Below are 138,858 nucleotides of genomic sequence, written 5' to 3' on the forward strand. Positions count from 1 at the left end.
GGCTCGGATGTCGTCGACGTTCCGTTCTCCGCTTCGGCGGGAGGATCCTTCGACATGGAGTCGTCCTGGGTTGTAGCCACTGCGTTCTCGCTTCCGATCATTGATGGACCAGTCGAGATCAGCACCATGGTGTAAACCGGTAAGACGATTTCGCCGACTTGAGTCAATACCAGCATTGTTGAAGCAGGAACTCCTTGGTTGAGGTTGGTGTTGACGCTGTTGTCGACGAAGCTGGATGACATAGTAGTAGAACCTTGAGCACCAAGTTCCCCTACCTGGCACGCCACTGTCGACGGGCGATACCCGTAGACCGGATATAGAGGGTACTAGGGTATGCTGGTACGAGGATCTACGTAATACAACATCAAGCAGACAGAAAACAAAGATTATACTGGTTCAGGCCCCTTGATGGGTAATAGCCCTAATACAGTTGATATGGGATTATATGATGGAAACCACAGATTACAAAGGGAATAGCGGAACTCGATGATACCGACGAGATCCTAATCGAACAGGTTCGCTTAGATCTCCCGGCGACTTGGCTCTTGTAGACTTCAACTCCGTAGGCTGTGATTGATGTGTTGGCTATGAGATTCGATGCCTTAGGTCCTCCTGGGTGGGTCCCTTTTATATCGCAGGTCAACTGGTCTCCAAATAGGACTCGGAGACATCGGACCCGGCACGATACAAGGACAACCCAGTTCTGTCCGAGTAGGACTCCTTCCATCTGTAAACTCCGCAATGAATTTCCTTAACGTATGCCGAAAACGTCCGTATACGCGCAAGTATACCATATCGATATGTGACGTATATTGAAGGGTAGAGGATATACCTTACCCATAACCCTGACAAGTTTGAGTTTGAATTTGAAAATATGACAACTTCAAACAATTTTTTAAATACTAAATGATTTCAAATGAAAAAACTATCAACAACAAAGTTGTATAACATACCAATATTTACAACTTTTATTTTTATTTTGGTATTTTTCTATATAACATTGTTTTGAATAGTTTGAATTTGAATTTGAAAATATGACAACTTCAAAACAATATTTTCAAATACGAAATGATTTGAACTAAAAAAGTCATCAACAACAAAGTTGTATAACTCATGAAGATCTGTAACTTTTATTTTGGTCATTTTTCTATATAACGTTTTTTTGAACAGTTCGAATTTGAATTTGAAAATATGACAACTTCAAATAACATTTTCATATACTAAATGATTTCAACTAAAAAAGTCATCAACAACAAAGTTGTATAACTCATCAAGGTCTATAAGTTTTATTTTTTGTCATTTTTCTATATAATGTTTTCTTGAACAGTTTGAATTTGAATTTGAAAATATGACAACTTCAAATAATATTTTCATATACTAAATGATTTCAACTAAAAAAGTCATCAATAACAAAGTTGTATAACTCACCAAGATCTATAACTTTTATGTTTGTCATTTCTTCATCCGACAAAGTGCTAGTAACATTGTTCACAAAATTTACATATGTGTTATAGTTTATAAAACTAGATGAGAGATATGTGAATTTTGTGAACAATGTTACTATCACTTTATCGGATGAAGAAATGACCAAAATAAAAGTTATAGATCTTGATGTGTTATACAACTTTGTTGTTGATAACTTTTTCAGTTGAAATCATTTAGTATTTGAAAATGTTGTTTGAAGTTGTCATATTTTCAAATTCAAATTCAAACTGTTCAAAATAAATATTGTATAGATAAATGAACAAAATAAAAGTTATAGATATTGATGAGTTATACAACTTTTTTGTTGATGACTTTTTCAGTTGAAATCATTTAGTATTTGAAAATGTTGCTTGAAGTTGTCATATTTTTAAATTCAAATTCAAACTGTTCAAAAAATGTTATATAGAAAAAAGACCAAAGTAAAAGTTATAGATCTTGATGAGTTATACAACTTTGTTGTTGATGATTTTTCCATTTGAAATCATTTACTACCCGAAACAATATTTGAATTTCTTATATTTTAAAATACAAATTTTATATAGTTCAATCAAATCCGGATGGAGAAATGACCAAAATAAAAATGGTAGATCTCAATGAGTTCTACAACTTTGTTTTTGATAGCTTTTTCATATGAGTTCATTTAGTATCATAAAATTTAATTCGAAATTTATTTTTTCCTAGAAGTCTGAATTGCCTCCCACTGATGATAATACTTGCTAAATATATATTTGATCCAATTAACTCGGATTTACTAGTGAAATATGTGTTCAAAATAGATGTTATGTGAATGTGGTTATGTTATGTGAATGAATGTATATGAATAGTGGATGCTAGGGTGTGACATCATGGCCCAGGGCTTAATAGGATTAATAGAATACTTATACTAACAAATTACAATTTCTCTCTTGAAAGCCAATCTCCAAAGAACAATAAGATTAAGACGTTAAGTGTGCTTGGCCTGAGCAATTTTTGGATGGGTGACAGACCGGGAAAAAACAGGCTATAATCTAGGCCCGTTAGAGATAAGAGTCATCCGTGACGGGCTATAATCTATACCCGTTAGAGATGAGAGTCATCCGTGACGTGTTATAATCTAGGCCCGTTAGAGATGAGGGTCATCCGTGATGGGCTTTTGTGTTGGCCCGATTGAGATGTGTCATCCATGACGGTCGGATGCTCGATTGAGATATTTTCTCACATCACTGACCTTTGCTCAGTGACGGGAGCCCTGCCCGAAAGAGATGATGCTTTAAGCCCGTTAGAGATGACCAATCCCGTTATAGTGACATACCGCTGTTTGTCTAAACAATATGAATATGCTGACCGCGTGTTTACTACTACGATTTGATTTTTCCATGTCGATTTTTTCATACGGATGGGCAACCCGCATGCACCCAAAGGTCTACGAATATCGGATTTTTGCACGCGGCCAGCGCAACCATATACAAAAATCTGATTTTCGCATGCGGGTGCTTAAGCCAACCGCATGCAAAAAGAAAAAATCACGATTTTTTTTTAAAAAAAACAAAAAATACACCGAAACCCTAACCCTAGAATCCTCTCGTCGTCGCCGCCGCCGCCATCCTCGTCCTCCAGTCGCTGCTGCCGTTGTCGGCTTCGTCGTCCTGTTGCCGCTGCTGTCATTGTTGTCCTCCTCCCCATCATTGTTGCCGATGGATCCACAAGGGAAGGGCCACCGCCGGATCCGGGCAAGAGAGGGCTGCCGCCGTCACTCATGCCTAGCCCCGTCGCGGCACTCACTCGTCTGCCGCTGCCGTCCCACTCGTCTGCCGCCGCCGTCGGAGTCCGCGCCCGCCACCCTCGCCCTCCACTGCTGTTGCCCGAGCCCTCGCCCTCTGCCGCCACCCTCGCCTGCCACCGCCACCACTGTCGCTAGAGCCCGCCGTTGGAGGAAAGAGAGGGGAGAGGAGTAGGCGGCAGTGAGATTGAGGGCCACCGGATCCACGCGGGGCGGCGCTGTTCTCGGCCGCCTTGTCGGCGGTGGCGCCGCCCACTCCTTCTCGGTGAGAAGAGGAGAGGAGAGAAAGAGAGAGAGGGGGAAAGGAGAGGAAGAGACATAAGGAGAAAAGAGGAAGAGAGAGAGGAGAGGTGGTGAAAAAAAATCTGAAGTGTTGAAAGGAAAAGAGGAGGGTATTTTCGCATACGAGCCACTTAAGAGGCTCGCATGTGAAAATTTATTTTTCATGCGGCCCCTTAAGAGAATCATATGGGAAAATAAGCTCATTTTTGCGTGCAGCTCCTTAAGTGACCCGTATGCGATAATAGATTTTTTTTTACATATGGACCTATTAAAAAGTAGTATGTGACAAATGAAGATCGATTTTTGCAAACGTAACTGTTATGGTCCGCCTACAACCAGTACTCATACAGGAAAATATTTTTCTCGTAGTAGTTGGGCAACGTCAGTAGGCATGGCGCACGGGAGAACTACTTTAGCGTCCCAAATCAAGATGAAAATCAAAAGAGCCAAAAAAAAATATCGATTGTAATCCGGTGAAAATTATGTCGCCCAAACCCGAAAAGAGTTACTCCCATGTACTAGAAATATAAAAATACCGCTAATTGCACGTGTAATTTTATATAATACTCTCTCCATCCCTAAATATTTGACGCCGTTGACTTAAAAGAAATTGAAACGATGTGACGGAAAAATTGAAAATTTGAAGAAAAAAGTTGGAATCTAAACATGTCCTAACACTACATACACGTGTAATTTTATATATTACAATGTAATTACACTCAATTTTAATAAATCTTGACTATAGATATATATTTAAAATTCAACATATCTAAAGACTTTAAACCTACCCAAAATGCTCGTCCCTCAATGTTTTGCGCTGGCGTGGACGTTGCCGCGTCGCGACACGTCAACGCGCGCTGAAGAGAGGCTGGATTTCACGGCCTCCTATGCGACTGCCTCGCCTCTGTAAATTTTTTTTTTTAAAAAAAAGCCCTCTCTTTTATATATTTCATGGCCCAACGGGAAACCTGTACGTCCAGACCATAATGCTGTGGAGGTTGTATGGGCCTGAAACGATGGTCGTCGTAAAATTTAAACTTCTTTGCCTGGTGTTTTGTGACGACAAAATTATACTTCGTCGTGAAATTTAAACTTCATTTTATTAGTATAAATCATGATTTTTGTTCCCATAGTTTTGTACAGCGGCCCGCCAGGCCCACGTGCATGACACCGTCATAATATTTTGCATGGTCGAAGAAGCTTGGCTCTCCCTTATCGAGATTGCTAAGGGGCAATCGAATGCCCCTAGCGATCAGATTCTATCCCCCTCCCTCACATGGTTTCATTTTTTTGGCACCGCATTACTTTTCTATTTTAGTAAATTTATGCACCTAAAATTTATATACCTCAAGTTTACACATCTAAAATTTAGAAACCTAAAGTTTATAAATCAAAAGTTTATATATCCGATTCAAATTTGAATTTGAATTCAAATACTTTTTATATATAATATTTCTATACATCTAAAGTTTATAGACCCAAAATTTATAAGTCAAAAGTTTACATACCCGATTTAAATTTGAATTTGAATTATATCCGATACAATTTGAATTTAAATTCAAATATTTTTATATATAGTATTTTTATACCTCTAAAGTTTATAGACCTAAAGTTTATATGTCTGAAATTTACATACCCGATTCAAATATGAATTTGAATTTAAATATTTTTTATATATAGTATTTCTATACATAAATTTTTTTTAACTTTATTTTTTTATTATTTTTTAAATTTATAGTGTAGTAGGAAGAAAAGAAGGGGAGGAGGAAGGGGAGAGAGGAGTGTATAGGGGTGGATGGAGATCGATCGCCCATTAGCCAGCCTCCCTTATGGCCGTTGGTGTGTGGCAGTACATCCTAACGAAAGACATATACGGCGGCGAAACCGATCGAGGAAACATGACCGGAAACGAAACAGCCAAAAAGGGATAACAATAACCGTAAAAAGTAGTAAAAAGGAAGTAGTATATCATCTGATAGAGTATTACCTTGTTCAGATCAGAGTGTCTTTAATTTCCCGGGGGAAAGAGCATTACCTTGCTAGAGGACGGTCAGTTATAGATAGTTATATTGATTGTTACTACTAGTACTAGAAGGGAAGGAAGTCCACGAGTTCGTTGTGCTTCTACCGATCGATCGAGCATCTGATTCGATTATTAGGTCCATTGCCGTTTTGCTGCAAAACGTAAACCTTCCTCTCTGCCGTGCAGCCACCATGCCGCCGACACACCAGATTATCAAGGTGATGCGACTCTCTCTCCGCGCGCTAGCTCCCCATCTTCTCCTTGCATTCGCTGAGATTATAGTGAGATTAGATTGGTTCCGCGCAAAATTAATCCGATCATGCATATATATGGAGGGTGTGGTTAGTTGTTCTTGGGTTAATATAATTATTATTAATATGTTGGTCTGCTGCTTGAATATATATATATACTCCAGGTGGCAAGGACAGAGGATTTCTCGAGTATTGGGAAACATGGCCGCTACTTCGATCTCGTCGACTTCAGCGTCATCGAGGGGTTCAAAGTCCCGGCGGACATGACCATCTGCAGTTTCAAGGTAGTAAAATAATAATAATTATATTCCATTATCCTAAGAAAAAAAATCCTTCTTAAATCACGGGAAGATATTTTCTTTCTTTGTATTAATTGGTCAGCATTACTTGGACACTTGACTCTAGTTTATTTTGATGGTTCAGGGAAAAAGAAACGCTAATGATCGAGCATGGGGTAAATGAATGAATTGCATGACCTGACATCTGATATTTTGAACTAGCCATTGTCACTGTTGTAGCGAGTATTGTCCTGGAAACCAACCAACCATTGCATTAGGCAGTGGCGGAGTTAGAAATTACTGAAGAATATAGTTAAAATAGGACTCAAATTAATAGAGTGTTGATTTTGTAAAAAAATTATATGATGATTTAACAAAATTTAAACATGATTTTAGAGGGCTCAATTTTTAGCTGCCCTATGTCTGCATCCGCTTATGTCGTTAGGCATCCTAGCTTGTGAAATTTATACTAATTTATACTAGCTGAATGATAATGCTTTGCTAAGAATAAAAATAAATATATTGTAATATTAACTAAATAAATAAATAAATAAATATTCTATGAAATATGTTACCTATCATTTTATTGTAGGAATATTCATCTTATTTTATTTTTTATGTTGTTACCCATTTAGATTCAATTATTTTCAATATTAAAAAGTAGGGTACCTTTGACAGAGGTGACTGATTTACTACCACTGTCACCACTTTTCTTAAAGGATCGAGTACAGAAATATGCTAGTTTAGGATACTTCTGCCCTAATATAATGAGAGTATTTGCCAAATGTATATGCTTTACACATGTAGACTAACAACCCTGCCTGACTGTTTATCAGCCTGTCATTGTAATGTTTCCTACTCCAGTACTGATAGATTCAACTTGTCACAGGAGAGGCTCACAGAGGAATTTGGAACCCCTGTGCAATGTCAACGCCTGTGGTGGTGGACTAGACGGCAGAACAACACATACCGTGTTGACAGGCCATTGACAACCGAAGAGGAGAAAATACCTGTAAGTAAACATTGTGATCACCTGACTGGCTCTTCATACTGTTTTGTTCTATGCAGTAAAAATGAGGCATTATATACTAAGAATATAGTATATAATGACTCATTTTCTAGTGGTTGAAAACTTCACATGAATTTTGCCCTCCATCATTTTCCATGTCATTTCCCTAAAAGTTGTGCTGAAGAGAGCAGATAAAGTTCTCACAAGCAAAATTTTACTCTATCAATTAATTGATCGCTATTTTATTTTAGCACAATGCACTTTCGGAGCTTGGTATATTTATAGGCGCACTACCTTGATCATATAACATCTTAACGAAGAATTGAATGAGGTGTGCCATTATTACCCTTATACTCCCTCCGTCCCATAATATAAGGGATTTTGACATTTGCTTGCACTGTTTAACCAATCATTTTATTCAAAAAATTTGTGCAAATATAAAAAACAAAAAGTTATGCTTAAAGTACTTTAAATAATAAAATAAGTCAAAAAAATAATAATTCTAAAATTTTTTGAATAAGACGAATGGTCAAACAGTGCAAGTAAAATATCAAAATCTTTATATTAGAGGACGGAGAGAGTAATTCTTTGCTGAGCTATGTTTAACCCTTCATAGTTTTATGGTTATGCATCCCTTTCATTCTGTCAAGAAGAATGCTGCCTTTTGATCTTCCGAGTTCATACAGCCTTTATTTTAGAAAATTAATATTGTGAATGCACACTCTTGTAGGTATCAACGCTACCACGGTGCAGTACTAGCGATCATCTAGAGCTTTTTCTGGAGGTTGAGCTTGGACTTCAGATAATGTTTTACTATTTCTTTTGGGGAAATGAACCCTTCTGATTTCATCCATCGATTTGTCATTCTGTTGAAGTATCAAAAATATTGGCGCACTGTAGGTGGTTCACACTCTTGCCATACCGAAATGGCTCAACAGAGATGATTACCTGGTGTTTCTAAAGCTTTATGACCCAGAAAAAGCACGGCTTCGGTCAGTATACTTCTTTGTTGCAACTTCTTTTTTTGGGTCTTATTTATTTGTTCATTATGATTTAATTTGTTATTCTGTACAAGGAGATAGGTATGTTGGCACGATGTATGTGAAAGATTCATGGACGGTTTCACATGTTCTTCAAACACTAAGAAATCTAGCTGGTTGCGTGGAAGTGGCAGAATAGAATTGTATAAGGTCAGGCTTTTGTACTGATGCAAGCTAGCTTCTCTGATTTTCAATTGAACAGATTTATCTCGTCTGTAGTGTTTTCTCAACTTCTTTTTATCGAATACGCAAGAGAATTATGTATCATTTGTATTAAGAAGATGTTCTCTCACTTTCTGGCATGCAGGAAATAAAATTTGACCCATGGGTGTTGTGCGAAGCCATTGACCTTCATCGTACCTTTTCAGAAAATGAGGTATGTTTATGAGTACACTTCTCCTCGCTTCTGCGCTTTCCTCACTCTCCCTTAATCAAGATTTAAATTCGTTACTTTCTTTCTGCAGATTGTAACTGGGGACATTATTTGCTACCAGAAAATCTTGAAGACACAGGACTTGCCAAAATATCATTCTGTTGCATCTTTTCTCCAGCATATTTGTGATCAGAAGGTAGCCGTTCTGCTTTGTTATCTTCTTGCATGCTGTAGGTGACTTTCTCGTATTTTGCAGTCAACTTTTTTTTACTGTTCCTCCTCGATTCCTTGTATGCTTTCTTTGGCATCCCTAACAGTATCTTTATGGTTAGGCCTTGTTTAGTTCCAAAAATTTTTGCCTAAAAACGTCACATAGAATCTTAATCTTTGAACATATGCATGGAGCATTAAATATAGATAAAAAAAACCAATTACACAGTTTATATGAAATCGCGAGACAAATCTTTTGAGCCTAAGAGCAAGTTTAATAGTATAGCCAACTACTAGCTCCAATTCATCATAGCCAATCTAATAGCTCATTTATACAATAATTACATACTACACTATTAATACTTAGTTCCACCTGCCATACACACATTGTGTCTTGGAATCCGTGCTACAGCTGGCTACAAATCTGTAGCCCGCTGCTCTTCTCTCTCCTCATTTATCTCCTTAAAATATATTTGCAGCTGGCTTATAGCCTGCTATTGCACCTGCTCTAATTAGTTCGTGATTAGCCATAAGTGTTACAGTAACCCACATGTACTAATGACGGATAAATTAGGCTTAATAAATTCGTCTCGCGGTTTCCAAACGAGTTATGAAATTAGTTTTTTCATTTGTGTCCAAAAACCCCTTCGACATTCGGTCAAACGTCCGATGTGACACAAAAAAAATTTCTTTTCGCGAACTAAACACACACTTAGTTTACGAGTTGTAAGTTACTCCCTCCATTTCACAATGTAAGTCATTCTAGCATTTCCCACATTCATATTGATGTTAATGAATCTATATAGTGAATGACTTAAATTGTGAAACGGAGGAAGTAAGTAACATAAAGGCTTTTGAAGTTTTTATATATTTTAGGGTAAAGGTCTGATATCAAGATAGTTTCGTCAACCTGTCCAATAAATTTTGTATTTCTGCCACACTTTAATTTAGGGGTTATTCAGATTATAGCCAAAATAAACCTTACCAAATTTTGCTAAAATTTTGGTAAGTTGACAATATTACCAAAGTTTGGTGAAAAAAACTAAATGTATGTACATCTTTGACAATATTATAAAAAATAGTATAATTTAAAATGACACCAATCTGAACAGCCCGTTAGTTCTTTTTGGGTTTGTTTTTGGGTGTGTGCAGCAGACTGTCTATGAATGCATTTCGTCCTTTTGGTCTGAAAAACAATAGCTGCACAGATATAAGTTAAGCTTGCTTCCGGAAGTTAGTGACTTATACCACAGGTGTTTTCATGTTTTCAATATTTCTATGAAATGTTTATAATTCTTTTAACACTTTGCTTTTATTTTTTAAGAAAAAAATGTGTTATCATATTTTAACATGTTTTGTACAAAATTATTTTCATATTATTAAATCTTCTTATAAATTTCAGCTTGTGAACATGTAAGGAGTTCCACTTCATGTTTTTCTTTAATTCATATACTTATTTATGTGGATAAACACGGTTTACCAATAACAATAATGCCAATAGACTATCATAACTGATCTGTGACGATTGTTCAAGTAATGAGTAATGGAAAACCTTTTTCCACGCCCAAAGAAAAAGCTAACACCAATCAACACCAGATCTTTGATTGGTTAGACTCTATTAGATTATGTTCTCCCCTGCGGGGTTGTATTTTAGTTTTTCCTTCTTTAAACATCAACATTTTTCTTCTTTTTATATAACTAGAAAAAATGCACGTGCGTTGCAACGGGTGAAAACTATTTTAATCTTTTATACGATTTAGTTAAGGTAAAATTCACTATAAAAATTTACTTGAATATATATTTTTCTAGAAAATCATGAGCTGCAATTAGGTCCAATCATCTCAAGTTAGCATGCGAGTTTTTTTAAAAAAGATTTCTTATACGACTCATTCTATATTTTCAAAATCGAACAAACTTAAGACCCGACTCAACTACGTTTCTGCATTTCCAAAAGCGAACGAACTTAAAAACCGATTTATACACGGATGACGTACCAAAGTACCGACAAAAACATCTTTAATTTTTATAATAATAGAGATTAATATACATACTGTAGGGGCATACTGTGTTTAATTGAAAAAAAAACTTTTGTGGAGGTGTAGACTATTTTCTGCTTTAATCATTTTCCATTTTATATGTTATGCTTTCCCTTTTATTTTCTATAATTTTTTTGGAAGAAAGGTGTAATAAAACACCATTTGGAAAAAAAAAATATTACAGTTTTGGGGTCCAATATATTTTCATGTTTCTTCTTTCATGTGTCCCGGGTAAAATTATAAATACCTGTACTTCTTTTAATGTTTAGTTTGGTGATGTATGTTTTTAGAAGGGTTTAGTTTGATGATTTATGCTCCCATATGATTTGTTAATGCTGATTCTTTAGTTAATGGCTTCTACTGTACTAAGCCTTGCGCTGTCTAGGTTTTTTTATTGTTTCTTTTACACTTTGCCAATTATATTAAAAAATTGTAGGAAGAAGAAATGAAGAGACAAATTTTAGAAGAGAAGATTGCTGGGTTAGAACACCAGGCATCAGCAGATCGTCTTGAGAAAGTAGAGACACTGATAGGTACATCACCAGGACAATTATTCTTTTTCTTTTCTTGTGAATTTAAAAGATAAATCAGCATAGCAAACATATAAACCATTGTCTTTGTGATGAAGCGTATGATCAGATGAAACATGAACGAGACAATGCTGTGCGACAAGTGAACGAGCTGCGCGATCAGAGCACACACGCCATTCTCAAATTCTCCCGTTGTGACCTGGAACAAGCGACGGAGCATTTCACCGATGCCTGTAAGGTTGGTGATACTGAATATGGCCGCACATACAAAGCCATCATGCACGGTACCGAGGTGGCGATCAAGCTGTCCAGCACCGAGAGCTTATTTCAACAAGAGGTAATTAAATAAATTAACCTGGTCAAGTTATTACGATACTAGTGGGCATGTTTGGTACAGTTCCAACTCCTAAATTTAACTTCAGGAGTTGAGTCTGGAGTGGAGTTGTGGAGCCTAAACCCAGCTCCACAACTCTAGTTTATTTTGTGAGAGAGCTCCACCCAGCTTCACTTCCAGTTTTGGTGGAGCTGAAACTGTTTGGCTGAGCGGAGCTGTGCCAAACAAACCCTAATGGATAGTCTATCCGTTTTATATTATAATTTGTTTGACTTTTAAAAAATGACCAATTTTATAGAAAAATATAGTAGTATTTTCAACACAAAACAAACATATTATGAAAATATGTTCAATGTTAGATTTAATGTTACTAGATTCATATTTTAGATGTTAAATTTTCTATAAATTTAGTCAAACACAATAAAGTTTGACTAGATAAAAAGTCAAACGTCCTATAACATGAAAACGGAGGAAGTATCAGTTGATTCTATACTCAGTAACGTGAGATAATTTGCAGGTTACTGTTCTTGGTCAATGTCGGCATCCAAATATCATCACATTTATCGGAGTATGCTCGAAAATCTCCGCCCTAGTGTACGAATGGTTACCAAACGGAAGAAACCTCGAGGACCACATCGTTTGCGCGAACAATTCAACACCTCTACCATGGCAAAACCGCACGCAGATCATCGGGGAGATCTGCTGCGCGCTGCTCTTCCTCCACTCGAACAACAAGAATCCTCCTACTGCTGCTTTGATCCATGGCGATCTCAGGCCTTGCAACATCCTCATCGACGACGACGCCAGCTACAGAAGCAGGCTCTGCAACGTCGGCCTATCGAGCCTGTTCTTGCAGCCCGGGACCTGCCCACCCAACCTGATGGAGAGGCTGTCGTACATGGACCCTGAGTTCATCACCACCGGGGAGCTCACAACACTCTCCGATGTGTATTCATTTGGTGTGATCATCCTACGGCTATTGACCGGGATGGCACCGTTGAATCTGTCCAAGAAAGTTGCAGCGGAATTGGAGAGTGATAACCTGCACAGGCTGATCGATAAATCTGCTGGAGACTGGCCTTACAAGGAGGCCAAACAGCTGGCTGTCCTTGGTGTTAGATGCGCTGAAATGGCAAGGGAGAAACGGCCCGATCTCTTGAACGATGTGTGGAGAGTCGTCAGGCCACTGATGAGGAAGCCCTCTTCTTGCCCGTACTTTCCACCGGCATCACCAGAAGTTTGTATCCCTGCTCCTTTCATCTGTCCGATCCTCATGGTAAATAAATAAATTTAAACTCGGATGATTTTTTCGCTTATCCGTTTTTTATAATGTTCTTGTCGAAAATGTTCAATGATGAAAAATTTTCTAGTGTGCATTTGTGACGACTCGTGTTGATATTTTCAGGAGATCATGAAAGATCCTCAAGTCGCATCTGATGGGTTCACCTATGAAGGAGAGGCCATAAGGAGGTGGTTTGATAGCGGGAATAATAGGTCTCCGATGACGAACTTGGTCCTTCCCGATCTCAAACTCATCCCTAATCGTGTCCTCCGTTCTTCCATCCATGAGTATCTTCGGCAGCAGAAACAACAGCAGCAGCAGGAGGAGGGTTCAGTCACCTAATTTCTGATGAAGGGGACAAATTTTCGTTTGAAAGTAGTTGCCTGACGGCTGTTGTGATTTCAGTTAAGTAGGAAACAGTGAAGAACAAATGGCAAGAGGACTACTAATACAGGGAAGAAGTTACTAGACAAAACTTCCTTTTAGATGGTAACCTTGCACTGTAAATTCAATTAACAAAATTTAAATTTATAGTGAATGCCACAACATCCCGTATTTATAATAGTCAAAGTGTAGAAATCCTGTGGTATTATGAGTATTTTCTGTACATGTAGGGAGAAGAATGAGAGGGAAAAGCGATTTGAGGATTTCTTTTTTGGGATTCTGGTGTCACAATATAGCTACAAGGAGATATATGCGACGTGTTGTGACGCGGAGGGAGCTGAGAGCGAAAGTGTTGCCTACGTGGCATGCCACGTTGGCGGTCAAACACAGCCAAAGGACGTTTGGACCAAGGTGATACATTAAGGCTGTGTTTAGTTCAGCGCAAAGTTTGGATTTTGGTTGAAATTGGAGATGATGTGACTGAAAAGTTGTGTGTGTATAACAAGTTGATGTGATGGAAAAGGACTGAAGTTTGGATCTAAACTTTGGATCTAAACACAGCCTAAACCAAGTTCACGGACCTAAACGTGTAATTTTCAAGTTCATGAACCTAAGTAACAGCACAACACAAGTTTAGAGACCGGCCATATATTTTACTTAAAAAAAGTAACAAATAGTACCATGATCTTAGCTCCTACTGTTAGCATTGTCCTCAATTTTATGGAAAGCAACAAAACTTGAGATTTAAGATATAAGGAGTTAAATGATATGATTTCAGTGTTCACAAGCAAGAATACTCTACTATAATTTATTGTTGTTTGTAGTACATACAACGCTATGTCTGGGTTGGATTAAAACCTTATAAGGGGTAGTATGAAATTGGCCTATGCAATAGTAGAAGGAGATAACATGGGACCAAAATATTGATGTTTGGGGTTTGCTCAAAACATGAGTTTATGTTGGAGCTAATTGACAAAAAATAGAACATGTCATAAAATGAACTCTAATCATGTAATGTTTGTCATAAATTTAGTACTTCCCATTACAACTTATACGACTTCACTACTTATAATAAAATTATATTAACTATATGTAACTACATTAAAAAACCATGCTATCATAGCATCAGAAGTGTTTCTTCCAAGAAAATTCATTTTTCCCATCCCCAGTTACATGAATATTGGAGCGAATCTAACGGTTAAAAAATCAAAAAATTTCCTCGTGAAATATATAAATTAATCTACTTCATTCGTCTCAATATAAAGCAACATAACATGAAATGGAACGTATCCTATTACTATGAAGTAATTCCGGATACTAAACAAGGCTTGTTGTCTATTTCGCTCGTATCCCATGGTTTACAGGACAACACAAATTGCTCGGTTTTCTTTGGTAAGTTTTTATTGAAAAAAAATATTCAAAGCGAACCTTTTCTTTTTTTCTTTAACAAACTTTGAGCCGATTTTACCGGTTTTCGTGAAAACGGGGAAAAACCACCTCCCCCTCCCGTCCTCATCTCGCGGTCTCCCTCTCTCCAACACTCAAATTCTCCGGCGCCGCCCTACTAACTCCGACGGCCCATCTCCGCCGCCTCCGCCGCCGGCGTGAAGCCATCTCCGCCTCCTGTGAAGCCCCCCAACTCCCGCGAGCTCCTCCACGCAGCAGATCCGGCGAGCTCGGATGGACGCGGCGGCGCTAGGGGCGGCCGCCGGGGCGCCGAACCCGGCGGCGCCCGTAGGAGGGGACCAGCAGCCACGGACGGAGCGGCTCAGCGCCGGGGTGCAGCAGCAGCTGAACCTGGAGGGGATGCGGGCGCGCGCCGTGGGCCTGTACAAGGCCATCTCCCGCATCCTCGAGGACTTCGACGCCATCGCCCGCGCCAACCCCAACGCCTCCCCCAAGTGGTAGTACTTGCCTCACCTCCATTCCCCCATCCCCCGATCGCCCGCTGGACTCTGTAGAGGATTCAGCTTCCCCTTTCTAGGGTTTATGCAATGCTGATTCGTGCCGTGGTGCGTGTATGGCAGGCAGGATGTGCTTGGGCAATTCTCGATGGTGAGCATGGAGCTCTTCAATATCGTGGAGGACATCAAGAAGGTGTCCAAGGTGTTTGTGGTCTACCCCCGAAACGTTAATGCCGAAAACGCTGCCAGTATGCTTGCTGTTCCACTTCTCTTCTCTTGTGTCACCAATCGATCGCTATATCAGTAATAACCACACTAGTTAGGTAGATCCACAAGCATAAAGTTTGTGGGAAGAAGAATACATGAACATAATGTAGAATGGAATTGCTCTGCGTAGTTCAAACCTTCACAAAATATTGCCTTGGGCAGCTGTTACACGCTACCCAGCTAAGCAGACCACTTTTGATTCCATGACCTTACCAAACAGAGTCTTCTCATGTTCAATGGTGCCCAAAGCCAGATGAGAAGACAGGTCACCTGTTATGAGAACCAAGAAATATACTATGTGATTTCTGTTATGAGCAACAAGGATATATGAGATATTATGGTTATGCTGCATTTGGTAATGAGTAGTTCATATATATACATGTCATTTCTTTTACGAGTTGTTTTACACATGAAGAACCAATTGTTGACCTTTCTCACTTCCTAGCAATAGTTATTCCTTTGGTTTAAATATTGAGATTAAACTTCAGGCTGATATGGCTAATTGGCTTTAGTTAAACGAATTTTATCCTAGGGTAAATTGGTAAAGATATTCCTAATGTAGCATGGGTAGCCATTTTTGTCAACACTTTCCTATTTCTGGGATAAGTGTGATAGGAATCTAAAAATGACCTAACAAGATGCTAATTGGTCACGGTTGCTGTATATGGTTGGGATGCATCGCAATTTGTGTTCCCATGTTCATCTGCTTCTAGTTTTACCACATCGTTAGTCCTGTTTGATATTCGTGAGTACTGCAGTACTGCCTGTAATGCTGTCGTCAAAGCTGTTACCTGAGATGGAAGCTGAAGAAGCTACAAAGAGGGACAACTTGTTGTCTGGAATAACGAATCTAACAGTTTCTGGACAAATTGAAAAGTTAAAGGTGATTATTTCTGTCTGGAAAATGCAAACCTATGTAGCTTATTATACCTGCGTGATCTTTTCATTATCTGTTAATTTTAATGGGACTTGCTGCTATTCCTTTCAGACTAGGATAGATATGATTGGAAGTGCATGTGAAACAGCTGAGAAAGTAATTGCTGAAAGTCGCAAGAATTATGGTCTAGGAGCCCGTCAGGGGGCAAATCTTGGTCCTACATTGGACAAGGCACAGGCTGCAAAGATACAGGAGCAGGAAGGCCTACTTAGAGCAGCGGTAAATTATGGTGAAGGTGATAAGCATTAATGGTGTATTAATATAGCTATCAGTTTAAAAATTACTTTGAATTTAATTTTAGCATAAGCTTCTCCTTTTATGTAACAATTTCATTGTTTATAGTCCATGATGATTTAGTCTGATTATCCAGGATTGCGTGTACCGGGAGACCAAAGGCAGATGTATTCATCTCTTCCTAGCCATTTAGTGGACGTACTTCCTTTTGGAGATGGGGCACATAATTTTGGTGATAATTCTGGTCTGTTTCTGTGACATACCTACAATTCTCCATGGTTCACTCCTTGTTTTGAGCATTGGAACTATAGCATCAATGAGTTGTTCATCTGCTCTAGATGTTTTTTTATATAAAAATAATCAATAACTTGCTGCTACCCTTAGTGTTGCCATTTGTGCAGTCTGTATGTCACACAATGCTTCAACAAAAGCATATAACTAGAGTCTATACTTGCAGGTGTGTACCCCAAAAATACCTCAACATTTGTACCTAATGTTGTCAACGCCCAGGGAAATCCAATGCAGGTTTGTCTAGTGCCAGTAATAACAGCTTTGACCATTACGAAATTAATAGAATATGTCCATATTATTGCTAGTTGGGCTGAAAGCAAAAAAAGTTACAAAAGGCAGATGTTTTGTTTCCCGTGTATCAATTTGCCATATAATTTGTAATGGTATATTGGTATTCCTTTCTATGATCAACTGTATTAAGTGTTGGTTAGAATGCTTTCCCTTGAACTATTATTAAGACAATTGCATTTCATAAGAGCAATCACCAACCTGACCTCATGCAGGCCTTTGATGTTTCTATCTTGATGTTCAAATTTGGGCCTTCATTCTAATAGCAGGTGTCTGGAGGACAGTTACTTGGCAGACCTGCTCCATCACCTGGAGCTACAGGAACGCCTAATTTTGAAAATGTATCTACTCCTCCAATGCCATATGCAAACTCCCCTAGGTCAGGGACCAATATGATGAACACCCCTTCACCCCAGCAGCATTTGACGGCACAACAACATAGGCAAAAACTGATGCAAACATCTCAGCAACAGCAGCTACATGCTCAACAGCAACTAAGACCATCGGCTGCTGGGATGCTAGCACAGGTAAGGTAATTTTTATTTCGGAGGCTTTTTTGTTGTCTGGGTTACGGTTTATCATCTCAGTTGTCACAGCACCCAAAGGTTATGTAGCTATTAAAAGCACATTTCTTTTCATTTTCTATGCTGCTGTCTTAAAATTATTCCATTTCATTTACTTCAAAGCATTGTTCCTTCCTTTTCTAGTGCTTGATTCTCCATACTTTTCCTGTAGAGCGCAATTCCTCAGCTACAAGATCTGCAGGGCCAATCCCAACAAAAATTACAGGTAATTCTACCACTGATTGTTTCCCTTTTCTATGTATTCTACTTGCTGAAACAGTAACAATTTCTTACAAACCTTTTAACTTGTTGTAAAACCTTATAGGTCCCTGGCCAACAGCAGATGCAGTACAATCAAGCCTTGTCACAACAGTATCAGAATAGGCAGATGCAAGCTGGGCGCATGCAACCTGGCATGTCCCAGAGTCAACTGAACCAAGGAAATCAGCTAAGAAGTCATATTAGCCAGTTCACTGGAGCTGCAAACAGTGCAATGTTTACTGCTGCACAGGCATCTTCGAACTCACAGATGGTTAGATAGCATCCTCCTTTTTAGTAATTTAGTGCAAAAAAACGTCAGTTGCTACATATTTTAGTTTGTTCAGTGTCATCTATCTTCTAGATTTCTTTTTAATAATCCCCTGATGTTTGTATAACTTGTTTATTTTTGTTTTTGAATTTAGATGGCAAATATACCTGGGTCGATGCAATCACAATCACTTTTGCCACAAATGCAAGGCCTTAATCAGTACAGTTTGACTGGTGGGCATCCTCAAAGGAGCCATCCATCCCAAATGCTGACTGACCAAAGTATGTGCCGTGTTATATTCTTTTTAATTTTGTTTACTATCTATACTCCTTTAAAAGAAGGTAGTGGTGGTGGCAGTGAATCTGCCACCCCCCATCTACTCATTGTAAATTTTGCGGTTACCCCTTGAACTTCTTAATATTAAAGATCAAATCTAAATGGATAGCCACATAAAAGAGTAGATTAAGATGAATATTCCCTATAGCAAAAAAATTGGTAACACATTAATACATTTTCTTTTAGCCGTAGCAAAGCATGGGCATTCAGCTACAGTAGTTGTTAGAGAGATTATATACAACTATCTGCTATGCTGGTTCTGTTACTGTCATACTTGGTACTAGTAAACTCAGAAGATATATGTGCTAATTATTACTGGGTATTGCATTTATCCACATGCTGATCATAGCTCAGAGGAACAAAATATATTGCTCCTGATTATTTATCCTATTGTGAGGTTAGGCAGGATTCAGCTTGTAGGTACAATATTTGTAGTTACATTTGTACCTACAAACAGTCATGGGCATTTCTGGTAAAATTTTTAGCATGCTGTTATTCTATATATGTTTTATATCTCCTAGATTTATGTCTTGTCCAGGCAAGTCACTAGCTTTGTGGTATTGGAAATAGTACTAGTTGAAAGTCTTTAAATGCTCATGATTTAGAACTGTCCATTCATCTATTCTTTTCCCGTACTAATAATTTGTGAGGAAGTTATCCTCAATCCTCACTATTTCAAATGTTATATTTATATTTACCGAGCGATTCTCTCCATTACAGTGTTTGGTATGGGAGGCGCAAATTCTACCAGCATGATGGGAATGCAGCAGCAGCAGCAATTTAACATGCAAGCAAATGCTCAGAACCTGCAACAAGGCATGACAGGCCTCCAGAACCAGACACAAAATCCCAACTTTCCCCAGCAGAGGCAGCAAAACCAGCAATGATTCAAACAAGTAGTGTTTTGCTAGGCCGAGGAAGAATTTTCCATATCTTAAGTCCATGCATGCCGTCAGCAGAGGGCAAAACGTCGTGTGGCTGGCCAAATAGCACAGCAGCAACTGCTGCTTTCTTCCTTGTTACAGGGCATCACCAATGGACACATTAGTTTGGTGATATCAGCTGGCTGTATCTATCTTATAATGATGGATGCTTATGTCTTATGTCTTCATGCGGTCCTCTATTGATTTAAGGGTTTCATGGTAAATCTGCCTCATCTATACTAATATAAAAAGGAGGAGTTGTGCCTAGCAATCCTACATGTGAAATCACCTCCCATCTCATCCGTCCATCTACTATCTCATCTCATCTCCACCGTCAATTCGTTTCGCTATCCTCCTTGCTCCACCGATTCCAATGATTATAGCGACCTTATCCTCTCCACCGTCCACGCGCGAGCCTGTGCCATCTCTGCTGCGCACCCCGCCTCCGCCGCATTCAATCCATCGCCGCAACGACAAATCCTCAAATCCGACGCGCTCTCCCAATCGTCGTCGTTGCCTCCTCCACTCCGCCTCGGTCCTCCTCGCCTCCTCGCTCCTCCTTGCGTGGCGCCGCTCCGCCGTCGTCCCCTTGCTTCGCTCCCCCTCTCCTCCTCGCCTCCTCGCTCCTCCCCGCGTGGCGCACGCCGCCATCGTCCCCTTCCGCCGCCGCCTAGACGCCGCCGTCGTACCCTTCCACCGCTGCCCGGACGCCGCCGCCCATACGTCGCCATCGTCCCCTTCCACAGCCGGAGCCGCGGTCTTCCCCATCGGCCACACAAATCGCGCCATGGCAACTCACAAAATTCCCCACGCGTGGACCACCAAGGCTCCATCGCGCTAATCCCGCGGTGGCTCCCCTAATCACGATAACGCCGCCGCCGCGCCTTTGAACGTTGTTGCGCCATCCGTCATCATCCGCACTTCCGCCGCCGTCGTCACCGCAATCAGTATCCTGGTGGTCCAGGGTTTCCACCAGTGCCGCTGCCCCGTCTCGCCCTGGTTGTGCATCCTCCCACCAGCGTCGCAGCTCCGCCATCGCCCTGCAATCGGTGCCTCAGTGGTCCAGGGCTCCGCTGGCGACGCCACCCCGTCGAGCCACGGTGGTCAAGCCTTCCGCCGACACTGAGCCTCCATCTTTGTCGCTGCTCTGTGAGTCCTCCAGTGTTGCCACCGTTGGAAGAGGATAGACTCAGCAGCTAGGCCTCCCAGCCGTGCGCCTCCCTCTCTTATGTTGGTGATACCTGATTCAACTCAAATCGACTCTTTTCAATCCCCTTTTTTCCTCTTTGTGAATTTTCCCCATTAGTTCTCTAGCTGAATTTTCTTATTCAAGCTTAATGGTATGCATCTCCTTTTAGTTATGTTATTCGGTTCTTCTTTACCTTTGTGGATAATTGCAGGCTATATATTACGTGATTGGTGCTGCAGTTTCATACATACTAACATTATAGTTGTCATGTTGAATATCTTGCAGATTATCTTACATAGAGCAAATTCAACCATGCCTGGTCTCTTATCTTTTTTATTCAGGCGAAAAATAACAGTTCCTTTCTTACTGAAATGGAAAATACATGAAACCCTACACTGCAATTTTCTGCAATGACAGGGTAAATAGCCATATCAAGCCCGTTTGTTGCTGTTGGGCTGCCTGCCTCTTATTTTTCTTCTTTATTTCTGTGATCATCAACAATTACTAGATTGTCGTCCCTTATGGTCTTTCATTTGATTCACTGCACGGTTGATGAGTTCACTCATTTGCTGCCAATTGTTGTTGACTAATTTCTTTTTCACATTTTCTTTTATCTAAATATATTTATTCTGTACTTCTATTGGGCCATATATAGTCTGATTTAGTGTTTGTCATTTCAGGTGACCTTGCTTCTTAGCCAATTGGAGCACAAAAGAAAAATCCAATAAACAGGAAAACATGATTTAGTCTTGGACATCATTTCTGAAGGCTTTTGCACTTAAGAAACGCGAATAGACAAGAATAAGGTATGCAGTAAACATGATACTTCTGTGTGGCTCACTACTTCACTGGTCCTACTACTTTAGAGCTATATATTTTTGTGTGACTGTAGATGGGTTCCATTAATGGATGGCTGTGAGAACTAACATTTCAATTTTGTATATATGGTAGAGCTTCCTCAGGTGGTTGGTAGCAGAACAAGATAGTATAAGTTTTCAGGTGGATAAAGCTAAAGCAAGGCTAAGAATTAAACATGTGTAATGGAAGTATCAGGGATGGCTGTGAGAACTAACATTTCAATTTTGTATATATGGTAGTATAAGTTTTCAGGTGGATAAAGCTAAAGCAAGGCTAAGAATTAAACATGTGTAATGGAAGTATCAGGAATTCAGAATGGTAGTTGGCGCATATGGAGCAGATTTGATAACCGAAAATTGTGTACCCTGTGAAGAATCCATTGCTGGTTTTAAGTTTTAACTTCATACCGTTATCATTTCAAGGAAAGAAGGTCTTGCAATCGATCTTCAGAAGAGCTGAGAAAGGTACAGCTTAAAACCATTATTTGTTCTATAGTGAAGTTGATGTGTGTATACTAAATAACATCGTCAGAATGAGCAAACGCTATAAACAAAAATCAACCTTCAAATATAATATGTATAAGCTTTAAATGTTAATGGTCACTTATGCAAAATGCACTAGGTAATGTTGTTCTTCATTTTCAGGAGCGATTTGTAAATTAGGTTAATGGAACAAAATATTCCACGTTTTGCCCAATTTCTATAAATTTGAGTACCTGAATTCACTCACACCAAATGGATTGCCACATCTTTTAAAGGACAAAGTTATTGTCTTGTCATATTGCTGCGCAATCTCGACCTGCACAACGGGTTGTGCAATGGAACTAGGCTTATGATTAGAGCATTTCAGAATTATTCCATTAGTGCTGAGATTGTCGGTGGTGCACATGCTGGGAAGAGGGTCTTCATACCACGGATTCCATTGCACCCCTCGGAGGATCTTCAATTGCCTTTTAAGTTCAAGCGGAAGCAGTTTCCCATCCGTCTTAGTTTTGCAATGACTATCAACAAAGCTCAAGGACAGACAATCCCAAATGTGGCAATCTATCTCCCTGAACCTGTTTTCTCTCATGATCAACTCTACGTTGCACTCTCTAGGGGTGTCTCGAGGGGGACAACCAGAATTTTGGCCAAGCCAAGGATAGACATTGACCCCACTGGAAAAAGCACAAAGAACATTGTATATCGAGATGTTTTATTCTGAACAGGTATGAGATTCTTTATATTCATGTCAACATGACTTTCTACTTTCCTGAAATTGAAGGTTCACTCATCTAATGATTTAATTGTGCACCTGTCACTTGCTATTAATGTTTTAAAACTTGCTCCTGTCACTTAATGGTATTTCAATTAATTTTGCCAAATATTACATTTTGATTGAGTAATTAATATTATATCTGCAGATTGTCTAAGGTTGATTAGAGAATACCATGTTCAGATTCTTCTGAAGGCCCAGTTCTTTATATTATTCATTGGACTATTGAGCTTGGTTGTTTCTGGAGGACCAGGTTGCATGGATGGTGAGTATCATATTGTTTACACCAAGTGTTCATTGATATGGAGGAAAACCTGATGTACTGATGCACAAGAGTATTTCAAATAATCTTGCCAAATATTATTTTCTGATTGAGTACTTAATATTATTTGTACAGGTAGAATGTGGTTGCATTGAGAGTACCATGTTCAGATTCTTCTGCTGGCCCTGTTCTTTATTTTTTTTTTTCACTGGACTATTGAACCTGGTTGTTTCTGGAGGACTACGGAGCATGGCTGGAGTATCATATTGTTTACACCAAGTGTTCGATGATATCTGGAGGATCATATTGTTTACACCAAATGTTCGATGATATCTGGAGGATAACCTGATGTGGATTATGAGCTTGGCTTTGTCTTGACAAATAATAGATGAGTTGCTGCTTGTAAGAGAGGTCTCGATGATCTGCTAATTGCCACTGTTTAGTTACATGGGGTGAAATAATTTTGTGCAAACATGACTGATGTATATGAAAATACGTCTCTGATTGGGATCTTGTAAACTTATTTGATTTGGGAAGGACTGCAACACTTGAAATTTTTATTGGAAGGACAATTCAGAAACATAATTGGGAACATTTGCTATATTATTTTATGATCTTATCCTGGGTTGTACCTGAACTTAATATTCTGACATGCCGGTTAATTTCTGAGTTCATTTGCTGAACTTGCTGACTAATTTTAACCGGTGATGTGCCTGAAGTTTATATTGTGACATATTGGTTTATTTCTGAGTTCAATTTCTGAACTTGCTGACCAATTTCTATCACTCAGATTGGCATGTTGGAGTTGTTTTGTCCAGGACTCCAAGTGGTCTCATTAGCTAATGATGGTAGATAATGCTATAATTTGAGGGCAACATTATGTATTCTATAGTGATGTGTTCTACGTGGACATGAATACAAAAGAGCATGCTACTCAGAAATCAGGCTAGAGTTCAAATGATGATTTTCATGATCTATAAAACATTTACTTTTTATTCTTGAAAAGTGCACTACATAGATAAGTTATATTTATTATTCTATCTTTTATATATATAATACCAAAACGTGCAAGTGCACGATAACTAGTCAACTGAAACATCACACACAGGTCTGACAAATTACTTTCCTGGATGTTGTGGTAAAATATTTCCTGGATGTTTTACATCTGCACAGGGGATGGCTGCTCACCCCTGGACATTATGGTGGCACGGGTCGAGCTCATGCGAACGAAGCTGTCATTTTTCAATCTTTGTCACCACACCAAGTTGCTACACTAGCGCTGTTCTCTTCTTTTGTGTACAAGTGGGATTTCTACTTTCTTCGCACGTGCGGTGCGAAACCCCATTACTCCGTTTCTTCGTACCACATGAATTCGTAGTCTTTAAAACTCCAATGTCCAAGTGTAGAGGTAAAGCGGTTGGACTAATCGATCGTCGCTTGCTAGCAACAGAGCATATCCAACCAGAATCGACCAGTCGTCGACACGTGTGAATGCACGAGGTTGCTATGGCTTTACGTATATCACTTTATTTTACATTAGTTCTGATATTAAGTTTGCACTATAAACAATATATACTAGCAAGTTTTAACTTAGCTCAGTTTGGATTACGATTGGATGAGAAGTGAATGTACTTTGGGAAATTGAAAGGCGAAGGGTTGTGATTGTTTAGAGAGAGAATTTCAGTGGAGAAGTTATTATATTTCGCGATAAATTCCTAAGTCTAAAAATTGTTATATTTTGGAACAAAAGAAATAAGTTATATTACCCAATCTACTTGCACTCATTGATATCACACGACTAATACTACAGGCTTATAACATATCATGGCATTCTCTGGCGCTCAGCTCCTTTCATATGGATTAAAGCAAATACCAAACACTTGTAAAATTTTTCTTTGGCTTGCCTTTCGAGGAAGACTGAACACAAATGATAGTAGGGTAAAGAAATGCTGGGCATCTGATCCACATTGTGCTATCTGCCCTACCATTGAAACAACATATCATATCATATTGCGCTGCCGGCTAGCTTCTGAGGTTTGGAAGAAACTCAACATCTCTGAACAGGCAACTCAAAGCACAGACGTTCTTCACTTCGTTGAGCAAGTCCTGACAATTACGCCCCCGCATCTCAAACCTGGATGGCCAATATGCTTTGGCGCCTGCGCACACAACTTATGAAAAGCATGCAACCATAGAACATTCCAGCAGCAAGATCTTACCACGGCAAATGTGACACATCAAATCAGAGAATATCTATACTTATGGGGAAATCGCATCAAGCCACAATGTCGGCCTCCAATATGCAGATGGATAGACTTACTAGCGTAGCTAGCTTTTCTACTTCTTCCATGCTTCTTCCTATTCTTCTGTATTTCTTCTTCTTCTTCCTTCTTATTTTCTCTTCTTCTTCTCTTCCTCCCTCTCCGTCTGGAGTATACATGTACGAGTGAATAAATCCCGTGTAATCAATGATCAAGTAAACAACATATGCATAATTTGCCTTTGCTTTTCTTAATCGACAGTAGCTCTAGAAGCATGTTGATTAATTTTTGTCCACGGTACAAATATGGAGCTTTGCACTAAAAAGCATCCAGATTAGAGAGTAATTGATGAGTTTGCAATCATTTTTATGCTGGAACGGCCTTCATTTTAGAGTTTAGACCATAGGTGCGAGGACCCTGCTTTGAATAAAGCAGCCAAGAATAACAGCTTATGAGCCGAAAACTAATAATTTATAGATTAAATGTTTGTATACGTGTTATTAGCGATTTAAAAGCTAATGTAAAAAAATAAACTATGATAAAAGAAAAACTAAATTCATCACCAAGTTTTAAAATCCAAATCTCGGCAACGGCTTATAATAATTAAGCTGAAAAGCAAATGATGGGAGGCAAAGTTCATGCAAGGGACACCAGCTTAATTACATGCTAAGTGCAACACTAAACAAAAGCATAACACGACTTGTTAACAGCCCTACTACTGCACCATTGATTACAAGCAGAGGATACCACCAAAACAGCAGTTTCACCGGTCACGCGGGAACTAAACTAATGATCTCTCTATCAATTCTATCTCAATTACCAACTAAACTAACTAAAACTACACTGAACATCAGCCTACAGTTCAGGAAGGCCTCAAAAGTTTCCACAGCCACCTGCAGCGAAGTCACCATTGTCTCTAGCTTTCCTTGTCTCTTCGATGCCTAGTAACCTACAGTTTAGGAAAAATTAATGTCTCCAATAAAATTATATGTATACATAGATAAATAGCTGATACCGCATAAGACATTCTAATTCATCGCAAAGTAAAGAACAACAGTAATAGTCCGGTCATCAGATACGGAAAGAAAAACATCTCTGAGTGGAGAAGTGATGTTCTCGATTAAGAACCGCATATAATACTATTCCAATATTCCCACACGCGCAATTACAGTCTTGTTATTATGCCTAAGAAATTACTAGTTAAGTATGGATATCAGAATCATAACAACATCCAGAGCTAGTTAAGAGCCTACTACTCTTTGATACTTTCAGGCCTCATCGTTTGTTTATTTATATGCTTATCCGCCCGTTTATTAGCAACCAAAAAATTAATTTGTGGGTAAAACTTTTATATATGTGTCCATAGCGATTCAAAAGCAAATTCTGTAAAATAAACTACAACAAGAAAAACAACAAAATCAACTTCAAAATTAAAATTTGAAAATTCAAATTTTGGCTTATAATCATAAGCATAACCGAAACAATGAGGTCTGAATATAGTTCCAAAAATCGTAGCACTTCTGAATTGCCAGCAAACGTTCCCAGCACATCTGGACACTTCTGGCCATGTAATACTTATACAATATTAAGTCATGAATTCAAATTTAAAAGGTTTAAGAACCAAGTGTTATGATCAAAGTTGTGGAGAATCCCGGATCCTAAGGTTTTTATGTTCTAAGGTTTCACACAACAGAGCATATCTTAAAGACTTGAACACTAATATTGTTTATAAATAATGAAGAGTTAAATTAGTAATCTCCATATAAAAATAAATAATTCAAAAACTTTATAGGCACTATGCACGAAAAAGTATGTATGCGCAGACATGTAATCAGTATATACTTATATTCTCTGGAATTTAAACAGGAGTGTACTTTATCAAACCTTAGGACCATAATGGTTATGTGCGCTACAAGTTATAATACCAAAGGATTTCTGCACTTTGGCTATTAAATATGGGGTTAACTAAAATCTACTCTAAATTTTAAAGTTGAAACTATAATGCCTGGTTACCAGTCAAAAATTCTATTTTTTTTGTTTGAACATTTGTCTAACAAATTTTCCCCTGATTTGCTCAACATTCCATTTGTTCTTCACAGTTTCCTACCTAACTGAGAATCTGAGATCACAACAGCCCTCATGTTGTTACTTTCAAAAGGAAAATTCTCATTTAAGAAATTAGGTACCAAACAGCTGTTGTTGGTAAGCAGGGTCAGGAATCCGGCTGCTGCTGCTGCTGAAGATACTCATGGATGGAAGAAAAGAGGACAAGATTAGGGATGAGAGTGAGATTGGGAAGGACCAAGTTTGTCATCGGAGACCTAATATATTCCCTCTATCAAACCAGCTTCTTATGGCTTCTGCTTCATAGGTGAATCCATCAGATGCCATTTGAGGATCTTTCATGATCTCCTGAAATATCAACAAGAGAGTAACATATCACACATGCACCATTAAAATTTTGATCACTGAACATTTCAAGGAAAACAGAAAAGGATATTCACAAGTTGTAGGCACTACATGGAAAAGACCTTGGGAGCATATATCCAGAATTGAAGCTACAAAAATGATGATTACAGATTTATTTACCAGGCTGATTGGACAAATGAAAGCAGAAGGGACACAACTATCTCCTGTTGCTGATTGCAAGTATGGCCAGGTGGCTGCAAGAGGCTTCCTCGTCAGGGGCTCAACAACTTTCCACACTTTGGTTAAGAGATCAGGCCGTTTCTTCCTCGTCATTTCAGTGCAGCTAAGGCCAATGAGTGCTAACTGTTTGGCTTGAATGTACGGCCAGTCCCCTGCAGATTTATCTATCAGCAAGTGCAAGCTATCACTCTCCAATGCCTCTGCAACTTTCTCTGATAGAGTTAAGGGGGGCATTTCGGTCAAGAGCTGTAGGATGATAACACCCAGCGAGTAGACATCAGAGAGTGTTGTGAGCTCCCCGGTGGTGTTGAACTCAGGGTCCATGTATGGCAGCCTTGCCATCAGGTTTGGCGGGCAGGTCCCAGGCTGCAGAAACAGGTTGGACAAACCAAAGTTGCAGAGCTTGCTTCTGTAGTTGGCATCAATGAGGATGTTGCAAGGCCTGAGATCACTATGGACCAAGGCAGTAGGCTTGTTCGAATGAAGGAAAAGCAGAGCACAACAAATCTCCCCAATGATCTGTGTGCGGTTGTGCCATGAGAGAGGTGGAGAATTATTTGTGCAAACAATGCGGTCTTCAAGATTCCCATTAGGTAACCATTCATATATTAGAGCGAAGGCCTCTGAGCACGCTCCGATGATTGTGATAATATTTGGATGTCTCCATTGCCGAAGAATAGAAATGTGCAATAATCTCACATTACTAATGGAATCAACTAACACCAAGCATCACAAGTGGACCAGGTTACCTCTTGTTGAAATAAGCTTTGGGAACTAGACAGCTTGATTGCCACGATGGTATAGTGTATCATGCCTTTATATAAGTGCCCATATTCAGTATCACCAAAATCACCAGTATTTTTGAAATGTTCTATTGCTTGCTCCAAGTCCTTGCGAGAGAAATTGAGAATGACAGGTGTGCTCTGATCACATAATTCATTCACTTGTCGCACAGCATTGTCTCGTTCATGTTTCAACTGATCACACACTTCATTACAAAGATGGGGTTTATATATTGCTGTGTTAATTTATCATTCAGTTCAAAACAAGAAAAAAAGATTGTTCTGCTGATATACCTGTCATGCTCTCATCTTTCTGAAGCCGATCTGTATCAGCCTGGCGTTTTAACACAGCAATCTCCTCTTCTAAAATGTGTCTCTTCCATTCTTCTTCCTACATGTAATTCATATATGTTTGGTAAAGTACAAAAGAGCAATCTATAAGAGATCAAAGTTAACAAAAAAGTGCACTTGTTCACCCTAATTATACAGAACATCAACTTGCCCCCCCCCCCCCCCCCAACACAAAAAAAAACAACCTGAACAGTGCGTAGCTTAGTCCACTAGAAGCCGGTCACTAAAGAATACTCCTTAGCAAGTAAAAGTACAAAATTTACACAGGGACACACAAAAGAAGAAATTAAAATGTGGAAACATGATAGGTGTAATATTCATTTTTTCTAAAAAAATGAAATTTAATTTCCAGAGATTATAAAAGATAAAAGGAGAAAGAATGGCATTGAAAAATGAAACGCTTAAACTACAAAGCCGCTAAGCTTGACAAAAGTTGTGCTTATAAGCTTATTGGTGAACCTTGTATGTCTACATAAAATAAGCATGGGGATTAAAGTAAACATGAAATGAAAGGACTAACGTAAGGGCTTCCATTTCATGTTTACATTTTCAAAAAAAATCCAAAAATAAAACAATAAAAGAAGTACAAGTATTTGAGCATCGCTTGCAATTTATAATTTTCTTTGGGGGTGCTCACAAAAAATGTTAACTTCTTTAGCCATTTTTATCTTGGGATTTAGGAAGCAATAACCAAACTTGTGAGGTCATGTAGAATTATGGTGTCATAAATTACTAATGCAGGTCCACATGCCGCTGAGGTAATAATAAGCAGGAACAAGTATTACTCTGTTTTATTTTACTTATCTTTTATTGAGATTTCATTGTCACTTTCCTTGGACTACCAAAGCCACTCTCTCATCAGATTTTACAGATGTAACATTGACAGTTGTTATTTGGATCTACCACCAAAATGACTAGATTTTACAGTTTCTAAAGAGTTATATTATATCCAAAAGTTTGCATAAACTAATCATCGTAAAGAAAAATCTTCTGCATAAAATTGCACAAATAAAATACCTGCATTCATTAAGTATGTATCCTCCATATGTTTCTGCCATTACATGCCTTTGTTGTATTTATTTGTTGGTTTGATGGGTGCTTAGCTGTGGTGGCGGGGTGTGGGGGCAGCTTATGTTATGTGTTTTGTGCCTAATTAATTCAGAGTACAGTGAACTCTGCAACATTAAAAGTGTTAAAATTTTCACTTAGCATCAAACTGGAGCAAAATAAAGTTGCATCTACGCAAGCCAGACACACACCCCTGGTCCGCGTTCTTAAACCTAACATAAACAGTGGAAAGGGATTCCGACTGAGCTGAAATGGTTAGAATGCCCATTGGTGCAAGTTCTAATATTTTCATCCATCCTCATAAGCAAATCCCCTAAACAAGAGCGCAAGTCCTGGTTGGATGCACTGTACCGTGTGACCATGGGTCAATGCAGTTATTATTTTTAAGGCCACAATGACACAACATATCATAGTCCATTGCACCAATGGAGATTCACTGCAATAATGCCCGTGCAGCCTGCTGCACACACCCCATACCCCCACCAAAAAAAGAAAAGAGAACTAAATGAGAGTAAAAAATGGCAGAAATATGACTTAGATCTTATGTATAAATCGCCAAAATATTTTTCATTGGACAATTTGTGAAACTATCTCAGTATCAGACCTTTAACATGAAAGTCAAAAACCTTTACACTTGGAACTCGTAGCCTAACCATAAAGATACTGTTAGGGATGATCAAAAGTCAAAGAAAGCATATAAGGAAGAACAATATGTAAAAAGTTTACTGAAAAATGTCACCTACAGCAGGGAAGATAGCAAAGCAGAACAGCTACCTTATGATCACAAACATGCTGGAGAAAAGATGCAACAGAAGAATATATTCGCCAGTTTTGTGGCAGGCTTTTCTGGTAGCAAATAATGTCCCCAGTTGTAATCTGTAGAAAGAAAATAATACATGGATGGGGAGTGCAAAAGAGACTAAGAGAGGATAGGTTAAAAGAAACAAACCCCACTATCTGAAAAGGTTAAATGAATGTCAATAGCTTCACACATCACTGATGGATCAAATTTTATCTCCTGCTTATCAAAGTGAGAAACCAGTACAAATGAGATAAATCTGTTTATTTCAGAGTCAGGGAACCTATTTGCATCGGTACAAAACCTGACCTCATACAATTCTATTGGTTCGCTTGCACAAAAACCAGCTAGACTTCTTAGTTTTGGAAGAATATCTGAAGGCCTCGATGAAACTTTCACATACAGCGAGCCAACATACTTAATTCCTCGTTCAGAAGAGGAGCAAAATTTAGTATCATCAACTGATAAATAAGACAAAATAAGTTGTAACAAAAAAGTGCTGACTGTAGCTGTGCTTTTTCTGGGTCAAAAAGCTTTAGAAACACCAGCGCATCATCTTCGTTGATCTCTGAGTGGTTGGGAATGAGGGTGGAGCACCTACAACATGCCAATATTTTGAGACTTCAACAGAATGATAAATCGATGGATGAAATCAAAAGGATTCTTTTCACCCAAAAGAATAGTAAAATATTATCCAAAGTTCAAGCTCAACCTCCAAGAAAAAGTTTAGATGATCGCCACCATGCCTTAGGCTTGATACCTACAATAATGTGCATTTGTAATTTTAATTTTCACTAGAAGAAAGGGTATCTCTAGATCTTTCCGTATGAACTTCGCAAATCAAAAGGCAGAATTCTTCCTTGCACAGAAAGGACATGCATAACCATAAAACAAAGAATAGTTACACATAGGGTGTGTTTGAGGAGAAGGGGATTGAGGAGATTGAGAAGATACGTAAAACGAGGTGAGCCATTAGTGCATGATTAATTGAGTATTAACTATTTTAAATTTTAAAAATGGATTAATATGATTTTTTAAAGCAACTTTCCTATAGAAATTTTTTGCAAAAAACGCACCGTTTAGTAGTTCGGGAAGCGTGCGCACGGAAAACGAGGGGCTTTCTCTCCCAATCACCCAGCAACGAACGAAGCCATAGCTGAGCAAAGAATGACAAGGGTAACAATGGCACATACCATATCAAATTTAACTTTTTAATAAGAAGTTATCTGATCAAGATGGTATGGCTACAAATAGACCAAGCTTCTGAAAGTGAATATACCCAACGGGCGTGCTAAAAAAAAAAGCAATCAATTGAGAGTCAAATGTTGCTTTCAAAAACTTTATCTGCTCTTCAGCACACCTTTGAGGAAAATGAAATGGCATGACTGCAAGCTAACATTTAACGCTTAGTAGCACTAAATAAAAGACATATGTAACGAGAGCAGAATTCGTAATTCAAAATTGTGGTGCCAAAGAAGCCAATCAAGGAAGCACAAAATTCATATGAAGTTGTCAACCGCTAGAAAAATGAAGTAATGGATCTATGTTTAGTTTGTGCTAGTTCAGGCAAAACAATCAGACATGCACAGGTTTGAAGGAAACCCTTCCTTCTCTGATTTCTTACTCAACACAGCAGACTTAAGGCCAAAATGAAAAGAATACTTTTTACTGCACACCTGCATGGAACAAAACAGTATGAAGAACCAATCAGAAAATAAGGCGATCACAATGTTAACTTACAGATAGTTTCTCCTCTTCGGTTGTCAATGGCCTGTCTACACGGTATGTTTTGTTTAGTCGTCTAGCCCACCACCAGAGGTGTTGACATTGCACAGGGGTTCCAAATTTCTCCATGAGCGTACCCTGTGACAAGTTGAACCTATAAGGTATCTATACGTAATATAGAGCATAAGAATGACGAGCTGCACAATAAATAGTCATACAGGGTTGTCAGCTTACATGTGGCAAATAATCACATTGTCATTATTAGAGTAGAAGTGTCCTAAAGTAGCACATTTAAAAGAGACCATACTTTGGAGCTGTACTTTAATTTACCAATTCACTATTTTGGAGTGGTATATATAGTACAACTTCACAAGGACCAAATGCAATGGTTGGTTTACATGTTCTCCAGCACAATACTTCCCATGACAATGACTAGGAACATTCCTAAGTTGTAGTACAAAGATTTCCTTCAAAACAGCAGATGTCATGCCATGCAACTCATTTCCCTAATTAATGCTCATCATATTTTCTGAACTATCAAACTTAATTAGCCTCTAATCCTAAACAGGATGACGCCATATGGCCCATATCCATCTTCTGACATAATTTTCCGAATAACAACAGTGCACGAAATGTCACTGACTAAAAAGAAACCATAGAACCTCGCCAAAAAAAAAAAGAGAAAAAGAAAAAGAAAGAAACCATCGAAAAAGAGGCATAGGCATCATCCGGGATTCAAGGAAATCTGGAAATATATGGTGGTACTACCTTGAACTCGTAGACGGTCAAGCTATTCGGAACGTAGAATACGTCGATTGCGCTGAAGTCGACAAGATCGAAGTAGCGGCCATCGTTCCCGATACGCGAGCGGAAATCCTCGTCCCTTGCCACCTATAAGCAGCGCAGAGCAAGAAACCCAAGAAAGAAGCATCAGAATCCAAACCAAACCACCCCCGGCCCGCTCCACGGATTCGTGTGCTTGTGCGGGGGAGAATCCAATCGGTCAGCGCCAAGAAGAGGGGATGAGGGGAACGGAGAAGATCGCCGCAACCACGGGATGCACCTTGATAATCTGGTGGTGCAGCGGCAGCGGCGGCGGCGGCGGCGGCATGGCAGCGATGGAGGGTTTTGCGCGGCGGTGGTGGCGGTGGTGGTGGAGGTTTTGCACGGGAGGAGGTGGGGTGGGGGAGAATTCCGTTGGCGTGCTGGATAGGGCTGTCAAAAAAAAAAAAAAAAAAAGCTCGAGACTCGCAAGCTACTCGAACTCGACTCGTTATAGGCTCGGCTCGCTCGAGCTTGAAATGAGGCTCGTGCACTTTAACGAGCCGAGCTCGAATAGCTCGGTAAAGACTCGAGTACTAGTTAGTAACTGCTATGTCTCATGCTTTACCTTGGTCTCCAATAAAAAATCATCGATGCTTTTCCTTGGTCTGCTACTACTCCAACATTAGTCTATGTGAAGTACAGAAGCAATCAATTCTTGAATACTACTCCCAAAGCTAGTAGTAGTAGCAAAGCAGACTACTCCTGTGCTAGTACTAGTAGTACAGTACACTAGTGCTCCCGTATGGCCGTATCTCTACACAACGTGCCCAGCTGCAGCTCTCTGTCAGCTTCTCTACTTTTTGAAATATGTACACATGCTTGTGTTGCGTTGATGCGAGCTCGATTAGGCTCGAGGCTCGTCCGAGCCGATCCCGAGCTTGACTGCAAGCTCGAAGGTTAGTCCAGGCTCGACTCGAGTTCATACCGAGCTCGAGCCTAAGGATCTAAGCTCGCTCGAGCTCGGCTCGTTGACAGTCCTAGTGCTGGATGCGCGTTAGAAATGGGAATAGCACATGAGAGCATCTCCAACGGATTAGTTATTTTGAGCTCTCCAAATACTCATTTGGCCAGCCATCTAAAAAAAATTAGAGAGTCAAATTTATCTATCATTCCAACAGTCTCTCTATTCTAGCCATGGGACCCACGTGTCAGTCCCTCTATCCTTCTTTTCCCCTTCTCAGGGCCGACGCAGGCCGGGGGACGCCGCCGCCACCACCACGACGAAGCGAGACGCCGCCGGTGCCATCCAGCCCACCACCGCTGCCGCCGCCGAAGGCGAGGGCCATCCCGCTCCTGCGCATCCAGGACCCACCGCCGCCGCCACCACGACGAAGCCGAGACGCCGCCGCCACCTCCAGCTTCAACGACGGCGACGGTGTGCAGGGCCAAGCTCGCCTCCTCACCGCCCTCCCGAGCCGCACCCGCAGCGCTGGGGAGGTGTAGGCGGAGGCGGCGGAAGCCGCGCGACGGAGGTTGCCCCCTCCTCCCGAATCCACGCCACGCTGCCCCGAACCCACGTCACGCCGGAGGCAACGGAGGTCGGGCAGAGCCGGATCCAAACGACGGCAACGGCAACCTCGGGGACAACGGCGGTGGATGGCGATGACTGGCGACGGTGCAGACGACGGCGACAACGACTGGTGACCTCGACGACGATGGTGGCGCTCCGGCGTGGGTTCAAGACGTGCGCAGTCGTTCTCTCCGCCGCCGGCCCGCCCTTCTGCGCCGTATCGAGGAGGTCATGGCTGTGTCAGCGGTGGCGTTGAGATCGTGGCTGTGCACGGTGGCGGCAGCGTCGAGTCGTGGCTGGAGAGACGAAGGAGATGGGGGGGTGGTGGGGAATCTGTTTGGGGCCCACGATTGGCCAGTGATTTGTGGCTGGCCAAATTTGACTAGTGGAGAGGGGGTTTTGGCCAGCCGGATGGCTTAGCCATCCGGTTGGAGAGGCTGTTGGAGCACCTTTTTTTTTTTGCTAGAATGGCTAAAATTTAGCTTGGAGAGTGAGATGGGGAGACTGTTGAAGATGCTGTGACATGGTGATGGGAGGTGGGTTTGGATTGAGATTTCTAACGTCATTCCCATGTTTGGATGCACTGGGATTGGGATTGGATGTTACACAATTAGGGATGGCAATTTCCCCAGGACCCACCCCTACGGGGGTGGGGGCGGGTTCAATTTGTGACCCGCGGGGGAGTCAGGGCCGAGGCCTCGCATTTGGGCGGGGAGGGGATGGGGGAGGCATTTCACCCGCGGGGCTCCGGGGGTGTATATTAAACTCTTAAAATGTAGCCCATAAAAGACCCAAAAGAGCCTAACCCAACAAAATATTGATATATATAAACCAAATCCTAGCTCTCTCTCTCCAGTCTCTCCCCAATCCCTATCTCTCCTCCCGTCCCACACACAGGCGGCGGTGGCACGGTGCAGCGTAGGGCGCCAGGGTGCGGCGGTCGCTGGTCGCCCTCTCAGCCTCTCCTATCCCCAGCTCCCCTTCTCTCCCCTCTCTGGCTCTCCCTCTGGTCTGCCGAGTGCCGACAATGCACATCGCACGAGCGGCGCGCAGGGTGCACAAGCACGGGGAGGGCACAGGCGTGGTGGCCGGCGAGCTGCGCGGCGGTCAGCGTGGTGCACAGGCGCGGCGGCCGGTGAAGGCACAGGCGCGGCAGCGGCAATTCACGGGCCGGCTTCACGCACTAAGAGTCAATTATGTACAATTATGCTATTTTTGATGGTGTGTGAATTATGTACAATATTTGTTCTTGTCGAATCGATGATTGTCTTGTATTTTTTGTGCTGATGGGATGGAGATTTTATCCAATGTGGGGCCCCGGTCGGGGTGCGGAGCCCCGGAGGGGTCGGGGACGGGACCTGATTTGGCCCCGCATCTCCATTCGGGGCCGGGGGCGGGGGGTGAAGTCGGGGTTAGGACGGGGCCGTTCCAACCCAACCCAGCCCCACCCGCTCCGTTACCATTCCTTTCCTATACACAATGTAACTATTATTTTAGTTTTAGTTCATCCATGCTTCTTGCAGCTCCATTTATGCTTATGTATTTTCGACACCCCCTGTCCTCTGAAAATCAGGTATCTTTTCTATGCAAATATAACAAGTTAGAAAGTTTCACAACCATATAATCATATAAGAGTTCTGAAGTATAAATGATGGATGGCCTTAGAAGAATGAGGGCAGCTCCAGCACAGGATTCCGTTACGATAGGAAGTCACTGGATAACTAAACAAGATTTTATACGTCTTTTTTCGGACTGAGCACCATGTTGTCCATGTGATTGCCCCCACTCGCTGCCTTCGCACAGAAACCTCACCAGTGGCGCCTTCCCTAGCTAGGAGCCTGCTCGGTATCGCGTGCCTTTGAGTGCGATACCTCGCCAGTGGCAGCACTCCGAGCAGAACTGCACCGGCGGCGCTTTCCCCAGCCAGGAGCCTGCTCGGTATTGTAGCTATGCTCGCTGACTCCTTCCCTTGTGGACCACATCAATAATAGGAAAAGGATGTAGTGTGTCGAGGGGAGAAAGGAGGAAGAAAATAGGAGTCAAAGGTAAATGGCTCACCTACTGGCCAAGCGGGTGACAGCCCGAGCTCCCTCCTCACAGCATGATACCTGATACCTGGTACTTGGTAACCTGGTATCTATGGGTATCAGCTGGTACCTAGGTACCAACCCTTATACCACAGGGTATCAGTATCATGGATGATACATGAGGTATCATGGATGTTACCCGAGGAATCATCATGCCTGATACCATGGGGTATCATGGATGATACCTGAGGTATCAGGCTTGATACCTGATATCAATTGAGGATGAAACGGATGGCATACTTGTAGACAACGTAGACGAGCAGCGAAGAGCTAGCGAGGAACACAATGCGACAACCTCGAGACCTACAGGAAACACCTTGCGACCTCCACTTTGTCAACTCCAAGATCACCCTCCACGGTGGGGAATGACTGCCTCCACTTTGTCGCCGATGCCCCAAGCCTCATCCTTCTCCTCCTCGCTTCTTCTCTCTTCTCCCTCCTCAGCGATGACAACGTCGATCTTGCTACCCTGGTTGCCTTCCTCTCTGCTGACCTCACCAATTCCGGCGGGCCCATGATGTCACCAGCCTTCACACTCTCACTGATGCCCTCCAATCTGGTGTAGGAAGGGGAAGAAGATGGAGGGCGCAATTGGCATTGGGGACGTCATCGATTGGTTCTCTGGCAACCGGAGATGGGATCGCAGGAAGAGAGAGAGGAGGAGGATGGTGACCTTGGGGCAGAGGAGTCGAGGGAGGAGGATGGTGAATGTGGGGCGGAGTCATCGAGGAAGGGAGGGATAAGGTGGATGGCGACTGTCTGACGAAGACGAGGGAGAAAACGGATCTGAGAAAACAGAAAATGGTTGGGTTGTATATTTATCCCGTAGCCGCACGGGACGCCGTTCTATAGTTTTTCTGTAGAAGAATAGTATGTTGCGTAGCTGCCATCCAATTATTTTTTTTGTACCATGCCAAATTTTAGGTATGCATAATGATTTTAAGAAAGTCAAGATCACGAAATTAATTTCATACTCCTTGTGTAGGTTCTGGCTGTTTGTGCTGAAACCATGATCAAATGGAAAAGTTATGGAAAGAAGTGAATTGTAAACTGAAATTTTGAACTTTAACTCCTTTCTAAGATGATAAATCCAGAGCCCTGAAGGTATCATCTAACTCTGGTGAAAATTCCATACTCTTCTATCTCCATCTTTATCCCATTCAAATCTGCAATGCCTGGCCCTATTCATTTTAATAAATATGTATCTGAGTTTAGAAATAGCTACAGGGTGAATTCATATGTTGAATTTCTTTCTTGGGATAACAAATTAGTTTATGCCATCTTGTGGGAAATATTTTCCCCTCTGAAAACTCGTTTATGCCAACATCAAATTATAGAAGTGTTTGTCCATGATGAGTCATAAAATTTCTCAAAGAGTTATATTTTCCCCGTTGCAACGCACAGGTACCTGACTAGTTTGACAGATTTTTCTCTTGATGACAAACCAAATCCAAAAAAAAAAAATCCATTTGTATCTTTCCTCATTCCCACACAAGCCAAAATCCACCAACACCACCTTAAGAAGTTGAAGTTGAAACATTCTCTTCCACCCTCCCCAAATCGATAAATCCTCTTTCCCCACTAAATTTCACCTCGAAGTCATGGTTAAGAAAAAAACATACTTGCATTCAACCCACCTTAGACTGGTTGAACCGGACGATTTTGAGCTGAAACAGACAACTTTGATACTAATGGAACATGATTGGACCATTATAAGGCCTAGATGTTTCTTCTTTTTTTTGAGAAATGTAGTACAAACGCAGACGCTCACAACGCGCATACACTCACCCCTATGAAAGCACACATGTACACCTTACCCCTATGAGCACATCCGGAAGACTCGGGCGCCTCGCTGTTGACAGGTGCATTGCTTACCACTGAAAGAATAATTAGCTGTAAACGTGAGCACCCGTGCCAAATCTAAGACTTGGACCCGGGTGGGTTGGTTCCACCACAAGAAACCTAACTAGTTTAGCTACGCTGTGGGATCGAGATGTCGACTAGAGGTGGGGTGAATAGGAAATATAAAAATAAATTACACCTAATCAAAACTAACCTAATTTGCTAAGCTTTGTGAAGGATAAGTCTAACTAAGCAACTAAGTTAAGGTGTGCAATCATAGGGTGATAAGGGCTCAAATATGTCTCTATGAAAGTAAATTGCACAAAAGTAAATGAGATGAGAATGAATTTTTCACCCGAGGCTTGAAAACTCACTGGTTTGCTTAATCCTCGTTGAGGCAAGCCCAACTTCACCGCTCAAAACCACGAAACCACCGTAAGCCCCCTCCGTCAAGGGGTGGGCAACGTGGGTGCCGGGCCACGAAGTGGACTACCCAAGCCTCGATCACTAGGGTAGTTCTTCCTTCCTTCCAAAGGTGGTGAACTCCAAACCACTCACAAACCGGCACTAGGCCTTCTCTATAATCTCCTTGGAGAGGTCACCGGGCAACACCTCCACAAGCCTTCTAGGAGGCAGCAATCTCCAAGAGTAACAAGCAATGACCCAGCTCGGAGATGATCAAGTGTCACGCCAGCTCTACAATGAAGCAATGCACTTGAATTTTGGCTCAATTAACTCTCAAACACACCAAATGGATGAACACAAGAGAGTGTGAAAGTAGTTGCAAAAAGTATATGCAAATGAAGCAAGAACCAAGAGAGGCCCCTTACTACTGGTGGGGGTGTATTTATACCCCCAAACTACAAAAACTAGCCGTTGGGGTCGAAATGCCCAACCTCTGTTGCCTACCGGTCCGACCGTCATTGGGTGGCCGGTTAGACCGGCCAACAGTGTAACGGCTAGTTTTCTAGCCATTACAATGCATTAAATGCACTGGTAACGGGTAGTCTGGTTTGATCGGAGTAGGCCGGCCTGTCAAACCAGCCGCAGCTCTGGCGGCTCTGTATCGCCAGTTGAGGGGCCGTCCAACTGGCTCACAACCCACTGATCAGATGGAGCCTAGCCCAGTCAGACCGACACTGGTCAGACCGGTGCACTCCCTGCGGTCGAATCGGCCAAGGTAGACAAGCTGCAAGAGTATAAGAAATCGTACCAAGTTTCAATGCATATGACCTAATGTGGCATTTTGATCATCTTTTTGCTTAGGTAATTACCCCTATTGATGGTATGGCAAAGCTATACATAAATATAGCAAAATTCGATCAATTAAATTAAAACCGTTAGTTTTACCGTCTTCATTCCTTTTGCTTTGCGCCATCGATTTTAATACTCGGTGATCATCCACGGCATACACATCATGTGGTCCTATCTCAAAATGTATAACTCAACATAATAGTTAGTCCACAATTAGCTTGTTATTAATTACCAAAATCAACTAGGGGGCCTAGATGCTTCATACGCTCACTTCGCTAAGGACCAATTGTTTCTGATGGCACCATTTGGTTTCTTCCGAAGATCAGATACGCATTCAATCCGCCTTTACATCAGCTAAACTAAACGGTTTTGAAACGAATCATTCATTGAACCACCACCGGTCGGATCAGACAGTTTTGGCAATGGGCCACTTGTTCCTGATGCCTGCGTGTTGAAGGCACCAACTCTTAGCCATCAGGCTATCACCTAGCTTGTTATTGGAAGAAAATATAGAACATAAATGTGCCATGTGAATCACAGTTCAATCGCCTGGCCCGTCAGTCCGACAGGTGAACCTCATTTCACCCAAGTTTCATACCATATTCCCTTTCGGGAAAAAAATATATTATTACATTGTATTCCCCGATGTGAGAGCCCTCAATGCCAACATCGCTAGTTCGTCGACCCCATCGACCTCGACACCTGCAGCAGTTATGCCTGATGCCGTGGAGGAGGGCTGATCTGCGGTGGGAGAAAGCTCAACAAGGGTAGAGCGAGGGAGGGAGGGAGGAGTATAGTTGGCCATAAGGCCCGAGGCCCAATGGCCCGGCCCAAGGCACAGGATTTTGGCCCGGTCTAGGCACGGCATGGCCCGATCACTGTCGGGCCCGTGCCGGCACAACCCGGCTGTTGGGCCGTGCCTAGGCCTATGCCTCGGCACGGTGGGCTGGCCCAGCATGGCACGAAATTCAGGGATGTGAAATATACTTATTTTCAACCATATGTAAGACAGGGCACAAAGAATAGGGAGGACAATTAGACGTATCATATATATATATATATATATATATATATATATATATATATATATATATATGAGGGAGGGGAAATAGACTTATTTCAATAAAAGCACGATGGGCCGTCCGTGCCTTCGGATCAGCCCGGCACGGCCTGATCCTTATTGGGCCATGCCTGGGCCACAAGTGGAGCACGTGGGCCAGCACGGCACAGCCCGCCGTGTAGGTCGGGCCGTGCCGGCCCAACAAATTTTGGCTCGGGCACGACCGGGCCTAGGCTGTGCCGTGCCGGGCGGCCCATATGGCCAACTATAGGGAGGAGTAGGCCGGGGAAGGAGGGAGGGGCTCGCCGCTCGCCGGTTGTTTCTGCTCCTCGACAAGCTTATCCAAAGAGGAAGGAAGAAGAAGAGATAGATGGTCTTACTAGTGGGACCCCATGTTAACGTGGCGTTCAACAGTACCAAAACTAGTCTAATACCTCTTTAGGGGGTGAAATATCCGGTATTGATAGTTAAGAGGTGTAGTATAACCGGTTTTGTAGTTAGGGGGTGTATTTTGGACAATCATAAGAGTTCAGGGGGGTAAAATGGACTTTTCCCTTTTTATGCAAAACCACCTTAGAGGGTTATATAAATGGTATTGAAAAGTTTAGGGGGGGTTGAACGTCTGCTTCTCAAGTTCAGCGTGCTAGACGGATTTCCATATCTAAAGTTTAGTGTGGGTATTTGGACTTTTTTTCCTATAAATAACAATATCTAAACTTACATTGTTGGGGTTTGTTGTGTACCTTCCATTAACTATAAGCATCTCGCGCACATAATATTCACGTACTATGGAGCCTAGGGGTTTCTCGAAACACTTCAAAAGAAAAATAACAACGCTAATTAGAATCAAATTGGTGTATATATGCATGAATTTAAGGTGTTTATGTGTTATGTCATTACATGCCAGCCTGTTTTAACTTGCAGCTTTTGTTTTTATCCTATATTGCCCATCCTTTAGACATGTACATTCTGTGTGCACTGCTCGAACAAAGTAATTGACATGTTTTACTTACAAATTTTTTATAGTAAGAAGGTAGAGTGGACGAATTTACTTACAAATTCAAAATTGTAAGGAACTCTACAGGTATCTACATAAAAGTTTGGCATGTCACAATATGATCAAGTATTCTGTCGGATATATGTTCGTAGGTGGGCTATGTAACCTCCGTGGACTCTCTCGGCCTGGTTGGGATTTTGACGGAGGTCGTCAGCGAAAACTGATTTGCAGTGTTTGGAAAAAGATATTCCCTCAGCTTTACATGAATCTCAACACAGTATGATGTTCCAATATTGTATATCAGTATGTCACACAATATTGTAGTATATCAGTATATCAGTCTTAGTTTGGAATGTAAGGGGCCTTAATAACAGTGGAAAAAGGTCCCTCATAGCGAATGTTGTGTCTTCCTCCCGTGCCTCCCTCTCTTCTGTTGTCAAGAATCCAAGCTGGCGGTTTTAGACCAGCAGCTAGTTGCTCAAACTTGTGGTGCATCTCTTGATGGTTTCGATTTTGTTTTTCCAGCGATGGTTCGAGGGGTGGTGTTTTCACGGCTTGGAGAAGTGATCGCTTTATGGTCTCTTGCACCCACAAGGGTCATTGGTCGCTCACCCTAAGCATCACCAACCTAGAAGGAGGTGGCTGCTGGTTATTAACAAATGTCTACGGGCCACAAGACGCTGCTAACAAGATCCTTTTCTTGGATGAACTGCTCCTGGTCGGCCAACAATTGGTGACTGGGCCGTGGTGTGTCGTGGGAGATTTCAACCTGCTGTCGGCTGATTCGGACAAGAACAACAGCAATGTTAACAAAAGATTGATTGGCAGATTTCGGAACATGATGGACTCGCTTGAGGTTCAGGAGGTTTATCTCTTTGGGAGGCGATACTCTTGGAGCAGTGAGCAGGAAAACCCGACACTCACTAAGATTGATAAAGTGTTGGTGAATGCTGGCTGGGAGGATTTGTTTCGTGATGCTCACTTGCAAGCTCTTAGTTCTTCGGCCTCATATCACTCTCCGCTTCTGTTGGCCTGCGACATTATGATGCATCGGCCGCGAAGATTTAAGTTTGAATCTTTCTAGACTCGGCTGGAGGGTTTTGATGATTTTGTTAAGGAAACTTGGGAGTCGGTGCAAACAGGTTCTGATGCCATTTGCACTCTTCATCTGCGGTTGTGCGCTACTGCAGCTGCCCTCAGGAAATGGGGGGAACGTCGAATCAGCAAGCTACGTCTCCAGTTGGTGGTGGCCTATGAAATTATCTTCCAGCTCGACAAGGCGCAAGATGATAGGCTGCTCATGGGCGAGGAGAGGGCATTGCGGGCTACTCTGAAGGGGCGTTGCCTTGCCCTGGCATCGCTCGAGCGGATTCGGCTAAGGAAACGCTCACGCCTATTATTCTTGAGGTATAGCGGGACATCCGCCCAATTCCATCAACTAAAAATTAATGCACGCAGGTGTAAGAAGGCGATCGCCTCGCTTTTTCACTAGGGTTTCTAGGCTACAACTGAGGAGGACATGCTTGAAGTCACCCATGATTTCTTCTTCGGCATCATGGGCTCGCCTACTCAGAGGTCAGCAGCAATCGACTTCGCGCAGGCCGGCATGCATGCTTTTGACCTGTTGGAACTTGAAACAGACATCTCAGAGGAGGCTAGACAGATCAATTTTGCTATGCCGAGTGAGAAAGCTCTAGGACCCGATGGTTTTAGCGGGGTTTTTTCAAGAGATGTTGGGAGGTGATCAAGGATGATGTGGTTGCCGCCATGAAACTTACTTGGAGAGTGAATGCACGTCATCTCCACCTCTTGAACATGGCCTCCATTGTGCTGCTGCCAAAGAAGGAAGAGCCGACTCATTTTGGGGAGTATAGACCGATCAGCCTTATCCATAGCTTTGTCAAAAACTCAAAATCCTCACGAAGATCATGGCCTCTAGGCTATCTGCTAGAATGGATGAGATCATCAGGCAATCTCAGACGGCATTTATCCGGAAAAGAAGAATCCATGAGAACTTTCTTTATGTCCAAGGAGCAGTCAAGCTTTTGCACCGTACCAAAAAGCCAGCTATGTTGTTGAAGATTGACATTGCCAAAGCGTTTGATATAGTCTGCTGGGATTTCCTTCTTGAGCTGATGCAATTTCTGGGTTTCGGCAACCATTGGCAGGACTGTGTCGCATCTCTCTTGGCTACCGTGTCCATGGTCGTTTCCATCAATGGAAGGGTGATCCTCTTTCGCCACTCCTGTTTTGTCCTGGTGATGGACACTTTCGCGGCATTGTGCAACACTGTTGTTACCAAGAACACCCTCTCTCCTCTAGCCAGCGCCCAGATTCCGCTACGGGCGTCCTTGTATGCGGATGATGCTATTATCATCCTCCATCCCTCCAGGCAGGATGTCGAAGTGATCCAATTCATTCTTAAGCTCATGGGCGAGGCAACGGGCCTCATTTCCAACCTCGCCAAGAACTCCTTTACGCCAATCAATTGTTCCGAGACTAAAATCTTGGAGGTAATAGAGGTGCTTGGATGTCTGGTTAAGGACCTCCCCATCACCTATCTAGGGCTCCCCATGTCTACTCGTAAGCTGTCAAAGGCCCAGCTGCTGCTTATGTTGGATAGGATGGCGAAGAATCTAGCAGGCTGGAAATCATGCCTGCTCTCACCGGACGCTCGGCTCGCTCTGATCAAACATGTTCTGATGGCTATCCCACTCTATCTTTTATCGGTTTTGGAATTACAGGTGTGGGCGGTTAAGGCAATAGAGAAAAAATGTTGCGGCTTTTTTGTGGAAAGAGGATGAGGATGCGTCGCGGGGGGGGATGCAGCCTTGTTGCTTAGGAAAAACTCTTCTTGCCAATTGAGAATGGCGGTCTGGGCATTGTCAATCTTGGCAGAATGGGCATTGCAATGTGAACACGTTGGCTTTGGTTGCAGTGTTCCCAACCGGAGTGGCTGTGGGCGTCCTTCGCGCCGGCTCAAGACAAGAAAGCCGAGCATTTCCTTGCTGCGGGTTGCAAGATGGTGTTGGGGGACGGGAACAACATCTTCTTCTGGACAGACAACTAGCTCCCGGATGGAGGTTCTATTCTGAACTGGGCGCCAATTTTATGTTCTTACGTCAAAATCAGGGGAAGGACAGTTCACTCGGCACTGCAAGAGGATGCCTGGAACGGCGACATCAGGGGGGGTTATCGCTCCAAGCTATGATGGAATATCTCCAAGTCTAGGACCTGATCACCGCTGTCACCCTGAACCCTGCTCAGTCAGACGTATTCTGTTGGAAGCCTGCTACGGATGGTGTTTTCTCGGTGAAAACGGCCTACTCCCTCCTCTGCGCCGGGAAGACGTGGTCGGCGGTCGGCAGATTGATCTTGAAGTCCCGCGCACTGACCCGCTGCAAATTCTTCATGTTCCTCGCCATGCGATGGGCTTGCTTGACGACGGACAACCTCCAGCGGCGGGGCTGGCATCTCGCCTCGTTCTGTCACCTCTGCGGGAATGATGCGGAACCCTGCGCCCACATCTTCCACTCCTGTGATTACACGAAGTCGGTATGGGCGCAGGTCAGAAGTTGCCTTGGCATTTCCTGTGATTCTCCTTCTAGCGACATGCTGAGTTGGTGGTGCGTGGCACGTAAATCGGTTCACAAGACGGATTGGAAGACATTCGATGCGGGAGTTATCCTGGTGGTGTGGTTAATTTGGAAGGAACGTAATGCGTGGGTGTTTGATGGAAAGGCCACTTCAGCGATGCATCTGTGTGCGACCATCGCTGATGAGTGGGAAGCATGGAAGGCCACGGGTTTGTTGTGCGCCATTGATTGTGGTTAGATAGACTAGTCCATTTTAGGCTCTCCCTACGGCGGTTGGTTGGTTGTTGCCTCTACCGTTCTTGGTAGATGGTATTTTGTAAAAACTTCTCTTCTTCTTAATATACATCTCGGCCGGTTTTTGCTGGTCCGGCTTAAAAAATATTTGTAGCATATATCTGCATATCACTGTACTCCAAATATTGTGTGACGCTATTTTACAACACTGACTTATTTAACATATCAGAAAACGTGGTGTTTAGTGATATTTGCAACACTTAAAATTTATAGCATTTTTTTTCATTCACAGGGATATGAAGCAACCAGTGCAGTACTTTCCCAGTTTCTAACAATTTATACTGGATAAGCAACAGAACACGCGTTGGGCCTCCTGCTATGCCAACGGGGCGAAAATCATTGAATGATGTTTAGGGAAGACCTTTGCTAAGATTGTCAGCATATTAGTTGTGACGAGGAAGGGACATGAAGCACATGAACAACCACCTAGAGCCAGACAATACTGCATGGAACGAGGGAAAAAAATGTTCATGTGTGGCATTCTCTCAAATGACACGAGGTTGGTTGCTTTGTTAAAATGTCAGAAAATTCACTATTCAATTTGCCAATACTAATACCATCATTGAGGATTGATCCCTAATGACGGTTGGAGGGTATTACCGACCTTTCCAACCATCATAACCGTCATACTCAAAGCTATAAAAGAAGCTCCTCTAATTCCATTTCACACACACTTCAAGCAAAGCTCTCTCATATTCTCTCAAGTTTAGGAATAAATTCTCTTTCTGTTATCTTTCCACTTAGCTTAGATGTATTAGTATGAGAATGAGTAGCTTACTACTTGTGTGTCACTCTACCCTTTGATTTATTGACTTAGACTATGATTATTACAACTAACAAATAAATTATTAGTACGGTTCTCTCTACTATGATCTTCCCACGGGATTAAATAAATACGATACCCTTGGAATACTCTCGGGTGAAATGCTACAATGGTATATCCGTGCGCTTGCGGATGAACTCTGTAACCATAATATACCAAGAGTATTTATGCGTCATTGCTGGGAATTATATTTCTAGTAATATCGTTAAGAAATACCAACAAGCATTTCTGGCGCCATTACCGGGGAAGATTTATAATAGAGATTACCAATACTAATACTTTATTTTTACCTCTGTATAATCACTGTCCTTTGCAGGCTAACCTTGGTTGTTTTCACTTTTGTTGTGGAAACAGGGTAGTGCATGACTAGTTTCAACTTGCGAACGATCAAGTTTTTAGAGAGCGTCTCGGCGCGACTGCTCCTGTTCTTCTACGACAACGCTGCTTCCTCTACTTCTGCTTCACCATGGCTTCTACTGGAGAGAACGGGAACGAAGGAGACAACATGAACGGGGGCAATACGAATGCCTCAACATCTTCTGGGTATAAGATTTTAACTTTACTTGATTTTCTTCTTTTTATTTATGTGTTCACAATATTATCCATAGGATTACAATCCTATGTGAATATCGATTATGTTTATGCTTATGTTATCAAAAGCATGCTCATGTTTATGTTTAGCATGTTTATGTTTAGCATCTTCACTAGATCGCTTCTTATTGTGTATGTCATGTTTATTATCTTAATATTTTGGATTAAAATATGTCGAATTATGACCATATTTTCAACATATGCAGGGTCATTAAGTTTTTTATCCTAGAATTTTCATGACTATTTGCACCATAACGCGTGCCGAATATTTTTAGGCACATCATTACCATTACTTTGGACTTTTAAATAAAACATTATCCTTCTCGAATTCCCAATCCCAGCTACATAATCCCTCCATCCTAAAAAAACGAATTTAGGTTTACATGTGACACATTATAGTAAACGAATCTGAACAGAGATATGTTCAGATTCGTAGTACTAGGATATGTCACATTTAGTAATAGGTTGATTTTTTATGGGATGGAAGGAGTATATCAGTGTACTCCAAATATTGTGTGACGGTATTTTACAACACTGACTTATTTAGCATATCACAAAACACGATTTTTAGTGACATTTGTAACACTTAAAATTTATAGTAGCATTTTTTTTCATTCACAGGGATATGAAGCAACCAGTGTAGTACTTTCCCAATTTCTACTAACAACTTATACTGGATAAGCAACAGAACGCACGTTGGGCCTCTGCTATTTCAACCGGGAGGTCTGCGGATGTTGAGACTAGAGCGAAAATCAAAATCGTTTAACAAGGTTTAGGGAAGACCTTTAGTCGTTTAACAAGGTTTAGGGAAGACCTTTGGTGAAATTGTCAGCATATTAGTTGTGACGAGGAAAGGACATGGAGCACATAAACAAACACCGAGAGCCAGACAATACTGCATGGAACGAGGGAAAAAAAATGCTCATGTGGCATTCTCTCAAATGCCACGAAGTTGGTTGCTTTGCTAAAATGCCAGAAAGTTGATGGTCCAATTTGCTCATTTGCCACACCATCAGATGAAATGTCCAAAATTACACCCATCTTCCTTTTCCTCCTCTCCATTAACTGAAATTACGACAGCCCGACCCTATTTGAGCATTTGTCTAGTAAAGTTCCCCCTGTATTTGTTGTTCTTGCCATTTTGTACTTCACTGTTACTGCCTACTTATCTGAAATAACGACAGCCCTCTTGCTGTTACTTACAAAAGAAAAAATACACTCCAGAAACTAGGTTTCTGACAACTGCTGTTGGTAAGCAGGGTTCGGCTGCTGCTGCTGAAGATACCCATGGATGAAAGAACGGAGGACACGATTAGGGACGAGATTGAGATTGGGAAGGGCCAAATTCGTCATCGGAGACCTACTAATCCCTCTATCAAACCAGCACCTTATGGCCTCCGCTTCATAGGTGAATCCATCAGATGCCACTTGCGGATCTTTCATGATCTCCTGAAATATTAGCAGGAGAGAAACATATCACATATGCACTGTAAAAGTTTTGGTTTCTGAAGATTTCAAGAAAAAATAGAAAAAGGATATTCAGCAGTTAAAGGAGAATTAGGAGCATTTATCCAGAATTGAAGCTGCAAAAATAATGATTACAGATTTATTTACCATGCTAATTGGACAAATAAAAGCAGCAGGTACACTGCTATCTCCTGATGCTGATTGCAAGTATGGCCAGGTGGCTGCAGGAGGCTTCCTCGTGAGGGGCTCAATAACTATCCACACCTCGTTTAAGAGATCAGGCCGTTTCTTCCTCGTCATTCCAGTGCAGCTAAGGCCAATGAGTGCTAATTGTTTGGCTTCAATGTAAGGCCAGTCCCCTGCAGATTTATCTATCAGCAAGTGCAAGCTATCACTCCCCAATGCTTCTGCAACTTTCTCTGATAGAGTTAAGGGGGGCATTCCGGTCAAGAGCCGTAGGATGATAACACCCAGTGAGTAGACATCAGAGAGTGTTGTGAGCTCTCCGGTGGTGTTGAACTCAGGGTCCATGTACGGCAGCCTTGCCGTCAGGTTTGGTGGGAAGGTCCCAAGCTGCAGAAACAGGTTGGACATACCAAAGTTGCAGATCTTGCTTCTGTAGTTGGCATCAATGAGGATGTTGCAAGGCCTGAGATCACCATGGACCAAAGCAGTAGACTTGTTCGAATGAAGGAAAAGCAGAGCACAACAAATCTCCCCAATGATCTGTGTGCGGTTGTACCAAGAGAGAGGTGCAGAATTATTTGTGCAAATAATGCGGTCTTCAAGATTTCCATTAGGTAGCCATTCATATACTAGAGCGGAGACCTCCGAGCATACTCCTATGAATGTGATAATATTTGGATGTCTCCATTGGCGAAGAATAGAGACCTGCAATAATCTCATATTACTAATGGAATCAACCAACACAGAGTATCACAAGTGGACCAGGTTACCTCTTGTTGAAATAACTTTTGGGAACTGGACAGCTTGATTAACACCTTCATATTGTGTATCATGCCTTTATATGTGTGCCCATATTCAGTATCACCAACCTCCCTAGCATTTTTGAAATGTTCTGTTGCTTGCTCCATGTCCTTGCGGGAGAAATCGAGAATGATATGTGTGCTCTGGTCGCGTAATTCATTCACTTGTTGCACAGCATTGTCTCGTTCATGTTTCAACTGATCATACGCTTCATTACAAAGACGGGGTTTAAATATTGTTGCCGTTAATCTATCTTTTAACTCATAACAAGACAAAAACTGACAGTCTTGCTGATATACCTGTTACGGCCTTTTCTTTCTGAACAAGATATGTATCAGCCTGGTGTTTTAATGTAACAATCTCCTCTTCTAAAATGTGTACCTTCCTCACTTCTTCATACGTCTAATTAAATAAGGAATATATAATTGGTTAAATGTAAAAGATCAATACAAAAAATCAGCTGAACTCAACTTTGAACTTATAGCCACACCATCAAGATACTTTTATGGATGATCAAAAGCCATGAAAGCATACAAGGAAGAACAATATGAAAAAATATTTACTGAAAATACAGTAAAGTTCCTGTTAAAAAAAACCTACAGCAGGGAAGAAGAGAGCAACGTAGAACTACCTTCCGATCACAAACATGCTGGAGAAAAGATGCAACAGAAGGATATTTTGGTATGTCCGGTGGCTTCAAGATTTTTTGGAAGCAAATAATGTCCCCAGTTATAATCTGCAGAAAGAAAGAGATGAAATTACAATTTTACGGAAGAACGGGAGTGTACAAAAGAGAAACAAACCTCGCCAGCTGAAAAGGTATTATGAATGTCAATGGCTTCACACCACACTGAAGGTTCAAATTTTATTTCCTGCTTGTTGAAGTGCAAAACCAGTACAGATGAGATAAAACTGTTCATTCGAGAATTGGAGAACCCGGTTTGCATCAGTAGAAAGTCTGACCTCACGGTTCCAATAGATCAGTCGAAAGACTTGCAAGACCTCTACCTCGCATGAACGAGACAAGTGTTGGGTGATGGGAAGAACACCAAATTTTGGCTGGCGGACTGGTTGCCGGTGGGGAGCATAAAGTCGAGATTCCCCTTGATCTTCAGCCATGTCGAGCGCTCGGGCTTGACGGTGGCACGAGGGCTTCTGAACCACAGGTGGGTACGAGACATCAAGGGGGTACCCTCCAATCACGCAATTGGGGAATACTTTCAGATTTGGGACGCGGTCCAGGGGGTGCAACTTCAAGATGGGGAGGAAGATGAGACAATCTGGAAGTGGGCACCAAATGGAAAATACACTCCCTGCTCGGCCTACAGCATGTTCTTCATGGCAAACACGGTGGCGCGATGTGGTACTCTGATTTGGCAAACAAGAGCGCTGTCAAAGGTGAAATTCTTTATGTGGTTGGCCGAAAAAGGGCGATGCCTCACGGCGGATAATCTAAGTAAGCGTGGCTGGCCGCACCAGCAGGTTTGCCAACTTTGCTTGGTGGGTGATGAAGATTGTGAACACCTATTTGTGTCTTGCACCTACACGACCAGGGTGTGGAGAATGATCAAGGGCTGGATTGGGGTTGGCTTCCTGCTGCCATCTGAGTCAGGCTTGGACTTGGGCGAATGGTGGTTAGCGATGCGGCAAAATTTTCGGAACAACTACAGGGACGCCATTGACAGCCTTGTGCTGCTTGTTTGTTGGATGGTTTGGAAGGAAAGAAATGCGCGTGTGTTTCAGAACCAGCGGCGCTCAGCCGGTTTCCTGTTTGGTTCAATCAAAGAGGAAGTGGCGATTTGGAAGGAAGCTGGGGTTTTCAGAAATATAGGAGAGTAGTCTCTTAGTGTAATCTTTGGCTTTTGGGAAGTTGCTCCGGTGACAATTTCCATTACTTCGACAGCTTCTTGTTGAAGTAATAACTTTGTATATTTGTATATATTCTTCAATCTTAAGTAAATTTGGTTGGCCTTTCTTGGCTGGCCCGGCAAAAAAAAAAAAAGAAAGTCTGACCTCGTACAATTCTATCATTTCGCTTAAACAGAAACCAGCTAGACTTCTTAGTTTTGGAAGAATTTCTGAAGGCCTCGATGCAACTTTCACGGACAGCAATCCAACATACCTAATTTCTCATTCAAAGAAACAAATTTTAGTCAGCCTTATCAACTGATAAATAAGACAAAAAAATGCAGCAAAGAAGTTGACCTTAGCTGTGCTTTCCCTGGGTCATAATGCTTTAGAAACACCAGTGCATCATCCATGTTGCTCCATGTTGGTAGGGAATTAGTGTTGAGCACCTAAAATGTGACAATATTCTGAGACTTTGACAGAATGACAAATCAATGGATGAAACCAGAAGGGTCCTTTCCCCCCAAATAAACAATAAAATATAGAGTAAATTTCATAAAACCACCTATTATGGTCCAAGTTGCACAAAACCACAGAAATTTTGGCACATGACACATAACCCTAGGTATTATGGTCCTAAAGTTTCACAAAAACCATAGTGGTAACCAATTTTACATACTCTTATATCAAAAAGAATTAAAAAATTACTTAGATGCGTGTAATATTTATATGATGGATAAAGAGCTCATAAATTTGAGATGTGATTGTAGAACTCAAAAGTGTGGATGATAAATAATGTGGTTTTGTGAAACTTTATAGCCATAATACTTGGGGTTAAGTGCCACGTGCTAAAACCCATATGGTTTTGTGCAACTTAGACAACAATACCTAGGATTGAATGAAATTTACTCTAAAATATATTATCTAAAGTTCAAGCTTAACCTCCAGAAAAAGCTGTAGATGATCTCCTTCGAAACACAATGCTGAAATTAGACTTTCTACCTACAAGAGTGTGCATTCATAACTTTAATTTTCACTAAACCAAAGAGTATATATCTCTCTGTATGAACTCAGTAGATCAAAATACAGCATACTTCCTACACAGAAAGGGCATGCATAGCTATAAAATAAATGGAAAGAAATATAAGGGTAATAACGGCACATACCATATTTCATTCAAAATTTAATAGGATGCTATCTGATCAAGATGGTACGCCTACAAATATAGTAATATACCATGCTGCTGAAAGTGAATATACCAATGCAGGTATGCCTTAAAAAAGCAATCAATTAAAAGAATTTTTTTTTGCTTTTGAAAACTACATCCACTCCTTAGCGCGCCTTTTAAGGGAATCACAAGGAAAGTGCAGAATGACTGGGGTCTGGGAGCTAACATTTGGCACTTGGCAGCACTAAACAGACAACATCTGCAATGGATGGAGATGTGTACAAGGCTCCTATAATAATCCCTGATGGTTTCTTGCATGTCTTTGTGAAATAAGAAGCGAACAAACCAACTGTAGTTGCTGCTTTATTAATGCGCCATTCATGGAAGTGAGTTACTGAACCAATTTTAGAGTCACATTTTTCCTTTAGTTTTAATTGAGTCGATGGTCTATAGTAGCAGTAATGTATTAGCAAATGCGATTAGCCAAAGAGCCGAGCTATTTTATTTTTTCTAGAGGTGTTTAATTGAAGTTTGAATTATATTTCTTTTTTCATGTTTGAGTCCATGTCGAGTGCATGGCCTAAGAACCATACTATGTAGAGGTGGAATCCAGTTAATTTGCCGGCATGCCTAATCATAGTTGGGCTGAATGCCATATTAAGTCTTGTAGATGATTCAGAGAGTTAACGTATTGACTATTGTTGGTACTGTGAAAGAGAGGGTGAGATTAGGGTACTCGACACTAGGTACCCATCATATTGTGAGCAGAATTCAAAATTCAAAATTATGGTGCCAAGTAAGTTAATTATGGCAGGACAACATTCATGAGAAGTTACCATCTACAGAAAATGAGGGGCTAGATCTATTAGTTGGTGTTGGTTCAGACTGACCTGTCAGCTATGCACAGGCTTGAAGGAAACCCTTCATTTTGATTTCTTACTCCACACAGAAGACTTTAGATTAAAGATATATAACAAGCTGCTGAAAGTCGATATACCCAAGCAGGTATGCTTAAAAAAGCAACAAATTGATAGTCACATTTTGCTTTCGAAACTTCATCTTCTCTTCAGCACACTTTTGAGGAAGATGACATGGCAAGTGCAGAATGACTGCAAACTAGCCTTTGACACTTACCAGCACTAAACAAAATGCATCTGCAATCTAAGTAAGCAGGATTCATAATTCAAAATTATGGTGCAGAATGAAGCCAATAATGGAAGGGAAAAAATCATGTGAAACCTCTAGAAAAATGAGGTAATGGATCTATTTGTAGTTTATAATACTTCAGTCTGACCGATCAGACATGCACAGGCTTGAAGGGAACCCTTCATTCTCTAATTTCTTACTCAGCACATAACTGTTTAGGTTCAAATGAAAGAGCATTTTTTACTGCATGGGACAAAACAGTATTAAGAACCAACAGAAAATAAGGTGATCACAATGTTTTACTGACAGGTAGATTCTCCTCTTCGGTTGTCAACGGCCTGTCAACACGGTATGTGTTGTTCTGACGTCTAGCCCACCACCACAGGCGTTGACATTGCAGAGGGGTTCCAAATTTCTCCGTGAGCTTCTCCTGTAAAAAGTTGAACCTATCAGAACTCTATATGAAATATGAAACATAAGAACGACAAGCTGCACAATAAACAATCATACAGGGTTGTCAGCTTACATGTGTAAAGTTATACATCTCGCAAATAACCACGCTGTCCTTATTAGAGCAAACCTAAAATAGCATATTTAAAAGAGACAATAGTTGGGAGCTGGCTGTATTGTACCAATTGTCTTTTTTGGAGTGTATAGATTTTTTTTAGATAATGGAATAAAGAACCCCGCGTCTACAGCTTGCAATGCACACAGCCATGAGTGGCGTATATAGGATAAGTTCACAAGGAAACCAAATGCAATGGTTGGTTACATGGTTTCCAGGATAAATACTCGTCATGACAATGACTACGAACTTTCTAAGTTGTGCATTGGTTCCCATAAGATATAAAATGTCAAGTCAAGCGATCCATTTCCTTAATGCTCATTATCATTTTTTTTTCTTCTGAATCTGTTCAAAAAACATTTTTTTCCCTGACTCTGTTCCAAAAAAAAAACTGAACAATCAAAACAAATTAGTCCTTATTTTCCTATATAGGATATAGGATGCCAGGATGGTGCCAAATCCATCCCAGACCATTTATTCTTGACATAATTTTCCGAATAGTCATCTTCTAATGTTTGTCAGATTCCTCTATACATTCCACAACAATATGTGAAAGGACTAAGAGTACAACTACTACAGTAGTAAGCAACTCATTAGAAGAAGCAGCACACCCATCTTATGGGATTCACTACCTTGAATCGGAGGATGGTCATGGTAGGCGGGACGTTGAATCCCTCGATTGCGCTGAAGTCGATGAGATCGAAGTAGTGGCCATCTTCCCCAATACGCGAGCGGAAATCCTCTTCCCTTACCACCTAATCAGACCAACAAACCCAACAAGTGGTCAAGAATCCGAATCCCCAATGGATTTTGCGCTGGTGCGGAGAATCCAATCTGCGCGAGAAGAAGGGGTCGCGGGGAAGATCGCAACAGCGCTGCGGCACCTTGATATGACTGTACGGCGGCGGCATGGCGGCAATGGGGGCTTTGCAAAGAGGAGGGTTTCGCTGCTGCTGCTGCTCGGCAAGTCGGTAAATAAAATTCAAGGTTTCCAAGTTGAAGCGTCCCCCTCTGGAAATCTATCTTCTCATAAATAAAAGAAAGGAAATAAGAGGAGAAGGGATGAGGAGAGGACTATGCAGATTGGAAAAAATTTTAGGTTCCAACTCCTGAATTAATGGTAGGAGTTGGGTTTACTGAATTAATGGTAGGAGTTGGGTTTAGTGACATCTAGAGCCTGATTGGCACAGCTCCAGCTCCATCTCTCTTGGAGCTGGAGCTCAGCCAAACAGTTTCAGCTCCACCAAAACTGGGAGTGGAGCTGGGTGGAGCTCTCTCACAAAATGAACTAGAGTTGTGGAGCTGGGTTTAGGCAGCTCCACAACTCCACTCCAGACCCAACTCCTGAAGCTAAATTTAGGAGTTGGAGCTGTACCAAACAGGCCCTAATTACCAAAACTGATTTTAAAGGATTTTAATTAAAAAAACAGCTCTAACTAATCCTTTAATCTGCTGCTCGAGTTTTGAAGCTCCCTTCTCCCGATTCCTCACTCGATGCGTTTTCTCAGGCACTCCCAATCTCGTACTCACGCCTCTCTCCTCCCCTTGCCGCACGAAGGCAACGTCGGGACAGGGAGCGCGTGGGCTATCGCGCTTGGGAGATAGCGATCTGTTTCTGCGCGAGTGGGAGGGAAAAATGGAAATTTCTGTTGCTAGTTTAACGGTCTGTTTCTGTGCGAGCGGGAGGGAAAAACGGAAATTTATGTTGCTAGTTTAACATAAGGGCGCATTTTTAATTTTAATTTTGAGGATTGAATTTAGGCTATCTGTTGGAGTGAAGAGTTTTTTTACTTTCTATTTTCAGTTTAGGAAAACCCAAAAACAATTTTAGGATAATTGAAGAGTTTTTTCACTTTCTATTTTCAGTTTAGAAAACCAAAAAACATTTTTGGGATTATAGGAGGACCGGTGGTAATGCCAACAGATTAGCACTAATCTATCCCTAAAATTTGATTTTTGGGTTTCCTAAACTGAAAATAGGGAGTGTAAAAACTTCTCCCTCTAAGAGACACAGTCTAAATTCAATCTCAAAAATTAAAAGTGGGCCCTTCGGTTAAACTACCAACAGAAATTTTCTTTTTTCTTTCTTCCACGCACGCAGAAAGAGATCGCGATCACCCGCGCTCCCAACAAACAAGGAGAGGACAAACGTGCGAACGAGAGATTGGGAGTCGCTCTCTCGCCCTCAAATCCACATAGCGAAGTACATGGGGATGGGAACACCAAAACTAGTGCAAGGATTTTGCGATCTGTTGGATCCGATTTTTTTTCACTAAAAACCCTCAAAATCAGTTTTGGAAAGGAAATAGGATAACTATTGTTGATGCTCTAACAACATAAATTCAACTCCACATCTTTAATTCATTTCGTGAAAGCACTCCAAATAAGCTCTACTTTCTTTTTGGGTGGAGCTAGAGCTATGCCAAACATGCCAAAATGTAGAGGAGTGCATGTTTCTCAATAAGTTAACTTTTAGGTATAGGAGTTTAAATCATGTTCTTCTTTACATCACAATACTAGATATAACCCATTAACTCATAATACCGGAGTACCTAAGCTCTATGGTAGTATTGCATCATATTTCAGCTGATGTGGCAAGTCGATTGTGCTCAACCCAGCTAAATCAGCGAGGAACCCAGTGGGCAGTCTTTTTCCTCCTCTCTCTTCCCTTCTCCCCTCTCTTCCCCATCTCTCTCGGGGCATTTAACTATTTGCCACTTTTAGATTTGGCAATTAACTATTTGCCAAATAGTTAATTGCCAAATCTAAAAGTGGCAAATAGTTAAATAACTCCATATTGGAAGGACAATGGGCGGCGGACAGGAACGATGGAGGATTCGTCAGAGATGTGGTGGGCTGGTGGTTACGGAGCAAGGAGTAGAGATGTGATGAGGCAGAGGGAGTAGAGAAGGTTTCTGCTTTTATATTTTTCATGAGATAGACATGTAGGGTCCACGTAGGTCCCACACTAACTTGCCGAGTTGACTGCAGTCAACTCATCATATCAACCAAAATTAGACACAATGCTACTCTGGGATCTCGGGTACTCCGATATTACAAATTGAGAAACATGTTATATCTAGTATTGCAGTTGAAGGATACAATTTGAAGTCTTGAAGTCAAGATAAGGGACCTTATGTGAACTTATTGCAGACATGTTATATCTGTCACTATGTCGTCAAGTCTGAAATTCATCCCTGAACCGCAATACCAGATATGACGTGTCCCCTCAACTCCCAATCAGTGCAAATAAGATCCCAAGGCTGTTTGGATGACGTTTTTTTGCTGACGTGGCACTTAAAGTTGGATGGGACCAACATGTCAGTGAGTTCGGTGGGACCCACATCATCACCACCTCTTTCCCCTCTTCACTCCCTTTTTCTCTCCCTTTCATCATCGTCATGGAGCCCAAAGAAGGACGAGGCGTTGCAGCGGCAAGTGGCGAAGCACGGGGGCATGTGACTGGTCGCTCATCAGCAAGTCCATCCCGGGGAGGTCCGGCAAGTCGTGGCACATCCGGTGGTGCAACCAGCTGTCACCATGGGTAGAGCACCACCCCTTCACGCCCGAGGAGGATGACACCATCCTCCACACCCACGCCTGCTTCAGCAAACAAGTGGGCCACCATCGTCAAGCTCCTCGTCGTCTGCACCAACAATGCCATCAAGAACCACCGGAACTCCACCCTCAAGTGCTAGTACCACACCTCGTCCGATGCACTCCTCGCACCGCTAGACAACAATTCCGTCAATGACGACGACTTGCTTCTGGGCCGCCCGCTCAAGCAAACAAGCAGCGACGACCACCCGTCGTTGTCCGCCACCAATGCCCCTGGCAGCCCCTCTAGCTCTGACCCCAGCGACTCCAGCCACCACAGCTTCTACTCCCACATGTTGTCCTTGCCGCCACACCACCATCTCCCTCCTCATCACGTCTACCACTCGATCACAAGGGCCCGCGGGGTCATTATTCCTCCTCCTCCACCACTGCAGCGCCTCCTGCTCCTCTAACGACCTCGCTCTCGCTCACCCTCCCTCTTCCTAGCCTAGATCAGCCACAAACTGACCAATCCACCCCGTTGGTGGCCGCACTACTGTTGCAGCCGCCTCCAACTACACCACTGTCTAAGATGTTGCCACTGCTGCCCCGCCCCAACCATCTTGTGTACAACAAGAGCCACCTTAGATGACGACGATGTTGAAAGGGAAAGAGAGGAGTAATGGAGAGAATAAGGGGACGAGAGGGGGTGATGATGTGATTCACACTATAAATTTTTATTTTTAACCGAACACTCACTAGCATGTGGGTCCCACGATTTTATGTGACTTTAAGTGCCACATCAGCTAAAAACGCTGTCCAAACCACCTTGGGATCTTATTTGCACTGGTTTTAGGAGTTGAGAGACGTGTCATGTTGGTATTACGGGTTCACAGACGAATTTTAGACTCGGCGATAAATTGAGGGGCCCTAAAGTGGACGTATTGGGGAATAAGTTTGGGGAATAAGTTCCCCAAAGATCCCTCAACTAACAACGAGATTTTTTTTAGGTCCCTTAACTATAAAACCAGAAATGTGTACCCCTAAACTTACAGAAACCGTACACTTAAGGTCCTATGGCAGTATATATAGGTGGTTTCGCTGATGTGGCATCCTAGTCAGAAAAAAAATAAAAAAAAATAAGTGAGGCCCACATGTCAGCCGCCCTATCCTCTTTTCCTCTCCTTATATTCTCTTTTCTCTCTTCTCTATTCTCTTCTTTGGTGAGGGGAGGCCGGTGGCGGGCGGCAAGCGAGCGCGCAGGCGGGCGGCGCGGAGCAGGCAGACAGATGCAGGCGCGGCAGCGTGCATGGAAGAAGCGGGAGAGGGGGAGAGAGGCGGCCGGGACGACGGGAGCGGCGGGTAGGGTGGCGGGCGGCGCGGAGAGCGGCGAGCGAGAGTGGCAGGCGGAGTGGCGAGCGAGAGCGGCAGCGGAGTGACGGGCGAGCGAAGCTGGACATGGGCGGTGGGCGAGAGTGGCGGCGCTCGTCATGCTCCAGTTCTTCACCGCCGGCGGCGTCATCGTGCTGCTCGACCTCCTCCACGAGCGCGGTAGCGCGGAGCAGCAGTGGGCAGACGGCGGCGAGCGAGTGCGGCGGAGCGAGGGGCCTGGTCGGCGAGGGTGAGCAGCCCAGTGTCGCGCTCGCCTGTCTTCGCTGTCGTCGGCCGTTGCTCTCCCCCTTTCCTCGTCGTCGTCCACGCATGCCGTCCACCGGCGGCACACCTCCACCAGCACACCAATCTACGGCGGGGCGAGCTCGCGCGCAGGCCGGGTGAGCTCGAACGGGCTCGCCAGCCGCCTCCCTCTCCCTCCCAAACCGCTCCGCCCAGCACCCGCCGACCGCTGCCGCTCTCGCATGCCGCCGTCGCTCCGCTCCCGGCGCCTGTCGCCGGGCTTGCCCACCGTCGCTCCGCTCGCCACCCGCCACCTGCTGCCTGCCGCCGGCCTCCCCTCACCGAAGAAGATAAGAGAGAAGAGATTAAAGAGAAGAGAAGCAGAGGAAAAGAGCAGAGGGCGGCTGACATGTGGGCCCCACGTTTTTTTTAAATTTTTTTGCTGACTAGGACCATGAATGCATTGTTTCTATAAGTTTAGGGTACACATTTCTGGTTTTTGTAGTTTAGAGACCTAAACAAAATCTCGCTGTTAAGTTGAGGGACTTCCAGTGAACTTATTCCTATTGGTAATCCCCAAACGAGTCATGAGGAGCCCAACTCAGCCCACGTACACCACCTCCAGCCCAAACCAAACCATCCGCGGACCCTAGACCCACGCGCTCAGGCCATATCAGCCGTCCATCTACCATCCGACGCCCCGCAACCAAACCCGCCGCTGTATAAATCCGCTCCCATCCGCTCCTCCCCAAAACCCTAGCCCCCCAAGCAGCCGCACCCTCACTCCCTCCTCTCTCCTCTCCTCCCCCCCACGGCGGCGGCGGCGGCGGCGGCGGCAGGATGGCGGATTCGACGGCGAGGACGGTGAAGGACGTGAACCCTCATGAGTTCGTCAAGGCCTACTCCGCCCACCTCAAGCGCTCCGGCAAGGTAAGCAACCGACCAACCAACCATCCAGGCCCTTACCTTGCGCTTTCCACGCAGATCCGAGTTCTTGGTAGATCATGGATGGGATGTGGTCGCCCCCGCCCCTATGGAGATTCGGTGTTGTTGAGCCTTGTGCGGATGCAATCACGGTTTCCTTTTGCTGCTGCGGCTTAGCTTAGGGACAAGCATCCGATCTGTTCGTTACGTTGATGTTGGATGCGCCGTTGCTTAGTGTAGTTGTGTCCTTCATTTCGTTTACGTTGATGTTGATGCGGCGTTGCAGTATGTTGATTTTTCGTGATTAGGTTATGTGATTGAGATCTCGACTCTAATTTGGACAGTTGTTTGTAGCCAGCCAGGAGCTCCTGTTGTTAGGCAACCTTCGAATATCTTTTTACCAGGTCGTCCTGTGTTTTACTTGTTCTTTTGTGTTGAGCTAAATACTCTTTATTGTCAAGATGTGGTTTATTGTTGGTTAAGCATGCATAAAAATGTTTCACGTTAAGTCATAAGAAATGTAATGTGATGATATTTGACTACTGCTGCATGAAGTCCTTGCGTACCGCTTGTTGTGGAATATTCACGCTGGTCACAAATTCCGTGATTATCTATTCTGTTTAGTTTCATGTTAAATATATTCTTTGTTGCACTGTGCTGTGGACTTTAGTTGGCACTCTTGATGCTATAAAAGAAATAAAGCTTTGTAATTATGTTACCGTCAAATTACAACTACGATAGGAAACCATTTACATCAATTGGCCTTTGTGTATGTTCTTTGTTCTAAGTTTTGACAATTAAAATTCTCTTATAGATGGAGCTCCCTGAGTGGGTTGACATCGTGAAGACTGCGAGGTTCAAGGAGCTCCCTCCTTATGATCCGGACTGGTACTACACGAGGGCTGGTGAGTACCCTTTTCTTTTACAGCATTCATGTTCCTTTGTCAACATGAATGCCTGGCCGTCTCACTTTCTTTTAAGGAATCACAACGAGGGATCTGAGCATAACACTGTTAATATGATTGTGACTTTGTTGCTTGTTTTCTGTAGCCTCGATTGCAAGGAAGATCTACCTGAGGCAGGGTATTGGTGTAGGTGGCTTCCAGAAGATCTATGGTGGCCGCCAGAGGAATGGCTCACGTCCCCCGCACTTCTGCAAGAGCAGCGGCGCTATCTCACGCAACATCCTTCAGCAGCTGCAGAAGATGGGCATCATCGATGTCGACCCCAAGGGGTAATTTACAAGTGCTTCATGCTTTACTTCTTGGCGTATCTTCTGTTATAATGATGATCGTGTGCTAATCTATGTCAGCGGAAGACTCATCACCTCCCAGGGAAGGCGTGATCTGGACCAAGTGGCCGGAAGAGTTGATGTTACCATCGCCTGAACAGATCCATGGATCTTCAACCCTTACTGCCTCTCATATGTTTGGTGGTTGAGTCGGCTACAGTTTGTTTGCAGTTTTGAATTAGAACATGCCCTATCTTTGGTTGAGTCGGCTATAGTTTGTTTGCAGTTTTGAATTAGAACATGCCCTATCTTTGCTGGCTCAGAGAATTGGAAGTTGGATGCATCTAGGTATGATACTGCAGTATGTGTTTTGTCTTTTCCTGAATGAACTCCTAATGCACTGTCACTAGTTCCGGACAAAAGAAAATTAAATTAAGCCCATGGAATGTCTCTGCTGATGCCAGTATTACTCTAGCGGCACCGAGTTGTCTATTTTCTTATGTTCAGTACAAGTGATTACTTGCCGTGTCATTTATCAGTTAAGCATCGAGGAGTACTGGTAATTCGTATCATCGAGGAGTACAAGTGATTACTTGCCGTGTCATTTATTGGTTCCCCACAAGTTTTTCCTAAAAACATCTCATCAAATATATAGACATATGCATAAAGTATTAAATATAGATTAAAAAAAATAATTGTACAGTTAAGAGGGAAATTGCGAGATGAATCTTTTGAATCTAATTAGTCTATGATTAGTTATAAGTGCTACAGTTTTTCAATCTAGTTGTTAGTTTTTTCATTCATGTTAAAAACTCCTTCTGACATCCGGTCAAACATCTGATATGACTGCTCTAAAATTTTCATTTTGTGAACTAAACAAGCCCTCAGTTAGGCATTATGCACGAAACAACCATGAAAAAACTTTTCAGTATATTTTCTCAGCTCAACGGCCGCCGCTTGATGCTGTTCGTAGCGGATTATCTCGTGCTTGATCTCCAATGTATTTCAGGAATCAATCAGAGACAGGAAAACCCGAACAACTGGCCAGCAATCCCAGACGTTAGATTCTACTTGGACGGTCAAGATGCGCCCTAACGCCCACCCGTAAGTGCTTCTCTACGGCCGAGGATCCACCTCCTCCACGTTAATCTTCTAGGGTCCGTTTGTTTGGGTGTAGTTTTTAGGGACCGTTTGTTTGGGTGTAGTTTTTAGGAGAGACTAGGCAACGCAGAACGATCCATGAACAACGGAGTGACCGAAATAGTGTCGTCGTACCAAGAAGGTTCGAAAAAAAATTCAAAACAAGCAAAACTGTACGAGTAGAGATATTATTAGCTGATGCTTGGGAGCATAGAAGAGTGAGGCTATTATGTTTAGTCTACTTTTTAAATAAAAATATTATGTTTGTTTGGGAGACAAGAAAGTTTGAGTAGGATGAGGATGAGGAATTGAAACTTGGTAGAGGAACTACTTGGTAGGGAGTGGTAATTTAGAGGAAATTCATTTTTTTACTTTGCCTAAACAAATCTCAAACATCTGTTTTTATTTAAGATCTAATCTCCCAACTAAACTTCTTATCGATTCCTACCATCTTTACCAAATAAAAGATTGGGACTAAAATTTAAATTCTCATGGTGATCTCATCATCAATTTCTTATCTAAACTCCCGATCCTCTTTTCTAAAGTTGACAAACAAGCCACCGATATCCCTATAGTAAAAAGGCTCATGGAAATAGTTCATTTTTTATTTTTATTGATCGAGCAATATGGAAATGTTTACTGATAAAAATGTTAAAAATTATGGAAATGTAAATGAAAATAATATTGTTGCACACCGACGTTTTCAAATTGTACCATATTCTTATGGTATTTCTAAATATGTCAACTTTTGGTTCTTTTTTTTTGTTTGATTAATAGTTTAGAGGCCTATCAACTCCTCAACCAAATCCTAACTTGAATACAAGATTCAATGAAAGATAATTCGTAATTTAAATAGTGCAACTTTGAATTTGTTTAGTTATATTATATATTTATGTAAACTTTTATAGGTTAATGTTTTTATATTTATTACCAGTTTTCGATATCGATGCCGGGTTTCTGTTTTGGTTTTTTATATTTCTATATAATACCATTTTTTATTTTCGGTTTTTACTGTTTTCGATTCCGTTTATAAGAGAAAATATTAATTAATTTTTGGTAATGGTGGAGACGGTTTTTCCACAGTTTTCATGCCATATCCATTATTATCGCCTTATCCACTACCCCTGCTGCATTCCGCGCAGTCTACCGGCGGCGAGCAATGGAAGCCGCTCTCCTCCTTCCTCCTCCTCCCCTCGCCGCCCGAGGCGGCGTCAGCATCGCCATCGCCTTCTCCGTCTCTCGATTCCTTGCCGCCGCCGCCGCCGCAGCTGCGGGGAAGCTCAAGAAGCTCGCTCCCCACGCATGCCGCTGCCGCGCCACGCCGCAATGGCAGCTCGATTTCCTCGGCGCGGAAGCGGACACGGAGGCAGACGGTAGGGGTGCAGACGGCGCGGTTGCGGACAGCCCGCGCCGCGTCCGCATTGCCCGCACGGCTGGAGCGGGCAGGCTGCGCCCGCGTCCGCACGCCCGCATTTGCCCGGCGGCTTGCAGGCGGGTCCCGCAAATGTGTGTGTGGTGTTTATGCGTGTAAAATCATGTGTAATCACTCTCGTATGGGCTTCAATTCGTACGAGAAATTACTGCCTTAGTATCCAGCATTAGTTGTCACTGTCAATGCAAGAAAAATTACTGCCTTCTCTTCAACTGTGGCAACAATTACATCTGCTAATTAAACCAAGATGAAAGGAAAAAAAATTGCGATATATGGTATGCAAGCATGAAGATTCAGAGTTCTTCAGTATAAGCAAAAATGCAGGCTTGCAGAGGTGAATCTTCAGATGAAACAGAAAATCAGTAAATATTAGTAACCATCTTGGGCCCTGAAATCTTCTGAAAGACAGTGACTGCAGCGAAAAGCAGAGTCTACAATTTGGCATAAAAATCCACCGATCCTTAATCAAATTGTTCTAAAAAAATCCCCTTCCAAAATATTCATAGCTTAACAACAGCATAAAGGGGAAAAAAAAAGGGACTCAAAAGACATGCATATCCTGACAGCAACAAAGCCGCCTAATCCTTGCATCTATTCCTGTCACTCATGCAGAATTCACCAGGCAAAATCAAATATGAATTTCAGGCTCAACGGCAGAAAAGAAGTCCAGAAATCCCAGGCTCAACTAAATTTCCAATACATCGTACAAATTTTGGATGTAATCTGACATGTGTGGGAAACACTGATATGAGCTGGGAAACAAAGCAAGCTCCACTTACCACTGCTCCAGAACTAGCAAAATTTCTCAGAACCCAGATTGCATAGAACTCACATGGTAATTTGCCTGAGATGTCAAATGATTTAATGTCCTGCCCAGTGACAACAAAAAGGGGTTAAAAGTTGGAACATAATCTACATTGCCAGTGCCAGAACATCTTGGATTGAATTTAAAAGCTATCTAACAGAATAGAAGTGAATCTGACCCCCACAAAAAGAGAGGTCCAAACTACCTAGAAATGAAGATAAAATTATGTAGTACTATTTAAGGAACAGAAACAATTTTCAGTTACAGTTTTATGACCATGGTGAGGGGGTAATGCAGCATGTGTACACAACTCTTTTTCCAGATCTAGCAACTCATTTAAGAAGCAAATGTAGAATAAATTGTAAATTATTATTAGATCATCATAGTACCCATATTCAATTAGACATACAGAAATATAAAATCAAGTAATTTGAATACCCAATAGTTGCATATTAACATCATCGCCCTCAGCCGTATCAGTTTGAATTGAATATGGATCACCAAAACCTAAAACATCAGAATACAAAAGTTCAACATAAATAAGTTCATGGCCCATAATATAAGTAGCAATGCACAACTAAAGTAGGCTTCATACCATCGGCTCGCATCCAATCTTGAAGGCAAACCAATGCCTCCACAGTTCCACTAGCCAACCTACTCCTATAGTCGCTAATGATTCTTTATCCAGTAGAAAATGCAGACTCTGATGCAACTGAGGATGCAGGGACAGCAAGCAAATCAAGTGCCATGCGTGATGATATTGGATATTTGCAAGAGTTCACCCTCCACCACTAGAGTATGTCAAAATCATCATCAGGGAAATCATTTTCTTGAGGAATATCTTCGAGATATCTAGTTAACTCAGTCTTTACTTTACTCTTGCTTTGATCATGAAGATATTGCCTCTAGTCAGCAAATTGGCTGCCACCAACATTCACCCCACTAGTTGATGCTTCTTGAGAATTGGTTGTGCTTGGACCACAAATTTGTGAAGAATATTCAGCAAACCAAGTACGGACTGTCCTCTTAATTCTAGGGAGATATCCATTTGGACCAGTTGCCTTATCTCCAAAACCTGCTTTCAGCCTAAACTCAAGGAATTTCAACTTAAATCTGGGATCAAAAATAACAGGAACCCAAATCTGCAGGAACTGTAGATCCCAATATTTCTGAAATTTTGTATCCATTTTAGAAACCAAGCTAGCAACAAGATCATCCTCATTGTTGGACTCATTTAGAATCATCACCTTCACTTTCCAAAATTCATGAAAGTAGCGAGTAACAGTGGGATATGATGTCCCGGAAACCACAACAGTTGCATCATAGAAGACCTTGAGATGTTTGCAAAGAACTTCTGCATTCTCCCAATCGAAAAATTGTGGAGCATCTTTAAAGTTAGGATCAAACCGATCCAATGAATCAAAAGCCCTCCTGAATAATAAGGATGAGGAAAGCATCAAATAGGTGGAATTCCAACGAGTGGAGACATCAAGTGAAGGACGCTTCTCTTCAACAATTCCGACTTGTGCAATGATTTCTTCAAATTTTTGCTCCCGTGCTTCTGATGCTCTTACATACTTCACACTTTCCCTTATCCTGGATATGGCAGCACTGATAGTACTCAATCCATCTTGAACAATAGGATTAAAGATGTGAGCTGCGCACCAGAAATGAAATAGCTCTCCTTTGCAAGGCATAGCAAGTTTACCCAAGAGATTTCCTTTCAATTCCACAACCATAGAATCATTAGTAGATGCATTGTCTACTGTAATACTGAACAACTTACTTTCTATCTGCCAATCTTGAATGCACTTTATAATTTCATTGAAGAGAGCTATACTATCATGTGGGGTACGCACTTGAGTGAATCTTATGATCCTCTTTTGCATATTCCATTCATTGTCAATGAAGTGACAAGTTATGCACATGTAACCTAGGTTTTGATTAGATGACCACATGTCAGCCGTCAGTGAAACCCGAGAATTTGTTTTCCTCAGTACCTCAAGCAAAGCTAACTTTTGTTCTTGATAGGCAGCCAAGCAATCACCCTTTATAGTAGTTCTAGAAACCACCCTAAAGTACGGGTTCAAGCTTGCACAAAATCTTCTAAAACCAAGGTGTTCAACAAAGCTGGAAGGAAGTTCTTGCAAAACAATCATCCTTAAAAGTTCTGCACGTGCTACATCAGGATCAAATTTCCAGTCCTTTAGAACAAATGTATTAGGTGCTAACCAGAACGATGAGTCACAACATGAGGTGTTGGTTGACTTGATTCCCTTGGCTGATTTTCAACATCCAGCTCAAGGATAGTAGACGGACTTGATACGAACCTTGCCACTGGAGACAGAGATCTAGCTCTTGGAGACTCTGCACTTGGGGACATATGACCAGGAACTTGTGATCTCTCCATGATGAGAGCATTTTGAGAAATAATTTGGCGCACTCCTGGAGACCTGACTATTGGCAATACAATAGGTGATCGTCTTCGCTTCGCTGTCGAAGGATTCGATGCTGCTAACTTTCGTTTTGCAGACAACAATTGTGTTGATGATGATAAGCCTCCCGAAGAGCCCTCTGCAATGACCTCTTTGATATATCCTCCTTGCGAAGCTTCAGCTAATGATGTCGACATGGGAGAAAACCAAAGTACTGCATGTAGAACAAGATGGACAGAATTTTAAAACACACCTGAAAGGCTGAAACTAAGTACTATGACATAACTCATGTCTCATGGTGCTAAAACTGTAGCTCACAACCCAGATAAAACCAAGTAGGGACTCCACTGGACATAATCTAAAACAGAAAATCAAGCTGAGTTTAAACTCACAACATAACTAAATAGCACACATATTTTTTCTGTATTAACCGTCCTAAAACCCATGAGAAAGAGAGATAAATAGTTCATTGTAACCAAATAAAGATGGCCATTTTGTGTGTGTTTTTTCGTTGGTTATGAAATCTCATGTTTGGCCTCTTCTTCTTGTCCTCACTTCAGTCCCAGAAGTACAGGAAGTCAAAGAACATCAAAGCAAAGTAAGTACTACTAATCGACGAGATAATATCCATGAGAAATCAAACCAAAAACATGGAAGTGGATTGGACGAGACATGCTACTAATCGATGAGGCATTGCTAGTTTGATTATGCCTCATCTGCCACCCACGGCGTTCTTTCCCAATCGACTCCAGTGCTTAAACAAGAAAAAAAATGAAGAGGCAAGAACTCACCTGAGCCGAGAGAGGGGAAGGACGAGGCGTGCTGGCGCCGCGGCGGCGGAGGACGACGAGCAACTGAGCAAGGCGGCGGCGGCGGACGGCGAGCGAGCGAGCGAGGCGGCGGACGGCGAGCGAGCGAGCGAGGCGGCGGACCGGCGGCAGAGATGGCGAGCCGCTCCAGGCTCGATCTCGCATGTGGAAACGCCGAACTAGGGTTGGGAACATACGGACGCGGAGTTAGTGGGCTACTGGCGGCCACGCGGACGCGGGTCAATCCAGCCCATCTAGCTATGCGGCCTTCTCGCGGGGCGGCCTTGCGGGATTTTTTGCGGGGCGGCCTTGCGGGCAAGCTGGGCTGGCCCGCGCCGAGCTGGAGCTATGCCAAACGTGCCAAAATGTAGAGGAGTACATTTTCCGTCTCATATGAGTTCTAAAGGTTTCTCAATAAGTTAACTTTTAGGTACAGGAGTTTAAATCATATTCTTCCTTACATCACAATACCATACCCATTAACTTATAACCCCAGAGTACCTAAGCTCTATGGCAGTATTGCATCATATTTCAGCTGAAGTGGCAAGTCGATTGTGCTCAACCCAGCTAAATCAGTGAGGAACCCACGTGGGCCCCACATGTCAACAGTCCAGTCTTTTTCCTCCTCTCCCTCCCTTTCTCCACTCTCTTCCCCATCTCTCTCAGGGCATTCTACTGTTTGCCACTTTTAGATGTGGCAATTAACTATTTGCCACTGGATCCACATGTCATAGATACATGTAGACCCACGTGTCATAGACATATGGGTGGCAAATAGTTAAATGCCAAATCTAAAAGTGGCAAATAGTTAAATATCTCCATATTGGAAGGACAACGGGCGGCGAACAGGAACGATGGCGGCGAGCAATTATAGGGACGACGGATTCATCCAAGATGTGGTGGCTACAGAGCAAGGAGTAGAGATGTGAGGAGACAGAGGGAGTAGAGAAGGTTTCTTCTTTGAGAAAATCTATAAAATGCTATCGATAACCACCTTAATCCCAAAAATACCATCGACAAGCGCAACTTCCTGAAAATGCCATCATACAAGGCTATTTCTCTCAGAAATGCCATCACACTATTAGTCCACACTGTTAGAACAAAATATTTTACAAGAATGACTAAATTGCCCTCACTCCAAATAATACTATCCCAATCCACCGGTAAAACAAAAAAAACTACCGCTAATGCTTGATGCGTCACATGGGCGGTCTGTCTCGAAGGCGCCGGCCTGACACGCGGCCAGCCAGAGGAAGTGGGAGGCTCACATCGGCGGTGGCGAATGTCTCGTCGTCGCTGTGGTTGGAGTCAGAGTCGGTGCTTCGCTCGCCGTCGCTGGAGGAAGAGGAGGAGAGGCGGGCGAGCCCGGCGGTGGTCATGCTCCAGACGCGGGCGCCGCAGTAGGGGCAGCGGACGCGCGGCTCGAGCGGGGCGCGGTGGATGACGAGGAACACACGCGTCCGCGACCGCATGAACCCACGTTACGCGCCCACGACGTCGTCGTACGCGGCGTCGAAGGCTGCCGCCGCGTGCTCGCAAAGTGGCCCGGCAAGGCGGCGGCCGCCGCGCCGCAACAGAAGAAGAGCAGCTTCGCCATCACCGGACAACCTCCCCCAATGCGTCGGTGCCTGGGACTATCGTGCAGACGCCTGCTGCTAACGCGCCGTCGCTGCGTGCTCGCAAAGTGGCCCGGCACGGCGGCGGCCGCCGCGCCGCAACAGAAGAAGAGTAGCTTCACCATCGCCGGCCAACCTCCCCCAATGCGTCAGTGCCTGGGACTGTTGTGCGGACGCCTGCTGCCAACGCGCCGTCGCCTGGGACTGTCGCGCCTGCGGCCGATGCGCCACCGCCGCCTGCCACCTCCTCGGCGCCCGTCGCGTCAATGCCTGGGACCTCCGCGCGGACGCCTGCTACCGACGCGCCGCCGCCTAGGAGCCCCGCGCCGCCACCTGGGACCAACGCGCCGCCTCCTGCCGCCTCCTCGCCACCCGTCGCGTCGCCGCCTGGGACAGCCGCGCCTGCGGCCGACGCGCCGTCGCTTGGGAGCCCCGCGCCTGCTACCGACGCACCGCCGGTTGGGACCACCGTGCCGCCGCCTGGGAGCCCCGCGCCACCGCCTGGGAGTGCCGCCTTGCCGTTGTTGCCCATCAGGAGCTGGCGGTTGAAGTAGAGGGGAGGAATAGTGGCCGGCGATGGGATGGAAGAGAAGGGGATTTATCCTTTGTTGAGGAGGGTAATTTGGTCATTTTGACAAAATTAATGGTGTCTAACAGGGTGAAAGTAACGGCGATGGAATTTTTGGGACAAAATGGCTCGTACGATGGCATTTCCTGGAAGTCGCGTTCGTCGATGGCATTTCTTCGATTAGGGTGTTTGTCAATGGCATTTCATGGATTTTCTATTCTTCTTTTTATATTTTTCATGTGATTGACATGTAGGGTCCATGTAGGTCCCACAATGACTTGTCGAGTTGACTGCAGTCAACTCATCATATCAGCCAAAATTAGACATAATGCTACTCTGGGATCTCGGGTACTCCGATATTATAAGTTGAGAGACATGTTACATCTAGTATTGCAGTTCAAGGATACAATTTGAAGTCTATAAGGAACCTAAAGTGAACTTATTGCAGACATGTTATATCTGTCACTATGTCGTCAAGTCTGAAATTCATCCTAAACCGCAATACCAGATATAACGCATACCTCAACTCCCAATCAGTGCAAATAAGATCCCAAGACTGTTTGGATGACGTTTTCGACTGACGTGGCACTTAAAGTTAGATGGGACCCACATGTCAGTGAGTTCGGTGGGACCCACATCATGACCCTCTCTTTCCCTTCTTCACTCCCTTCCTTCTTTCTCTCCCTTTCATCATCATGATGGAACCCAAGGAAGGACGAGGTGCTGCAGCGGCAGGTGGTGAAGCAGAAGGCGCGCGACTGGTCGCTCATTAGAAGTCCATCCCGGGGAGGTCCAGCAAGTCGTGGCGCCTCTGGTGTGCAACCAGTTGTCACTGTGGGTAGAGCACCACCCCATCATGCCCGAGGAGGATGATACCATCCTCCTCGCCCACGCTTGCTTCGGCAAACAAGTGGGCCACCATCGTTAGGCTCCTCGTCATCCGCACCAACAATGCCATCAAGAACCACCATAACTCCACCCTCAAGTGCAAGTACCACACCTCATCCGATGCACTCCTCGCGCCGCTAGACAACGATTCCGCCACTGCCGACGACTTGCTTCTGGGCCGCCCGCTCAAGCAAACAAGCAGCAACGACCACCTTTTCGTTATCTGCCACCAATGCCCTTGGCAGCCCCTCTGGCTCCGACCTTAGCGACTCCAGCCACCACAGCTTCCCCTCCAACATGTCGTCCTCGCCACCACACCACCATCTCCCTCCTCATCATGTCTACCACTTGATCACAAGGGCCCGCGGGGTCGTTGTTCCTTCTCCTCCGCCACTGCAGCGCCTCCTGCTCCTCTGATGACCTTGCTCTCCCTCTCCCTCTCCCTTCCCAGCCTAGATTAGCCACAAACCGACTAGTCCACCCCGTTGGTGGCCGCACTATTGTTGCAGCCGCCTCTGACTACACCATTGTCTAAGATGTTGCCGCTGCTGCCCCCGTCCCAACCATCTTGTGTACAACAAGAGCCGCCTTAGATGACGACGATGTTGAAAGGGAAAGAGAGGAGTAAGGGAGAGAATAAGGGGAAAGAGAGTGGGGTGATGATGTGATTCACACTATAATTTTTTATTTTTAACCGAATACTCAGTATTACGTAGGTCCCACGATTTTCTGTGACTTTAAGTGTCATGTCGGTAAAAATGCTGTTCAAACCATCTTGATATCTTATTTTCACTGGTTTTAAGAGTCGAGGGACGGTCAATAACGGTTCACAGGCGAATTTCAGAGTCGGCGATAAATTGAGGGGACCTAAAGTGGACGTATTGTTAATACCAAACGAGTCATGAGGAGCCCAACTCAGCCCACGTACACCGCCTCCAGCCCAAACCAAACCATCCGCGAACCCTAGACCCACCGCCCAGGCCATATCAGCCGTCCATCTACCATCCGACGCCCCGCAACCAAACCCGCCGCTGTATAAATCCGCTCCCACCCGCTCCTCCCCAAAAACCTAGCCCCTCAAGCAGCCGCACCCTCACTCTCCTCTCCTGCCCCCCACGGCGGCGGCGGGATGGCGGATTCGACGGCGAGGACGGTGAAGGACGTGAACCCTCATGAGTTCGTCAAGGCCTACTCCGCCCACCTCAAGCGCTCCGGCAAGGTAAGCAACCGACCAACCAATCATCCAGGCCCTTACCTTGCGCTTTCCACGCAGATCCGAGTTCTTGGTATATCATGGATGGGATGTGGTCGCCCCCGCCTCTATGGAGATTCGGTGTTGCTAAGCCTTGTGCGGATGCAATCACGGTTTCCTTTTGCTGCTGCGGCTTAGCTTAGGGACAAGCATCCGATCTGTTCGTTACGTTGATGTTGGATGCGCCGTTGCTTAGTGTAGTTGTGTCCTTCATTTCGTTTACGTTGATGTTGATGCGGCGTTGCAGTATGTTGATTTTTCGTGATTAGGTTATGTGATTGAGATCTCGACTCTAATTTGGACAGTTGTTTGTAGCCAGCCAGGAGCTCCTGTTGTTAGGCAACCTTCGAATATCTTTTTACCAGGTCGTCCTGTGTTTTACTTGTTCTTTTGTGTTGAGCTAAATACTCTTTATTGTCAAGATGTGGTTTATTGTTGGTTAAGCATGCATAAAAATGTTTCACGTTAAGTCATAAGAAATGTAATGTGATGATATTTGACTACTGCTGCATGAAGTCCTTGCATACCGCTTGTTGTGGAATATTCACGCTGGTCACAAATTCCGTGATTATCTATTCTGTTTAGTTTCATGTTAAATATATTCTTTGTTGCACTGTGCTGTGGACTTTAGTTGGCACTCTTGATGCTATAAAAGAAATAAAGCTTTGTAATTATATTACCGTCAAATTACAACTACGATCGGAAACCATTTACATCAATTGGCCTTTGTGTATGTTCTTTGTTCTAAGTTTTGACAATTAAAATTCTCTTTTAGATGGAGCTCCCTGAGTGGGTTGACATCGTGAAGACTGCGAGGTTCAAGGAGCTCCCTCCTTATGATCCGGACTGGTACTACACGAGGGCTGGTGAGTATCCTTTTCTTTTACAGCATTCATGTTCCTTTGTCAACATGAATGCCTGGCTGTCGCACTTTCTTTTAAGGAATCACAGCGAGGGATCTGAGCATAACACTGTTAATATGATTGTGACTTTGTTGCTTGTTTTCTGTAGCCTCGATTGCAAGGAAGATCTACCTGAGGCAGGGTATTGGTGTAGGTGGCTTCCAGAAGATCTATGGTGGCCGCCAGAGGAACGGCTCACGCCCCCCGCACTTCTGCAAGAGCAGCGGCGCTATCTCACGCAACATCCTTCAGCAGCTGCAGAAGATGGGCATCATTGATGTCGACCCGAAGGGGTAATTTTCAAGTGCTTTCTTGGCGTATCTTATGTTGTAATGATGATTGTGTGCTAATCTATGTGTTGTGCTGATCAACTGCAGTGGAAGACTCATCACCTCCCAGGGAAGGCGTGATCTGGACCAAGTGGCCGGAAGAGTTGATGTTACCATCGCCTGAACAGATCCATTGATCCTCAACCCTTAATGCCTGTCATGTTTGGTGGTTGAGTTGGCTACAGTTTGTTTGCAGTTTTGAATTAGAACATGCCCTATCTTTGTTGGCTCAGAGAATTGGAAGTTGGATGCATCTAGTTATGATATTGCAGTATGTGTTTTTTGTCTTTTGCTGAATGAACTCCTAATGCACTGTCACTAGTTCCGGACAAAAGAAAATTAAATTATGCCAATGGAATGTCTCTGCTGATGCCAGTTTTATTCTAGCGGCACCGAGTTGTCTATTTTCTTGTGTTCAGGACATGTCAGTACTTGCCGTGTCATTTATCAGTTGTGCATCAAGGAGTACTAGTAATTCGTAACATGGGTGAACTAGTAAATCTTCTCTTTTTTTCTTTTCATGTTTACAGCGAGTTGAGATTCGGTTTTGGCATGATTGTTCTCTCATATTATTGTACTGCGAGATTCGGCTTTGGTAATATCATTATAGTAATTTATGCTTCGCACGATATAAACATCTCCAAATCTGTGTCTACGCCCATAAGCAAATCTTGATTGAAGGGACTAACATTTGGTGTTATATAAAGAAGAAAGTTGGAGCAGTAAAAAGCTAACGTCTGGGATGGACAATTGACATTCAGTGCATTATCAGTTAGGCATTACGCTCGAAACAACCATGAAAAAACTTTTCAGTATATTTTCTCAGCTCAACGGCCGCCGCTTCATGCTGTTCGTAGTGGATGATGTTGTGCTTGATCTCCAATGTATTTCAGGAATCAATCAGAGACAGGAAAGTTGAAGCAACTGGCCAGCAATCCCAGACGTTAGATTCAACTTGGACGGCCAAGATGCACCCTAACGCCCTACCGTAAGTGCACGTTAATTTTTGGGTAATTTGGAACCATGCCATTATAATTTTGCAAAGTTTGAGATATGCCATCGGTTTTTCAATAACATGTAGGACCTACATGAGTCAATGACATGTGGGTCAGGATGACATATCTCAAATTTTACAAAATTATAATGGCATGGTTTTAATTTTCCATTAATTTTTAGGGTCTGTTTGGTTGGGTGTAGTTTTTAGGAGGGGCTAGGCAACGCAGAACCATCCATGAACATCGGAGTGACCGAAATAGGTCGCCCATACCAAGGAGGCAGAAAAAAAATTCAAAACAAAAAAAGGTATGAGTAAAGGTATTATTAGCTGATGATTGGGATTTGTGACTCCAAAAGAGTGAGGCTATTAACTATTCTGTTTGATTTATTTTTTTAAAATAAAAACTATTTTGTTTGGATGGGAGACATTTGAGTGAGATAGAGATGCGGAATTAAGGGAGGAACTCTTGTAATACCTAGGTAGGGAGTGGTAATTGTTGGAATTAATGAATTGGCCTTAGCCCACTCGAAGATTAATTCTTTGGAAAATCACAAAAGCCCACCTCATGGGATGGCATGCATGTGGAGTTTAGTACCACCTTGCTTATTCTAGGAGAGGGGGACTTCCTTAAAAGGGAGGATGCCCTCCTAGCCACTTGAAGCATGTGTGGTGGAGAGAAGAGGGGAAACACACGCGCGCGCTCGCTTGCCTCGCCTGGCCTGGCAGGGCAGGCGGCGCGCGTGCACGACGTACGCGTCGAATGGTCCGAAAAATTGGCTCCTCACCCTTGCGCAGATGCAGCCTCCTTTTGCAGTTTTGTTTTGCTGCAAATTCGGATTCGTTTTTGTTTTGGAAACGTTCCGAAAAATCCGGTGCGTGCAAACGGCGTGGAGTCCGGATAAGTTACGCACGACTTATCCGGTTCGGTTACGCGCAGTAGAGATCGTGCGGGCGCCCTGATCAAGCGACCCTTCTCTATATAAACCGACCCGCCGTCTTCACGCAATATATGCGAAAATCAATCTAGGGTTTGCCTCCTACTCTGTACTGCGCCGTCGCTCGTAGACTACTCCATCCCGCTCGCCGGCGTGCACCAGCGATCGGGAGAGCAGGTCTCCGGAACCTCTGCCTTTGACGTCCTGCACCGGGAGAAGGCGGCAATAAGGTTTTTGGGAAGCGCTTCGCGCGACTGCTCCCTGTTCGTTCGCGACGGCTCGCCTTCCTCTTCGCTCGCGTGTTTCGTGCCTTCGTAGACACCTGCGAAAAGTTTCGACCAAGCAGCCGGTCTTTTCGTCACCTCGGTACGTGTTCAATATGTTGCGCATATTTGATCTGTTCATGTTATTCTGCGTAGTTTACATGTGTAGATCTAATGATGCGTTCATGCTAGTTTTCATCTGTAATGTCATGATTTATTTATGGAATAAATTAAATCATTATATGCCCATAATCTCAACAATCCAAAAACCTTATTATAGGCACTGTGATTTTACTATGGCTGGTTTTGCCGATGCACTGAGGCCGGATAAATTCACCGGTGTGCATTTTAAGAGATGGCAGATCAGGGTCACTCTGTGGCTGACAGCTATGAAATGCTTCTGGGTGAGTACTGGCAAACCTGAAGGAGTTCTTACTGCTGAACAGCAGAAGCAATTCGAGGAAGCCACTACTCTCTTTGTGGGATGCATTCTTAGCGTTCTTGGCGATCGTCTGGTCGAGGTGTATATGCATATGACCGACGCTAAGGAGTTGTGGGATGCACTGAATACTAAATTCGGTGCTACTGATGCTAGCAATGATCTGTATATCATGGAGCAGTTTCATGACTACAAAATGGCTGACAACCGTTCTGTAGTCGAACAGGCTCATGAGATACAAACCATGGCTAAGGAACTCGAACTCCTTAAGTGTGTCTTACCCGACAAATTTGTGGCCGGGTGCATTATTGCAAAACTACCTCCATCTTGGAGGAGTTTCGGTACTGCACTCAAACACAAGAGACAGGAATACTCCGTTGAGGGGTTGATTGCGTCTCTTGATGTTGAGGAGAAAGCTCGGGAAAAAGATGCCGCGTCTAAGGGCGATGGTGGGCAGTCCAGTGCCAATGTTGTGCACAAGGCCCAGAACAAGAGCAAGGGGAAATACAAAGCTCAGCAGACCACCAACTTCAAGAAGCAGAAGAAGAACAACAACAATCCTAATCAGGATGAGAGGACTTGCTTTGTGTGTGGCCAAGTTGGTCATCTGGCTAGGAAGTGTCCACAACGCAAGGGGATGAAGGCACCTGCAGGGCAGACTTCTAAGTCTGCTAATGTGACCATTGGCAACACTGGAGATGGAAGCGGGTATGGTAATTTACCTACTGTTTTTTCAGTTAATCAATCTACTAATTGGTGGGTTGATACTAGGGCCAATGTACATGTTTGTGCTGACATCTCATTGTTTTCTTCTTATCAGGTCGCACGGGGTTCCACCGTCCTAATGGGGAATGGGTCACATGCTTCTGTTCATGGTGTTGGCACGGTAGATCTGAAGTTTACTTCGGGAAAGATCGTGCAGCTGAAGAACGTGCAGCATGTCCCTTCTATCGACAGGAATCTTGTTAGTGGCTCCCGTCTGACTAGAGACGGATTTAAGTTGGTTTTTGAGTCTAATAAAGTAGTCGTGTCTAAACATGGATATTTTATTGGTAAAGGTTATGAGTGCGGAGGCCTGTTCCGCTTTTCCCTTTCTGATTTCTGCAATAAGTCTGTGAACCATATTTGTGGCAGTGTGGATGATGAGGCTAATGTTTGGCATTCACGTTTATGTCATATTAATTTTGGCTTGATGTCTCGGCTTTCCAGCATGTGTTTAATTCCTAAGTTTTCCATTGTCAAAGGTTCTAAGTGCCATAGTTGTGTGCAATCGAAGCAACCTCGCAAGCCTCACAAGGCTGCCGAGGAGAGAAACTTGGCACCACTAGAACTCCTACATTCAGATCTTTGTGAAATGAATGGGGTGTTGACGAAGGGTGGAAAACGATATTTCATGACATTGATTGATGATGCTACTAGATTTTGTTATGTGTACTTGTTGAAAACGAAAGACGAGGCTCTAGACTATTTTAAAATTTATAAGGCAGAAGTTGAAAATCAACTTGACAGAAAGATAAAAAGGCTTAGGTCTGATCGTGGTGGAGAGTTTTTCTCGAACGAGTTTGACTTATTCTGTGAGGAACATGGCATCATACATGAGAGGACGCCTCCCTATTCTCCCGAGTCTAATGGGATTGCTGAAAGGAAGAACCGCACACTGACTGACTTGGTGAATGCCATGTTGGACACCGCGGGACTGCCTAAGGCATGGTGGGGGGAGGCATTGTTGACCTCAAATCATGTGTTAAACAGAGTTCCTAACAGAAATAAGGACAAAACACCATATGAGATATGGATTGGTAGAAAACCATTACTTTCTTATTTGCGCACATGGGGGTGCTTGGCGAAAGTCAATGTACCAATAACGAAGAAGCGCAAACTTGGACCTAAGACTGTGGACTGTGTTTTTCTGGGATATGCTCATCATAGCATTGCCTATAGATTTTTAATAGTTAAATCCGAGGTACCGGACATGCATGTTGGTACAATTATGGAGTCTCGTGATGCTACCTTTTTTGAGAGCTTTTTCCCAATGAAGGATACACATAGTGGTTCGAACCAACCCTCTGAAATAATTCCCAGTTCAATCACACCACCAGAACAAACTGAACATACACATGAACTTGTCTCTGAGGAGGATGTCAGTGAAGCTCCTCGAAGGAGTAAGAGACAAAGGACGGCTAAGTCTTTTGGTGATGACTTCACTGTGTACCTCGTGGATGACACTCCTAAGTCAATTTCAGAAGCATATGCATCTCCTGATGCAGACTACTGGAAGGAGGCTGTCCGTAGTGAAATGGATTCCATTATCGCTAACGGGACTTGGGAGGTGACAGAGCGACCCTATGGGTGTAAACCTGTGGGGTGCAAGTGGGTGTTCAAGAAGAAGCTTAGGCCTGACGGTACTATTGAAAAGTACAAGGCTCGGCTTGTTGCTAAGGGCTATACTCAGAAAGAAGGCGAAGATTTCTTTGACACTTACTCACCTGTTGCTAGATTGACCACAATTCGTGTGCTACTTTCCCTAGCAGCCTCACATGGTCTTCTCGTTCATCAAATGGACGTTAAGACAGCTTTTCTTAATGGAGAGCTGGATGAGGAGATCTATATGGATCAACCTGATGGGTTTGTAGTTGAAGGTCAAGAAGGCAAAGTGTGCAAATTGTTGAAGTCTTTGTATGGTCTGAAACAAGCTCCTAAGCAATGGCATGAGAAATTTGACAAAACATTGACATCTGCAGGCTTTGCAGTCAATGAGGCAGATAAATGTGTGTACTATCGCCATGGTGGGGGTGAGGGAGTTATTTTGTGCTTGTATGTTGACGACATACTGATATTTGGGACAAACCTTGAGGTGATAAATGAGGTTAAATCATTCTTGTCTCAAAATTTTGATATGAAAGATTTGGGAGTAGCTGATGTTATCTTAAACATTAAGCTAATTAGAGGTGAGAATGGGATTACTCTCTTGCAGTCCCATTATGTGGAGAAGATCTTGAATCGCTTTGGCTACATTGATAGTAAGCCTTCTCCAACACCTTATGATCCTAGCTTGTTGCTTCGCAAGAACAAGAGAATTGCTAGGAATCAACTGGAATACTCCCAAATCATTGGCTCGTTGATGTACCTGGCTAGTGCAACTAGGCCTGATATCTCCTTTGCTGTGAGCAAGTTGAGCCGATTTACTTCTAATCCGGGAGATGATCACTGGCGTGCGCTTGAGCGAGTAATGCGCTATCTGAAAGGTACTGTGGAATTGGGGCTTCACTATACTGGGTATCCTGCGGTACTGGAGGGTTATAGTGATTCTAACTGGATCTCTGATGTGGATGAGATCAAAGCCACTAGTGGATATGTTTTCACACTGGGTGGTGGTGCTGTTTCATGGAGGTCTTGCAAACAGACAATTTTGACGAGGTCAACCATGGAAGCAGAGCTAACGGCACTGGATACTGCTACTGTTGAGGCAGAATGGCTGCGTGATCTATTAATGGATCTGCCTGTTGTTGAAAAACCGGTGCCGGCTATCCTTATGAACTGTGACAATCAAACGGTAATTGTCAAAGTGAATAGTTCTAAGGATAATATGAAATCGTCTAGACATGTGAAAAGACGATTGAAGTCTGTCAGGAAATTAAGAAACTCCGGAGTTATAACGTTGGATTACATCCAAACAGCGAGAAACCTGGCAGATCCCTTCACAAAGGGACTATCACGAAATGTGATAGACAATGCATCGAAGGAGATGGGTTTAAGACCCATGTGAGTTATACTATGGTGGTAACCCAGTCTATGTGATCGGAGATCCCGTGAATTAGATCCTGGGAAGAACAAACCATTAATAAACTAGAGGAGAGTACCAATATATATACCCTATCCAAGTGAAGATGCATATACTCTCGTGAGCTGCAAGGCAGGTTGGCTATGCCTTAATGAGTTCTGTTGGCTTTAATTAGCAAAGATGTTGTCCTGCAGAGCATTCTTGAAGGAACTCACCTTTGTGAGCTTGACTGTTGGTCGCAGTCTATGAAGATTTTGGGTGAATCTTCTAGGAAGCTTACTAAAGACCTAGGAGTATGACTTATACGCTCCACCCGAGGGGTAGTCTACAGACGGTCTAGTACCAGATAAGACTTTGAGTGAAACTTGCTTGCACAAGACTTGCAATTCAAGGCGTAGTCCATTGTTCAAGTTGTGAGTAAGTGTAGCTTGGAGTTCTAGGTGGATGTTCAACCTTAATTGGTCTCCATCGAACCGCTGGTATATAAACAGTACATTGGAAAAGGCAAATCTCAGTGGGATTTTGAGATTTGGTGGGGGATTGTTGGAATTAATGAATGGGCCTTAGCCCACTCGAAGATTAATTCTTTGGAAAATCACAAAAGCCCACCTCATGGGATGGCATGCATGTGGAGTTTAGTACCACCTTGCTTATTCTAGGAGAGGGGGACTTCCTTAAAAGGGAGGATGCCCTCCTAGCCACTTGAAGCATGTGTGGTGGAGAGAAGAGGGGAAACACACGCGCGCGCTCGCTCGCCTCGCCTGGCCTGGCAGGGCAGGCGGCGCGCGTGCACGACGTACGCGTCGAAGCACGACGTACGCGTCGAATGGTCCGAAAAATTGGCTCCTCACCCTTGCACAGATGCAGCCTCCTTTTGCAGTTTTGTTTTGCTGCAAATTCGGATTCGTTTTTGTTTTGGAAACGTTCCGAAAAATCCGGTGCGTGCAAACGGCGTGGAGTCCGGATAAGTTACGCGCGACTTATCCGGTTCGGTTACGCGCAGTAGAGATCGTGCGGGCGCCCTGATCAAGCGACCCTTCTCTATATAAACCGACCCGCCGTCTTCATGCAATATATGCGAAAATCAATCTAGGGTTTGCCTCCTACTCTGTACTGCGCCGTCGCTCGTAGACTACTCCATCCCGCTCGTCGGCATGCACCAGCGATCGGGAGAGCAGGTCTCCGGAACCTCTGCCTTTGACGTCCTGCACCGGGAGAAGGCGGCAATAAGGTTTTTGGGAAGCGCTTCGCGCGACTGCTCCCTGTTCGTTCGCGACGGCTCGCCTTCCTCTTCGCTCGCGTGTTTCGTGCCTTCGTAGACACCTGCGAAAAGTTTCGACCAAGCAGCCGGTCTTTTCGTCACCTCGGTACGTGTTCAATATGTTGCGCATATTTGATCTGTTCATGTTATTCTGCGTAGTTTACATGTGTAGATCTAATGATGCGTTCATGCTAGTTTTCATCTGTAATGTCATGATTTATTTATGGAATAAATTAAATCATTATATGCCCATAATCTCAACAGTAATTGGAGGGAATTCCTCCTTTATTTTACCTAAACAAATCTTGAACATCCGTTTTCATAAGATTTAATCTCCAGTTGAACTCCTTATCGATTCCTACCATCTCTACCAAATACTACTAAGAGATTGGACTAAAAAAATCAAATTTTCATATTAATCTCATCATCAATTTTTTTTATCTAAACTTATGTTCCTCTTTTCTAAAGTTGTCAAACAAGCCGCAGTTATTCCTAGAGTAAAAAGGCTCACGGAAATAGTTCATTTTTATTTTTACTGTTGATCGAGCAATATGGAAATAATGGAAATATGGTTATTGGTAAAAATAGTAAATTTATGGAAATTGAAATGAAAATAAAAATAATATTGTTGCACACCGACGTTTTCAAAATCGTACCATATTCTTACGGTAGTTACCATTCTATATTATGATAATTACCATATTTTTTTAATATGGCAAAAACTTTTTGGTTCATTTTTGGTTTGGTTCATAGTTTAGAGGTCTATCAACTCCTCAACTAAATATCTAATTTGAATACAAGGTTAAAATAAAAATAATTCATAATTTAAATAGTGTAACTTTAAATTTATTTTGTTATATTATATAGTTATGTAAAGTTAAATGTGAGAAATTTTATAGTATGACATTTTCGATATTTATTACCAGTTTTTGATCTCGATACCGAGTCTCAGTTTTCGGCTCTCTGATATTTAATACTCCCTCTATTTCAAGATGTAAGGCACAACTATTTTTCTTAGATGTTTCATAATATAAGGCATGCATGCATGAAAATTACTAGTAGTTTTTTCTAACTATTTCACTCTCTAAATCTCTAATTCTATTGGGTGCATGTATTGTACTATTTATTATGATGATTAAAAAAAGAGATAATAATAATTGTTTCTTCGTTTTTGAGTTAAGGGAGGTTATTCCGTTTCTAAGAGAAAATATTAATTTTTGGTAATGGTTGAGACGATTTTTTGATGGTTCTCATGCCCTGTCATTATTGGCTGTGTTTATTGGCTGTGTTTAGTTCCCTTCAAACTTCTAACTTTTCCGTTACATCAAATGTTTGGACACATGCATAGAGCATTAAATGTGGACGAGAAGAAAACCAATTACACAATTTGTATGTAAATTATAAGATGAATCTTTTGAGCCTAATTACACCATGATTTGACAATATGGTGCTACAGTAAACATTTGCTAATGACGGATTAATTAGGTTTAATAGATTTGTCCCGCAGTTTACAGACAGAATCTATAATTTGTTTTATTATTAGTCTACATCTAATACTCTCTCCGTTTTACGATGTAAGACTTTCTAGCATTGTCCACATTCATTTAAATGTTAATGAATCTATGTCGCCCACATTCATTTAGATATTACTCCCTCCGTTCTTAAATTTGTCGACGTTTTGGAGCTGGGTTGTTTGGCTTCAAAAGCTCGACGCTTTGGCCTCCACACACTCACTTTAGACTAGTATACCCCTGCGCATGCATGCAAACCGCATCAATAGATGTTGATGCATTGTAATTAATATGGGCAAAATAGGAAATAAACACCCTAATTAATCACTCCTTGGTATCTGAAATCATGTCAAAAACGTCAACAAATAAAGAACCGGAGGGAGTAATGAATAATGCTATAAAGTCTTAAATTATGAAACGATGGAGTACTTAAAAATAATGTGTGTCCATACACGTCAACAAAATTTTGGACGGGGAAGTAGGGAACTAAACACGGCCATTATCAGTTTATCACCTTATCCACTGCTCCTGCACTCCGCGCAGTCTACCGGCGGCGAGCAATGGAAGCCGCTCTCCTCCGTCCTCCTCCCCTCGCTGCCCGAGGCGGCGTCAGCATCGCCATCGCCTTCTCCGTCTCTCGACTCCCTTCCGCCGCCGCCGCCGCCGCTGCGGGGAAGCCCAGGAAGCTCGCTCCCCCCGCATGCCGCTGCCGCGCCACGCCGCAATGGCAGCTCGATTTCCTGGGCGCGGAAGCGGACACGGAGGCAGACGGCGGCGACGACGACGACGACCTCGACCTCGACCTCTCCCTCCCCGCCGAGACCAACGACTGGTGCGTCCGCGCGCGCCGCTCCGCTCTCCGCTCCATCGAGGCGCGTGGCCTCTCCCCCTCGCTCCAGCGGATGGTGGCCTCGCCCAAGAAGAAGAACAAGAAGAAGAAGTCCAAGAAGACGAACTTGAAGCAGAAGAAGGCCGCCGAGCCCAAGCCTCCTCGCGACACCGACGACGATGAGGACGACGAGGAGGAAGCGGACGATGATCTGGAGGCCCTCCTGGCAGGAGGGGGTGAGCTGGACGACCTCGAGCTCAGGGTCGCGCAGTTCGCCGATGGCATGTTCGACGAAAAGCGCCAGAGGAACAGGGAGCAGTTCATCCAGACGCTCTCCGCCTTCTCACCCGCCGCGCCGTCCAACCGGAGCCAGGAGGTGTCCCTCAACAGGTCCATCGTCGAGGCTCGCACCGCCGACGAGGTGCTCGCGCTCACCGCCGAGGTGGTCGCCGCCGTGGCCAAAGGCCTCAGCCCGTCCCCGCTCACGCCGCTCAACATCGCCACCGCGCTCCACCGCATCGCCAAGAACATGGAGGCGGTGTCCATGCTACAGACGCACCGGCTCGGCTTCGCGCGCAGCAGGGACATGTCCATGCTCGTGGGGCTGGCAATGGTGGCCCTGCCGGAATGCTCACCGCAGGGTGTTTCTAACATCTCCTGGGCTTTGTCCAAGATTGGGGGTGACCTGCTCTACTTGCCGGAGATGGATAGGATTGCCCAGGTAGCCATCACCAAGGTTGACAGCTTCAATGCACAGAATGTTGCCAATGTAGCCGGATCATTCGCTTCCATGCGCCACTCAGCACCGGACCTTATCTCAGCATTGACCCGGAGAGCAGCAGAACTAGTGTACACCTTCAAGGAGCAAGAGCTCGCCCAGTTCTTGTGGGGATGCGCTTCTCTTAACGAGTGTCCGTATCCTCTACTTGATGCACTTGATACTGCTTGCAGGGATGCTCCTAGTTTCGATTGCCATCTACATGATACAGTGCCTGGCATGTGGCAGAGCTCAGACAAAGAAGCTTCTAGCCTGAAAAACAGTAGCAATGCCTATGCTCTGAACTTTACCCGAGATCAGATTGGAAATATTGCTTGGTCCTATGCTGTTTTAGGCCAAATGGACCGTCCGTTCTTCTCAGGGATCTGGAAAACTCTAAGTCAATTTGAAGAACGGAAAATCTCAGATCAGTATAGAGAAGATATGATGTTTGTTTCACAAGTTTATCTTGCAAATCAGTCTTTGAAGCTAGAATACCCACATCTTGATATGTGCTTACGAGGTGATCTTGAAGAGAATTTAACAAAAACTGGAAGGAGCAAACGGTTCAATCAGAAGATGACCTCCTCGTTTCAAAAGGAGGTTGGGCGTCTCCTATGTAGTACAGGGCATGAATGGAATAAAGAGTATACAATTGATGGCTACACTGTTGACGCGGTGTTGGTTGACGAGAAGCTTGCATTTGAAATAGACGGACCATCACATTTCTCAAGGAATTTAGGTACACCTCGCTCGTTTTTGTTGCGTTTAATCCTGATGTGCTATTTGTTGTATATCCACATGCTATCATCGTCTTGTCCTACTGAAGTGGCAAAGGAGAAACTAATGTTAAACGTGGACTTATTTTTCAGGTACACCATTAGGCCACACAGCATTTAAACGACGTTACATTGCTGCTGCTGGATGGAACCTTGTTTCTTTATCTCATCAAGAGGTTAGTCAAAGTTGGAAAATGGCAACTAGTAATAATTGATCTAAATTTATTCTTTAATTTGTTGGTGATTTGTAATTTATTTTGCAATTACACGTACCATACGGAATTACCATAGTATCATATGCAATTATCTAGAGACTAGAACCAACCACTAAAAACTGTCACCATATATGAGCAGACTAGAACCAACCAATATGTTCATTTGCTGGAGAACACCACATGCATTTGTTTCTGTACTTTCGCTGCGATCCATTTAAAACATGGTCTTTGTGCTCTTGAACTGTTTGAAGGGACACATGTCTGTGTTGCTTTATGCTGTGAATTTGTGTGTTAACGGATTTTCTGGGCCCATTGAGCAGATGAAGGATGTTTATCATTGTTTTATGATGCATCTTAATGTTTTTGTTTTATACAACAATTGCAGTGGGAGAACCTCGAAGGCGAGTTTGAGCAATTGGAATATTTGAGGCGGATTTTAGGTTTTGATGCAGAATAAGCCCCATAGCACCATATTTTAGCACAAGCAACACCATTCTTGATTCTTGAGAGGGCCAATACAACCAAGAACTTGTGGAGTGGTGGTAGTCACGCGGATAATGGTATCAGTAACCTTGAAAGCACATGAGCAGAGTCCTGGCGCTGCTTTTCCCTGTGCAGGTGAAACGATAGTGTTCATTCATAAGCTGTCTTCGAAGTATTGCTCTTGAAATCTCCATCTATTGAAGGGTCAGATGAGAGGCTTTTCTTTATAGCCTTAACGTTAATGACAAAGGTTTGAGAGAGGAACATTAGGTTCTGCACCTTACCTTTATATTGACGATTTGATACTAATTTAGATTTTTGTCAATGGTGAGTTTTTTTTGTAAGAGCAAACCTGTTGTTACCCTACAATCATCTACCTAGTGTTATTTGTCTGTAAAATACCTCAAAGTATTGTTATTGCAGTCAAAACATTTTTATTGATGCTTACAAACCATTCATGTAAATGGTCACACTTGAACTAGTGATGCTTCCATGAATCGTACAGATTGAGCAGGCAACCATAGTTCTAGGTAAAATAGTTAATCTAATTTATGTATTCTGTTTACTGTTTCAGGTATACTGCAGCGGCGAATTTTTCTGTGAACATTGTAGTGGCGAATTTTCTGTGAACATTGCAGTTAAAGAGTATACTGATGGACACAATTGCTAGTTGGTACAACTGGAGGATAGAATAAATGTAGTCTTCAAAAAAAGAATATGCTTCAATTTTCATCTAGAGTTACAGTTGATTATATACTACAATTTAGTTTGTGTTTATGCTATTTAAGGTGTAATGCTTCATTCTATTGATATACTGTAACCTATAATAAATTCTGCTGGTATTTTGTTATAACATTCATGCTGAGGAAACAAAGCGTCTTCTATTACAGAGTTGCAGTTCGTCTGAATCGGTTAAATTAAAACCTGCCCTGAATTGGCGAGCGGAGAGCGATTCGGGGCGGCGTGTTCGCACGCGGAGCTATCCACGTCGCTCGCGAGCGCTGGGAGGCGGGCGGATTCCGCGCCCCCTCGAGCGTCCGCGCGAGCGGCTCCAGCGCCGTCCGATCCCTCGCAGCAACGGCCGAGATCGGTCGTAATTGGGTGGACATTTTGCAAAAAAACCCATAATTAATACATAATTTGTTTTAGATCTCGCATGGTGCGATCATATGTTCTGATTTCTTACATATAGACCCTCCACAACCATGAAAATCCTATACGGAGAAGAGGAAAAAAAGAAAATAGGACTGCGCTCTGAAAAACACAAATCAAGGGGCTTTTCTGAAACAACATAAAACTCTGTCTCCCTTCGGCCCATCCTCCCTGAAACCCTAGCCCCCGTGCCGGTGCGTCGCCTCACCCTCCTCGCGCCGCCTCTCCCCGCCCCACCAATGCCCTGCAGCGCCGCTCCATCCTCCGACGCCTGTCCTGGCCCCGACACCGCCGTGCGTCGCCGCATGTCCTCCACTGCCTCTCTCTCTCTCTCCTTTCTGCCGGTGCCGCTGAGCTCGAGCTCGAGCTCAATGGTGAGAGGCTCAGTACGTCGACAACGAGTCGGTCGATCCAACATTCAATCGGGTTAGGTCTTCGTCGTTCTCACTACCTCGTCGTCGATTTACCTGTCTCCTCAATACAAGCCCCACGCTGCCTTCCGATTTGGTGGCAGCTGCCGTGCAGCGATCGGATCTGGCGAAGGGAGGAGGAGCGCACGGCGGTGTCGACTTGAAGTAGGTTGCTGGCGGCGTCCCCAGCGTGGTGGTGTAGGCCGATGGGCCCAGGAGGCGAACGCCTCGAGCTTGCGAGAAGATGGCGTCGGCACGGAGTTCTCGAAGGCGAGGAGTCGGTCTGGCGGCGCATGACTTGATTTTCGAGTGATGTGGGGGCTCCATGAGCAGTGGCAAGCTCCTGTTTTTTCTGGTCATCAGAGGGAGGAGGAGTTGTCTCCATCGCCTAGCCGTTCTCTGGATGCATCAAGCTTGCCCTCATCGCATCACGCCATCGTCCACTGGTATTTGATTTTCATTTCTATTCCCCACCAAGATTTGAGGTGTTGTTTTGTGTGATGCCCTGCCTACAAGGTGTTCGTTGTTTTTCCTACAAGCATGGTGATGTGGCGATCTTAAAGCTATCAGTTACGCCTGCATGACCTGTAATGTAAGCCCGAATGATTTGTTAGGATTTAGATTTGGATCCTACTTTCCACTTAATTTGCTCTAAACATTTGAAACTACCTTAATATTAGCAGTTAGATCGATATTCATAATACAAGGGAAGAGTTAAAATTGCTAATGAAATGCATCATTGAAAATATTCATTTGTAGTTAGTTCTATAGATGTATGCATTTCATATATAATGATTGCTGACAACTGCTTTTTTGGCTAGAATATTTATGTGACTATCTACCTCAATAGCTAAAGAACTTCTCAAATTGCAATCAGTCGTCGCTTGTCCCTGTGATTCATAAATCAGTATGGTCCCTGAGATTCCTGATTGAGTTTTCAAGGAAAACACCAGCATTAAGTGGCCAATACTGTGCAAATAATTCTATAATGTGTGACGCCCAATCTGGTTTTAGAAAATTGCCCTTTGTGTGTTCTGTAGATGAAGAGTTCTAGAATCTACAACCAGATAAATTTAATTCCTATAATCACATTGTAACCACATCAGGCATGGTCTGCCATAATGAAGAGGTTTTTTACTGCATTCCTTTAGCTCATTTTTTTTAGATAATGGAATATAATATCCCGGCCTTTGCTCAAAAAGAACTACAGCCAATTATTACAAAGATCCACTCCAGAAGAGTCAGTTGTAATAGAGCAGAAGCAATGTTCCTCTGAAAATAATAGGGTACTTTTATTTTCTAGATGCTACTATGCCATTATTAGTTCTAGCTATGATCTTCCAGCTCTAGCTTAATGATAAGTAAATAAAGCCATACAGCCCCATATTAAATCATTGATAATTAACTAATACATCCAAATTGAAAGAATAGTCACTAATTCAATATTCTTGCAGGTAACCTCTCATTTATTGCACGTTTGGATGCAACATTTAGGTGGCAAGGAGATTATACATTGGCGATAGCATGGAGCAACAGGCAGAAATGCCATTCTTTGTTCATTTTATTTTTCCTTTTTTTTAGTTTGATTAGATTATGGTGCTTAAGGAGCTGGATTTGCTGTTAAATCTTAAATGATTTAAACAGCGGGCCATGGGTTCACTATTGGCTAGAGGTGTTCAGATCATTTAATTCTTACATGGCATTTCTTTTGGGTCCTGCATCTATAATCCTGGTTGTCTTTCTGAATTGAGATAATACAAAGCATGAGCCTATATGGCTCTTTCTGATCACGAAATTCGTCTTTATGCATCTATTAGCTTTCTGATCACGAAAATTTTCTTACAACATTGAAAATGCCTGTTTATCTATGCTTAGAAGCTTTGCTGGTTATTTCTGTGTATAACTGCAATACAATGTTCTCTGTATTTGCGATACTACTGTGCAAATTGCTGATTACAGAAGTTGTCTTGCAAGAATTGAAAAGGACATGTTTCTGTGCTTAGATGTTATTCTGGTAATTTTGTTTGCATATCTTCAACACAATATTCACTCTATTTATCATAGAAATCTATGTTTTTTTCTCCCAGTGACGATTTAAAATATCTCCAAAAAAAAAGATTTATAGTAGAATGCCATCTAATCTGTGTTTGTGATCTTGAGAGATCTTTTGATTTTTTATGTATGATATGATGAAAAGTTTTAGTGTCAACCAAGGTATCAAAGATTATTGTGATCTAAATGCAGTTGTCTACCTTCATCCAATGTTTCTATAAAATAAATTATGGTGTGCACTAGCTATGTAGTGCTAGAAGTGAACCATTTACTCTGTAATGGCATTGGTTAAGAAAAACGTTGGTAACCAATGCTCCCTGTATTTAAACATGCTGTCATTTAAACAGCTACTATTTTGTCATGCCCTCACTATGAGAGTAATGATTATGTCTTATGGTTAATTCTGATGCTTTGTTGTTCAGTGAGAGTGTGGATCTTTAATTTTATTCGCCCACAACATGCTTAATGGTACCCCTTTGTTGGACTCCTGATAGGGCGCGCAACGCGCGCAAAATGTCTAGTATGTTATAAACTGGTACCCCTGGCTAATCTATAGCGCTATTGCCACGGAAGATGAAATGACAGAAAGTATGGACTCTTGTGTGACACCACTGTTGCTTGCCTTGTATATAAATGTTTTCATTTTTTTTAGAGTTTTTATAACTATCTAATTGATGTTTGAGAAGTGAAGCAAACAAGTGTGCATTCACTGGAGTTGTAAAATTCCAACTCATCCATCGTTCGATTTGTGAAGCAAGTCCTGTTATGCTATAAGGCCATCATTCTGATCATCCCAAGTATGCTCAGTGAAGCATTGCTATTAAGTTTTAGTGAATTCGTTCGTTCATCTGTCTAAAAACACATGTCCAGTGTGCTCTAGTATGAACAGTTAAAAGGGGCGTGCTCGAGTTTCTTTGTGCTGTGAATTTGAATGTTTAAGTGGATCTTATGGGTCAAAGATGTTTATCGTTGTTTTGTGATGCATCTTTTTTTTTTTGAACAATTGGAGTATGTGAGGCGGACTTTAGATTTTGATGCAGAATAGGCGCCACAGATGGACAATTTTAGCTTTCTGAAATTTACTCTTTGTAGTATGAATTCTGGCCATAAAATTGAAATGGATTGTCAACCTCTGAATCAGTGCATCAGGCTGTTTCTAGCTAGTTCTGTGTGATGTTGATCAACCTCGACGACGAATCATGTAAAGCAAATTCTTCAGAATTTAGGATATACAGCATTGTCTATTCTTTATAAGATCCGACAGGTTCAACAAGACAAAGGCAGCGTTTTTCCCTTGGCTGCTTGCTTGCTGCTGCTGCTGCTGCTGCTGCTAATCATCCGTCGTAAGCCTCTGCATGATCATCTCCACAACGGCAGGAGCATCAACGGTCACAGCAACCTTCACGGTTGGCTTACCGGTCCACGCAGTTATCTCCCCATACCTGCAGCAAATTCCGAATCGATAAATATAGGAGTAGGAACACATTACACATTCAAGCAAAGGGGATTTGAAGGCAATGCTTATTGATTTCATCAATGTGGTTTTCGTAGGGTACGTGGTACTACAAAACAAGGTTCAGTTGGAGGTTGTTGCAGCAACAAAGGCTAATCACATGTTGTTGCAGCCCCATCGTTTCGCTTATTAGGGGCATAAGCAAAACAGCATATTTGCAAACAAAAAATAATTTGTAATTTTTTTTATATACGTGTTCTTAACGATCTAAAAACAAAGGCTGAAAAATAAACTTCGATGAAAAAACCCCAAAATCAACTTCAAATTTAAGATAGAAAATTCAAATTTTGACTGATAAGCATAAGCATAAGCATAAGCGAAAAGATGAGACTGGTTGTTGCTGGATAAGCAACAGTGCTGATAGGCATTAATAGCTGTATAACTGTTGTGGATATAATGACACTAAGACTACTCATTGAACTTTGGACAAGAATTGCAGCAATATGGTATAGGCCTAACCTTTTCTTGGTTGTGTCGAAAACTGTGAGACCCTTTGTGATGCCATCAGTCTGCACCCTCACTACACCTTCCGTGTAAGTCATCAGTGACGGATCTACCGCAGCAATAAGTGTTGCTGGATCGTGAAGATACACTCCTGTAATTTTCGACACACAATGTCTGTCACTAATATTCTGCTTTGGAGAATTGCTTGGTGTCTGATCCGTCCCCTCTTCACGTAAGTTTTTACAGACTGTGCAACCTTTTTTTCCCGATGAACTTGCATGATGCTAGGCACTGACCTTTTATGAAGTAGGCGTCCTTGTGGTAATCATAATAAAGACCCAGGATCTTGCTCAAGTATCGGGCATATTTGCTATCAGACTGTTCAAGCTTTTCCCGGTCAGCATCTGCAGCAATAAGAGGTAGGTTCTTGTCAAATTATGAAAGTTCTTGTGTTGCACTGAAGTACTCAACTTCTAATCATCTTATAGATTCAAACTGATCTGATGCATCCATGTAAATGATACCAAGCAACAATTACAATATTGCTGCTAAAAACAACCTAACTGCTCAATGCCAAAATAAAAGTAGTTAGCTTGCATACTAACAGTACAGATCAGCTCTGACACAATACTGGAAATTAAAAAGTTAGATGAAAATAAAAGGCATAGTCACATATCTTAACAGAGCTCAGTGAAGCAGATATTTGACAAAATCAATCGCAAGCACAGCAAGAATTACCAGAAAGAACTACTTGGTGTGTAATATTTATTCCCACAGCCAAAATATCAGCACCGGAGGTGAAAACTATATCAGCTGCATCAGGGTCACCAAATATCTGTTAATATAAACATATTCCATCAGTAAGCAGGATCATGAACATGTTACCAGAAAGGAATAGAAAATGTTCCATTTCAGAGAAAAAATAGAGCCTCCCTCACATTTGCCTCAGCTGCAGGGTTGACATTTCCATTAACTGAATACGCACCACCAAGGATCACAATCTGCCCAATCTTCTTCGGGAAAGAAGGATCAAGTTCTATAGCCTAGGAAATGAGACATGTAAATAGTTTGCACAGTTTTTCTTAAAGGAAAAAAAGTAAGGTGGGCAAGCACATAGTAGTATAGAGGAAAGAAAAGCATACCAAAGCTAGGTTGGTAAGTGGACCAAGGGCAACCACAGTAACTTGTCCAGGGTACAGATTTGCCTGCTCGACAAGAAACGCGGCGGCCGATTGATCTAAGGGCTTCCCAGTTGGCGGAGGAAAGTTCTGATTTCCTAGACCATCCGAGCCATGAACAAAGCTCGCAATCCGTAGCTTGGTGGCTTTCTTTGTGCCGTGGACAGCGAAATCAAATAAGATTACCACTTGTTAGCTAGGATTGATGCAGCAGGCAAACTGAACTGAATTGTACTATATTACAAGCTAATCAAATTGGCACGCCCTTCCCCTTGCTAAGGTTACATATGGAGTAATCACTAATCATTTTCAAAGCCTACAATCTGATCGATTATGCTGCAGAGAAGAAAGAACAAGCCTACAATCTGATCGATTATGCTGCAGAGAAGAAAGAACAAGTGGTAGTAGATTGCAATGGGAGGTGGCATTGTGAGACCTTGATTGTTACATGGGATCCCTCTGCCACGGGGATGTCAGTCCTCCCAACAGCCTCCAGCTGAAACAAAACAAATACAACAGTAGTGTTAGATGAAGATGATGATGCAGAAACAGGTTGGGGGTGGTTGGGGATGGGTAAGATCAAATTAAGATGGATATGTATTCCCAAAAAAATCAAGATGGATAGGGAAGCAAACCCAACCAGGTGGAGGGCGTTGCGGGTGGCGAGGGTGGTGTAGACGTTGCCGAAGATGGTGGTGAGGCCCAGCAGCTCCACCTCCGGCGACCTCAGCGCCACGAAGATGGCCATGGCGTCATCTGCGTGCGTGCGTGCGCGCGTGCGCCGTCAGTGAGCGAGCGAGCGAATCGAACAAGAAATACAGAGAAGGATGCGACGAAGAGGACGAGCGGACCGATTCCCGGGTCGGTGTCGATGACGAGCTTCTTCTTCGTCGTCGTCATCGTCTCCACGGCGGCGGCGGCGGCGGCGATGGATGGGGGATCAGGGAAGGGATGGATAACACCGGATGGGATCGGGTCAACTCAACAGGAGGAGGCAAGGCTGTTTGAGTGAGCGATGATTCATGAGTGTGTGGACGAGAAAGGATTGATTTTGATACGATCCGAACCAGTATATGGTCCAGTAGCGTACACACCGACGAACGCAAGTCACGACACACCGATGATGATGATGCGCTACTTGTACTTGTTTGGATCACTGCTAGTACAATTTATCTCACCATATTACAATTCAAATTAGCCAAATTTAACTACTCCCTCCGTCAAAAAAAAACAAACCTGTTTTTCGTGCCTAACGTTTGATCGTCCGTCTTATTTAAAAAAATTATGAAAAAAATTAAAAAGATAAGTCACACATAAAGTATTAATCATGTTTTATCATCTAACAACAATGAAAATACTAATTATAAAAAAATTTCATATAAGACGGACAGTCAAACGTTGGCACGGAAATCCAGGGTTTGTTTTTTTTTTGGGACGGAGGGAGTAAGTTGAAGAATCTCCAACAGCCTCTCCAAGTGACTCTCCAAGCTAAATTTTAGCCATTCCAGTTTAAAAAAAAACGTCCTCCAATAGCCTCTCTAACTTGACCAAAACCCTCCCCCCACTAGCCAAACTTGGCCAGCCAATAGTCACCGACCAACCATGGGCCCCACACACATCCCTCCCATCTCCTCGTCGGCTCAGAGAGGCACAAAGGAGAGAGGCGCAGCCCGCAGCGTCGACGACGGCACGGACAAGAGAGGCGCCGGAGCTGCCTCCCTCCGTCCGCATACCTTGCAACCGCCGCCGTCGCCGTAGTCGTTCGTGTCGTTGATAGCCGCCGTCGCCTCCCAGCTCGCGTGCACGGGGATCCGCTGCTACCGTCGCCTCCCGGCTCACGCGCGCGGGTAGCCGCCGCCGCCGCCTCCCGCCTCGCGTGCACGGGGATCCGCCGCCGCCGCCGTCGCCTCCCGGCTCGCGCGCGCAGGTAGCCGCCGCCGCTGTCGCCTCCCACCTCGCGTGCACGGGGATCCGCCGCTGCCGCCGTCGCCTCCAGGCTCGCGCGCGCAGGTAGCCGCCGCCGCCGCCGCCTCCCGCCTCGCGTGCACGGGGATCCGCCCCAATCGTCGCCTCCTGCCTCACGCGCGGGTATCCGCCGCCGCCGTCGTCTCCCGCCTCGCTAGCGCATCGTCGATAGCTGCCGTCCGGGAGAAGAGAAAGAGAAAGGGAAAGAGGAGGAAGAAGGCAATTGAGGCTGATAGGTGGGTCCCACAGTTATTTTGGAGATGTAAATAGAGAGACTGTCGGAGTGAATACCTAGTTTGACTACCCAAATCAATTGAAGAGTTGGCTATATGAGTATTTGGAGAGTCTAATTTGGAGATGCTGTTGGAGATGCTCTTAGACATCTGTTTTGTTCGTGCCACATTTATAGTAGGATTTCTTCATCATGATATGGGTCCCACGTGTTATTGGCACGTAAAAGCGTGACAAGTAGGGGTGAAAACGGGTCATCTCACCCTTCCCATATCCTAACCCATATTTTATAATCGGAATTGGGTCGGACACAAATAGTGTCGAATACGGATACAAACTCAGATAATGTCGGGCAAAAATACGAAACGAATACGTACCAAAATGGATACATACACTATCGGTTACAGATATTTATTCGGATATCAAGTCGAAGCAACAATCTTATATATCACATAGACAATAACCATTTAACTATTCCATATATCCATAATACAATTATATTAGGCCATTAGGACCTTAGGAAATAAACAAGGTACAATACATCATAGTAGAACCAGTACATAGGGATGAAAACAGATCGGATACGGACGGAAACTAGCTTTATCATATTCGTTTTCATTTTTTTTTGAATCGGAATCGAAATCGAAAACTCGGATACGGAAATGAAATCAAATATTATCGAATACAGATACGGAGTGAATACGAGACGGACCGAATACAGTAACGAATATTTGTCGAAATATAAAGGACCCCTTAAATTGAGTTTCTTAATCCAAGGAAGAAGAGATATCGCGTATTATTTTAGGTCAACATCTCCAATATTTATATCGTCAATTTTGTAGGCAGTCCCACAACCGTACGTATGTGAAAATCGATTTTCATGGTCGTTCCCTAAGAGATCCATATGTAAATATGATTATTCATTTTCTAATCTCAAGAACTTTTACAATATGTATAGCTTACTTACCATATCACTTATCAAGTTCTTGTTGTATAAATTGGAGATGTTATTTATTTTACTTCACATCGTCGAAACTTGTAATGTTTGTTTTATACTTTAAATATATTCAAATATAAATGTTATAAACTATAAAGTGGTAGATCCCGTTGAGCTCTACAACTTTGATATAGAACACATCTCCATCAAATTGGTACTTTGAATTGTAGATCTGAGATTTTGTAAAAATAGGTATGGTATTTTATAATGAATATTTAGACCCTTAAATGACCTCAAATAATAAAATAGTCAATAATAAATTTGTAGATTTCATCGAGCTCTACAATTTTGATATAAAGTTTGTCTTCATCTGACTTCATATGAAAAAGTTGTATATATACGTGTTTTTTCTAAAATTTGATCCATGTCTGCGGATATCTGAAAAAAATTCCAGATAGTTTCCGACCGTTTTCCGATTCTGACAGTTAGTACCCTTACTTTATTCGTTTTCATTTCTAAGAAAAAAAATCCGAATTCGTTTCCGAATCAGAGAATTTCCGGATAGTTTCGACCGAAACTATTCGAATCCGAAAAATGATCTGGACGGACATAAACTATGCATATCAATTTCAACCCTACCAGTACATAGTAAAAAAAAGTGCCTCACAAAAACATAATATGGGTGATATTCAGGTAATACCCGAATTTTTTTACCGGATAATCTGTATCAGTCGGAGAATACATCCCCGAACCCAATCTCGTATCCGCAAAAAAAAGACCCGTATTCGGACCCGATATCCGTGAAAAGTCCCCGGTACCCGAATTTGTCCCGAAATAATGTGGCTGGGCGAGCGGGCGCGAGCGGGCGGGAAACACCCGCCCCGTTTTCACCCCCTAGTGACAAGCTTGCTATCCTATGGCTAAGTGTGGCTTTAATTTTATTGGCCTTATGTTAGACATGTTAGTTAAGCTGTTCCACGCTAAAATTGGGAGTTTGAAGAAATTAGAACGATGTGATGGAAAAGTTGGAAGTTTGTGTGTAGGAAAGTTCGATGTGACGGAAAAGTTGAAAATTTGAAGAAAAAAATTGGAATCTAAACAGGGCCTTAAATGAAGTAAGGGAAGCTTTGGCAATGTGAGTATGTTAACCAAACAACCCCTATCTTACCTTCTGTGCTCTATATTCTACTCCCTCCATCCTGAAAAAGACTTAAATTTGGGAAATGAATATAAGGGCCCATCTAGTTGGTAAAAATTTTTGCCCCCTGCACGTCAGATCGAATATACAGACACATATTTAAAGTAATAAACATAGTTTAATAATAAAACAAATTACATATTCCGCCAGGAAACCGCGAGACGAATTTATTAAGCCTAATTAATTGGTCATTAGCAAATATTTACTGTATCACCATATTGTCAAATCATGGTGCAGTTATGCTTAAAAAATTCGTCTCGCAATTTCATGGTGAACTGTATAATTGATTTTTTTTATATTTAATACTCTATGCATATATCAAACATTCGATGTGATAGTAAGAAAAATTTTGTTTGGGACTAAAAAGACCCTAAACATAAGAAGTAGAGTAGGTGCACCGTGCACATGCTGCCCTTCCTGCGTTTTTTTTAGTTCGTTCTCTTTCATCATTTTTTTTATTTTTTTCAAGAAACAGTATATTACTCAAAACGTACTTAGGCCATGTTTAGATCACCTAAATTTTTGCACCCATTCACATTGAACTTTTGAACACCTGTATAAAATATTAAATATAGACTTAAAAAATAACTAACTGCACAGATTGTAACTAATTTGCGAGACGAATCATTTAAGCCTAATTGTTTCATGATTTAACAATGTGGTGCTACAATTAACATTTGTTAATGACGGATTGATTAGGCTTAATAAATTCGTCTCGCTGTTTAGTGATGGATTCTGTAATTAGTTTTTAATAGACTATATTTAATACTACAAATATATGTCCGTATATCCGATGTGATACGGCGAAAATTTTCACCCCTAGATCTAAATCTAAACACAACCTTACTATGTAAAAGTCTGTCCCAAAATAGGTAAGTCCAATTTTATGTCCTCAACTATATGTACCTTGTCTAAAATACATCTCAAACTTCAAAACCAAATATTTAATCTCCTCCCACCATCAATACCTGACATATCATACACCCTTTATAGTTTATAGCGATTTTTTATATTTTTTTTTAAAAAAATTATTATTAGACTTTTTCGAAAATATTTCTGAAAACAGAACCTTTTGGCCACGCCAGCCACGGTGGCAAAAATGGCTTATCTCAAAATAGAGCAAATGTACAAGTGGTATATAAAAGTACCAGAAAATATCTAAGGGTATACTTGCCCTTTTCACTCCACATTTAACACTGTTAGCAATAATTAACGGAACAGGAGCAAACGACTAATTCATTTCAAAAAAGTAGGAGAAAAACGAAAACCTAAAAAACAGTGGCAAAATCAGTATTGGACATCGAGGTATGGACAAGAATGAAATTGCCACAAAAACTAAATGTATGTATATTTTTAGCAACTTTACCTATGGTTTAAAATGACATCAATCTGTACAACCCAGACTAAACTTCACTTTGGACCACCTTTCGTTATTGAAGTTTTGCATTGGACCACCCTTTAACCGATATTTTCATTTTGAACCGGCTAATCTTGCCTTATGTCTACATCTAACTTATTTGATGTCAAAGAAATGATCTACATATAGGTGTAAGGAAATCATTGACAAGTAGGAACCGATATAATAATTGAAACAGTGCACATGCTTGAAAAAAAACGTATAAACCCAAAGTATAACCAAGATAATATTATAAAATAAAAATATAGGTTAAAGGGTGTTACCAAACGAAATTTCGGAAATAAAAGGTGACATATAATCTCCCCGGCCATGCCGACATCTCATGGGGTCGCTGTGCCCACGTGTCGTTGTACCGGGAGACACGCGTCGTCAGGAAGCTACTGCTGCCACCACGATGGAGTTTGGACTCGTCTCGTCGGGAGCAGCGCAACAAATCGCCGCCGCGTCGCGTTCCAAGTCCCGCGCTGCGTGTGGCCTTTCTCTTATCGTCTCTCCACGTACTCGATCGATCGATCAGGTATTCAGGCGTGTGTCGGTGTGTGTGCGCCTATATTCTTCCCCTCCATCTGAAAGAAATAAAAAGAAAATGGTGTATTATTCTTCTTAATTATGTTTTCATCTAGATCTTGTTTGACACAGCTCTCTGAAGCTCAGCCAAACAGTTTCAGCTTCACTAAAAATAGGAGCGGAGCTAGACGAAGCTCTCTCATAAAATAAACTAGAGATATGACCCAACTGCTAAAACTAAATTTAGAAGTTATAGCTCTACTAAATAGACAGTAATAGTAGATGGGGCTAGTATTGCGCTTCAAAACATCGCGACACATCTCCCATCGTGTTAGCACTCAGCACTTTTAACAGCACGCGCTGTCACTGTGTTGTTTCGGCACGTTTCATCAAGCCGAAATTTAAAGTTTGGATGTAGGTTTCAAAAATATTAGATCATACGATATATGAAAAATAATATATGCATATATATTTTACCTTACAATAAAGTGTTCTCATTGTATTGGGTATTCAAATGTTTTGTAATATACTCCTACTTAATATAAATTAACGGTTAAAAATCGTATTTTGCGAGACTACATCAACATTCAGAACAACCATGTTTTTATTATGACATGCGAGGGGATTAATTAGAAGCCTGAGGTTGGAGTGAAATATTCCGTGTTCAGATACACTTAGACCGTGTTTAGTTACAAAGTTTTTCTTTTTTCAAATTTTTAACTTTTTCATCACATCATTTCAATTTCAACCAAACTTTTAATTTTAACATCAACTAAACACACCCTAATTACAACTCTCCCAAAGCCCAAATTGGGAAACCGCCGGTTAATTATCGTGAAATCCAGGGGGTGTCTCCAAAATTCCAAACAAGAAAAAGAAGTAGGAGTAGGAGAAAACGACGCGTGCATCACTTGGCCCTGGAGGGAGATTCACCCCCAAGGGGACAGACGTGGACAGATCCCAACCGTCCGATCCGCTCTCGATCACGGAATCAACGGCTCTGATCTCACCCAGAATCTATTCTCTGGGCCCCTCAAGACAGCTTCTTCCCTGGCCCTTTGGATTCCTCTTCCTCGTTTTTGCAAAATCCCTCTCACCCAGCAATCCGCTTCGCTTCCCCTTTCCTTCTTTTTGCAGAGCAAGAAATCAACCAAGCAACCAGCCATGGACATGGAGGAGTGAGGAATCGGTGGCCTTTGATTGGGGAAAACTACTGCCGGTTCATGGCGTAAGTCCACACCAACGCCGCATATTTCTCTCTCTGTTCATGTCTCTCTGTCTTTTTTTTGGTTGGTTTGGTGACGTTTTGGAGGAAAAGAACGGGAGGCTAATTCTCTGCAGAAATCAATTCGATTTCTTTCTGCTTCTCTGTGCTTTTTATTTCAGTTTCCCCCCTCTGTTTCTTTCTTCTACACTGCCGAAAAATTAGGCTTTGCTCTACTAAAAACTAATCTGGAATGGAATTTTTTGGCCTGGTTTCGTGTTGCTTCTTCGGGGGCTAAATACTGCCTTTTGTTCTAGGCAAAGCCTGCCAAATATCTTTCTGGTTCCTTTTCACTTGTGGAGGTTGCTGCAGCCTGCAGCTTTATTTGGAGTACTTAATTTCATCGAAGGCTCTATGTGCCAATTTTTTTTCCTGATTTCTTGCGTTTCTTGTTTTATATAAGCATTTAGTTACTCCGCTATTGATGCACTATCGACTATTTAGTTCTGATTAGTGAATAGTGAGTGGGGAATAACTCAGTATCTCTGAGATAATTCTGCACCTTTATTGCCTAACCTTATGTAGTCTGAAATCTGAATAGTACTAGAGAGGATTTTTATGGTACAATATACTGCTAGTATATACTGCAAGTATATATGATCTAACGGTGTAGATTGATTTAATTTTTTATTTAATTAGATTGCAGTATAAAGTTTGAAAGGGTAATTTTGTCTTTTCTTCGTTATTCTATCATCAAATCGTGCTATCGTCACGTGCTTTGTCATCAAATGGCTCTCAGGATGCTCCTCCCCTAGTGCACGATAAGATCCAGGACTAGGTACTCTCAATTAAATTCAATTTGAACCAAAAATTACTAAAGTGTTGTTTTATTTTCTATCAAATTCCTAATATGCCCTTTTATATACTGCCAGTATATACTGGTAGTATATTGTACCGTAAAAGTTCTCTAGTACTAAGGCCCTGTTTAGTTCCTATTTCACCCTATCACATCCACATCGAACGTTTGTGAGTATTAAATATAGGCTTAAAAAATAACTAATTGCACAGATTGCGACTAATTTGCGAGACGAATCTTTTAAGCCTAATAGCTCCATGATTTGACAATGTGGTGCTACAGTAAACATTTACTAATGGCGGATTAATTAGGCTTAATAAATCCGTCTCGTGGTTTACTGACGGATTCTGTAATTAGTTTTTTTATTAGTGCCCTAACACCCCATATGACACCCTATATAATACCCGATGTGACACGCCAAAACTTTACACTCCTGGATCTAAACACCCCCTAAGGTGTTGTTAAGATGTCTTGCTTTATGCTTTGTTTGCAACTTGTGTTTGCCATGAAGATCGAAACATTTAAGTATTAAATTATTCTTAAGAATGCAGCAACTCGGTATATCATCTGTGACTTGAGAATGCAGTTGTGAATCAGTACTCTTCCTACTAACATAATCTCTTATATTATGGATAGTAATCCCAATCTACATGTTATTGTACTTTGATGAGATGCGCATGTTAGTGCTTCAGAAATGCAATCACTCATTGCTAAAGAGCATTCTGTACTTTTGTCCAGCATGATCAGTACAATCACTTGATCATATTAGTTACATCTACATGCCTTTTTGTTTATTCATATATCTTCTGATTGCAAATCATATTTATACAGCTTATTCAGCTTTGCAGAGCTATAATAAAAACAGTGTGATTATTAAGAGGATATAGGTTATTGTTATGATGTCCTCATTTCAAGGTTATAATTTCTTGGAACCATCAACTTCAATGATTGTCTGGTGGAGAGATCAATTTAGAAAACTTATGTTCAATTGGCACAGTAAAACCCTTAATCTGTCAGAACTCTGGATCCCAATTGTGGTTTGTTTCACCATTGGTATAGTTGGTCTTTTGACAGTTTTGTACCTTTTCTCACTATGGAGACGAAAGATCAGTTTGAGCTGGATGAAAATGATAGCAAGATCAAAAAGGAAGAATTTTGAAAGAACCCACAAGGTTCCAACTGCTGAACATGTTTGGAGTGTAGAATCTTTACTTCGTGCAAAAGGACTGAAGTGCTGTGTGTGTTTAGAATCTATTTCACCTGCTCAGCCCCTTGGGCAAATGACAACATCTGAGAATATGGTTCACCGGTGTGATGTCTGCGGTGCAGCTGCACACATGATCTGTTCTTCAAATTCTCAGAAGGACTGCAAATGTGTTTCAATGTTTGGATCAAAACATGTTGTCCATCAATGGACCGTACTCTGGACAGATATAGCTGATCAGTCTGAAGAAGCTCAATACTGTAGTTACTGTGAGGAGCCATGCAGTGGATCTTTTCTTGGAGGCCCTCCTATATACTGCTGCATGTGGTGCCAACGGTTGGTGCATGTTGATTGCCACTCAAGCATGGCTACAGAGACAGGTGATATTTGTGATCTCGGTCCATTCAAACGCCTTATTCTTTCGCCTCTTTTTGTGAAAACCAGGAGCAAGCCTGGTGGAATTTTAAGTTCCATAACACATGGTGCAAATGAATTTGCATCCACTGTGAGGGGGCATCTCAGGAACCGAAGCAAGAAGCAGAAGGAACATAGCAGGGTACCTTCTGACTGTAATGTTGGTGACAGTAATGATGATTCATCATGTGATACCGCAGCAAATGCTAATCAGAGGGCTAAGGACTTGAAATCATCTGGGGACAATGTTCAGAGGAGTGCTGAGAATGAGCATGATAGCAGCGAGAGTGATTGTAAAGAAGTTATACCAGAGCCTAGAAGATTACACCATGATGATGCTGAAGGAGCTAAACTTAAGTACATACTGGATGACTTGCCTGCTGATGCCAGACCCCTTCTAGTGTTCATCAACAAAAGAAGTGGGGCTCAACGTGGAGATTCTCTAAAGCACCGCCTACATTTTCTTTTGAATCCAGTTCAGGTCATGATACTTCTCGCACTAGCACCTTTATTAGTGAAATGTACATCAAATATATATTGCATACTTTAGTATGAGCAAATCTTTAGTATTTATTGAATATACTGAATGCATCGCTGTTTTTCCTGTATTCACTCATCTCATCCATGCTGTGTAGAATCACCTCAGATTATATAACCTTCATGTTGCTAGCAACTGCCTTGTTAAGCTGGATCCCTCAGTAATCCTAGATTGTTGGGCCTTGGTTGATTTCATTAGCATGGCATATTGGCCTAACAACGTGGGAGTAAAACTCAGAAAATATGTTCCTTGGGATAAGCTGCTTTTCCAACCATATCCACAAGATGAACACAAAGCAAAACCTTGATTGCCTGTCTGATGTTGTTGGCCCAAGTATCGGAACTCATATACCAAACAAATGTCTTAAGCAGACCACATTCTCTGGTAGTTAGTACTACCTCCGTTTCAGGTTATAAGACTTTCTAGCATACGTGTCTAGATTCTTTAACAGATATGAATGTGGGCAATGCTAGAAAGTCTTATAACCTGAAACGGAGGTAGTATCTTTCTTTTGCATCATCTATGGACAGTCCTGCCCTGTCTTAGTGATTAGTTTGTCTGTTCTGGATAACAATTCAAGATTGATCTGTTCTATGAGCACTGTACCTTAACAGTGTTGCTAAGATATTTGTGATTCACTGATTGGCTACATTCGTTTTTTAGGTGTTTGAGCTGAGTTCATCACAAGGGCCAGAGATAGGATTATTATTGTTCCGAAAGGTACCACATTTCAGAATCCTTGTATGTGGTGGAGATGGTACTGTTGGTTGGGTTCTTGATGCAATAGATAAACAAAATTATGAATCACCTCCGCCTGTTGCGATTCTTCCAGCTGGCACTGGGAATGATCTTTCAAGAGTTTTATCTTGGGGAGGTGGTCTAGGTGCTGTTGAGAAGCAAGGAGGCCTCTGCACAGTTCTACATGACATAGAGCATGCAGCAGTGACCATCTTAGATAGATGGAAGGTGGCAATTGAAGATAAGCGAGGAAAAAATGTGCTTATGGTGAAGTATATGAACAATTATCTAGGTAGGTGTGTAGGTTTAGTTCTATCAATGCACTTTATCCAAAATCCTTATTTGACCATTGTCACAGGTATCGGTTGTGATGCAAAGGTTGCTCTTGACATTCATAATCTCCGGGAAGAAAATCCTGAAAAGTTCTATAGTCAGGTAGTGTCTATTCAAGTTTACTCGTATGAATCTTTATATATGAAAGATATTGCACTGCTCATTTTCAAATTTTAAGGACAACTAAGAAACAAATGAACAAGAGTGAACTCAAAAAACAGAAGGTGTTGATTTTGGTTGATGATGAGTGTATAATCTTAATCCAAATTTGTTACATCAGCAAATTAAACGTTGTGTTTACAACAAGTAACCAGTTGCTAATTAGGTATGTATGTTCTGTTTGGGATATTGGTATACTTGGTCCTGTTACCAGTTAATGTATTCTTATATATTCATGAGGTGCTTTAAATATTACTAACCTAATCAGTTAGATAGCTCAACAGTTCATAGCCAATATCTACTCCATGTTTTATGACACGATCATTTACAGTCTGCATGTCGTGATCTCCGCTTACAGTATGGTTGTTAGATGCTTTCAGAAATTTTGTTTGCAATAGAAGTTTCTTTGGCTTGTCCTTTTTATCATTGCTTGCTCTACAGGTTATTTTTGAGTACTTGATATGTATGCTTAGCAGACTGATACATGACCAACAAAAATCTCATTGCTGTATCAACCGTGTTGTTTTTCAGTTCTTATTGCGAGATTTATCCTACTTTGTTTCTTACTTTATTTTTTTCTGCTCAGTTTTTAAATAAGGTGCTATATGCAAGGGAAGGTGCAAAGAGTATGATCGATAGAACTTTTGTGGACTTACCCTGGCAAGTTAGATTAGAGGTTGATGGAACTGAGATTGAGATTCCAGAGGTTACATAAGATGATCTTGAGACTTGTACATAAAACCACCATCTATACTATATGGCATGCCCATGCTAAATTGCTAATACGTATGAATGCTTCAGGATTCAGAAGGTGTTCTGGTTGCAAACATTCCGAGCTACATGGGAGGGGTTGATTTGTGGAAAAGCGAGGATGATAACCCTGACAACTTTGACCCACAGTCAATTCATGACAAGATGGTTGAAGTAGTTAGCATCTCCGGAACTTGGCATCTGGGGACACTTCAGGTAAACAAGCACATTCAACAATTAATCTTTGATCTGATGAATGAAGATGATGCTAGATAAACTGAACTAATTTAGGTTGGGCTTTCTCGGGCACGGAGGATTGCTCAAGGACAATCAATCAAAATACAAATTTTCGCTCCATTTCCAGTTCAAGTGGATGGCGAACCATGGACCCAAAACCCCTGCACTCTCAAAATATCCCATCATGGACAGGTTTAGTTCGTTCTTGTTGTGCGTTTGGTCTCATGTAATCTGTATTTTGGGGCCATGGTTACTAGCACACTGGTTTTAACTCTCAACTTCCGTACTCGGGATTTTTCATGTATTTCAGGCTTTTATGTTGAGGAGAACAATTGAGGAGTCTCTCGGTCATGCTGCTGCAATCGTCACTGATGTGCTTGAAAATGCTGAATCTAGTCACCTAATCACTGCATCTCAGAAGAGGGCCCTCCTCCAAGAAATGGCTCTGAGGCTTTCATAAACCCACTCTTGAAAACGGTCGCGAAGGTACTCAATCTGCGTTGCAAGTGATCATGCAGTTCGAAGCTGAGTTGTCGATACTTCAACACCAGTCTAGACAAGAATGTCCTAAAGCAAATTTCAGGCAGGGAGAGGCTCTGCCTGCCTGGTGTCCACGTCTCTCTTCACCAAGTATATATCCACTTGTTTGTGGTGGATGGAACCTAGGAAACATGGGTTCATTGCACACGTTGCACATATTTTTGATTGGAATTTCACTGTATGCACCACCTCAGGGTAACAGTTGGTAAGCTTTTTTTTTTTGAGCTGAACAGTTGGGAAATGGGTAATGTTGTGTTGAACTGTTGTTGTGCAAGTTTTCTGTCTACCTTGTTGGTCGGTCTTTCTGTCTGGAAGCTCTCTGTCGAGCGCTCTGGTATCGGGGCATGTTGTATATAAAGTGGCTACTCAGATTGATCTTATTTTCAACCATACCATTTTTTTTTGGTAAAGTTATCAAAAAAGTGCCTACGTTTAGTTTGTTGTCAAACTTTGGTAAATACATAAGAAATTCTGTAAAAATTTTGATAATATTGCCAATTTGCTAAAATTTCGGTAATACCAAAATTTGGTAAGGTTTATTTTGGCTACAATCTGAACATACCCAAAATAGTAAATGGTAAATGGTCAGGTCATTTTAAAGCTGAATGTCTTGGTTAAATTTTATCATTCAGTTCACAAATTTTGGCTGATCTTTTGTGTGATCGTCGTCTGTGAATATGCTTCCCTGTTTGACAAGAAGAGGCAATAACACATAAGTACGAGTGTATGACAAAGACATGGTTTGCATTCAGAAGTACTCTCTCCGTTCCAGTGTAGTTGTGGGTTCTTGTGCTCAAAGTTCGACCGTTCGTCTTATTTAAAAATTAAGAAAAGTACATCACCGGTCTCTAAACTTGTACCGTTGTGTCATTCCGGTCCCTAAACTCGCAAATCGACCGTTTAGGTTCTCAAACTTGTTCGACTGTGTCATCCCGATCTCTAAACTGTTGGAAATATAGTCATTAATCGGCATATTTTAATCCAAGAAAATGAAACAATGATCATGGCATAAGCAGTGTAGGGTGATCTTAACATAACCAGTAGCATACTATGCGCATCATGAATGTCAAGAACAGGAACATACCAGTAACACGATAACATGCTAGAGGCATCATGTAGAACAGGAACAAGAACAGGAACAAGAATATAGCGCACATAGTATAGCGCTAACAATGGGAACAGGAATAGCGCTAACAGCAGTAGCAGGAGGAGAAGATTATACCCCGAGAATGGCCCTCCGCTGGATGGTGAGGCAGAATTGCCTCCGTTGTTGTAGTCGTTCACGGCACCTCCTCCTGGCGCACCAGCTCCGGATCCGGATCCAGATCCAGCTCCTGTCGGCGGCGGCGTACCACCTCCGCCAGCAGTGGCGGCAGCAACTCCAGACATGGCGATGAGCAGTCGTGCGGGAGGCACTCCCCAAAAACCTGATCACCCGCCTACCCGGTGCAGATCTCAGGCGAAGGTGTGGTTTCGGAGGCACTACTCCTTCCAATCTCTCGTGCGCGCAAGAGATCAGAAGCGGGGAAGCGAGAGCAACTCAGGCGCGGAGAAGGAGAAACTAACACCGGGAAGGAAGCGTAGAAGTTGGATCGGACTCGCGGCCTCCTTATCTATCAGGAGAAAGAACGTGGACGCGCTGTTGCGGAGGGAATCGTGGGAACGTGGGTTAGTGGCTACAAAAGGATAGCGACGTGACGTGACGTGACGCACGCACGCTAGCCAGCCAGCCACGCCACGCCACGCCTCGCCTCGCCCACGGCCCGACCCGGCGCGCGCGCGCGCGTGTGGCATTCCGACCCCCACCTCAACTGGTCAACAGGGAGCCTCTAATAACTCCCTATTTAGGTTGAGATATTTCTCCCTTAAATCCTGAGGTGGTATTATTATCCTCAACATTTATTATGGGCCTTTAAGATTTAATATAATAAATTGGGCCTAGCCCAATTATTCTAACAATCCCCACCAAATTTCAAGGCTCATAAGAAATGTTCCCAATGTTGTGCCTGTTTGATATACCAGGGTTTTGGTGGAGACTGTTAAGTTGAACTTCCACCTAGGAAATGAGCTACATCAGACCACAACTGGACAATGGACTATGCCTTGAATTGCAAGTTTTGTGTGATCAAGTTTCACTCAGAACCTTGACTGGTACTGGGCTGCCGTTCGCATCCCCTCTGTTTAGAGCATATAAGTCAAACTCCAGGCCTTTCATGAGTATCTAGAGATTGCCCAAACCTTATAGACTGTGACTAGCAGTCGAACTCATATAGGTGTGTTCCTTCTGAGATGTTCTGCAGGTCAACATCTCTGCTTGGAAAAGCCACTCGGATCACATTAAGACATAAGCCATCCTACCATGCAGGAAAGAAGAGAAGCACATCATGAAAATGAGCCCTTTTCAAGGGTCTCTTCTCTCAGTCACACAATAGTTTGTTTCACCATCCAAATTCACGGGATCTCCGATCACAATGGACAGGTTTCCACTATTATGCAACCTTAGGTGGGTATCAAGCCCATTTCCCTCGATGCACTGTCTATCACATTACGTGGTAGCCCCTTGGTAAACTGATCTGCCAGATTTCTAGCCGTTTGGACATAGTCCAATGCTATCACTCCGGAGTTTTTCTGCTTTCTGACAGATTTCAGTCTTCTCTTGATGTGTCTAGATGACTTCATGTTGTCCTTTGAACTGTTCACTTTAATAATCACTGTTTGATTATCGCAGTTCATTAGGATAGCTGGCACTGGTTTTTCAACCACCGGCAAATCCATCAGAAGTTCACGAAGCCACTCGGCCTCAACTGTCGCAGTATCTAGTGCTGTAAGTTCTGCTTCCATTGTTGACCTCGTTAAGATGGTCTGCTTGCAAGACTTCCAGGAAACAGCGCCACCTCCAAGTGTGAACGCATATCCACTTGTGGCTTTTATCTCATCAGCATCAGATATCCAGTTTGAGTCACTATACCCTTCTAGTACTTTTGGATACCCGGTATAGTGAATTCCATAGCTCATAGTGCCCTTTAGATAGCGCATTACTCTTTCCAGAGCCTGCCACTGATCATCTCCCGGATTTGAGACAAACCGGCTCAGCTTGCTTACAGCAAATGAGATGTCAGGCCTCGTTGCGCTAGCCAAGTACATCAATGAACCAATGATTTGAGAGTATCTCAGTTGATCCCTTGCTATTCTTCGGTTTTTCCTTAATAGCACGCTGGGATCATAAGGAGTAGGAGCTGGCTTGCAGTCACTATATCCAAAGCGACTCAAAACCTTGTCCACATAGTGGGATTGCACAAGTGTAATCCCACCCTCATCTCCTCTTTGTAGGTTGATGTTAAGAATAACATCAGCCTCTCCCAAATCCTTCATTTCAAAACTCTTGGACAGATAGTCTTTGACCTCCTCAATCACATTAAGGCTGGTCCCAAAGATCAGTATGTCATCGACATATAAGCACAAGATCACCCCTTCTCCCCCACCATAGCGATAGTATACACATTTGTCAGCTTCGTTCACAACAAAGCCTGCAGATGTAAGCGTGGTGTCAAACTTCTCATGCCATTGCTTAGGTGCTTGCTTGAGGCCATACAAGGATTTCAATAGTTTACACACCATTCCCTCCTGACCTTCTAGTACATACCCATCTGGTTGATCCATATAGATCTCCTCCTCCAGCTCTCCGTTTAGGAAAGCTATTTTAACATCCATCTGATGGACGAGAAGACCATGAGAGGCTGCCAGAGCAAGTAGTACTCGAATCGTGGTCAAGCGAGCAACTGGTGAGTATGTGTCGAAGAAGTCCTCGCCTTCCTTTTGGGTATAACCCTTGGCTACAAGCCTTGCCTTGTACTTTTCGATTGTACCATCAGGCCTAAGTTTTTTCTTGAAAACCCATTTGCATCCTACAGGCTTGCACCCATATGGACGCTCAACGACTTCCCAAGTACCATTAGACATAATCGAGTCCATTTCACTGCGTACTGCTTCCTTCCAGTAGTCAGCGTCAGGAGATGAATATGCCTCTTCTATGGTTCTTGGGGTGTCATCCACGAGGTATACAATGTAGTCATCTCCAAAGGATTTTGCAACCCTTTGTCTCTTACTCTTGCGAGTATCTACAATGTTGTCCTCCTCAGGATTTTCCTCAGGCATTTGATCATCGTGTTCTATCGGTGCAAAGTGCTCATGGGGCATGACAGTTTCTTTACTAGAAGTGCTAGGTGTATATTTCATAGGAAATTCATTCTCAAAGAATGTAGCATCTCTGGACTCAAGAATTGTACCAGCATGCATGTCGGGTACTCCAGAGTTTACTATTAAGAATCTATAACCCACACTGTGGATAGCATAACCAAGAAACACACAATCAACAGTTTTTGGTCCAAGTTTCCGCTTTTTGGCTATAGGTACATTTACCTTGGCCAAACAGCCCCATGTTCGTAGGTATGAGAGATTTAATTTCTTCCTTTCCCATTCCTCGAATGGTGTTACTTCCTTATGCTTCATTGGAATTTTATTCAGGACATGACACGCAGTCAAAACTGCCTCACCCCACCATTCCTTGGAAAGCCCCGCAGTATCTAACATGGCATTCACCATCTCAGTTAGAGTACGGTTCTTTCTTTCGGCCACCCCATTTGATTGGGGTGAATAGGGAGGCGTCATCTCATGAATAATTCCAAACTCTTCGCAAAAGGATGCAAACTCATTGGAAAAATACTCCCCACCTCTATCAGACCTCAACCGTTTGATTTTCCTTTCAAGTTGGTTTTCTACCTCAGCTTTATAGATTTTAAAGTAATGCAATGCCTCATCCTTTGTTTTCAATAGATACACATAGCAAAATCTAGTGCAATCATCTATCAGTGTCATGAAATATTTCTTTCCCCCATTAGTCAACACGCCGTTCATTTCGCACAAATCGGAATGAACAAGTTCTAGAGGTGCCAAATTCCTCGCCTCAGATGCCTTGTGAGGCTTGCGAGGTTGTTTCGATTGAACACAAGTATGGCACTTGGAACCTTTGACCAAAGTAAATTTTGGAATTAAACTCATGTTAGCTAAGCGCGTCATACAACCGAAATTCACATGACAGAGTCGCGAATGCCACACATTAGACTCATCATTCTCGCTAATATGGTTCACAGCATTATGATTATTACACATGTCATTCAAAGAAAAGCGGAACAAGCCTCCGCTGTCATAACCTTTTCCAACAAAAGTCCCATATTTAGATACGACACATTTATTGGACTCAAACACAAGTCTAAAACCTTCTCTACACAATAGAGAGCCGCTAACTAGATTCTTCTTTATTGAAGGGACATGCTGCACGTTCTTCAGCTGCACGGTCTTTCCCGAAGTAAACTTCAGATCGACCGTACCAACACCATGAACAGCCGCAAGCGACCCGTTTACCATCAACAAGGAGGAACCTCTCCCGACCTGATAAGAAGAAAACAGAGAAATGTCAGCACATACATGAATATTAGCACCAGTATCCACCCACCAATCAGGTGAATGAAAAACAGAGAGAACTGTAGGTAATATTTTACCATACCCCGATGTTCCTCCGCCCTCGCTAATGATCATGTTGGCAGACTTCCTGTCTTTGCGCTCAGGACAGTCCTTGGCCCAATGCCCAGACTTGCCACACACAAAGCAGTCTCCCTTTGCCTTTCCCTTGCCTTTCTTCTTAAAATTGGTTGCAGCCTTGGGTTTGACATCAGGCTTGACTTTCTTGTTGTTGTGGGATGCATGAGGGTTCTTCTTCTGTACCATATTGGCACTAGAACCTCCCTCAACCTTTTTGCCCCGGACGTCCTTTGCCCTCGCCTTCTCCTCAACACCCAAAGAGCCAATGAGATCAGGAACACTGAACTCTTGTCTCTTGTGCTTTAGAGAAGTGGCAAAGTCCGACCAAGAAGGTGGTAGTTTGGCAATAATGCCACCCGCCACAAACTTGTCCGGCAACTCACAGTTGTTGTTCTCAAGTTCCTTAGCCAGCATCTGAATCTCATGAGCTTGTTCTACTACAGAACGGTCATCGACCATCTTGTAGTCATAGAACTGCTCCATGACATACAGCTCACTGCCGGCGTCAGAAACTCCGAACTTGGCCTCAAGTGAATCCCACATGTCCTTCCCAGAAGGCATGTGCATGTATACGTCCACTATGTTGTCAGCGAGTACACTGATCAATGCTCCACGGAACAGGCAATCCGAAGCCTCGAACTTAGCCTCTTCCTCAGGAGAAAGAGGTGGTTCACTTCGTTTGCCCCGTGAAACATAGAAGCACTGCATCGCTGTCAACCACAATAGTGCACGTGCTTTCCATCTCTTATAGTTTGAACCATCAAAAGCATGTGGTTTCAGTGCAGCAGCAAAGCCAACTACCGAAAATGACCTATCAGGTTTTTGGAGTGTTGGAAATATAGTCGTTAATCGGCATATTTTAATCCAAGAAAATGAAACAATGATCATGGCATAAGCAGTGTAGGGTGATCTTAACATAACCAGTAGCATACTATGCGCATCATGAATGTCAGGAACAGGAACATACCAGTAACGCGATAACATACTAGAGGCATCATGTAGAACAGGAACAAGAACATGAACAAGAATATAGCGCACATAGTATAGCGCTAACAATGGGAACAGGAATAGCGCTAACAGCAGTAGCAGGAGGAGAAGATTATACCCCGAGAATGGCCCTCCGCTGGATGGTGAGGCAGAATTGCCTCCGTTGTTGTAGTCGTTCACGGCACCTCCTCCTGGCGCACCAGCTCCGGATCCGGATCCAGATCCAGCTCCTGTCGGCGGCGGCGTACCACCTCCGCCAGCAGTGGCGGCAGCAACTCCAGACATGGCGATGAGCAGTCGTGCGGGAGGCACTCCCCAAAAACCTGATCACCCGCCTACCCGGTGCAGATCTCAGGCGAAGGTGTGGTTTCGGAGGCACTACTCCTTCCAATCTCTCGTGCGCGCAAGAGATCAGAAGCGGGGAAGCGAGAGCAACTCAGGCGCGGAGAAGGAGAAACTAACACCGGGAAGGAAGCGTAGAAGTCGGATCGGACTCGTGGCCTCCTTATCTATCAGGAGAAAGAACGTGGACGCGCTGTTGCGGAGGGAATCGTGGGAACGTGGGTTAGTGGCTGCAAAAGGATAGCGACGTGACGCACGCACGCCGCCAGCCAGCCTCGCCTCGCCTCGCCTCGCCCTCGCCCACGCCCACGGCCCGGCCCGGCGCGCGCGCGCGCGTGGCATTCCAACCCCCACCTCAACTGGTCAACAGGGAGCCTCTAATAACTCCCTATTTAGGTTGAGATATTTCTCGCTTAAATCCTGAGGTGGTATTATTATCCTCAACATTTATTATGGGCCTTTGAGATTTAATATAATAAATTGGGCCTAGCCCAATTATTCTAACAAATCGACCGTTCAGGTTCTCAAACTTGTTCGACTGTGTCATCCCGATCTCTAAACTTGTAGATCACTTGTTTAGATCCTCCAACTTGTTCAGTTGTGTCACCCCGGTCCCTAAACAGGATGGTCTAAAAACTTTATATCAAAAATTAATTCATAACTTTTTTATGTGAACTCTAATAAAGACAAACTTTATATCAAAATTGTAGCCCTCGACGCAACCTACAACTTTGTAGTTGAAAAGTTTTTGAATTAAAACTGTTTAAGGTCCCAAAATGTTGTTGCATATTTATAGATTTTGAAATTTTAATTTTAAAATTACATTTTGGGACAAAAAATGACTTAGAATAAAAAAAATTCAACTACAAAGTTGTCGATCGCGTCGAGGGCTACAAGTTTGATATAAAGTTTGTCTTCATTAGAGTTCACATGAAAAAGTTATGAATTATTTTTAAATATAAAGTCTTTAGACCGTTCTATTTGACCCAGATGATATTCAAATCCAAGTTTAGAGACCGGGGTGATACAACTGAACAAGTTGGAGGATCTAAACGAGTGATCTGCAAGTTTAGGGACCGGGATGACACAGTCGAACAAGTTTGAGGACTTGAACGGTCGATTTACGAGTTTAGGGACCGGATGACACAGCGGTACAAGTTTAGGGACCGGTGATGGACTTTACTCTTAAAAATTTTATAATTTTTTTTAGAAAAGTCAAGCATAAAGTACTATTCATATTTTATCATGTAATAACAATAAAAATAATAATTATTATAAAAAAATTAAATAAAATGGATGGTCAAACGTTGGACATAGAAACCTACAAGTGTAAAATGGGATGGAGGGAGTATTTGGAAATGGAAGGCTAGCTTTTGTTTTAAGGCAACACCAATGCTTATGGTTCCATATGTCATATGTGTGTGACCCACTACAATAAGTATTACTTATGTCCATATCCACAATGTTTGTGCCTCTGAGAGAGAATAAGGTGGGTCCCACTGAAGAAAAAAAATCGCTTATCGCCCTCCGTGAAACTCTTTGCGTGACTAAAATCCTCAAAAGTATTTGTGTGAGCGGTAAATCACTAAAAGTATTGTATTATATAATTTTGTTGACACACGCTAAGGTCAAGGCTCACTTTTGTTGTTAGATTCTTATGGCTTAGCTCCACAATGTTAAAAATGATGTACTATTTATTGCTTACGTTACTTTTAGCATACATCGTGGTTTTACTTAGATTGTACCGTAGAAAAGATAAATTATATACTCCTATCGTTTATTTAATGCTTGGCGTTTAACTTTCAAAATAAGTCTAACCACTTGTCTTTTTTAAAACATACACAATTATTATTTATTTTAGAGTAAATTGTATATTGGTCCTGGTTTTCTTACCTATGTTGCACAATGGACTGGATGCTACCCCATGTTTTCACTTTAATACATATGAAGTTACCAGAACTTTCACCTTGGACTAGTGGCCCACATGTCATGTAGAAAGTGTTTTCTTCCATCTCTCCCATCTTCACCAACGAATGCATCAATCTCATCTTGGGCTCATGGTTAGTGACCAGCAGTCCAGCTCCAGCATGGGTGCAGCTTTGCTCATGTGATTTGCTTGGGGTTGATTCCTATCGAGGTCCGATCTTGAGCAACGCAAGCTGGCCAATGGATGGACCGATCGAGATCGATCGAGCGCTAGGCTGGAACTGGTGAAGCTTAAGTTCGTATCGAGACGTCTGTACGTGTCTTCACCATACAAGCTCGAGGGGCGCCCGCACTCATCTCCCAGTGCTAGCACCAACAACAGCGCCCTTTCCATCTCGCGCATCGCGCCAGCCGGTGGAGCGGTCGTCTACGGTGGTGCCATTTCATCCCACGCGGCGGGCACAGCTGATGGAACGGACGAGCGGTCATCTTCAAGAGGGAGGGATGCGGGCAGAGCTACAGAGGACATGCCGGTGGCCACTTGATGTTCGTGCAGCCTGCTAGGCTGCTACTGCAGCATTACTGGGGAAGAGATGAGCTCTGCCCGATCAGGATAGGGACTAATAAAGAGGAAGATGAATGGTTGAGGCTGACGTGGGTCAACTAGTCCAGATTGCATAGTTTGGTAACAAAACCTGATTCAAAGTGAAAATAGCTGTTCATTCCTAGTCCAATATGCAACTTAGGTAATTAAAACTAGTCCAAAGTCCAATTCACTCTTTATTTTATTATGATTTGTTTCATCATTATAAGTATGTTAATTATATGTTTACACATAATTTTAAATAAAATAAAGAAAAAAAAGTCCAAATTACCCCCTAAACTTTATATGGAAGTACGTTTAACACCCTAAACTTTAAAACCGTCGTACATGCTTAGCCATCTCGCCCGAGGGAGCCTTCCCCATAGTCTCGGCATTTATAGTTCTCCAACCCTTTAAACTTTGCCATACCATCCATATTACCCCCTAAGGTGATTTAAGATAATGGTTTTGTATATTTTGGAAGCTTAAACGATCAATTTTGAATAACTAATATAACATATTTGCATATGATCAGCTATAAATCATCAATTTATTCTTATATAGTGATATTATGCTTTTATCATGTTGGTACAAGTGAGAGCTAATAAGGAAAAAAATAAATATTTAAGTCAAAATTTATATATATATATATATATATATATATATATATATATATATATATATATATATATATATATATATATATGTGTGTGTGTGTGTGTGTGTGTGTGTGTGTGTGTGTCCAAAGTGTATGACATATGATCAAACTCATCCAACTTATATACAAATTAGATGCAAAACCATTTTAGGGGGTTATATAAACGGTATTGTAAAGTTTAGGGCATTGAATGTCCGATTTCAAAGTTCAAGGTGTTAGACGGACTTCCATCCCAAGTTTAGTGGGTTCTTTGGACTTTTTCCTAAAATGAATTATCAAACATAAAACGGAAGAGGCTCTATTAAGGAACAATGCAGTTTCAAATTGGGTGCAAATATCAAGGGCTCATTGGCACATGAGAAACAAGGAGGAAAGGTGGATTGTTTTTCAGCCACCGGCAAAGGCAGCGCAGCCAAGAGCCCATGATGGTAAGTGGAATTTGCAACCGAGCCAACAAACAGGTTTTTATGCATGTCATGCCAGTGGCTGCCCACAAGCCTCTGCGTGTAATCGTGTGTGTACACAGTTAACCTCATGCAAAAAGCGCGTTAAAGACTTCTAGCACACCGACGAGTTTAGCCTTCTCGTAATACCAGTCTATTTCCGTTTTCTCCTTTTATAGTTGGTTCCTTTCTTTGATTCTTTGTTGTTAAGTGTGTAGATCAAAATGGCGAACATGTTTGATTTGGACCACTTACATGTGAGCTATATGACCCACCACGAGAAATTGTTCTATAACGGTTGTACATAAAAAAATTATATGTGAAAACTTTTAATATAGAAACATTTTATATAAAAAAACATTTTGAATCTTAATCCGAACCAGACAAACTTTTATTTTACAAACTTAAAATAATAAAAGAAACCATGCGGTAAAAAAAGAAGGCCAATGACAAGGGCATACGTCTGAGCTTTACCATTGTCAAGTACAAATGGTGAGATTTTTTTTATTGTGACTAACATCCAGATGGGACAAAATCTTATTTTGAGTGATTTTCGACATACATAAGGCACATAGCAATAATTGGCATTTTGAAATCCAAACAGTAAGACTATTAAACAATATTTTTAACAAACCATTTGGTCCTATGTGTCACACAAGTTCTCCTCGCTCTAACTCGCTTTCATGCGTATAAAGATTATTATATCATCACCCGCCGCCTCCATTTCCACTTGAAATCCTAGTGGGAAAAAAACACATTGCATCATCAACATGCCTACCATCATCTGCCCCCTCTTCATGAGTGACCGTGACTTCACGTGATAAGTAAATTAGCGGTAGCTACAACAGCTCTAGGCAAAGCCTCCTGCACTATGGACCCACATGACAAACGCAACGATGAGCGAGGTGGCTCCATGCAAAGAAGCTCAAGATAGTAGTTGAACGCATGATGATATTGGTGGCAGTGGTCACTGCGAGGATGCGAGATGTAACGTCAGTGGTTTCAAGTGAGGACTAAGAAGCATCGAGTTATAACTTCCTTGGTACGAAATGATTTGGGGGAGAATATAAACGGAACAACTTTTTTTATATATAAAATTGGATTGCAACTTTGAAGACGAAGATGAAGTTCAGCCTCGGAAATCAAGAAAACCATTACCGTATGATTAATTGAGTTTTAATTATTATAAACTTAAAAAATAATTTATATGATATTTTTAAACAACTTCTATATAAAAAATTTTCACACGAAACATATCGTTTAGCAGTATAAAAAGTATGCTAACGAAAATCGATGTTATTCAAACCACCGTTTACCAGTACCCCTAGTAAAGAAGCAACAAAGGGACTAATACGTCAGCATGAACACAACCTTACTAAAACTGAGGCAACAATGGTAGTCATTGTACTATACCTCAGGGCTGCCATTTGTGGCAAATACTAAAACACCTGCTAACTTTTTTAAAATAAAATGTTATCTCCATTCCTAAAATTAGGCTTATTTTTGGCTATGCGTTTGAACAAGTACTTATCTGAGTGCATATCTTATCCAGATAAAAAGTCTTTTACCAGCCAAAAGAAGATACATAATAAAGTTGCAATAGAAATTGCTAAAATATGGATGACAAAATTGGAAGCAATAAAATAGTAGGAACACATCTCATCCGGTCGTCCCTTCTTCTTCCCTATTTATTCGAATCTTCCCTCTTCCTCTCCTCTTCACTTTCAGAGCGCGAGCGAGCGAGCGAGCAACCTCCTCCCTTTTCCCCATTCGCGCGTCAACTGTCGACTGCAACAAGGTACGCACGCGTCTCCAGAGTCTCTCTCTCTCTCTCCCGATCTCCATGACTAGTTTCTTTTTTGATCTGTGCTCTTTCTTGCATTGGTTTGCCCTTTGAGATCTTTTGTAGTCGGGTGATCGATGCTGATGATAGCATTGGTCGGTTCGCTGGAAAGGATTTTTTTTGGGGGGGGGGGGGGTTGGGGATTTCTGATGATCTGAACTCTAATTAAGCAGTAGGCACACGCTAATGGATTGGGATGGCATGGGCATGATGATTCTTGAAGTTTTTCTTTTGTGATCCTCATTCACTATGTAGATGGGATGGGCGGTTGTAGTAGAGCGATTTGGTGGGGGAACTACCTTAATTAAATAATGTTTTTTTTCTCTCGAATTGTGAAATATGTTATTGCTGATCTCATGGCCCTGCATAGTGTACTTGTAGATATTTGTATTGGATATTAGGATGTTATTTGGCAATTTTGCGGCTTTTAGCACAGAGTTTTTAGCGAAAATTTTGCAGTCTGGTTTGTTTAAAAGTAATCGAAGGAAAATAATTTGTTCGGTTTTACAGACCAAGTAATAAATTTCATGGTATGTTAATGATGGGTTCATTTGTATATTCTATCCTTATATCCGTTACATTGGCGTTTACAAGGACTTATGAATAAATAAATCCATTGCCTTTGGCTAAAATCTTGCTTAATCTTGCCTGTTTCACTAACGATGTAAATAAAGAAATCTAGATACTCCCTCCGTACTCGTAAAGGAAGTCGTTTAGGACAATGTTTAAGTCAAACCTTGGGAATATAAATCATGAATAACTATCAAGTTGTTGAGTTTGAAAATGTAAAAATTATATGAATATATTTGTTTTGAAAAATACTTTCATAAAAGTATGCATATATCACTTTTCAAAAAATATTTTTATAGAAACAAGAAGTCAAAGTTGTGTTTTGGAGACCGTGTCGTTATCCTAAACGACTTCCTTTATGAGTACGGAGGGAGTACTTACTTGTAAGTCCAGCTATCATCATATTATTATTACGGTTCTCAATACAAATTGCAATTTCATGACATATATATAAATGGATCAGGATCCTCTGCAGTCGAAGTCACATGACTTTGTTACTGACATGTGGACCTGATGATCTTTAGACCCACATGTCAGTGATAAACACTCCGTACATTTGAATGCAAAGTATCTCAATCCTATATAAATGCGCAGTTTCTTAATCCTTAAATATATGACACTTGAATGCTGAAGATCAATTCTATGTTGCAAACCAACAGGGAAGATGGTGAAGATCTGCTGCCTCGGAGCCGGCTATGTCGGCGGCCCGACCATGGCGGTCATCGCCCTCAAGTGCCCCGACGTCGAGGTGGTCGTCGTCGACATCTCCGCCGCCCGCATCGACGCCTGGAACAGCGACGCGCTCCCGATCTACGAGCCGGGCCTCGACGACGTCGTGCGCCGCTGCCGCGGGAGGAACCTCTTCTTCAGCAGCGACGTCGAGAGGCACGTCGGCGAGGCCGACATCGTCTTCGTCTCCGTGAACACCCCCACCAAGGCCCGCGGCCTCGGCGCCGGCAAGGCCGCCGACCTCACCTACTGGGAGAGCGCGGCGCGGATGATCGCCGCCGTGGCGACGTCCGACAAGGTCGTCGTCGAGAAGTCCACCGTGCCGGTCAAGACCGCGGAGGCCATCGAGAAGATCCTCGACCACAACGGCCGCGACGGCGTCGGCTTCCAGATCCTCTCCAACCCGGAGTTCCTCGCCGAGGGCACCGCCATCCGCGACCTGCTCGCCCCCGACCGCGTCCTCATCGGCGGCCGCGAGACCGCCGCGGGGCGCGCCGCCGTCCAGGCGCTCAAGGACGTGTACACCCGATGGGTCCCCGAGGAGAGGATCCTCACCACCAACCTCTGGTCCGCCGAGCTGTCCAAGCTCGCCGCCAACGCGTTCCTGGCCCAGAGGATCTCGTCCGTCAACGCCATGTCCGCGCTCTGCGAGGCCACCGGCGCCGACGTCGCCGAGGTCGCCTACGCCGTGGGCAAGGACTCCAGGATCGGCGCCAAGTTTCTCAACGCCAGCGTGGGATTCGGTGGCTCCTGCTTCCAGAAAGACATCCTCAACCTGGTGTACATCTGCGAGTGCAATGGCCTCCCCGAGGTGGCCAACTACTGGAAGCAGGTGATCAAAGGTTTTAAATCTCCGGCTATAGCAACCACTATGTCCAAAGATATATACTCACTCACTCCGTTTCAGGTTATAAGACGTTTTACTTCGGTCAAAATCAAACTGTTTCAAGTTTGTCTAAATTTATAGACAAATATAGTAATATTTATAATACTAAATTAGTTTCATCAAATTAATAATTGAATATATTTTCATAATAAATTTGTTTTGAATTAAAAATGTTTCTACTTTTTTTATAAACTTGGTCAAACTTAAAGCAGTTTGACTTATAACAAAATTAAAACGTCTTATAGCTTGAAACGAAGGAAGTAGCAAATATTTGCTCTCATGTACTTCCTCCGTCTTAAAATATAAGTATTTTTAGCTTTCATAGCTAAAAGTTGCTATATTTTAGGACGAAGGTTACTAGCCGTTGTAGTTTTATTTAGCCTGTTAATTATTAACTGTTTGAAAATACCGACCGCTAAATATATTAGCCCGCTATTTAAAACGCTGCATGCAGGTTATCAAGATCAACGACTACCAGAAGAGCCGGTTCGTGAACCGCGTGGTGTCGTCCATGTTCAACACCGTGGCCGGCAAGAAGATCGCCGTGCTGGGCTTCGCCTTCAAGAAGGACACCGGCGACACCAGGGAGACGCCCGCCATCGACGTCTGCAAGGGGCTGATCGGCGACAAGGCCAAGGTGAGCATCTACGACCCCCAGGTGACGGAGGACCAGGTCCAGCGCGACCTCGCCATGAGCAAGTTCGATTGGGATCACCCGGTCCATCTCCAGCCGATGAGCCCCACGGCCATCAAGCAGGTGTCCGTCGCCTGGGACGCCTACGAGGCGGCCAGGGCCGCCCACGGCGTCTGCATCCTCACTGAGTGGGACGAGTTCAGGAGCCTCGACTACGCGAGGATCTACGGGGGAATGCAGAAGCCGGCGTTCGTGTTCGACGGGCGCAACGTGGTTGACGCTGAGAAGCTGAGGGAGATTGGATTCATCGTCTACTCCATTGGCAAGCCTCTCGATGCCTGGCTCAAGGACATGCCTGCTGTTGCCTGAATAATTAAACCTGTTCGTCGTCGGAGGAGGAGATGCACCTTGTTAGAATCTATGAGCAACTATTATATTGATTGATAGGGTTCAGCGTGTTAAACTTTATAGTTGCCATTTTATCTTGTGCCAAAAAAACAAAACCGAATAATTCAGGATGTCAATCTTTGTATCCATTTTACAATCTTATAAGAATGACATGGCTGTATACTGATTGTGTCCTCATTCCCTTGTGGCGAGTTTTTGTTACTTTGTAGATTATTTTATATCACAAGCCGTTGACCAAATTTGACCACAAATCAGTCAAGCAAGCTGCAAGCACTTGTTTGCTGAACAGATTGTTGTGAGGCCTGGTTCTAAGACGCCTGTTATTAGCTGGGACATAGCCATCGTTTTTACGAAAACGACTGTTCTTTTGGTCATTTGGTAGGCTGTATGTGTATGGAGGGAATGGGTTGTTGGGCCTTGATGTTCTTTCAACGAGGTACCCATCTAGTATTTAGGCCCAATACTTAATACTACTACATCCCAAAAATAAATATAGTTTCAGTTTATCAAGGAAAATAAAAAAAAAAGGTCCAAAAGCATCGTGAGTAAGTGCAAAAACATGTTTGGCTGCACAAACCAAACATGCAAGGCACATATCCACACATAGAGAAATTCTTGCGAATTAAATTAACTAACCTAATTTCTCCCTCTGTTGAGTGATGAAGCCAGATGAAAGATTATTTAAAAGCATTTTCATTTTACATACACTCTTTTTTCTATTGCTGTAAATAGAATTACATTTCGTACTCCCATAAAGCTAGAGAGCAGATATATCTTTTTCATCGATTATTCTTATTGTTTATATATATATATATATATATATATATATATATATATCCTTAAAATGAATATTGTTTCTCTGGTTTGTCTTCTTTTAGAAATATACTCTTTCCATTCTCAAAATATATATATATATATATACTCTTTCCTATATAAATATTTGACGTATAAATTTTTTTCTAACTTTTGCTTGTAGTAGTAAAAATAAGCTAACGCGTTATAATGGCCAAGCCCACATGATTGGGAAATGGGCTAGGATACTGGATTGAGGATAAAGTGCCGGATTCTGCTGTGGTTGCGCACGCGATAGGAAAAAGTACACCGAAGGTCCCTCAACTTGCCATCGAGTTACAAAATCGTCCCTTAATCATAAAACCAGATGTATGACATCCCTCAACTCACAAAACCTCACTTTAGTTCCTTCGGTGGTTTTTGTCCCCGGTTTGTCCAATGTGGCGGCTGAGTCAGCATGGAACCCATGTGGGCCCCACATGTCACGGTGACCACGTCATCACCTTCTCTCTCCCCTCTTCTCTTTCTCTCACTTTGCTCGGCCGGTGACGGGCAATGGCGGCGGCGACTTGGTGCAGCGGAGACGAGGATGGGGTTGGCGTCAAGCCCGGGGGCAGACCAGGGCGAGGCGACAACCACGCAATCAACCCTGGCCAGGAAGGACCTAGGACTGCGGCATCGAGCTCCACCCCGCGCGCAACGGCGCCGAGAGAGGGAAAGAGATCTCCAACCGAGCGCCGCGGCGTTGAGCTCGACGGAGGCCGGTGGGTTCAGGCAGGAGAGGAAGAGGTCCGGCGGCCAGCGGCCGACAGGGGAGAATAGCGGCGGTGAGTTGGGAGCAGGCTGGGGAGAAGAACGGCAGCAGCGAGAGAGAGTGGGAGGCGTGCGGCGGCCGGGGGAGACCAGATGAGCGTAGCGCGGCCAGCGGCCAGCTAGGGAGAGCGGCAACAAGGCATGTCCCCCCCTCTTGTCTTCCTCCTCCTGGCATTCTCCTCCATCGACACCGCCGCCCACTGCTGTTCATCTTCACTCCGGCCACCCGTCGCCCTCCATCGCTTCCTCCCCATGCTCCCCCTTTGCTCTTCCCCCGTGCTCCCGCCGCGAACGCCCTCACCTTCAACCGCGTCGCTATTGCCGCCTCCTACTCCCACATCGCCGCGCCGCCATGTCCTCCTCCCATGGGCTACCGTCTCCCCCTTGTGCTCTTCCGCCACGCCGTCCTCCTATCCTCTATCCCGGACACCTCCTCCGCCGCCGCCGCCGCCGCCACCCTCGTCGACGCCGGCCCTGGATTTGTAACCCCACCACCGCGCACCTCAACATCTAGTTTCTTCTCCGCCACCACAATGGTCCTGTGCATCGCTGACATGTAGGCCCCACATGGTCCCATTATTATTTTATTAAATTTTAGTGTAACTGACATATGGGCCCCACTATTTTTAAATATTTTTTGGGATCGAATGCCACGCAAGCACCACGTCATTGCCACATATGATGAAGAATTAGTCAAAGGAGCCACGTAGCGCCACGTTAGCTAAAACCGAGGACAATACCGTCGAGGGATCTAGTTTGCACTGGTTTGTTAGTTGGAGGATGTGTTGTATCCGGTTTTATGGTTAAGTGACGATTTTGTAACTTGATGACAAGTTGAGGGACCTTTGGTGTACTTTTTCCCACGCGATATGGGATAAGTGAACGAAAGATGACTCCGTTTATATCACTAGAGATAATGTCTTTTGTGAGATTTTATCTTGTTCGAGCGTATATAAGGAGGATACATTTGAAGTGAAATGAGTACTCCATCCACTCCTAATTACTTGTCTTTTCAGTTTTTCCTAAGTAGACATTTGTATTTTCAACGATCAATTTCTAGAAATTTATGCATGTTTTTAGATTCACCAAATTTCTAAAAATTAGTAGTCAAAGACATAAGTGTTTGATTTAGTACTAAGCTACAACGACAAATAATCTTGAAGCAAAGATATCTATATATTTTTCTTCTTCCCACCCTCCTCTCTCTCGCACACATTGTACATTAAAAAGGAGAGAGAAATTCGCTAAACAAAAATAGAAAAAAGAAGTGGTTGGATAAAAAAAATCCCTCCTCTATAGTAATCCTCATCGAGATCCTAGCCTACTTGTAATATTATGGGCTCATTGTAATGCCCGTGCATGTTATTATTTTTTTTGAAAAAAAGGTAGATTGCATAAACCACCTCAATTGTCATCGTCCTTGTTTTGAGATTCCACCTCATATCTCATTTTGTTGAAAAAAAAACCCATCCAACCAACACTGCTAGGCCAAAACTTCCCTCTCCTCCACACACATGAGTGCTAATTCGGCCTATTTCTTCCTATGAGTATCTAGAGCAGGGCGTAACCCATCTTGGGCTTGTTCAGCGTGGCGATGAGGTGAGTTCGACTCGAGCTCGTTCTCAACTAAGGAATGGCATTGCTTCCAATTCATAGCAAACATATCCTTCGCTCGATATCAATTTGAGAAATAACCTAATAACGAGTTCGATTTGGACTCACCTTATGGCCATACTAGACTAGATGAGCCTGACCTAACTAATATGGCTCACTATCAATCCACTTCGAACAAATGGACCGAATTAGCTAGTCACAATATGAAAGTGCCGATTTTTCTCGATAATGATGGTTGGATGTGCTTTCACAATAAAATAAGCTATGGGACGAAATCTCAAAATTAACAACAATCGAAGTGGTTTATGTAATTTTGCGTTAAAAAAATCAGGGTACTAGAAGTCCAGTAATAAACCTCGTGCGTCCTTATTTCACAACGCCCACAGGTTAATCAATGTCTTGGCACGCTCGGTCCACCATGTCCTGCCACGTGTACCCGAAGCAGCCGCCTCGCCTGACCCGAACTGACGAATCCGACCCGTCCAATCTCCATCCGACAGCCCAAACAGTCCGGACACCTCTATCCGCGGCCGCCGCAGCAAAACCAAAACACCTTTTGCACCGCACGCTCCTCCTACCCGCCTCACCGACGCGTCGGGCCCACCTACCGGTGGACCCCACACGTCAGCGACAGCATACATCCCAGAAGCGCGTCGCGAGCAACCTGCCGCGTGCCCCGCCGCATCCATCCACGCCTCGCTGCGGCGGTCCAGCCACCACCGCTGGGCCCCACGTCCTGCCACACCAACGCCGTTTCCGGATTTACCCCTCAGGGCTTCCAGAAGAATCCGCCACGCGCGGGGGGGGTGCCACGCGGGGCAATTAGCCGAAACTGCCGGGGGTAGAAGGGTAACTTCGCATATAGACGGGGCATGGCGCTATAATTGGGAAAAGGGGATCGGGAGGACAAGTCACGATTTGCCCCCAAATTCGCGATCCCCCCTTCTTCTCCGGCTCAGATTCCGGCGAGCCCTCGCCCCCGACCCCCAAATTGGCCGCGGATCCGAGCCCCCCTCGCCGCCGGCTTCCGATCGGTACAGGTTTCCCCTCCCCTCGCTGTCTCAATCGGCTCTTAGGGTTAGGGCTAGGGTTTGTGCTGGTCATGGCTGTGATCTGATCCTGGTTTGACTCGATTCGATCTGGGAGGTGTCCCAGGCTCGCGTTATGGTTAGTGTTCTTGCCGATTACGATGCTATTGTAGCCTTCCGAGGTGGTGCCCCCCGGGGGGTGTTGCTGACGTCGCTGTTTGACCGGTTGTCCGCTGCCAGGGAATAGTAAGAAAAAGCGGGGAAGAAGTTAGAAAGAGAGGACTGTTATTTTAAATTGACTCATGCTACAGTCTGCTAGTAAAAAAAAATGTAACTGAATAAATAGGAATTTATGCTATTCTGACTGAATGTTATTTTCCTAAGAATATGTGGAATATGGTTTTAATGATAGAAATAATGTAGAATTTATGGAAGTATTAGTCACTGTTGCTAGATGGTGGTGAAATGCATCAAACCAATTAGATGCCAACACATTATCTATGCTTGAGAAAGAAATTTAGCATCTGCTTAGATCGTCGTAGCTAGATAGAAAATTACATACACTTGAGGGACATGATTGTACCTCTTTAGTTTGCATTTAGAATTTGCGCACGTGAATTCAGTTTATGTGACCATTGATACATCCCACAGTGGTAATACGAATAGTTTCACCATTAAGTAGTCATCTCTTTAGATTACCTAGTCATATAAGTGATGTGACTACATTCTTAGATCCATTATCATTAGGTCAAAATGATAATCATGGACAGTTTTGTTAAACTGTACCTGGATCAAGGCAAGGAGTTAAACATATATGAAGTAGAAGAGCCTTTGGCCTTTGTTCCTAACATATGGATCATGATATGAAATGTTTAACACAGCTAATGAGCATGGAATGTTTCAGTCGAGTGTTGAGCTACTGCAGTGTACTATAGTATTGATTGGGAAACATTTAATGATCCTGTAGTGCATCCCGTTAAAATTCTCTGCATTAGCACCACTGTGTGCTTCTCTTTTATGCTTTCTACGTCAATAATAATTCGCAAGTTAGTTGGCAGTTTTGAGGTTAACTTATTCTTTATAAATATCTAATAATTTTCCTTTTTATTTTTTGGCAGGATAGTATGGTGTTTTCGCACAACAAAAATTCCAACCAGTTTGACCCTCTTTCTTATGTTAACCTGAGTGGACTAGATGCTGACAGTCAATCTGTTTCATTTACTGACATGAACTCAAGAGATGCTCCTTCAAATTCACATGTTACAGGTAGGCCTTCCATTCTCGGAAGTAAAGAAGCTTCCTATTTTTTGGTTTTCTCATTTTTATTTGTTTCAGATGTTGGAAAGGAGAATATGTTGAATAACCCAGAGGAATCAAAGATAGCAAGCACTGGTCTGAAGCCTGGTTCTCCAATTTCTCCTGAGAACTTCAGTTTTTCTTCTCTCCCAGGCAGCAGTTGTCATTTGTCTACGCTGGATCATGGCAAGCGACCTCTTTCTGATGTCAGGCCATTCCAGGTTGCTTGTAAGCGTCCGAAGCAAATAGACGAAAATACCTGGTCAACGAGCACGTTTGAGACATCCTTTTCAGGTTTGTATTTTTTCTTGTTAAAATATCTGCTGTGAATAATACGCAAGAGATATGTATCAGTTGATTATGATTGTTGGTTTCAGATTTAGCTGATGAGACCAGAGAGCCAGATTACATCTATCATAATAGTGGTATCTCAGCCTGCAATACTAGTTCCAGCATCCCTTACTCTAATCTCGAGCAATTAATTGGAGAGGAGAACTTATACTTACCTGATTGGGTGACTACTTTCCCTGGTTATACTGGAGATTTTTGGCCAGCACCTGTGGCTGATCAGGTTGATGACATTGACTCTCCTATCCATGACCACCTCCCAAGAAAAGCTGTGGCAATTGGACCTGACCACCAGGCAGACATTCCAGAATGGAGGCCTAGGATTTCGATGACCGTGCCCTACGGTTCTGGTTCTTGTGCTGATCTGTCATACAGTTCTGTTTCCACTTCAGGGTCTGCTCCCAGGGATGAGGACAGTGAAAGTGATAAGTGGATCAAGCACTGTGTCATTGAAATGCCATCCTCATGTTCTGTTGCTTGGGTTGGAGACCATGGAAGAGATTGTGGGTGCAGTGATGAGGGTTCCATTAGATGTGTAAGACGACATGTTTTGGAATCCAGAGAAAACCTCAAAAGAATATTTGGAGAGGACAAATTTCGTGAGTTAGGTCTTTGTGATATGGGAGAAGATATTGCTCAGAGATGGACAGATGAGGAGGAAAGTCTCTTTTATAGAGTTGTTTACTCTAATCCTCCTTCCTTGGGAAAGAACTTTTGGCATTTTCTCCCACGAGCTTTGCCTGGTAAAACTAGCATGGAGCTTGTCAGCTACTATTTCAATGTCTTCATGCTTCGTAAGAGGGCTCAGCAAAACAGATCGGAGCCATTGCACGTGGACAGTGATGATGATGAGGTTCCTGATGAGCCTTCTGTAACAGAGGATGAGGATTCTGCAGTTGAGTCCCCAGCACATGATTATTACGTGAACAATCCCATGTCCCCAGAGTCTGAAGACTCCTTCCATGAGAAGGTAGCTGATAGTTTATCTGGGCTCAGAGATGGACCAAGCCAGAAGCCTCTGGGATCCAACACAGATAATCCTGGAGGTGATGCCGACGTCCAAGACGAGTCATGCACATCATTTGAGGACCATAATGGAGCGCATGGATCTAATGGTGTTCAATGTGCTGAGTTTCACATGATGCTGCCAAATGCTGCTCTAGACCACTACAGTGACCGAGGTGCGTGCATGTAGCGGATGCCAGGACTCATGAGCATATAAACATAGGTTATTAGATGTTGACATCATGACAGAGCCTCTGAAGATATGGCTGATGAGGGAGATAAAGATGATTTGTATATTGGGGTTGTCAATTGTCAATGCTTTGTTGAGAATGTTGTGATGAACAGTATGACAGCAATACAAATAAAGTGGATGGCCTTGGCGTTTGCCAAATTTCGAACGCCGAGATGGTTTTGATCTTTGCTGAAGTTTTGAAATTTGAGGGGACTGCACAGCCAAAAAAGTTAAAGACCAAGTCAAGAGTTCTGCATTGAGAACAGCTGCCTTGCCTTGGGAAGTCTGTTCCTCAAAATCCTCCAACCTGTCGTCTGTCTTGGTGATGCTATGGTCGCCAGAAGACTCGACGGGAGCGATCTGTATAGTGGTCAAGTAGCTCAGTATTTTTCAAAGCCATTTTGTAAAGTAGCATTTGGGGACCAAACTGAGCTTTTGTGCGACGTCGTCTTATATTCATTCATTGTGTACTCGTCATCTTTTGCTCGTATGTGTACAACCTATTGCATTCTGTAGTTGGAGTTGGAGAGCTTCTAGTTAACCCTTTTACTGCAGAAAATGTCGTACTCATATAGTTGTATCAATTCTGACCTAAGGCATTTGAGTTGTAAGCAGTGAATAGGGTAAGTGATCTGAATGGGAGCATTACAGACAAGGAAAACGAAGAAACCAGATATAATTTCTGAAGCAATTGCTGTGCATTGGATCAAACCAGTAAAACTCAGCAGAATTTCCAACTCCTTGTCCTGATACCACCATAGTGCAGAACAATCACCACGTGTCCTGGATGTTTTTGTCAAAAAGAAAAAGCAAATAAAAATCAAATATTGAGCCATATAATTTAAAAGATCATCAGTTGGATCTTAAAGAATCAAGGGAACCTATAGATCCAAAATCGTAAAAACGTTTTTCAAAATATAATACAAAGAGAATAGCATAGAAAGAAAATGAGGATTTGAATGGTGGGCCTATCGTATGAAGATTATACCCGCTAACCAACAGAACCCAATTTTCATGGAGTTATCACATTATTTCTGAAATTTTGGGGGTATTCTATTCATCTCACTACCGACAAATGTTGGATGCCCGCCTATGCTTTGTGCTAACAACCCAGTAATAATTATGCCCGTGTGCACCGAACAAATGCAGAGGCAGGAATCACTCACATTATCTAAAACTAATCATTTTACATTACATTTGGAACCAAATTTTCCATCTCATTCTTCTTTAGCCCTAAACTTGCATTTTTGACGCTGCTATGTACTCTGACAACAATTTGCTCGGTTCATAAAAGAGGTTTAATAACCAAAAAAGGTTAATTATCGTAATTTACTGCAATAGCCCCATTCATCCCAAGTTCCCAGCAATACTATATGTACTGAAACAATGGCACATGTGCCATCAGATGGAGCTATGATGGTGAGCACTGCACTGGACAGGTCCATAAAGCTTCAGGCCTTTTCCAGGACTATCCAAGTTTAGCTGCTGCGATTGTCATCTTGCTCACTAATACACTAACTAATCAACAAGCCCAATAATTACACTCTTCAGGGAAAAAAGAAAAGGCATCCTGTGGTTACTTAACTTCACTGCTTCAGCAACTTGTCTTATTGCCTCCAAGCTAATGATGCACCTATAATTAACAAAAGATAACCAAGAAAATGTAATTCAAGCTAATGATGCCGAGATGAATTAGCCAAAAATAACCAAGAAAATCAAATCAATAAGTTGAGGTCGTCAGCTAGAACGGTCAAGACCTCCCAATTTAGGGTTCTATTCTCACCTTCAGAAGTCTCTTGGCTGGCCAGTAAGCTTCAGCTCACACGCAGGTTACAACAGTCCATGTGTCACAATGGCAGGAGAGTTTGTTTCCTGGACACACATTTGATGCAGATCTGGATTTGTGCAAAAATAGACTGTCCATGCTGAACCGGACCAAGAAAAAAAAGTTGCTTTCAGGCAAAGGTATGGACAGATGTTCTTTTGCTGAGCACACATTTGTTGAACCACAAATAGAATTCTTCCTGCTCACCTTTCAGTTATCATGTGTACTTTCTTTCTCACATATCTTTCTCAGCATGATCCTTAGCAGTTGTCAAGATGCAAAATTAAGGCCTTTGGAGGGAAAATTACTTCCTACACTCTGGCCTGTGGGTTTTCAGCTATCCAAGGATGTGATGTGCTGTGTTTGAGATTTTGAACATTAACACTATTTAAGGGATTGAATTATCACTATTGTGCTTGGATTGATTAGCTATCTAATTTTGCTACCCCAAAGTTAATTCTAACTAATCTCATTGTCTAATTTGATGATGAAGGATGTACTGTGCATCACAGGTGGGTGGTGTCCATTGTAACTAGGGAAGGACTGACTTTGCACTTAAATAATCTGAACTACAATCCCAAGGTTAGGCCTAATTCACCAAAAGGCCCTGTTTGGAATAGAGGAATATCATAGGATTTTCCCAATTTCCACAAGAAAAAAAGGAAAAAAAATCCCACACAATAAAGTTTCGAATAATTTTTGGCAACTAATTAGGGCCCCTTTGATTTGGAGGAAAAACATAGGAAGTTTGGAGGATTTCAATCCTATAGGAAAATTTCCTATGAAGCCTTTTAAAACAAATGATCTATCCAATCCTTTGAAATTCCTATAGAATGGACAATCCTATAGAGATTTTAGAGGAAATTTAACAATAGCTTCAACCTCTTGGTAACTTTTTTTTGAGTCTATATCTCTCATTCAATTCCTGCGTTTTTCATGCGGTTCAATCAAACGGTCATTCCTGTGTTTTTCTTGCATTTTTACAATTCTCTGTTTTAACTTACATTCCTATTAAAATCCTACGTTTTCTCAATCCTGCGATTCAAATGGGCCCATAATAGTATGAATTCCTACTTGCGGCAATTACTACCTAATCTCTAGGAATGATAACAAGCAAAAACACAAATTCAGTGGTGAACTATTACTGAAAGTGGATGTAGATGTGAACTTGTGCAGGGCACATAAAGTGTGGCAAAGGTAACTTCTAGCTATGTGTAGTATCTAGATAAGGGTATGTTCAGATTCATATGTCCTTCCCAAGTCTAGCAGTTCAGCAATGGCAGGCAAGAAAAGGACATGAACAACACATTGCTTAGGCAGACCATGATTAGTAGGTTGGGTGATAAACTACTCCTATGATGTTGCTGCAGCCTTTGATGAAACAGAAGAGAGTTCAGTATGTTCAGAGAAAGTGATCTGTGTTCCATCCAATACTAGTACTACCATGGCACTACACTAACACGCATAAACTGACATCATAAGTGGGTCAATTGCTTCATGCACTAATGTTTCTTTAGCACCAATCTCTGCCTGAAGATCTTGTTGCTGGTTGGTTGTTTCATCACTGAGCTAACCAACCATATCACACACACTACAGTGTACTATCAATTTATCACCCCTGGCTTTTGCAGCTCCTGAGCTTTCTTTCCATCAGTCTGTTCTGCAAAGCCTGCTGCAGCTGCTCTCTCTGTTTCACGGTTAGCAGTACTACTACAGTTTTAGCTGCCTCCTAAAAAATATACTTCATTTTTATCTCACACGTATGTATACTTCAGGCCTTGCTTCCTCCAACGAATCACTAGTTATTCTTTGTGCATTTCTTACCGTGTCAGGTATGTCAAATAGAGAAATGAAGAGGTACTAGAACTCAATGCAACCAACCATTAGATTAGTATCATTATTCCTGCACTAAGCAAACAGTATTACTACATTTTATCATACTAGCTCAGTATAAACTGCTACTGCCAGTAGATCATCTGAATCGGAGTTAAAAGAAGCATGTTACTTCGCATTGACTCAAAGCTGTAGCAGTTATATGCAGAAGTAGCAAAGAAACAAACGAGGAGATTAATTTCAAGACTGAGAACATTTCAACTGAAATCTTTTCTGGAAGCATTTCATTGTACCAGTTCTCAATTGAGATCATATGATGTTCTTATTTTCCTCCCAATGTGGAGCAAAAACAGAACAGAGCTAACAAAAAGCACTAAATTCAAAACAAAACTGGTCGAAAAATCTGGAGTAATTAACTAAAGACCTAACAATATAATTATTTAATCCCTCATGATCAACTAAGCTGAAACTCCAAAAGAATGAATTGAATCTGAATCTGTACATACCCATGCTCTCCCCAAAAAATGTCAAAACTTGGAGGAACCAAAATTAAGCTTCAGCCATCATCTCCTCCTAATTAAGCTTCAGCCATCATCTCCTCCTGGAGCTGGCAGATTGAGATCAAGAAACCTGTCGGCGAGCAAAGGTTGCTCCAGCTTGACAATGCCGTCGGCGTGGCCGCGCTCGTAGAGCTCGCCTGCGATCGAGTGCGACCGCTTGTGCCCGCCGAGAGCCTGACCGGAGCCGAACTCCTTGGAGCAGATTGGGCACACGAATTTAGTTGCTTTCTTCACCGTCTTCGAGATGGTGGCCGCGCTGATCATGGTGTCAGCTGGTGACACCGACGTCGAGGCAGAGCTGAACGATGTTTCGATGCTCGGCTCCGGCTGATCGGCCGGAGGTTTGACAAGGCTGCAATTGCTGTTTATACGTTTGTGGCTAGCGCGGTGGCCGCCGAGAGCTTGGTAGGACAGGAAAGCCCGGCCGCAGCCGTGGCACTCGTACCGGCCCCGCTTCTCGCCGCCGGCGGTGCTCGCCGCACCCGTCGTCTTCCTCCTCTTCTTGGTCCTGATCTCGGTGTCCGCGTACGGGGAGGAGAGGGACAACTCCAAATCGTCGTCGGAGACGGCGTCGTGGTGGTGGTGGTAGCTGCTGTTGTACATGAGAGATGAGTACTCGTCGCTTGGTCTCGAGTTCCATGGCCGGCCGGTGTCGCGCGACAGCATCACGAGGCAGAGGGCGACGTCCTCCGGCTCCTCGTCGACGACGAACTCGTCGCGCACGGGCGCCGGCACGCGCATCGACCGCGGCCGCCGCCTCGGAGCCGCCATCACCAGCATCTCCCGGTCCCGGTAACGATCGTCGCCGCCGCCGCCGTCCACGTCCACGCCGACATCTTCGGAGTCGTCGGCGTACGCCGCCCCGCCTGCCGGTGGCGCATGGCTGCGCACGCGGCCGAGCACCGGCCGGCACGACGACGACGACAGGAGATCGCCGCCGCGGTGATGGCACGCGTCTCCATCGTCGTTGTCGCCGCCGCCGCCGCCGCCGCCGGAGCCCGCCGAGAGCCGGCGCGTCTTCTTGGGATTCTCCCTTAACCCATATCCGCCGCCGCTCTGCATCCACCGCCGCACCGTCTTCCCGTCGCCGCCCTCATCGTCATCGGCTCGCTCGTAAGCCGGCGCCACCGCCGCCGCCACCGCGTCCACCTCCGTGAGCGAGTGGGAGCGCATGTGGCCGCCGAGCGAGCGGCCACAGGCGAACCCCTTCCCGCACACCTTGCAGCTGTGCCGCGTCGCACTAGCACTACTAAGCACCACCACATCGTCGTCGTCCATGGCGGATCAAGAAACCAACCAACCAGCGAGAGAAGTCGAATACTCGATCAGATCAAGAAGAAGAAGAACAATGTGAATGATGAAAAGGCAATCGAGCTAGTGAGAGGGACGGATCAAGATTGAAGAAGCGGTCAAGCTAGCAGCAAGCTAGCTGGAGGAGGAGGAGGAGGAGAGGATCCATGGAGCAAACGGGGAGCTAAAGTAGTACGCAGGAGTAGATGGGAGGAGGAGGAGGAGGAGGAGGAGGAGGAGGCGATGCGATGGCGAAGGGTAATGCGGTTGGGGAGGAGAAATCTATGCATGCAAGCAAGCAAAGTTAGCAAAAAACTGACAGGAGAGAGAAAACAAATCGATGGATGATGGATCCATGACAAACTCCAAGCGGCCTCATTCACAGCCTTGGAATGGAAGCTTCGTGTGCAACAGCTTAGCCTCGATCGTCCCTCTTAAATTTAGGAAGAGATATGTTGTTTGGGATATCCTTCATTTTCTTTCTTCTTCTTGTTACAGAAGAATGTGTTTGATCGTTCTGTTTCGACGAGCTATCTAAATCTCAGTAACAAATTGCTACAAATTAGTGAACTGATTATGTATAAAAACATTTTGTACAATTATGGATAGGTATGTTAAGTTTTAATCATGCGTATGAATGTCTCTACAATACTAATGTTAAATATTCAATCGATTTTTGTTAAGATTAATGTTAAACATTCAACGGAATAAAGCTATGAAAAGATGACACTATGGCTCACAATTTAATAAGGAAAAAGTACACCGAAGGTCTCTCAACTTGTCATCGAGTTAAAAAATCGTCCCCTAACAGCAAAACCATATCTACGACATCCCTGAATTTACAAAACCATTCGCTTGAGGTCCTTCGGTGGTTTTGACCCCGGTTTTATCCGACGTGGCGGCAGAGTCAGCGCAGGACCCACATGGGCCCCACATGTCAGCGTGGCCACATCAGCCTCCTTTCTCTCTTTTCTCCTCTTCTCTCCCTTCCTCATCTCTCTCTCTCTTCCTTCTTTGCGAGGTCGATAGTGCGAGGCGGGAGAGGAGGAAGGAGTAGGCGGCCAGCGACGGGCGACGCGGCGGTGGTGATGGCGACAACGGGCGACGGGAGGAGCTGCGGGCGAGCGGTGGAAGGAGCGGCGCGCAGGCTCCCCCGCCGGCCGCCACCCATGAGGCCTACGAGGTAAAGAACAGTGGCTAGGGGAGAGGAGCGGTGGCCGGGGGAGAGGAGCAGCGGCCGGCGGAGTGGAGTTGGGCGGCCCCTCCGTCCCCATCGTCGCCGCCAACGCGGTGCTCGAGGCGCTCCCCTTCCCGTCCCAGTCTCCTTCGCTGCCTTCGACTCGCTCCAGCTCCTCGCCTCCCTCTCCTTCCCCCACCGTTCCCATCCCCACCGCCGCCGCCCACCTCACCGTCACGGCCTACCTCGCCATCTCCGCGCCTGACTTCGACGCCACGGCGGGGGTCCTCTTCGCTGCCCCGGCGGCCGTGCACGCCACGCGATCGAGGAGGGTGGGGCCACTACGCCCGCCTCCGACGAGGTCGATGCTGTGGCGGACCGGCTAAGGGGGCTGTGGGGCAACCGGCCCGTGGCGGAGGAGCAGTCCTCCCGTGTCGTCGTTGCCGCCGCCGTGTCGCCCGCCGCCGCCTCCTCCTCTCCCTCCTCGCCCCGGCGGCCTCCTCCCCAGCTATCGGCCGGGTTGCCTAGAGAACAGGAGAAGAGAAGAGTGAGAGAGAGAGAGAGAGGAGGAAGAGAGAGATGATGTGACAGCCTGATATGTGGGGCTCATGCTGACTTGGCCGCCACATAGGATAAAACTGGGATCAAAACCACCGAAGAATATTGTGACCGGTTTTGATTAGTTAAGGATGCTGGATATCAAGTTTTGTGGTTGGGGGGGGGGGACGATTTTGTAACTCGATGACAAGTTGAGGGACCTTCGGTGTACGTTTTCCATTTAATAATTATTTAAACGGGATAATTTAATGCTAAATAATTGACAAGGTGATATAAAAAATATCAGTACATAATTTTTTTTTCAAATCCAAATGACTATTCCCTTCGGGCTGGTTTTTTAGTTGTTTCGGACACAATTTCAAAAACCAATAATTCATTAATTCACATATTTCAAACTTCCTTACTTAACATGTGTTCCGTTTATATTGAAATTACATTTGTTTTTTTGATACTAATTTATATTTCATTTCTTATTACTATACATATTTTTTTTGTTAATATACAAATGAAGTTTTTTTTACTAACTTACATTTTTTAGCTAGAGTTTGTGCACAAAAGACTGGTAATTTTATTTATTATTATTATTTTTACTTAAAAATCAGACTTTTTCGTTTTACTTAAGGTGGACCCTTTTTAACCCAACAACTAATGATAATTGTTGATGTGAACTCCCGAGGGTTTGTTCATCTTTCGATGTGAGGTGGGGAATAACTCGATTGGTGGATGGATGACTTAGGCCCTGTTTGATGCATATATGGAAGGTGAGGTGAAGGGCCCAATAAATGTATTGGGATGGGCCTTCATTGTCACGCCCTTAAGTTCCCCTCCCTTGCTTTAATTTCATAAAGTAAATCGTCCGAAGAAATGATTTAATTTAACCTAGAGATGAATCCCTAATTAATAAATGCAAATAATAATTGGAATTGACATGTGGAATTTTTCTTGGATTCTACATGTCAAAATATGCTAACATGATTTTTAGTGGAATTTTCAGAGCCTTGGAAATAATTTTAACCAATTAAAAATGAGCATGTGCAATATATAAATCCCTGGGAAAATCCTTTTTCCCTTTTGTCTTTTCTTTTTCCTCCTTTTTTATTTTTTTGGCCCGCCGGCCCATTTCTTCCCGCGCCGGCCCGCTCTTCCCTCCCACTCCCGAAGTTCACCCGGCCTCCCTCTCCCCCTCGGGCGCTGACAGGTGGGGCCCACCTGTCAACCCTTCCCCCACCTCCAGCCGCCGGCGCCCCACCTCCCCATGTCGCGCCGCAACCGCCGCTCCACCTCGCGCTCCCATGCCTCCTGTCTTCCTCGCGCACCCGTGCCCACGTCGCCGCCCTCCCCACCGTTCCCGCCCGTGCGCGCGCCCACAAATGGGCGGGATTCGATTTGAATCCCTCCCTCTCTCTCTCCCTCCACTCCCCCACGTCGCCGGCCAAATAGGGGCCATTCCCGGCCACGTCCGCCTCTCCCTCGCCCATAAAAACACTCGCCCAAGACTCCTCTCCCATTTCCCCTTTTTGCCACGCTTTCCCACGCTCTCTAACGCCGCCGCGCCGTTCGCTGCTAGTGCCGCCGCTCGCCGCCGAGCTCCGGCCGCACGCCGCCGCTGCTAAGGCCGTTGCCACGCCATGCAACCGCCGCCACCAGCTTTGCTGTCACGCGAGCTACCCCGTGCACCGCTCGATTGCCACCTACCGCCACCGCACCGCCCTCCCCACGTGCCGCTACCTACCGCTGCCTCCAACCGCCGCTAGCCGTCGCTAGTGCCATCGCCGCGCCGCTCCGTTGCCGCCTTGGCCTCGCGATGTCGAGAGCCGCCTCGTGCACCCCGCGCACCCCGCCGTCCGCCGTCGTCTTCATCCACGCTGGCCGAGTCCCCGGTGAGGACTCCCTCCCCCTCCTTTTCTTCCCCTTCCCCGCTTGTGCCACCACCTTTGGCCGCGCCGTCGCCTTCGGCTGACGCCGCCGCCTTTGCGCCATCCGCCGCCGCCGGTTGCCATCGCCGACGACCCTGCGCGCGCGCCGCCGCCCTCGTCATAACCGGCAGGCCGGCTTGAAGCCGAGCCGAGCCAAGCGTCCTTCGTCCTCCCCTTTGATCCACCGCCTGGTGGGGCCCACCCGCCAGGCCACCACCTCCTCCTCTTGTGCCGCTGACCCATGGGTCCCACCTGTCGGCGCCGCCCCCCCTTTTCTGATGTCATCCAGGATTAATTATTGCGCAATAAATTGATTAAGGACTTTTCTTTATTAGTAAAAACACAGATAATCTTTTAAAAATTGTATCTAATTCATCCGAGCTCCGTTTAAGTCCATTCAAGTCTCAGTAAATCAAGAAAAATCCCTAGCATCCATTAAAAATGGTTTT

General features: G+C 43.2%; 15 protein-coding genes and 3 pseudogenes across 38 annotated transcripts; 11 read left to right on the top strand and 7 right to left on the bottom strand.

The window, feature by feature from the left end:
• The first annotated feature begins 6,063 nt into the window (after positions 1-6,063).
• Positions 6,064-13,342, top strand: LOC107276282 (U-box domain-containing protein 57). Its single transcript, XM_066309098.1, is given in 11 exon segments — positions 6,064-6,084; positions 6,968-7,090; positions 7,818-7,871; positions 7,988-8,079; positions 8,170-8,251; positions 8,254-8,277; positions 8,592-8,702; positions 11,183-11,279; positions 11,375-11,613; positions 12,128-12,886; positions 13,016-13,342. Coding segments are annotated over 11 exon segments (1,821 nt in total). The 3' UTR covers positions 13,235-13,342.
• Positions 13,343-14,784: 1,442 nt separating this feature from the next.
• On the top strand, positions 14,785-23,730 carry LOC4333145 (mediator of RNA polymerase II transcription subunit 8). Of its 11 annotated transcripts, none has more exons than XM_015775361.3 (17): positions 14,785-15,180; positions 15,304-15,428; positions 16,206-16,330; positions 16,436-16,619; positions 16,755-16,862; positions 17,076-17,143; positions 17,464-17,724; positions 17,933-17,986; positions 18,086-18,292; positions 18,444-18,570; positions 19,346-21,155; positions 21,418-21,543; positions 21,689-21,736; positions 21,835-22,059; positions 22,240-22,802; positions 22,998-23,114; positions 23,247-23,730. In XM_015775361.3, the coding sequence occupies exons 1-11, from the start codon at positions 14,957-14,959 to the stop codon at positions 19,510-19,512; spliced, it is 1,650 nt and encodes a 549-aa protein (XP_015630847.1). In that variant the 5' UTR covers positions 14,785-14,956; the 3' UTR covers positions 19,513-21,155; positions 21,418-21,543; positions 21,689-21,736; positions 21,835-22,059; positions 22,240-22,802; positions 22,998-23,114; positions 23,247-23,730. The 11 variants fall into 11 exon arrangements, with proteins under 11 accessions (XP_015630847.1, XP_066164485.1, XP_015630845.1 ...); XM_066308388.1 differs by having other exon boundaries at positions 22,445-22,802; XM_015775359.3 differs by having other exon boundaries at positions 21,689-22,059.
• Positions 23,731-25,953: 2,223 nt separating this feature from the next.
• LOC107275273 (U-box domain-containing protein 57-like) lies at positions 25,954-28,516 on the bottom strand. The gene is made up of 3 exons (XM_066308999.1): positions 27,962-28,516; positions 27,694-27,784; positions 25,954-26,321 (listed from the first exon to the last, which is right to left on the bottom strand). Exons 1-3 carry the CDS (start codon positions 28,361-28,363, stop codon positions 26,314-26,316), a joined length of 501 nt encoding a protein of 166 aa, XP_066165096.1. The 5' UTR covers positions 28,364-28,516; the 3' UTR covers positions 25,954-26,313.
• Positions 28,517-31,193: 2,677 nt separating this feature from the next.
• LOC4333146 (ubiquitin C-terminal hydrolase 12) lies at positions 31,194-33,929 on the bottom strand. The gene is made up of 5 exons (XM_015777472.2): positions 33,810-33,929; positions 33,515-33,637; positions 32,762-32,884; positions 31,734-31,781; positions 31,194-31,618 (listed from the first exon to the last, which is right to left on the bottom strand). The coding sequence occupies exons 1-5, from the start codon at positions 33,855-33,857 to the stop codon at positions 31,574-31,576; spliced, it is 387 nt and encodes a 128-aa protein (XP_015632958.1). The 5' UTR covers positions 33,858-33,929; the 3' UTR covers positions 31,194-31,573.
• A 14,500-nt stretch (positions 33,930-48,429) lies between these two features.
• LOC4333147 (U-box domain-containing protein 57-like) lies at positions 48,430-55,809 on the bottom strand. Of its 6 annotated transcripts, XM_026024083.2 has the most exons (12): positions 55,691-55,809; positions 55,439-55,561; positions 54,549-54,671; positions 52,870-52,929; positions 52,285-52,376; positions 51,043-52,201; positions 50,883-50,951; positions 50,711-50,815; positions 50,379-50,481; positions 50,049-50,287; positions 49,240-49,983; positions 48,528-49,074 (listed from the first exon to the last, which is right to left on the bottom strand). In XM_026024083.2, the coding sequence occupies exons 6-12, from the start codon at positions 51,196-51,198 to the stop codon at positions 48,853-48,855; spliced, it is 1,638 nt and encodes a 545-aa protein (XP_025879868.1). In that variant the 5' UTR covers positions 51,199-52,201; positions 52,285-52,376; positions 52,870-52,929; positions 54,549-54,671; positions 55,439-55,561; positions 55,691-55,809; the 3' UTR covers positions 48,528-48,852. The 6 variants fall into 6 exon arrangements, with proteins under 6 accessions (NP_001404627.1, NP_001404628.1, XP_025879868.1 ...); NM_001417698.1 differs by lacking the exon at positions 50,883-50,951 and having other exon boundaries at positions 48,430-49,074; positions 52,093-52,201; positions 55,691-55,788; NM_001417699.1 differs by lacking the exon at positions 50,883-50,951 and having other exon boundaries at positions 48,430-49,074; positions 52,093-52,201; positions 55,439-55,757.
• A 2,315-nt stretch (positions 55,810-58,124) lies between these two features.
• On the top strand, positions 58,125-58,995 carry LOC136355645 (transcription factor MYB73-like; annotated as a pseudogene).
• Positions 58,996-60,768: 1,773 nt separating this feature from the next.
• Positions 60,769-62,575, top strand: LOC4333148 (small ribosomal subunit protein eS19-like). The gene is made up of 4 exons (XM_015775154.2): positions 60,769-60,887; positions 61,696-61,786; positions 61,932-62,115; positions 62,194-62,575. The coding sequence occupies exons 1-4, from the start codon at positions 60,798-60,800 to the stop codon at positions 62,267-62,269; spliced, it is 441 nt and encodes a 146-aa protein (XP_015630640.1). The 5' UTR covers positions 60,769-60,797; the 3' UTR covers positions 62,270-62,575.
• Positions 62,576-64,934: 2,359 nt separating this feature from the next.
• Positions 64,935-69,213, bottom strand: LOC4333149 (proline-rich receptor-like protein kinase PERK2). Its single transcript, XM_015775152.3, has 5 exons — positions 69,205-69,213; positions 68,716-69,079; positions 66,085-68,138; positions 65,928-65,996; positions 64,935-65,553 (listed from the first exon to the last, which is right to left on the bottom strand). Exons 1-3 carry the CDS (start codon positions 69,211-69,213, stop codon positions 67,717-67,719), a joined length of 795 nt encoding a protein of 264 aa, XP_015630638.2. The 3' UTR covers positions 64,935-65,553; positions 65,928-65,996; positions 66,085-67,716.
• Positions 69,214-69,932: 719 nt separating this feature from the next.
• LOC112938245 (uncharacterized) lies at positions 69,933-70,881 on the bottom strand (annotated as a pseudogene).
• Positions 70,882-71,616: 735 nt separating this feature from the next.
• On the top strand, positions 71,617-72,281 carry LOC107280301 (transcription factor MYB44-like; annotated as a pseudogene).
• Positions 72,282-72,876: 595 nt separating this feature from the next.
• Positions 72,877-74,674, top strand: LOC4333150 (small ribosomal subunit protein eS19-like). The gene is made up of 4 exons (XM_015775153.3): positions 72,877-73,024; positions 73,833-73,923; positions 74,069-74,252; positions 74,337-74,674. Exons 1-4 carry the CDS (start codon positions 72,935-72,937, stop codon positions 74,410-74,412), a joined length of 441 nt encoding a protein of 146 aa, XP_015630639.1. The 5' UTR covers positions 72,877-72,934; the 3' UTR covers positions 74,413-74,674.
• A 9,228-nt stretch (positions 74,675-83,902) lies between these two features.
• AL1 (Albino Leaf1) lies at positions 83,903-87,425 on the top strand. Of its 3 annotated transcripts, none has more exons than NR_184572.1 (4): positions 83,903-85,803; positions 85,934-86,016; positions 86,441-86,673; positions 87,113-87,408. NR_184572.1 is itself a non-coding variant. In NM_001417734.1 (3 exons), exons 1-3 carry the CDS (start codon positions 84,036-84,038, stop codon positions 86,510-86,512), a joined length of 1,923 nt encoding a protein of 640 aa, NP_001404663.1. In that variant the 5' UTR covers positions 83,903-84,035; the 3' UTR covers positions 86,513-86,984. The 3 variants fall into 3 exon arrangements, 1 of the variants encoding a protein (NP_001404663.1); XR_003241231.2 differs by having other exon boundaries at positions 83,964-85,803; positions 86,441-86,865; positions 87,113-87,425; NM_001417734.1 differs by lacking the exon at positions 87,113-87,408 and having other exon boundaries at positions 86,441-86,984.
• Positions 87,426-87,863: 438 nt separating this feature from the next.
• Positions 87,864-89,895, top strand: LOC4333152 (uncharacterized). 2 transcript variants are annotated; one of them, XM_066308693.1, is made up of 3 exons: positions 87,864-88,116; positions 88,216-88,692; positions 89,555-89,895. In XM_066308693.1, exons 1-2 carry the CDS (start codon positions 87,930-87,932, stop codon positions 88,395-88,397), a joined length of 369 nt encoding a protein of 122 aa, XP_066164790.1. In that variant the 5' UTR covers positions 87,864-87,929; the 3' UTR covers positions 88,398-88,692; positions 89,555-89,895. The 2 variants fall into 2 exon arrangements, 1 of the variants encoding a protein (XP_066164790.1); XR_010740105.1 differs by lacking the exon at positions 87,864-88,116 and having other exon boundaries at positions 88,121-88,546.
• Positions 89,896-91,328: 1,433 nt separating this feature from the next.
• On the bottom strand, positions 91,329-94,334 carry LOC4333153 (probable uridine nucleosidase 2). Its single transcript, XM_015777850.2, has 9 exons — positions 94,139-94,334; positions 93,928-94,043; positions 93,724-93,783; positions 93,252-93,437; positions 93,048-93,152; positions 92,848-92,944; positions 92,406-92,513; positions 92,125-92,260; positions 91,329-91,594 (listed from the first exon to the last, which is right to left on the bottom strand). Exons 1-9 carry the CDS (start codon positions 94,185-94,187, stop codon positions 91,483-91,485), a joined length of 969 nt encoding a protein of 322 aa, XP_015633336.1. The 5' UTR covers positions 94,188-94,334; the 3' UTR covers positions 91,329-91,482.
• A 6,283-nt stretch (positions 94,335-100,617) lies between these two features.
• LOC9266342 (diacylglycerol kinase 1) lies at positions 100,618-106,789 on the top strand. 3 transcript variants are annotated; one of them, XM_015772474.3, is made up of 8 exons: positions 100,618-100,770; positions 102,434-103,701; positions 104,422-104,788; positions 104,855-104,931; positions 105,575-105,694; positions 105,790-105,954; positions 106,030-106,167; positions 106,286-106,789. In XM_015772474.3, the coding sequence occupies exons 2-8, from the start codon at positions 102,499-102,501 to the stop codon at positions 106,433-106,435; spliced, it is 2,220 nt and encodes a 739-aa protein (XP_015627960.1). In that variant the 5' UTR covers positions 100,618-100,770; positions 102,434-102,498; the 3' UTR covers positions 106,436-106,789. The 3 variants fall into 3 exon arrangements, with proteins under 3 accessions (XP_015627960.1, XP_015627959.1, XP_015627961.1); XM_015772473.2 differs by having other exon boundaries at positions 102,443-103,701; XM_015772475.2 differs by having other exon boundaries at positions 102,451-103,701.
• An 11,959-nt stretch (positions 106,790-118,748) lies between these two features.
• Positions 118,749-122,299, top strand: LOC4333156 (UDP-glucose 6-dehydrogenase 1). The gene is made up of 3 exons (NM_001417844.1): positions 118,749-118,850; positions 120,125-121,026; positions 121,535-122,299. Exons 2-3 carry the CDS (start codon positions 120,130-120,132, stop codon positions 122,081-122,083), a joined length of 1,446 nt encoding a protein of 481 aa, NP_001404773.1. The 5' UTR covers positions 118,749-118,850; positions 120,125-120,129; the 3' UTR covers positions 122,084-122,299.
• A 3,955-nt stretch (positions 122,300-126,254) lies between these two features.
• On the top strand, positions 126,255-129,727 carry LOC4333157 (uncharacterized). 4 transcript variants are annotated; one of them, XM_015776409.3, is made up of 4 exons: positions 126,255-126,381; positions 127,488-127,635; positions 127,705-127,959; positions 128,043-129,727. In XM_015776409.3, the coding sequence occupies exons 2-4, from the start codon at positions 127,494-127,496 to the stop codon at positions 129,206-129,208; spliced, it is 1,563 nt and encodes a 520-aa protein (XP_015631895.1). In that variant the 5' UTR covers positions 126,255-126,381; positions 127,488-127,493; the 3' UTR covers positions 129,209-129,727. The 4 variants fall into 4 exon arrangements, with proteins under 4 accessions (XP_015631895.1, XP_066164487.1, XP_015631894.1 ...); XM_066308390.1 differs by having other exon boundaries at positions 127,493-127,635; XM_015776408.3 differs by having other exon boundaries at positions 126,255-126,375.
• A 3,420-nt stretch (positions 129,728-133,147) lies between these two features.
• On the bottom strand, positions 133,148-135,149 carry LOC4333158 (zinc finger protein ZAT9). The gene has a single exon (XM_015774632.3). The coding sequence runs from the start codon at positions 134,744-134,746 to the stop codon at positions 133,493-133,495; it is 1,254 nt and encodes a 417-aa protein (XP_015630118.1). The 5' UTR covers positions 134,747-135,149; the 3' UTR covers positions 133,148-133,492.
• Between the last annotated feature and the right edge of the window lie 3,709 nt (positions 135,150-138,858).

The sequence above is a fragment of the Oryza sativa genome, chromosome 3, assembly GCF_034140825.1.
Source record: "Oryza sativa Japonica Group chromosome 3, ASM3414082v1".
Lineage (NCBI taxonomy): Eukaryota > Viridiplantae > Streptophyta > Magnoliopsida > Poales > Poaceae > Oryza > Oryza sativa.

Excerpts from the sequence above, each read along its gene's own strand:
- LOC4333153 (XM_015777850.2), bottom strand. The coding sequence starts at position 94,187 with ATGACGACGACGAAGAAGAAGCTCGTCATCGACACCGACCCGGGAATC. Across the intron at positions 93,153-93,251 it reads CACTTACCAACCTAGCTTTG|GCTATAGAACTTGATCCTTC; the intron begins GTATGCTTTTCT and ends CTCATTTCCTAG. Across the intron at positions 91,595-92,124 it reads TTCGACACAACCAAGAAAAG|GTATGGGGAGATAACTGCGT; the intron begins GTTAGGCCTATA and ends AATTTGCTGCAG.
- LOC4333147 (NM_001417698.1), bottom strand. The coding sequence starts at position 55,717 with ATGCCGCCGCCGTACAGTCATATCAAG. Across the intron at positions 55,562-55,690 it reads CGCCGTACAGTCATATCAAG|GTGGTAAGGGAAGAGGATTT; the intron begins GTGCCGCAGCGC and ends TGGTCTGATTAG. Across the intron at positions 52,202-52,284 it reads CCAGGGAAAGCACAGCTAAG|GTATGTTGGATTGCTGTCCG; the intron begins GTCAACTTCTTT and ends ATGAGAAATTAG.
- LOC4333152 (XM_066308693.1), top strand. The coding sequence starts at position 87,930 with ATGCCCTGCAGCGCCGCTCCATCCTCCGACGCCTGTCCTGGCCCCGAC. Across the intron at positions 88,117-88,215 it reads TCGATCCAACATTCAATCGG|CGATCGGATCTGGCGAAGGG; the intron begins GTTAGGTCTTCG and ends GCTGCCGTGCAG.
- LOC4333148 (XM_015775154.2), top strand. The coding sequence starts at position 60,798 with ATGGCGGATTCGACGGCGAGGACGGTGAAGGACGTGAACCCTCATGAG. Across the intron at positions 60,888-61,695 it reads ACCTCAAGCGCTCCGGCAAG|ATGGAGCTCCCTGAGTGGGT; the intron begins GTAAGCAACCGA and ends ATTCTCTTATAG. Across the intron at positions 61,787-61,931 it reads CTGGTACTACACGAGGGCTG|CCTCGATTGCAAGGAAGATC; the intron begins GTGAGTACCCTT and ends TGTTTTCTGTAG.
- AL1 (NM_001417734.1), top strand. The coding sequence starts at position 84,036 with ATGGAAGCCGCTCTCCTCCGTCCTCCTCCCCTCGCTGCCCGAGGCGGC. Across the intron at positions 85,804-85,933 it reads ACATTTCTCAAGGAATTTAG|GTACACCATTAGGCCACACA; the intron begins GTACACCTCGCT and ends CTTATTTTTCAG. Across the intron at positions 86,017-86,440 it reads TTTCTTTATCTCATCAAGAG|TGGGAGAACCTCGAAGGCGA; the intron begins GTTAGTCAAAGT and ends CAACAATTGCAG.
- LOC4333145 (XM_015775354.3), top strand. The coding sequence starts at position 14,957 with ATGGACGCGGCGGCGCTAGGGGCGGCCGCCGGGGCGCCGAACCCGGCG. Across the intron at positions 15,181-15,303 it reads CCCAACGCCTCCCCCAAGTG|GCAGGATGTGCTTGGGCAAT; the intron begins GTAGTACTTGCC and ends CGTGTATGGCAG. Across the intron at positions 17,987-18,085 it reads AATCCCAACAAAAATTACAG|GTCCCTGGCCAACAGCAGAT; the intron begins GTAATTCTACCA and ends AAAACCTTATAG.
- LOC4333149 (XM_015775152.3), bottom strand. Across the intron at positions 68,139-68,715 it reads CTTCCCCTCTCTCGGCTCAG|TACTTTGGTTTTCTCCCATG; the intron begins GTGAGTTCTTGC and ends TTCTACATGCAG.
- LOC4333146 (XM_015777472.2), bottom strand. The coding sequence starts at position 33,857 with ATGCCGCCGCCGCCGCCGCCGCTGCCGCTGCACCACCAGATTATCAAG. Across the intron at positions 33,638-33,809 it reads TGCACCACCAGATTATCAAG|GTGGCAAGGGACGAGGATTT; the intron begins GTGCATCCCGTG and ends CGCTGCTTATAG. Across the intron at positions 32,885-33,514 it reads TGACCGTCTACGAGTTCAAG|GGTACGCTCATGGAGAAATT; the intron begins GTAGTACCACCA and ends AACTTGTCACAG.
- LOC107275273 (XM_066308999.1), bottom strand. The coding sequence starts at position 28,363 with ATGGCAAGGCTGCCATACATGGACCCTGAGTTCAACACCACCGGGGAG. Across the intron at positions 27,785-27,961 it reads TCATTTGTCCAATCAGCCTG|GAGATCATGAAAGATCCTCA; the intron begins GTAAATAAATCT and ends TTGATATTTCAG.
- LOC9266342 (XM_015772474.3), top strand. The coding sequence starts at position 102,499 with ATGATGTCCTCATTTCAAGGTTATAATTTCTTGGAACCATCAACTTCA. Across the intron at positions 103,702-104,421 it reads TTCTTTTGAATCCAGTTCAG|GTGTTTGAGCTGAGTTCATC; the intron begins GTCATGATACTT and ends TTCGTTTTTTAG. Across the intron at positions 106,168-106,285 it reads AAATATCCCATCATGGACAG|GCTTTTATGTTGAGGAGAAC; the intron begins GTTTAGTTCGTT and ends CATGTATTTCAG.
- LOC4333157 (XM_015776409.3), top strand. The coding sequence starts at position 127,494 with ATGGTGTTTTCGCACAACAAAAATTCCAACCAGTTTGACCCTCTTTCT. Across the intron at positions 127,636-127,704 it reads TTCAAATTCACATGTTACAG|ATGTTGGAAAGGAGAATATG; the intron begins GTAGGCCTTCCA and ends TATTTGTTTCAG. Across the intron at positions 127,960-128,042 it reads GTTTGAGACATCCTTTTCAG|ATTTAGCTGATGAGACCAGA; the intron begins GTTTGTATTTTT and ends TGTTGGTTTCAG.
- LOC4333156 (NM_001417844.1), top strand. The coding sequence starts at position 120,130 with ATGGTGAAGATCTGCTGCCTCGGAGCCGGCTATGTCGGCGGCCCGACC. Across the intron at positions 121,027-121,534 it reads TGGCCAACTACTGGAAGCAG|GTTATCAAGATCAACGACTA; the intron begins GTGATCAAAGGT and ends CGCTGCATGCAG.
- LOC4333150 (XM_015775153.3), top strand. The coding sequence starts at position 72,935 with ATGGCGGATTCGACGGCGAGGACGGTGAAGGACGTGAACCCTCATGAG. Across the intron at positions 73,025-73,832 it reads ACCTCAAGCGCTCCGGCAAG|ATGGAGCTCCCTGAGTGGGT; the intron begins GTAAGCAACCGA and ends ATTCTCTTTTAG. Across the intron at positions 73,924-74,068 it reads CTGGTACTACACGAGGGCTG|CCTCGATTGCAAGGAAGATC; the intron begins GTGAGTATCCTT and ends TGTTTTCTGTAG.
- LOC4333158 (XM_015774632.3), bottom strand. The coding sequence starts at position 134,746 with ATGGACGACGACGATGTGGTGGTGCTTAGTAGTGCTAGTGCGACGCGG.